Genomic DNA, 126,100 nt, shown 5'->3' with positions numbered 1-126,100 from the left:
CTTTTTATTCTTGCCAAACGCTTTTGCCAAGACCCTTCCGTGCAAGCTTTAGAACAAGATTTTGGATGTTTTCTTTCCTGGCAGAGTTTCTCCTTGCAAGATATGGTGGAAAAGCTTTTTGCTGAGTGTAGAGCGGCAAGACACGCAGAAGACGCAGATACGCAGCTCTCCGAAGCTAAGTGCCGGTCCCGGGCTTCTTTCGGCGCACAAACCGCTCTCAGGAGCTCCCTGCGCTCGCCACAATGCTCTGTGTGCGAAGAAGCCGCTTCTTCGCCTCCGGGAGAATCGGCGAGCGGCAGCTTCCCAAAGGCGAAGATGCAAGCTGCAGCACACAGGCACAGTGTGGGCAGCCTTCAGACTTAGAGAAAACAGTACTTTACCACTCTCCTGCCTTTTCCATGGTTATTCTATTGGAAAAGAACGAGTTTTGGACAACTACCTTTCATTCTTGCCAAACGCTTTGCAGACCCCCGTGCAAGCTTTAGAACAAGATTTTGGATGTTTTCTTTCCTGGCAGAGTTTCTCCTTGCAAGATATGGTGGAAAAGCTTTTTGCTGAGTGTAGAGCGGCAAGACACGCAGAAGACGCAGATACGCAGCTCTCCGAAGCTAAGTGCCGGTCCCGGGCTTCTTTCGGCACAAACCGCTCTCAGGAGCTCCCTGCGCTCGCCACAATGCTCTGTGTGCGAAGAAGCCGCTTCTTCGCCTCCGGGAGAATCGGCGAGCGGCAGCTTCCCAAAGGCGAAGATGCAAGCTGCAGCACACAGGCACAGTGTGGGCAGCCTTCAGACTTAGAGAAAACAGTACTTTACCACTCTCCTGCCTTTTCCATGGTTATTCTATTGGAAAAGAACGAGTTTTGGACAACTACCTTTCATTCTTGCCAAACGCTTTGCAGACCCCCGTGCAAGCTTTAGAACAAGATTTTGGATGTTTTCTTTCCTGGCAGAGTTTCTCCTTGCAAGATATGGTGGAAAAGCTTTTTGCTGAGTGTAGAGCGGCAAGACACGCAGAAGACGCAGATACGCAGCTCTCCGAAGCTAAGTGCCGGTCCCGGGCTTCTTTCGGCACAAACCGCTCTCAGGAGCTCCCTGCGCTCGCCACAATGCTCTGTGTGCGAAGAAGCCGCTTCTTCGCCTCCGGGAGAATCGGCGAGCGGCAGCTTCCCAAAGGCGAAGATGCAAGCTGCAGCACACAGGCACAGTGTGGGCAGCCTTCAGACTTAGAGAAAACAGTACTTTACCACTCTCCTGCCTTTTCCATGGTTATTCTATTGGAAAAGAACGAGTTTTGGACAACTACCTTTCATTCTTGCCAAACGCTTTGCAGACCCCCGTGCAAGCTTTAGAACAAGATTTTGGATGTTTTCTTTCCTGGCAGAGTTTCTCCTTGCAAGATATGGTGGAAAAGCTTTTTGCTGAGTGTAGAGCGGCAAGACACGCAGAAGACGCAGATACGCAGCTCTCCGAAGCTAAGTGCCGGTCCCGGGCTTCTTTCGGCACAAACCGCTCTCAGGAGCTCCCTGCGCTCGCCACAATGCTCTGTGTGCGAAGAAGCCGCTTCTTCGCCTCCGGGAGAATCGGCGAGCGGCAGCTTCCCAAAGGCGAAGATGCAAGCTGCAGCACACAGGCACAGTGTGGGCAGCCTTCAGACTTAGAGAAAACAGTACTTTACCACTCTCCTGCCTTTTCCATGGTTATTCTATTGGAAAAGAACGAGTTTTGGACAACTACCTTTCATTCTTGCCAAACGCTTTGCAGACCCCCGTGCAAGCTTTAGAACAAGATTTTGGATGTTTTCTTTCCTGGCAGAGTTTCTCCTTGCAAGATATGGTGGAAAAGCTTTTTGCTGAGTGTAGAGCGGCAAGACACGCAGAAGACGCAGATACGCAGCTCTCCGAAGCTAAGTGCCGGTCCCGGGCTTCTTTCGGCACAAACAAACCGCTCTCAGGAGCTCCCTGCGCTCGCCACAATGCTCTGTGTGCGAAGAAGCCGCTTCTTCGCCTCCGGGAGAATCGGCGAGCGGCAGCTTCCCAAAGGCGAAGATGCAAGCTGCAGCACACAGGCACAGTGTGGGCAGCCTTCAGACTTAGAGAAAACAGTACTTTACCACTCTCCTGCCTTTTCCATGGTTATTCTATTGGAAAAGAACGAGTTTTGGACAACTACCTTTCATTCTTGCCAAACGCTTTGCAGACCCCCGTGCAAGCTTTAGAACAAGATTTTGGATGTTTTCTTTCCTGGCAGAGTTTCTCCTTGCAAGATATGGTGGAAAAGCTTTTTGCTGAGTGTAGAGCGGCAAGACACGCAGAAGACGCAGATACGCAGCTCTCCGAAGCTAAGTGCCGGTCCCGGGCTTCTTTCGGCACAAACCGCTCTCAGGAGCTCCCTGCGCTCGCCACAATGCTCTGTGTGCGAAGAAGCCGCTTCTTCGCCTCCGGGAGAATCGGCGAGCGGCAGCTTCCCAAAGGCGAAGATGCAAGCTGCAGCACACAGGCACAGTGTGGGCAGCCTTCAGACTTAGAGAAAACAGTACTTTACCACTCTCCTGCCTTTTCCATGGTTATTCTATTGGAAAAGAACGAGTTTTGGACAACTACCTTTCATTCTTGCCAAACGCTTTGCAGACCCCCGTGCAAGCTTTAGAACAAGATTTTGGATGTTTTCTTTCCTGGCAGAGTTTCTCCTTGCAAGATATGGTGGAAAAGCTTTTTGCTGAGTGTAGAGCGGCAAGACACGCAGAAGACGCAGATACGCAGCTCTCCGAAGCTAAGTGCCGGTCCCGGGCTTCTTTCGGCACAAACCGCTCTCAGGAGCTCCCTGCGCTCGCCACAATGCTCTGTGTGCGAAGAAGCCGCTTCTTCGCCTCCGGGAGAATCGGCGAGCGGCAGCTTCCCAAAGGCGAAGATGCAAGCTGCAGCACACAGGCACAGTGTGGGCAGCCTTCAGACTTAGAGAAAACAGTACTTTACCACTCTCCTGCCTTTTCCATGGTTATTCTATTGGAAAAGAACGAGTTTTGGACAACTACCTTTCATTCTTGCCAAACGCTTTGCAGACCCCCGTGCAAGCTTTAGAACAAGATTTTGGATGTTTTCTTTCCTGGCAGAGTTTCTCCTTGCAAGATATGGTGGAAAAGCTTTTTGCTGAGTGTAGAGCGGCAAGACACGCAGAAGACGCAGATACGCAGCTCTCCGAAGCTAAGTGCCGGTCCCGGGCTTCTTTCGGCACAAACCGCTCTCAGGAGCTCCCTGCGCTCGCCACAATGCTCTGTGTGCGAAGAAGCCGCTTCTTCGCCTCCGGGAGAATCGGCGAGCGGCAGCTTCCCAAAGGCGAAGATGCAAGCTGCAGCACACAGGCACAGTGTGGGCAGCCTTCAGACTTAGAGAAAACAGTACTTTACCACTCTCCTGCCTTTTCCATGGTTATTCTATTGGAAAAGAACGAGTTTTGGACAACTACCTTTATTCTTGCCAAACGCTTTGCAGACCCCCGTGCAAGCTTTAGAACAAGATTTTGGATGTTTTCTTTCCTGGCAGAGTTTCTCCTTGCAAGATATGGTGGAAAAGCTTTTTGCTGAGTGTAGAGCGGCAAGACACGCAGAAGACGCAGATACGCAGCTCTCCGAAGCTAAGTGCCGGTCCCGGGCTTCTTTCGGCACAAACCGCTCTCAGGAGCTCCCTGCGCTCGCCACAATGCTCTGTGTGCGAAGAAGCCGCTTCTTCGCCTCCGGGAGAATCGGCGAGCGGCAGCTTCCCAAAGGCGAAGATGCAAGCTGCAGCACACAGGCACAGTGTGGGCAGCCTTCAGACTTAGAGAAAACAGTACTTTACCACTCTCCTGCCTTTTCCATGGTTATTCTATTGGAAAAGAACGAGTTTTGGACAACTACCTTTCATTCTTGCCAAACGCTTTGCAGACCCCCGTGCAAGCTTTAGAACAAGATTTTGGATGTTTTCTTTCCTGGCAGAGTTTCTCCTTGCAAGATATGGTGGAAAAGCTTTTTGCTGAGTGTAGAGCGGCAAGACACGCAGAAGACGCAGATACGCAGCTCTCCGAAGCTAAGTGCCGGTCCCGGGCTTCTTTCGGCACAAACCGCTCTCAGGAGCTCCCTGCGCTCGCCACAATGCTCTGTGTGCGAAGAAGCCGCTTCTTCGCCTCCGGGAGAATCGGCGAGCGGCAGCTTCCCAAAGGCGAAGATGCAAGCTGCAGCACACAGGCACAGTGTGGGCAGCCTTCAGACTTAGAGAAAACAGTACTTTACCACTCTCCTGCCTTTTCCATGGTTATTCTATTGGAAAAGAACGAGTTTTGGACAACTACCTTTCATTCTTGCCAAACGCTTTGCAGACCCCCGTGCAAGCTTTAGAACAAGATTTTGGATGTTTTCTTTCCTGGCAGAGTTTCTCCTTGCAAGATATGGTGGAAAAGCTTTTTGCTGAGTGTAGAGCGGCAAGACACGCAGAAGACGCAGATACGCAGCTCTCCGAAGCTAAGTGCCGGTCCCGGGCTTCTTTCGGCACAAACCGCTCTCAGGAGCTCCCTGCGCTCGCCACAATGCTCTGTGTGCGAAGAAGCCGCTTCTTCGCCTCCGGGAGAATCGGCGAGCGGCAGCTTCCCAAAGGCGAAGATGCAAGCTGCAGCACACAGGCACAGTGTGGGCAGCCTTCAGACTTAGAGAAAACAGTACTTTACCACTCTCCTGCCTTTTCCATGGTTATTCTATTGGAAAAGAACGAGTTTTGGACAACTACCTTTCATTCTTGCCAAACGCTTTGCAGACCCCCGTGCAAGCTTTAGAACAAGATTTTGGATGTTTTCTTTCCTGGCAGAGTTTCTCCTTGCAAGATATGGTGGAAAAGCTTTTTGCTGAGTGTAGAGCGGCAAGACACGCAGAAGACGCAGATACGCAGCTCTCCGAAGCTAAGTGCCGGTCCCGGGCTTCTTTCGGCACAAACCGCTCTCAGGAGCTCCCTGCGCTCGCCACAATGCTCTGTGTGCGAAGAAGCCGCTTCTTCGCCTCCGGGAGAATCGGCGAGCGGCAGCTTCCCAAAGGCGAAGATGCAAGCTGCAGCACACAGGCACAGTGTGGGCAGCCTTCAGACTTAGAGAAAACAGTACTTTACCACTCTCCTGCCTTTTCCATGGTTATTCTATTGGAAAAGAACGAGTTTTGGACAACTACCTTTCATTCTTGCCAAACGCTTTGCAGACCCCCGTGCAAGCTTTAGAACAAGATTTTGGATGTTTTCTTTCCTGGCAGAGTTTCTCCTTGCAAGATATGGTGGAAAAGCTTTTTGCTGAGTGTAGAGCGGCAAGACACGCAGAAGACGCAGATACGCAGCTCTCCGAAGCTAAGTGCCGGTCCCGGGCTTCTTTCGGCACAAACCGCTCTCAGGAGCTCCCTGCGCTCGCCACAATGCTCTGTGTGCGAAGAAGCCGCTTCTTCGCCTCCGGGAGAATCGGCGAGCGGCAGCTTCCCAAAGGCGAAGATGCAAGCTGCAGCACGCAGGCACAGTGTGGGCAGCCTTCAGACTTAGAGAAAACAGTACTTTACCACTCTCCTGCCTTTTCCATGGTTATTCTATTGGAAAAGAACGAGTTTTGGACAACTACCTTTCATTCTTGCCAAACGCTTTGCAGACCCCCGTGCAAGCTTTAGAACAAGATTTTGGATGTTTTCTTTCCTGGCAGAGTTTCTCCTTGCAAGATATGGTGGAAAAGCTTTTTGCTGAGTGTAGAGCGGCAAGACACGCAGAAGACGCAGATACGCAGCTCTCCGAAGCTAAGTGCCGGTCCCGGGCTTCTTTCGGCACAAACCGCTCTCAGGAGCTCCCTGCGCTCGCCACAATGCTCTGTGTGCGAAGAAGCCGCTTCTTCGCCTCCGGGAGAATCGGCGAGCGGCAGCTTCCCAAAGGCGAAGATGCAAGCTGCAGCACGCAGGCACAGTGTGGGCAGCCTTCAGACTTAGAGAAAACAGTACTTTACCACTCTCCTGCCTTTTCCATGGTTATTCTATTGGAAAAGAACGAGTTTTGGACAACTACCTTTCATTCTTGCCAAACGCTTTGCAGACCCCCGTGCAAGCTTTAGAACAAGATTTTGGATGTTTTCTTTCCTGGCAGAGTTTCTCCTTGCAAGATATGGTGGAAAAGCTTTTTGCTGAGTGTAGAGCGGCAAGACACGCAGAAGACGCAGATACGCAGCTCTCCGAAGCTAAGTGCCGGTCCCGGGCTTCTTTCGGCACAAACCGCTCTCAGGAGCTCCCTGCGCTCGCCACAATGCTCTGTGTGCGAAGAAGCCGCTTCTTCGCCTCCGGGAGAATCGGCGAGCGGCAGCTTCCCAAAGGCGAAGATGCAAGCTGCAGCACGCAGGCACAGTGTGGGCAGCCTTCAGACTTAGAGAAAACAGTACTTTACCACTCTCCTGCCTTTTCCATGGTTATTCTATTGGAAAAGAACGAGTTTTGGACAACTACCTTTCATTCTTGCCAAACGCTTTGCAGACCCCCGTGCAAGCTTTAGAACAAGATTTTGGATGTTTTCTTTCCTGGCAGAGTTTCTCCTTGCAAGATATGGTGGAAAAGCTTTTTGCTGAGTGTAGAGCGGCAAGACACGCAGAAGACGCAGATACGCAGCTCTCCGAAGCTAAGTGCCGGTCCCGGGCTTCTTTCGGCACAAACCGCTCTCAGGAGCTCCCTGCGCTCGCCACAATGCTCTGTGTGCGAAGAAGCCGCTTCTTCGCCTCCGGGAGAATCGGCGAGCGGCAGCTTCCCAAAGGCGAAGATGCAAGCTGCAGCACACAGGCACAGTGTGGGCAGCCTTCAGACTTAGAGAAAACAGTACTTTACCACTCTCCTGCCTTTTCCATGGTTATTCTATTGGAAAAGAACGAGTTTTGGACAACTACCTTTCATTCTTGCCAAACGCTTTGCAGACCCCCGTGCAAGCTTTAGAACAAGATTTTGGATGTTTTCTTTCCTGGCAGAGTTTCTCCTTGCAAGATATGGTGGAAAAGCTTTTTGCTGAGTGTAGAGCGGCAAGACACGCAGAAGACGCAGATACGCAGCTCTCCGAAGCTAAGTGCCGGTCCCGGGCTTCTTTCGGCACAAACCGCTCTCAGGAGCTCCCTGCGCTCGCCACAATGCTCTGTGTGCGAAGAAGCCGCTTCTTCGCCTCCGGGAGAATCGGCGAGCGGCAGCTTCCCAAAGGCGAAGATGCAAGCTGCAGCACACAGGCACAGTGTGGGCAGCCTTCAGACTTAGAGAAAACAGTACTTTACCACTCTCCTGCCTTTTCCATGGTTATTCTATTGGAAAAGAACGAGTTTTGGACAACTACCTTTCATTCTTGCCAAACGCTTTGCAGACCCCCGTGCAAGCTTTAGAACAAGATTTTGGATGTTTTCTTTCCTGGCAGAGTTTCTCCTTGCAAGATATGGTGGAAAAGCTTTTTGCTGAGTGTAGAGCGGCAAGACACGCAGAAGACGCAGATACGCAGCTCTCCGAAGCTAAGTGCCGGTCCCGGGCTTCTTTCGGCACAAACCGCTCTCAGGAGCTCCCTGCGCTCGCCACAATGCTCTGTGTGCGAAGAAGCCGCTTCTTCGCCTCCGGGAGAATCGGCGAGCGGCAGCTTCCCAAAGGCGAAGATGCAAGCTGCAGCACACAGGCACAGTGTGGGCAGCCTTCAGACTTAGAGAAAACAGTACTTTACCACTCTCCTGCCTTTTCCATGGTTATTCTATTGGAAAAGAACGAGTTTTGGACAACTACCTTTCATTCTTGCCAAACGCTTTGCAGACCCCCGTGCAAGCTTTAGAACAAGATTTTGGATGTTTTCTTTCCTGGCAGAGTTTCTCCTTGCAAGATATGGTGGAAAAGCTTTTTGCTGAGTGTAGAGCGGCAAGACACGCAGAAGACGCAGATACGCAGCTCTCCGAAGCTAAGTGCCGGTCCCGGGCTTCTTTCGGCACAAACCGCTCTCAGGAGCTCCCTGCGCTCGCCACAATGCTCTGTGTGCGAAGAAGCCGCTTCTTCGCCTCCGGGAGAATCGGCGAGCGGCAGCTTCCCAAAGGCGAAGATGCAAGCTGCAGCACGCAGGCACAGTGTGGGCAGCCTTCAGACTTAGAGAAAACAGTACTTTACCACTCTCCTGCCTTTTCCATGGTTATTCTATTGGAAAAGAACGAGTTTTGGACAACTACCTTTCATTCTTGCCAAACGCTTTGCAGACCCCCGTGCAAGCTTTAGAACAAGATTTTGGATGTTTTCTTTCCTGGCAGAGTTTCTCCTTGCAAGATATGGTGGAAAAGCTTTTTGCTGAGTGTAGAGCGGCAAGACACGCAGAAGACGCAGATACGCAGCTCTCCGAAGCTAAGTGCCGGTCCCGGGCTTCTTTCGGCACAAACCGCTCTCAGGAGCTCCCTGCGCTCGCCACAATGCTCTGTGTGCGAAGAAGCCGCTTCTTCGCCTCCGGGAGAATCGGCGAGCGGCAGCTTCCCAAAGGCGAAGATGCAAGCTGCAGCACACAGGCACAGTGTGGGCAGCCTTCAGACTTAGAGAAAACAGTACTTTACCACTCTCCTGCCTTTTCCATGGTTATTCTATTGGAAAAGAACGAGTTTTGGACAACTACCTTTCATTCTTGCCAAACGCTTTGCAGACCCCCGTGCAAGCTTTAGAACAAGATTTTGGATGTTTTCTTTCCTGGCAGAGTTTCTCCTTGCAAGATATGGTGGAAAAGCTTTTTGCTGAGTGTAGAGCGGCAAGACACGCAGAAGACGCAGATACGCAGCTCTCCGAAGCTAAGTGCCGGTCCCGGGCTTCTTTCGGCACAAACCGCTCTCAGGAGCTCCCTGCGCTCGCCACAATGCTCTGTGTGCGAAGAAGCCGCTTCTTCGCCTCCGGGAGAATCGGCGAGCGGCAGCTTCCCAAAGGCGAAGATGCAAGCTGCAGCACGCAGGCACAGTGTGGGCAGCCTTCAGACTTAGAGAAAACAGTACTTTACCACTCTCCTGCCTTTTCCATGGTTATTCTATTGGAAAAGAACGAGTTTTGGACAACTACCTTTCATTCTTGCCAAACGCTTTGCAGACCCCCGTGCAAGCTTTAGAACAAGATTTTGGATGTTTTCTTTCCTGGCAGAGTTTCTCCTTGCAAGATATGGTGGAAAAGCTTTTTGCTGAGTGTAGAGCGGCAAGACACGCAGAAGACGCAGATACGCAGCTCTCCGAAGCTAAGTGCCGGTCCCGGGCTTCTTTCGGCACAAACCGCTCTCAGGAGCTCCCTGCGCTCGCCACAATGCTCTGTGTGCGAAGAAGCCGCTTCTTCGCCTCCGGGAGAATCGGCGAGCGGCAGCTTCCCAAAGGCGAAGATGCAAGCTGCAGCACACAGGCACAGTGTGGGCAGCCTTCAGACTTAGAGAAAACAGTACTTTACCACTCTCCTGCCTTTTCCATGGTTATTCTATTGGAAAAGAACGAGTTTTGGACAACTACCTTTCATTCTTGCCAAACGCTTTGCAGACCCCCGTGCAAGCTTTAGAACAAGATTTTGGATGTTTTCTTTCCTGGCAGAGTTTCTCCTTGCAAGATATGGTGGAAAAGCTTTTTGCTGAGTGTAGAGCGGCAAGACACGCAGAAGACGCAGATACGCAGCTCTCCGAAGCTAAGTGCCGGTCCCGGGCTTCTTTCGGCACAAACCGCTCTCAGGAGCTCCCTGCGCTCGCCACAATGCTCTGTGTGCGAAGAAGCCGCTTCTTCGCCTCCGGGAGAATCGGCGAGCGGCAGCTTCCCAAAGGCGAAGATGCAAGCTGCAGCACGCAGGCACAGTGTGGGCAGCCTTCAGACTTAGAGAAAACAGTACTTTACCACTCTCCTGCCTTTTCCATGGTTATTCTATTGGAAAAGAACGAGTTTTGGACAACTACCTTTCATTCTTGCCAAACGCTTTGCAGACCCCCGTGCAAGCTTTAGAACAAGATTTTGGACGTTTTCTTTCCTGGCAGAGTTTCTCCTTGCAAGATATGGTGGAAAAGCTTTTTGCTGAGTGTAGAGCGGCAAGACACGCAGAAGACGCAGATACGCAGCTCTCCGAAGCTAAGTGCCGGTCCCGGGCTTCTTTCGGCACAAACCGCTCTCAGGAGCTCCCTGCGCTCGCCACAATGCTCTGTGTGCGAAGAAGCCGCTTCTTCGCCTCCGGGAGAATCGGCGAGCGGCAGCTTCCCAAAGGCGAAGATGCAAGCTGCAGCACGCAGGCACAGTGTGGGCAGCCTTCAGACTTAGAGAAAACAGTACTTTACCACTCTCCTGCCTTTTCCATGGTTATTCTATTGGAAAAGAACGAGTTTTGGACAACTACCTTTCATTCTTGCCAAACGCTTTGCAGACCCCCGTGCAAGCTTTAGAACAAGATTTTGGATGTTTTCTTTCCTGGCAGAGCTTCTCCTTGCAAGATATGGTGGAAAAGCTTTTTGCTGAGTGTAGAGCGGCAAGACACGCAGAAGACGCAGATACGCAGCTCTCCGAAGCTAAGTGCCGGTCCCGGGCTTCTTTCGGCACAAACCGCTCTCAGGAGCTCCCTGCGCTCGCCACAATGCTCTGTGTGCGAAGAAGCCGCTTCTTCGCCTCCGGGAGAATCGGCGAGCGGCAGCTTCCCAAAGGCGAAGATGCAAGCTGCAGCACGCAGGCACAGTGTGGGCAGCCTTCAGACTTAGAGAAAACAGTACTTTACCACTCTCCTGCCTTTTCCATGGTTATTCTATTGGAAAAGAACGAGTTTTGGACAACTACCTTTCATTCTTGCCAAACGCTTTGCAGACCCCCGTGCAAGCTTTAGAACAAGATTTTGGATGTTTTCTTTCCTGGCAGAGTTTCTCCTTGCAAGATATGGTGGAAAAGCTTTTTGCTGAGTGTAGAGCGGCAAGACACGCAGAAGACGCAGATACGCAGCTCTCCGAAGCTAAGTGCCGGTCCCGGGCTTCTTTCGGCACAAACCGCTCTCAGGAGCTCCCTGCGCTCGCCACAATGCTCTGTGTGCGAAGAAGCCGCTTCTTCGCCTCCGGGAGAATCGGCGAGCGGCAGCTTCCCAAAGGCGAAGATGCAAGCTGCAGCACGCAGGCACAGTGTGGGCAGCCTTCAGACTTAGAGAAAACAGTACTTTACCACTCTCCTGCCTTTTCCATGGTTATTCTATTGGAAAAGAACGAGTTTTGGACAACTACCTTTCATTCTTGCCAAACGCTTTGCAGACCCCCGTGCAAGCTTTAGAACAAGATTTTGGATGTTTTCTTTCCTGGCAGAGCTTCTCCTTGCAAGATATGGTGGAAAAGCTTTTTGCTGAGTGTAGAGCGGCAAGACACGCAGAAGACGCAGATACGCAGCTCTCCGAAGCTAAGTGCCGGTCCCGGGCTTCTTTCGGCACAAACCGCTCTCAGGAGCTCCCTGCGCTCGCCACAATGCTCTGTGTGCGAAGAAGCCGCTTCTTCGCCTCCGGGAGAATCGGCGAGCGGCAGCTTCCCAAAGGCGAAGATGCAAGCTGCAGCACACAGGCACAGTGTGGGCAGCCTTCAGACTTAGAGAAAACAGTACTTTACCACTCTCCTGCCTTTTCCATGGTTATTCTATTGGAAAAGAACGAGTTTTGGACAACTACCTTTCATTCTTGCCAAACGCTTTGCAGACCCCCGTGCAAGCTTTAGAACAAGATTTTGGATGTTTTCTTTCCTGGCAGAGTTTCTCCTTGCAAGATATGGTGGAAAAGCTTTTTGCTGAGTGTAGAGCGGCAAGACACGCAGAAGACGCAGATACGCAGCTCTCCGAAGCTAAGTGCCGGTCCCGGGCTTCTTTCGGCACAAACCGCTCTCAGGAGCTCCCTGCGCTCGCCACAATGCTCTGTGTGCGAAGAAGCCGCTTCTTCGCCTCCGGGAGAATCGGCGAGCGGCAGCTTCCCAAAGGCGAAGATGCAAGCTGCAGCACACAGGCACAGTGTGGGCAGCCTTCAGACTTAGAGAAAACAGTACTTTACCACTCTCCTGCCTTTTCCATGGTTATTCTATTGGAAAAGAACGAGTTTTGGACAACTACCTTTCATTCTTGCCAAACGCTTTGCAGACCCCCGTGCAAGCTTTAGAACAAGATTTTGGATGTTTTCTTTCCTGGCAGAGTTTCTCCTTGCAAGATATGCTGGAAAAGCTTTTTGCTGAGTGTAGAGCGGCAAGACACGCAGAAGACGCAGATACGCAGCTCTCCGAAGCTAAGTGCCGGTCCCGGGCTTCTTTCGGCACAAACCGCTCTCAGGAGCTCCCTGCGCTCGCCACAATGCTCTGTGTGCGAAGAAGCCGCTTCTTCGCCTCCGGGAGAATCGGCGAGCGGCAGCTTCCCAAAGGCGAAGATGCAAGCTGCAGCACACAGGCACAGTGTGGGCAGCCTTCAGACTTAGAGAAAACAGTACTTTACCACTCTCCTGCCTTTTCCATGGTTATTCTATTGGAAAAGAACGAGTTTTGGACAACTACCTTTCATTCTTGCCAAACGCTTTGCAGACCCCCGTGCAAGCTTTAGAACAAGATTTTGGATGTTTTCTTTCCTGGCAGAGTTTCTCCTTGCAAGATATGGTGGAAAAGCTTTTTGCTGAGTGTAGAGCGGCAAGACACGCAGAAGACGCAGATACGCAGCTCTCCGAAGCTAAGTGCCGGTCCCGGGCTTCTTTCGGCACAAACCGCTCTCAGGAGCTCCCTGCGCTCGCCACAATGCTCTGTGTGCGAAGAAGCCGCTTCTTCGCCTCCGGGAGAATCGGCGAGCGGCAGCTTCCCAAAGGCGAAGATGCAAGCTGCAGCACACAGGCACAGTGTGGGCAGCCTTCAGACTTAGAGAAAACAGTACTTTACCACTCTCCTGCCTTTTCCATGGTTATTCTATTGGAAAAGAACGAGTTTTGGACAACTACCTTTCATTCTTGCCAAACGCTTTGCAGACCCCCGTGCAAGCTTTAGAACAAGATTTTGGATGTTTTCTTTCCTGGCAGAGTTTCTCCTTGCAAGATATGGTGGAAAAGCTTTTTGCTGAGTGTAGAGCGGCAAGACACGCAGAAGACGCAGATACGCAGCTCTCCGAAGCTAAGTGCCGGTCCCGGGCTTCTTTCGGCACAAACCGCTCTCAGGAGCTCCCTGCGCTCGCCACAATGCTCTGTGTGCGAAGAAGCCGCTTCTTCGCCTCCGGGAGAATCGGCGAGCGGCAGCTTCCCAAAGGCGAAGATGCAAGCTGCAGCACACAGGCACAGTGTGGGCAGCCTTCAGACTTAGAGAAAACAGTACTTACCACTCTCCTGCCTTTTCCATGGTTATTCTATTGGAAAAGAACGAGTTTTGGACAACTACCTTTCATTCTTGCCAAACGCTTTGCAGACCCCCGTGCAAGCTTTAGAACAAGATTTTGGATGTTTTCTTTCCTGGCAGAGTTTCTCCTTGCAAGATATGGTGGAAAAGCTTTTTGCTGAGTGTAGAGCGGCAAGACACGCAGAAGACGCAGATACGCAGCTCTCCGAAGCTAAGTGCCGGTCCCGGGCTTCTTTCGGCACAAACCGCTCTCAGGAGCTCCCTGCGCTCGCCACAATGCTCTGTGTGCGAAGAAGCCGCTTCTTCGCCTCCGGGAGAATCGGCGAGCGGCAGCTTCCCAAAGGCGAAGATGCAAGCTGCAGCACACAGGCACAGTGTGGGCAGCCTTCAGACTTAGAGAAAACAGTACTTTACCACTCTCCTGCCTTTTCCATGGTTATTCTATTGGAAAAGAACGAGTTTTGGACAACTACCTTTCATTCTTGCCAAACGCTTTGCAGACCCCCGTGCAAGCTTTAGAACAAGATTTTGGATGTTTTCTTTCCTGGCAGAGTTTCTCCTTGCAAGATATGGTGGAAAAGCTTTTTGCTGAGTGTAGAGCGGCAAGACACGCAGAAGACGCAGATACGCAGCTCTCCGAAGCTAAGTGCCGGTCCCGGGCTTCTTTCGGCACAAACCGCTCTCAGGAGCTCCCTGCGCTCGCCACAATGCTCTGTGTGCGAAGAAGCCGCTTCTTCGCCTCCGGGAGAATCGGCGAGCGGCAGCTTCCCAAAGGCGAAGATGCAAGCTGCAGCACACAGGCACAGTGTGGGCAGCCTTCAGACTTAGAGAAAACAGTACTTTACCACTCTCCTGCCTTTTCCATGGTTATTCTATTGGAAAAGAACGAGTTTTGGACAACTACCTTTCATTCTTGCCAAACGCTTTGCAGACCCCCGTGCAAGCTTTAGAACAAGATTTTGGATGTTTTCTTTCCTGGCAGAGTTTCTCCTTGCAAGATATGGTGGAAAAGCTTTTTGCTGAGTGTAGAGCGGCAAGACACGCAGAAGACGCAGATACGCAGCTCTCCGAAGCTAAGTGCCGGTCCCGGGCTTCTTTCGGCACAAACCGCTCTCAGGAGCTCCCTGCGCTCGCCACAATGCTCTGTGTGCGAAGAAGCCGCTTCTTCCCCTCCGGGGGACTCGGCTAGTAGGAGCTTCCGAAACGCGACAAACAAATATTAACAACACGGCATTGTGTCCTGGGCGTCTTTCGGCACAAGCGCCCCACCGGAACTTACCGCCAGCGGCACAATGCATTGTGTGTGAAGAACTCCCTTCGCCTCCAGGGAACTGAAAGAAGAAGCCTAAGCTTAAAACGCCTTTGCCTCAATTGTGTACTGGTTTGGGCGCTCCTCTGTATTAATTGCGCCACTCCTGACAGCAGGTGTCGCTGTTGGTCAAGCTTTGAGTTTGCTTAATAAGTTGCGATGCTGGGTGGTCAATCAACTCAAGGTAAGATCAGCGATTTTAAATCAGGTTCTCACTGGTGTAGATACCATTAGTCATTGCACACTGCAAAATAATGCTGCTCTAGCGTTCTTGTTAGCACATGGGCAAGAGTGTGAGGATTTGGAAGGAATGTGTTTTTTGAACCTTTCTAACCATTCTGCAGTCATTCACTGGAAACTCAAACAAGGACAAGATAACATGAAGAAATTGATTGGGAATGAGAGGGTTACGCCTGAATGGTTTGAGAGATGGGAAACAACTCGATGGTTGAAAGATCTTGTAAAGGGAACTTTGTTGTTACTAGTAGTCATTATTATATTGCTTCTTGTTATTCCATGCATCATGAAAGTGGTGAGCGTCTTGGAAGAAAATAGGGTGGGAAAGGGTTTAGCTGGTGCAAGACGAAGAAGGGGGAAATTGTAGCAATGTATCTGAACCTCTTAGACTAAAGGGTGCACCAGCCATCCAGCTGGAATATGTTCTTATCAGAATTTTCTCAGAGCCCTCTGGAATTCATCAAGGTTACTAAGACATAAGCCGTGCTAAAATAAGAAAGAGAAGCTGAGAAACCAAATTCCAAGACTACAAGAACTCGATAACGGGGGGCCAGCAAAGCGCCTGGACTGTAACCAAACGTATCTTCTGAGAGGTGCGCACAGAATGCGTGGACATAACAAAGGCACCAAGATAAAAATGCGGGCCTAGCGTGTGCAGAGATTTAGAATGTGTAAGTGCATCATGTCAACAATCAACGGCTTCTGCTTAATCCTCTTGCTCCGTTGTCCTGGAGTCCTGAATTTCCCACAAGGAAAGCCCTACTAAAAGGGCTCTGATTTTAATGATAGTTGCTGTCTAGACGATGAATAATGGGAAGAGTTCTTTCAAATCCTTCCCTCGCTGACATCTGTAAGTTTCATCTTTTCCTGATTGTACTGGTGGCTATACATTAGTTATGACTAGAAAGGAATGAGTTTTAGGGATATGTTGCAAGGAAATTGGTAGCTCTGCTTCCATTTCCATTGTCTAAGAAGAATTCTGATTAGTTTTGGACCTCTGACTAGATTGCATTTGTCTTTGATTGAGCCCGTAAATTTTAGGCTACTAGGCTTGACCAATGGATAGAAAAGGGAAAGTCACACAGCTTAGGTGGTTCCCTTGTCAACAACTTCTCAATAGTAGGGCGATTTCTGTCCTCAAGTTTGTTACTTCAGCTAGCAGATTATGCTCACTCCAAAAGAAGGTGAGAAGTTTGCTACCCTAAATGGTCCGATAATTCTTCCTGCTTCTTTGTGACTCTTTTGTATGACTGGATTCTGTATTATTGGAGTTTGTTATAAAAAGTTGGATTAAATTGCGTGCGTCCGCTCTTGGGGGAAACAGTATTTAGCCAATAACATCTAGGCTTTTATCGACCTGAGATTGTCTGAACGGACGGGACGCTTTAAACACAGTAATTCCTGCTAGTTCCAATTCCATTTTTAGACTCGACAAACCGAATGGTAAACCTGCACCAGTAGGGAGGGACATTGGACTTTCTCCTTTTTAGAGAGAAACTAATGAAAAAGTTTCAGAAGAATCATAGCAGGCTGTAAAATAAGAAAAGCATCATGAAAAGAGGCCAATCCTATCCTCTTAGTATTGCTAGTTGTGATTGGACATGAATGAAACATGTCAACTCTGTGTTCCTGGGTATCACATCAGTAACAGCTACTTCAGCTGCTGTAGTTGTCTCCTAAAGCTAAGAACAGAATCCAAAGAATTGTGATTCCATGGTCACAATTCACCCTGTGATGGTGACAGGTGAAAAAGGAGTGGAAGGTGCGCGGGTAAATTAACTTGAATGGCCTATCTAAATCAGCAGCCACTGATTTCCTGAAAACTTCAACAGGTCAGTTGACCTGTTGGGATTCTTTTAATCCATGGTCATGTTTTTCTTGGGATTCTTGTAACCTTTCCCCATTCGTTCAGCCTTTGCCCTCAAGCCTTTGCTGACATTTCAAGTATCTCGACAAGCTGGAAATGTGTTGTCTTTCTTTATCATGTCATAATTCCCTTCAAAGGGTTGTTTGCCTCAAGTCTTATTTTTGCTGGTTTTCTGCTAGTTCATTGTCAGAGGGCAGCAGGTGCTTTGTAAGAGCAAGTACACAATCCTATAGCTTGCTTTTCTTTTGATTTGGCCTGTCTAGAAAACTGAATGACTGAACATTTCCGACAGGATTTTCTCTCCCCATTATGTTTCACCGGAAGGGCAGATGCAAATCATCTACTTAAACTCTTGGCACGGAAAAAAGTAGTGGTTTGCTGCTGCATATAGGTAGAAGCTTACAAAAGGAAGGCCTTGGGCTGAGGCCCGATACTTTGGCTAAGCAGAAAAGGACTATGGGAAGGTGAGGCCGCTGAATCAGAGGTAGATCAACAAGTTCTAGAATCGTCACGTGTTCACAGCGTGGTGTAGGATGGTTGGTTGAATGAATTTTGTTATGGCTTAAAGCTATGGAACTGATAAAGGCCTGAGTGCTTCAAAAGCCTGGTTTTTGCAAAAAAGCAGCTCTCCTCTGCACCTGCCTGGGGACTCTGCATCACTAGGGAGCCTCACTCCCAGTTTGCCAAGGAGATGATCAGTAGGAATGTTGCAGAGCTGCCGTGTCCGTATGAACGGAATGGCAAAGAGTGAAGCGGTGGGTATTTTTGGGCTTTAATACAATGCTGCTGCATTGGTGCCAGTTTAGTCGGTTTTCCATCAGTGGCCTTTCTGTCTAGAAGTACACTGCCCAGTCTTTCTAGCATGTGATGCCATTTCCTTCCTGTTGTTTTAATACCTTCCTTCAGTTGAAAGGATGATACAATCTTTACATTTTGAAGATCCCTGTTAGGAAACACTATGCCAGAGGAGTCATTGCTCCCTTGTCTTCTGCCTCCTTTGTAATTTTCAGAGCCTCATTTCAAATTTCTGCTAATGTCGAGAAGAATACTGAGACTACTCAGCAGGGTTGACGCTCTCAGCTGCTTTCCTCTTTCATACTGCTTCATACTGTATGTGACTTAATGGCCTGGTTTTGTCATCCGCATTTTGCTGTGATCTGTGAACACAAAAAGAAGTCTTTGTTTTTTGCAAGAACTACCCCTAGGAGGATTTGTGTTCCTTTTGATTTCTACGGTGTTAGCCCTGTTGCAGAAAAAAAGGAGATTGTACCCTCTTCTTGTGCTCTCATTCCCTCCTCTCTGCTTTGCATGTCCTAGTTAATCTACTGCCATGACTCATTTGGCATCATCTCATAGTGCAAATTCTGCACAGTTTCATGGACTTACAAATGCCAGTTGCCAAGGAGCTTATATAACCATTCAAAGATTAAAGAATTGTAGGGCTGGGCAAGTCCAGCTGCTGAAACTGGAAGTGGTTAAGTCATGCCATATTAAAGAGACAGAGCAAATCAGTTCATCTAGGACTTTCAACTGGACACCTCTGAGAATAACAGCTTGACAGCAATGACACAGCCATCTTCCTAGCTGTATTCCAGAAAGAGAAAAGGGACACCTTCAATGGTTAAGATGTTTGGCATGAGAAAACAGCAAGAAATGTAGCACAAAATACTTGAGCCAGATAAAGTGCGTTTTTCTCGTGAGAATTTTGCAGTTGTTCTTTCTTGTCTGTGCCTTTACTTTTCACAGAAGACAGGGAGGGCGTTTAATTATTATTGTTCTTTTGTTTTCTATTCTTGGCCTCCCTCTTTCCACCTGCCATTAACAATTTTGCCTTGCTTTACTGGCTTCTCTTTCTTTACTTATAGAAGGTTACATGAGGTCCTCCAACCTTGTCATAAACATTCGCATACAGTGGAAAGGAGTAGAAGGTACATCTAAATGCACAAAACAGACCCAGAAAAAGAGAGGTTTTTTACAGTCTTCTGTGAGAACAAGATATCTTTGAACTGAGTAATGCTTTAACTTTTAGTCCACTCTTTACTATTATTACAAGTGTTTGGCCTTTAGTACATAGCCTTTGAAATCATCCAGCCCAATATTTTTGGCTAATTTTGTTTTATTTCTCTCGGGGACTTTGTTTCTTAAGGAATAGTCCAGAGCCAGAGCGTCCACGGTAGAGTTATGCTGCCATAATAAAAGCGTCGTAAATTCTGGTACAGTTTGTGCTGGTAATACGCCTAGGAAAGAAAGGTTTTACATCTTTTTTGACTTTCAAATGTAACCATTATTTGAAAAAGTTAAGAGTTGGGCTTTCCCCCCCTCCAAAATACTTCTCTCTGGAATGTTACTCAGGGATTACACATAAAAGCTCACCCTGTAAAATATGTTGCGGATAATCTGCAGTAAGCGCAGCTTAGCAGCTAGAGATGATTATGTGGGTTAAATGACATTCCTTCTGCGGTGATGGAAACTCTGTCTACGCAGACATACTCAACAAAAGTTACCATGGCTTAGCTCCTCTCCTAAACTTCATGTGCATTTTCAAACTTTCCAAGAAGGTGAATTCAAGCTCCTTCATTGCTCTCTGCTGGAGTCCCAAGAAAATATCAGTGTGCTTTTTGTCATTTACAGCTGTCATTGCTTAGCTCTTGAACATGAGACTCTCTCATGACTGATGAAAGTTGTCTAGTTAAGAGTGGGTCAAAGACACGCTCCTGCTCTAGAAGGAGATGAGAAGGTTTCTGCAGTCTTTGTCATCTCTACTGCTTGTGATTTCTATCCAAAACCAGTGGGAAGTTTTCTGAAGGCAGTCCAGAAGCTGGCAATATGGACAGCTTACAACCAAACACTTGCTGCACTGCTATCACGGTGATACCAGGAAGGACTTAAAAAATTTAGAAGGGCAAAGAAAGCAGTTGGAAGGAAAAGAACATTAACCATTATTCCATTCTTCTAATATGTCCTCCTTTAAGTCATCATTTTCATGCAGTTTAACGGCTTGCGTTGGTATCCCTCAAAAGGAATCTGAGACAGAGTAAGCTTTTTAATGCAGTAGATGTGACACGTGCAGGCCAAGTTGCCTTTGTTGACATCAAATGCCAGTTATGCTTGAGCTACCCTTTGCTTAAGGTACTTCGCTTACACGAAGAATTTTACTCATCATTGAGCAAATTTTGCTGTCATGATTGAGTAAATTTTATTCATGATAGAGTGAATTTTACTGTCACTCCGAATTTTACTGTCATGATTGGCATTGAAACTTTTCAAGGAAAGCTCTGGATAGCAATGTTTGTGTAAAAATAGTAGTTTATCTCCTGTATTTGTGTGAAGCAGGTAAGCCTTTTGCTGTCACCAGTGTTGCTTACCCTTTCATGTCATATCCCTCTTCATATCCATATTCTGCTGAAGGCTTATTAATCTGCTTTAAAATTGGCACGTGGAATAAGACTACTTTTCCTTTTTGAAAGCTAATGTCATTTGACCTAGTGACAGTAAATAATTCATTAATTGTAAGTCCCCAGCTAGCATCTTTTACGCATATTCTAACCTTCTAAAGAAGTAACAAAAACACTCTCCAATACTTGACTTTCTTAAGCACACAAAATGAACCACATCTCTGCAGTATTTTAACGTGCACCATATTTAGCCAAGTAATTCAAAAGAAATAAAAAGCAGCCCCTTCAATTTGGAAATATTTTTGAATTCTTTTTGAATATACAAAACATACCCTTACCGTACGCATTGCATGCAGATTTAATCGTCGTGAAAGCAAACCCTATGTTTCTGTTGGGATAGCATGGTTTTCCAGTTTCCACAATTGTTCTTGGCACAGTTTTCTACTTATGTGACTGTTAGGACACTCGTAGGTACTTCTAAGGTACTGTAGTAAGCGGAGAAGGAAGAGAGGTTGTGCCTTATTTCTGGCTTCCTTTGGTTTTCTTTTTGGTTTTCTTCCTCTTGCTCTTTTTCATGTCACCTTTCTAGATACTGTGATTTAGATTTGCAGTTTACTAAGCTGTGTTTTCTGTCTGGAATTCTTTGAAATTCCCAGAGGAACCCCACCGGTAAATATGCATCTTTTTATGATTTGCTAGCTACATAGAAAATCTTCCTGCTGCTCTAAAATGCTTTTATTTGATATGCATTTTTATCACCATTCCAATGAAAAGAAAAGTTCCTCTATTCACTGCTTTTGTACTGGATTCAGTTCAATGTGCGCTAACGGTGCAAAAAAGTCCTGCTGGAGAAGGGATCTGCATACAAATTGACCAAGACATGTGCTACAAGGGTCTTGAAAAGGTTCAAAGTTTCTCTACCTTTCTGGCAGTCTGTCTTCACAGCAGGACTTGATGAGGGATTTTGCTGGCGTTTCTTTGACAGAAAGCAATAACAAAGCAAGCAAAATGGAGCAGCAAAAGAAGAATGGAGCAGCAAAAGGTACATTATCCCCTCTGTTATTATCATTGTCGAAACAGATTTTTTCACACCATGTTACATCAAATACCTTAGTAGAGCTAAAGACTAGAAAAACGCAGCTCTGTTCTGGTTCATTAAAAGCAAAGCCATCTGTGGACAGAAGTGCCCAGCGTGATGCTGGGAACTCCTAGCTGGTTTCAGTAAGCTGTCTGGAGAACGGCATTTTCGGTGGGCTTTACTAGCGTGTCTGTAAGGAGAGGGAGTTTATGTGCAGCTTTGAGCCCTGAGAGTGCCATAGGCAAAGAGACCCATCGTGTAGCTCTCTGACCAGCCACAGCACACTGAGGCATGATGGATTACTCCCAGAGTTCACGTGGTAGAAAGGTTTTCTGCCCCCGTGAAGGACGACACATCCATTTGCTTGACTAGAGCCATTCTGTATGTTACAATGGTAACTTGAATTCATCAAGTTTGTGCTATTTGTACAATGGCAGTGAGCTTGGATTCTTAAGCTTCTCGTGTTTGACCTGTTTCCTGTTTCAGTAAATAGCAAAACTTCCAAGGACTGCAGCGACAAGAAGATGAAGCTGCTAGTGTATTTCAAATCTTTGCCTAATAAAATGGTGATTTTTGCACATATTCGCAATGGAAATTTACGGTACCGAAACACCAGCTCTGCTCAGGGCAATTCTGAAATTGACTTGAGCTCTTTTCTGTGTTTCTTAGCAGGTGAACTGAGATACTTCTAGCTTCCAAGGCAAGGCGTTTGACAGCAGCTTGAAAAAGGCCCAGGCTGTTGGATGAAAAGGTGAAAAAACTGAGGGAAATGGGGGGAAATTTCACTTCTGGTTTATGTCATAGATTCAGCCAGATGATCAACAAGCATTAGTTTTATGAGGTACCAGCGTAGTCTTTCACTCTTGCAGATCCCCAAAAGCTTAACCATCCAGCAGCTTCTTCCTTGCAACAAGTGCCACAGCCAAAAGCCAGGCCTGGCCGTCACCTTCTCCTCGCAGCCTACAAACTCTGCCAAACGTACCGGTGATTCTCACTTTCCTTCTCAGCTACATGGACAAGCACATCCTCTCCATGTCTCCGAGTCCTTAGTGAAACCAAACAGCGGTTCACCTTCAAACAGCTCAGTGTGCCAGGACAGAAAGATTTCACTGGCCTGTGAAATCTTGCTTTTTCCTTGCAGCCTTTTATTTTCAGAGCATACACCGAGGCATTGCACTTTGCTTCTCAGCTGAGTGCATTGCCATATTGCTGGAGTCCCACACGTCCATCTCCTTCTCGCACTAACTGCTTCTGTTGAAACATGCTGATGTGATGTGCTTTCCTGCTCAGCTATTCACACAGTCACATTCTATGTCCTGCTTGCAGTCTGAATCTAAAAGGAGACGTTTCTGACTATGTCTCACAGACACAGATGTACCAGGATGAAAAGGTTGCTTGGACCTTGCCACTTACGTTCGAAAACATCCATTCACTCCACAATCAAGAGACACCTTTCTTTGCTTTACATCCTGCAAACTTCACACAGACACACACACACACACAGACACACACACACACACGAGAGCTACGCACTTTCTTTCTTTCTTTCTTGGCTGCACACACTCACCTATTTCCCACCTTGACCTCTCTACCACTTCTCCTTCGGCCTTGCTGTGCATGGACATTTCCTGTTAAGATACCCATTGTGTTGCCTATCCCTCCCCCACATTGCCTTGCCTTTCCTACCCAATCTTGCATTTCTTGTCATTGCTGACAATTCCTTTCTTTTCCCTTGCCTTCCTGACCCATGCATGTCCTTCCCTTGCCCTTCATACCAAGCCAGTGCCTTGTATTGACTTGCTCACCTATCCTTCTTTTCCTTCCCATTTGTCCAGCTCCAATCTTTCATTTCCTTCTCCTTCTAGGACTCTTATTGCCTTGTCTCCCTCTCTTTTGTGTTGCCTGGCAAAGCCACCACTTGTCTGGCCTTGTCCTTGAACCCCTTCCTTGCCTTGCATTACCTTGCTCATCAGTCCCCCACCTGGAATTCACCACCTCTCTTTTTGTGGAATCTCTTCCACATGCATTGCCCTGCCTGCTTCTCCTAGGATTCTCCAGGCTTCCACTGGCTTTTTTTTCTCAAGGCCCCAGCGTTTCAGGAGCTTGTGAGAGGAAGCCTGGAGGAGGCCACGTGCAAGCACACCTATCTGTCCTGACAGCTTTCTTCTGACATCTATGCTTACATGTCTTGAATTTTGGACACAAAGTTCATCTTTCACCCTTGGGCTTCAGGGGCAGAATGACAGTTCTTTTGCATACAAAGGAAAGCAGGCAACTCAAGTGTCTTAGGTGCAGATTAAACATGACCCATGCAAGATCAAGGCTGGACAGAGCGGTCGGTCCGGGCCGCTTTTGTGTACCAGCAGTCTTTGAATGGACCTGCCACTTGCCTTGCTTTGGGCAACCAACCAGTTTCCTTGCCATGCCCTGCTAATTCTCCATTGCTTTGCATTCCCTTGCATACCCATGCCTCACATTTGACCTGCCTGCAGTTTTCCTACAGGGCTTGGCCTTGCCTAGCCCTTCCGGTTACCATCACCTCCTATGCCCAGCCTTGCCTCTAACTTCTGGGACTTGTCTCACCTACCACTCCATTTGCTTTCCCCTCACGGCTTCAGTCTTGCCAACCTGTCCCTTGACTTGCCTACAATTGCCTACACTTGCTTTGCCTTGCCTTACCTGCATGGAAGGCAAGGCAAAGAGTGGTAGACAAGGCAAAGCAAAGCCAGGAAGTTATTTGAAGGGCTAGGCAAGGCAGACATAGGCAAGCAAGCAAAGCTAGGGTAGGGTAGGCTAGGAAAACTAGGCATGGTACTGGAGGCAAGGCAAAGCCAAGTGACTTGGAGTGCCTTTCCTTGCTTGGGAAGTAAAAGATACGGTGGCAATGTTGGTAGGGCTGATGATAAGGTATCGTGGGAAGGTATAGTACAGCAAGACATTTCTGTCCTGGTCCTTTCTGTGTAGGAGCCATTGTTGGACAGAGTCAGTACCGGACGTGGTATGCAACTTTTGCTCTGTAAGTTCCTGAAGGAGAACAGCAATGCTTTCTCATGGGAAGGAAAGAACTTAGCCCCAGTGTTGGAGGTGCAGATAAGAAGCTGTGTCGTGCAGCTTAAGGGCGGCAGCAACTTTCTATCCTGGCATATTTGGTTTGGAAGCACTGACTCAATTTGTACAATCATGGAGTCGGTATCCATCTTTGGAAGGCAGTCTCCTTCCTGAAAGAATCCATTTGGCCTGTGTTTTCCACTTTCTCAAGGCAGCCTTCTTGAAATTCTGCCAGCACACTTCTTTTGGACAAGGTAAAGAGCTGCGCTGGGTCTTGGTGTGCAGCCTAGCTAGTGCCCCGCACAGGTAATGCCCAATAGCAGTGGTCTGACACCTTTGTAGAGGATCAGGCCCTGGATGCTTTGGATTTTGGAGGAGGGGATGCCATTTCTTTTGAGATGGGCTTCTAGTTCCTCCTCCCTTTGGCAAAGTTTGGGTGGCCACTTTGGGTGGTCTCAGTGAATTGAAAGGCTTTTCCCAATAGGCAGTTCTCTGGGTTAGAGTTGTTGAACTGTCAGTGGGAATGCAGAGGCCAGGCCAGGCCTCTGCAGGACAGGTTTTTGTCCCTTGTAGCTTTAGGGACTGTGTGAGCAGTCCCTGGTGCCATCCCATTTGGATCCTGACTCTGAGAGATTGAAGGCTTACGGTGGTACCTAGAGCTGAGAAGGAAAGTGGCGATAGCAGGGTGCATGTTTATAGTTTGATGGGTGCAATTGAAATTGTAGGCAGCAAAGAGCTTTCTCCACCAACAGTTTTGCGAGCTCGGCCGACATTTTCAAGTTTGTTACCAGGCTCTGTGAGAGAGAAAAAGTTTGTTAGGGCAGAAGATCTGGTGTCGGCCTTTGAGTGTGGGGCAAAGAAGAGTATCCACTTGGAAGGGGAAGATCGGTGAAATCCTTTTGTCCTGACACAGTTGATTGGAGAGCAGGGACGTTTCTGACTTGGCTGGGTCCTGGGGGTGGTTGTGAGCTGGGCTCGGTGCGTGTCCTGGTTTTGTGAGTTGACAATGCTGTGGTGTGGTTATTTAGAAGAGCGCTGACAGTGCCCAGGAAAAAGACAAGCACTTTTCTAGCCCAGCCCCGTTCGTGTGGGAGCAGTGTAGGGACAAGAGCTCCACTGTGGATCCTGGCTCTCGGGTACTGACAGAATGGGATCCTGCATGTAGCAGAGAAGGAAAAAGAATCATTTCATTGTTGGCTGCACAGTTTAGAAGCTTCAAAATAAAAGGCAATTGCAGCATGGCCTCTTCATTTTAGAAAGTTTTCTGGGCCATCAGCTGCTCAACATGTAACTTGCACCCACTGAACTGCATTCAGCTTCCTGGAGATATGCGCTTTCCCTCAAGATCTAGGTACCATCTTGCACTCTAACACTTGAAGATCCCAAACCGCTTCAAAATGTCCAGCGGCTGCTCTCAAAGAAAAAGTCCTACAACAAAAAGGCAGTGCTGGCCATAACGCTCCCTTTGCAGTCTGTCAACCAAACGAAACATACTAGCGATTCTCACGGACTTTCTCAATGATATATATACGTGCATCAGCACATTCTCTCAAAGTGACAGAGACTATCGCTACAGCCAAGCGTTTTCAGCTGCACTTCTGACTGACAGATGTGCCAGGACAGAAGGCATTTGCCAACCTACCCTCTTTCCTGTGCAACCTGACATTGGCAGCGCAAATATTTTCACATTCTTTCATTGTGGACATGTCCAAAGCAGCTAAAGATCACACAGGTGGAAGTGTCAAGACAGAAGATGTTCTCAAAGTAACTCCTTTTTTTTCTAAACAGCTTTTAAACTGCGCACAATGCTTTGTATCTTCTTTCCCACATAGACCTGCCCTCACTTTTTCACACTCACATCTTTGTTGCAAACATCCAGCAGCTGTTTGCGTAGAAAAAGGCTCTAGAAATAAAAGCGAGACTTGGGCTGCACCTTCTGCCTGCCCTGTGTAAGCCACATCAAACTCACCAGTGCGCTCCGTCCTTCCCTTTTCCGCTGCAACTACCATTGTGTTCTCTGGATCTCGGAACCTAAAGGTAGGCACATTTGTTTCCACAGAAGGGCCATAGGTAGCAGCACAAATAGCTCTCACTGAACTTTAATCTTTACCACTGCCACCATGAGTTTGGTTGGTAGGCCAGTAGGAGTCATGCTCCTTTTACAGCTGGTATGCGGCAGCCACCAGCCCAGTGCTCTTCGACTCTTGTAACCAATCCTGCTTTTACTCTCCCGGAGGGGATTAGGCATCTGTTTCTCACACAGATCATTGTGGCAGCAGCCAACGGCTCTAGTGCACTGCTTCTGCCAAAAGACACTGGGGCCAGACACTTACCTTCTCAGCACTACGTAGCCCCGTATTCTGCATCTCTTGTCGTCCAGATCATACCGCAAAGCGTTTCACAGAGAAAAAATGTGCCAGGACAACAAGCTTGGCTGAAGTGTACCCCTGAAACTGGTGGAAGTTTGTATTTGCACCACATTCAAGGGGCAGTCCTCTTTCCTATACAACCTGCAAACTGCTGTCTGTTCGCAGTGCCCTCTGCCCGCTCCTTCTTACCTTGAAGTACCATGCCAAAGAGGGCTCTGTGCTGAGGTCTCAGAAGAAGAGGGAAGCATATGTGTTTGTAAAGTGGACTGTCTGTTAGTCACTTCCCTCTTCAAAGCAGCGTGTTCCATGCCAAGCAGACAACAAAGCAACAAAGGATGAGTGTGACTCTGCATTCAAATCCTGCAATGTTCCCAGAAGTGAATTTCTCTCTTCTATAGGACTGACTTGTATGAAGTGGCGTGGTTGTTTCCTTCCATTAGAAGGGAAACTCATCTAGCCAGGCTTCATCACCCCCTGTATCTTTTGGGGTAGTTCTTGGAAGAAAATAGAGAGCAACTTTTCCACTCCACATGATTCATGTTTCATTCTCTTCCTTCTGTACTTCAGGGAACAAGCTATCAATTCCCTACTCTTTCTATGAAAAGGCATGAAGCTATTAATTAAATTCCCATAGATATAATAAGGAATCAAAGTCTTTTATGCCTGCAAGCAGGCCCTTATGGTATGAAAAGTATGGATTGTCAGGGGTGGAAGAAGATCTGCATGAAAAAGGAGAAAGCCCAGAAGCATGCAGGGATTTTCAGGTATGAAAGGGAAAACGACATTAAATTGTCAAGGGAAAGAAATTGAAAGAGGGAGGAGGGAGAAGGGAGGAGGAGGAGGCAAATGCTGCCTTTGAGGCAGCTGACACAAGGACCGTCGGCCTCATGAGCAAACAAGAAAACCAAATGAAACTTCACAGCAATCTCATCCACAACTTAGTGGACAAATGTGCAAACCCATTTCTTCATTTATGTGTCTAATATATATAGAGATGTTCTTCATTCTGACCGAATTTTCAGGGAGCAAGCTAGTGTAAGGCACCTGGAACCAATGGTGTATTGGAAATGGCCAACATGCAGAACGCGCTCCATCCTGAACGCTACCACAGCAGAATCACAGGATCATAGAATGGCCGGGGTAGACAAAGACCTTAAAGGCCATCTAGTTCTCTGACATGGGCGGGGACACCTTTTACTTGCTCAGGTTGCTCAGAGCCCCATCCAGCCTGGCCTTGAACACCAGGTTGGGGTGTCCATAACTTCTCCAGGCTGTCTGTGCCAGTGCTTCACCACCCTCACAGGGAAGAATTTCTTCCGAGTATCTAATTTCAACCTGCCCTCTTTCATTTTGAAGCCATTGCCCATTGTCCTGTCTCCAGAGTTCCTAATGAAGAGTCCCTCTCCTGCTTCCCTTCAGATATTGGAAGGTGTTGTGAGGTCTCCATGCAACCTTCTCTTCACCAGGCTAAACAGCCCTCATTCTCTCAGCCTGTGTGTCATGGCTTGACACTGGGACAATGCCAGTGCCCCCATGGGTATACTCTCTCCCTGGTTTCTGCTGTGAGATGTGACCAGGAATAAGCAAAGCAGGCTCCCACTTAGGGAAAAAAAAAATTATTAACTAAACTACAAGGGAAAGGAAAAAAAAAAAAAAAAAAAAACACACAAGGAAAATGAAAACTTCACAAATACATCTCCTCCTCCTCCTCCCCAAATTCCCAATACAATACATCCCCCAAATCATCGACTCTCGGTCCAGCACCACCCTTCAGAATACTCAATCCTCAGTTCATCAAGAGGACAAGGAGTCCTTCTTGTGCCAGTGGTGACCTATTCCTTTCATGTCCAGTGCTCTCACCACTGAACACAGACCAGAGCTGCTTCTAGGGTCGACTTTTAAGGATGCTTCATCCCACTGCAAAAAGGCACAGTCTCAATTTTGGGACATCTGTCCCCCCCATATTTTTCACCCCCTGGGGCCGAGGGGTACCCACACCGAACCCTCTTGGTCCTGAGGCATTGCCTCCCCCTAGAATGCAGTCCCTGTATCACAAGGAAACATGGCTCTGTCCATGGCTACACACAAAGAGTCCAGCATAAGCTACTCCATCATCTCTTCCACCTGCGTTCTTCTCTATTTCTCTCGTGGCCCATTTCCTCTTATCTCCTCTATATCTCTCTTCTCATTCAACTCCAGGAGGATTAACATTTGTAAGGTTTCCATCATCCAAGAAAAGGGTTAAAAATCTGAGGCTCTGTCTGTCCAGAACTCCCATGGCTGCCCTGCCAGGCCCCTTCTTGCACTCCCCTCTTCTCCTTCTCGGCCGGCCAAGAACAGGCACCAGCTCTCTCTCTGTCTCTCCTGCGGTGGGGGGGGGGGGGGGGGGGGCTGCCCAATGCCTCTCAGTGCTCCTCCACCCTTCCATCCTGCAGGGGCCTTCACCTCCCTTCTGGCCAGGGACCCAGCCTACCTCACCGGGCTGGGTGGCTTCCCCTGCCCCGCCCAGCCCGCAGCCAGGCAGGGGAGATCTGAACCTTTCCCTGACCGGAACCCAAGAGAGCCTCCCAGGGGAGAGCCCTGCTTTTAACCCTGTGTTCTCAGAGGTGCATCCAATGTCCCAATGGCCACCTTAGGTGCCAATATTAAAATCTGAACATCCATTGGCCTAACCACAGCATCCCAGAAAACACATTTCCTGTCAAACCACCACACTGTGGGATATGCTCTTGTCCTGAATACTGAACTGCAGTATTGTCTGATGATTTTTTGAATCCTTTGAAGGCATTTTGAATTCTTTTTCAGCCTTAAATTAGACTAAATAGCTTTGATTTGTGGGTATTGAGCAACAGAAATCACTGCCCTGGCTTGCCTTTTTTACAGCTCCTTTCCGTGGGAGACTCGCTGCAAACGTCACAGCTGGTGAGACAGTGGGCACACCATCATTCTGAAAGAGCTTTGCACAGTAAACATAGAGGAGGATTAAATATTGAAATGCAGATGACAGGAGCTGCCCAATGGACTCTGCTGGTGGAAATCAAATACTAGTCTAGTATTTTGAATGCAAATAATTCCTCCCAATGAGGCCAGACAGGCTTGTTTGCCTTTGAATCTGAGCATGTGGACAGTAGTGGATGGTCTACAGGTTGAAAACAGTGTAGATACTTCTCCTTTTTTTCAATAGTGGCTCAGAAACTGAAAAGGCAGCTACAAAATGGTAAATACATCCCTACAGATTCAAAAATGGTTGTTCTTAATTTGCATCTCCACCATAACAACAAATTGTTAGAACTAAAATACAGATGGGAATTTTATAGCTTCTCAGAAATGAAGCAGGAATTGGCCAATGGGCCTTCTCAGAAATGAAGCAGGAATTGGCCAATGGGCCTTAGCAGTAGCTACAAGTTTTTCAGCATGAGGCATCTCAAAAGTGTTTTAACCGTACAGAACTTTTCTGTACTTTTGGCCTTTTATCTCAAGGATGAATCAAAAAAAAAAAAAAAAAAAAGAAGGAAAAAAAACCCAAGAAAAATAAAAAAAAGAACAAACCCTACCAAATATATATATATATAACATGACTAAGATAATAAGCACAATCAGTAACATATATAGAAAAAGAACCCATGGTTTTTAACTTTCAACCTTGTCTTCTCAACACACTCTCGAAAATGGAATTGTTTCCCTATCTGCCTTGAAACATTTTGGAGCAAAAAACACTCTAAGGTCCTGATAGGTGTTTTGGTCAAAAATCCCTTCTTCTGGTTTTCTGTCCATAAGCAGAGTAATGGAGGGGAAAACTGGTAGCTGGCCAAAGGAGGTAGGAAGAGTGATCATCATCCACAACACTGGGGCTAAAGAAATTTCCACAGAAAATTACCTGCCTTATTACTTCTTCATGTGTTGGGTTGAAAGCTCAGAATCTGTTTCCATGTTTCCCATCCCTCGAATGTTCTATTTCACAGAATTCGAGCCCCTCAAACTTCAGTCCTGCCAGAACAGCCCGCCACGTGCTGTCATAGGGGATCTGCTGATGCCCACTGACTCTTACCAGTCTAGTGCTTGTCACTGTTGCAGATCAAGAACTACTGAATAGTTCTGATTAATGCTCTTAGAGTGGTTGAAAACAAGGAAAGAATGACTAGACATTTGTATGATCAAATCCCCTGATGGAATAAAAACATACCAGGACAACAAGCTTAATAAATGTATTCATTGTCATAAGAAGGGAGATGAAGGGTCCAAAAGATTACTTGCATACTTACTGTTCTAAATCCCTTGTTATCTGGTAAATTGCAAAGGATGCCCGGCTTTCACCAAAATGCAAATCAGATTAAAATGTGAAGCCTTACACTTTACTGGATAGAAAACTTCATCGTCCATTTTTAAATCTTAGAGATTGCGATGTTGTCCTGGTTTAGGGCAAATTTGGAGGAGAATTTCCAAATTAGGGCCCCTCCCCCCAACTGGTTCGGGAAGGATTCCTCAGAGAGAAGTGGAACGAACCTGTTCATTTAATAGGCACAGCACCCCCCAGCACGCAAAAGGAACAATTCTGGATGACAGCACTCTGAAAAAGATGACAAATTCAGAAAGTCTCTCTTGGGGGGGTGGTCACTTTGTTCTCAGTCCCTCCGGCAGTGGGCCAGCTGCTGCAGGCCACAAGGTGCAAACTCTCGGTGTTTCCCAGGTCCCAGTCCGGAGCAGGTTCAAAATGGTCAGGAAGACCTGAAGGAGAAACGGTCCAGGAAGAAATTTGGACAGTTTAGCTAAACTAGCTAATGAGCAAAAGCAAGCAGAAGCGAAGCAAGCAAGAGTGAGAGAGAGCAAAGCCAAAAGCAAAAGCAGAAAAAGCAAAAGCTGCAGTCTCTGTGTCCCGCCAGGTTGATAAGAAAACCAAAACAAAACATTCCCTCTTCAGAGCCAGTCTTAAAGGTACAGAACATAATATCCAACATTCACAGAACACATGAATGGGGATACAAGCATCATAACGTCACCCTAGGACAGATGTATTTCCTATTAATACCTTAATATTAATAAGGTTTAGAGCTGGAATTCAGAGGGAAAAGAAAGCTATTTTGAATTCATTCTATTCAATCATCTTGTCTGGGCTGTCTCTTCCTGCTTTTCACTTCTGAAACTCTGTATGAAAGGCATAGAGTTCTGGATTAATTCTTTTCAGTTTCCCCTGTTATTCTTAACAGTTTCCCCTGTTATTCTTCTTTAAAGGCAAACCTGGAAAAATCCACACTTTCTTTCCCAACCACTTCTAAAATTCCATTGAGAAGCAAAAAACCCCATCAAACAACTAAATCTCTGCTCCAATTTGTAGGAAAAATCCCCATGCCATTAACTGCTTTCCTAACATTTTCTTTCTCTTGTATTAATATGGCAACCTTTTCTTGCTTTTATAGATTAGAACCAAATTCTTAAAGCTATAAGGAAACACAGGTTTACTGTAGCTGATTCTGAGATACAGTAGTCCAGCAAGGAGTTCAGACCTCAAAAGAAGAGTCTGTACAACAAGATTCAGCACAACGTTGAGACATATTAGCTATTTTTCAAGAAAAGCCGCCAAAATGAAACTGCTTAGACTTCTATACTATCATGGGTGCCTGCTTCCAGAACCTGACCTAAGTTGCTGGAAACTAGCTGCAATATTACTGCAAACAATGCTGTGAATGTAGGACATTGTTATTCTTCTCTTCCATTGAAAACCACAAGTGGAGTTGCGTCATTTTCTTAAAAATTCTCTATTTCCTTCCAAACTGCTAAAATAATGATAAATCAAGTGTTCTGTTCATACAGTTTAAATCTAATAATGTTCAAAATGAAAAAAAAAAAAAATTCATTCAGATATGGTCTGCAATAATACAGCCGAGACAAGATGAACCAGTCTGGCCTACAAAATAAAGTGAAGCAGAATTTGGGAATTTGGAACACCTTACGATGTAATATTTAAAGAAAAAAAAGAAATAAAATGTAACCTACCCAAACTCAATCAGTGATGCACCGACAGAGAAAAAAGAACTAATTACTACTAATATTTCTTTCATTCTCAGACAAGAAGTTAAATGATCCTCTTGAATGCGCGGAAGATTGTTGCGAAAGACAGCAGCCTTCTTCTTTACAACATATTCTTCAGAACTCCAGGAGACAAATCATTAGAGCTATGAGGCTCTTTCTCTCTGTAAAACTTCCAGAGCATAGCCAAGATTATATTCCTTTAGAGATCCTCACTGCCCTGGGAGACTGGTGGAGAGTCTACAGCTCCAGTACATCAGCCAGACGCTCTGCCTTATTTAGCATGGCTACTGCAGCAAGGACATCATCTCTACTGGCTTTCTATCCAAAATATATGCAAGGCACAACAAAGAATATAGCCAAAACACTGAGCACAGCTTATGGCCTTCAAAACAAAAATCTCACCATGGCAATACTGGATCTTCTGATCCAAACCATCAGGAAACATTTCTTTAGAGGCGAAAAAAGCTCCTGTTGATTGTACAAAAAATAGTGATGTAAACCAGAGTTGCATGACCCAATATTTCTATTGAACTGGAACTATTTTGATCAATATTATGGATCCATTTCTTTTCAGGGCATTTGGTAAAAAATGTAAAGTATAGTTTAAAAGGAATTATTGGATGCGTACTAAGTACTAGGGATTAGTTAAGGTGTTGGTTTTGCATGGCTTGGTTTTTGGTGGGGAGGGAAGAAGCCAGCCACAGAAGTGAATCTTTTGTGAAAAGCTCCTAGAAGCTTCCTCCATGCCTGGCAAAGTGAATCCCTGCTTGGCACTAAGAACAGACATGCTGCTAAGCCAATTAGACAAGCAGTAATATATTTAAGAAGGAAATCAAAACTGCAGCCAGTTAACTTTTAAGTTTGCTAATTTTTTGGTTGGCACCTCTTCTGGTTTGAAAGCAAAAGCAGCAAGAGATGCTGTCGCTGTTGCAGTGTGTGTTTTTGATTGCAATGCAGTTTGAGTAGTCAGTTTTATAATACTTCCGGTTTTGTGCTGTTGTAGCATATTTTATTATTAATGGATTGTTCCTTTCCCCCCGTGGTGTTAGTTTTTGCCCTAGTTGTCCATCTCCCCAAAGACCTGCCCTTTTGTTCCCTTTTCCTCCTCCCACTGAATGTCAATCCCTCCCCAAGCCTGCCCCTTTCTCTAGAAACTTCCCTATCAATTTTATAGTCTTCAAAACCCCATTGGTTTGTTTAAGTTATTCTCCTCCCCTGTAGTCCCCTATTGGTTTAAACATTGTATTCCCCGCCTTGTGGTCCACCCCCAGTTGCTCCCAGTGTGTTAAAGATTGTATCCTCCTCTGGGACCTCTCCCCATTTCTAAGTTGATGTATGCGTTTGAGTCAGTGTCTTTCTGTCCCTGACCCTCCAGGGAAGAAACTCCTTTGGAAAACATACAGAAGACCTCTCCCTGTTCCTTGTCCCTGCCCTCGGCGCAGTCCTATCCCCAATGCAGTCCACCTGTGCCATAGAGCAGCTGTGCCCTACAGCTGCACCCTGGATTCGACAGCTTTCTGGGGGCAGCCCACTCTGGCTGTTGGTGTCAGGAGCTAGTCGGTCTGAAGAAATCCAGCATGGCAGCAAGACTCCAAGTCAGAAATACAATTTATTAGGAAAAGGGGAAAAACCAAATACATGCAATAATACAAAAGAAAAACCACGGACAGAATACGACCTGTCACCCTGCTAGTTAGGGTGGTGGCAGCAGTCCGGATGAAATGGTCTTGTTGAAGTGGTGATCCTGTAGAAACCATCTGGTAGCTCTTGTCCTCTGAAGACCAGTGGGTGAGGGTGGCCGTTCTTCTAGGAAGCCAGTGGAAAGACTGTTTGTGGTGTCCCAAAACTCAGATTCTATCCAGCTGGGGATGCTTAGCTCCTGCCCCCTGGGCAGAGCATCTTGTAATAGGCTCAAATTGTTCTGAGTCATGCAGTGGTTCCTTGATTACCCTTTAAACAGAAATGGCTCCTGGAGGGAGTCATCTCTGAGTCATGTGGCAAGACATGGATGGCCCCGTTAAGAGATAAGGAGATAAGGAAAAAACGATGCCCCTCCCGGTTTCAGCAGCTCTTGAGGTTGGGAGCAGAATACATTTTTATATTGTAGCCTAGGACAATACAGGATGAATGCTTTTGCATTTGCAGGAGGTTTGTGTGGATTTGAAAAGCATCCTTATAGCAGAGGCACAAAAGTATTCTCATACCCTTTTAAATCATCTTCAAACCAAGCAATTCTCACAAGAAGGTAACGCATGAATGACTTGCAAGTGAGTTGAAGAAACACGGCAAAGATAAGTAGTGTTCAACTGCAGAGAATCGTTTAGGGACACCATACCTTTATATACCTTTATATTTTAAATCAGGAAGCATGGATGGACCGTTTTTTTCCCCTTAGTTGACTACAGAACCAGCGGTCCCTTGCGGGAGGGTGTTTGGATTCAAGATGACACTGGCAGCTAAGAGCATGGCTACATAGAAGGTGCTACTTTTAGACCAGAACATTCAACTACTTAAAGGCAGATAGGAGAATAGCTGACTAGTGACAGCTCTGAGCAGAAGAGCCTGTGGCTTATCCTGTGGGAACAATAGTAAGACATTTCAATTGAAAAACCCCATTCATTTCCAAGGACCAAACATCAGTAAAAATAAAAGGTCAAGTAAAGACACCCTAGTGCTCTTCTTATCAGAAGCATGTTCCTCCATATGAGAGCATTTAGGAAAGGACAGTCCACTCATAAAGAAAGGTGTGCCAGTTAGAAAACCTGTAGAACAATACAAGACAAACTCACACAATATACATCCTCAAATGCAAAATGAAGAAATAATCATTTCAAGCTTCCGTGGAATTAATTGCATTTTATTTGTTCTTTTCATTTCAGCTGCTATCAAGTTATTTTTTAAGACTGAATTTTATGAATTCAGCAAAGCTCTCTTTTTGAATGTCTGCATACCCCTATAAAACACTGAGGTGACAAAGAGAACGGCAGTGGAAGGAAACCTGGTCCACCTCCCCCTCCTTGAAGCTTTAGGCCAGTGAGTGATTAGAATTTAGTCACTTCATTTGCTTTACCAAGAGAGAATGTTTTCTAGCCTTTATCTTTCCTTTTGGAGCTGATTCACTTTGTAGTCATAAATTCTTGACTCAGTTGGTGAGAAACAATGGCATTACAGCCGTGGATGTTAAAGTGCACTGATGGGAAATGAAGTTTTCATCTTCAGGTCCTTGCTTCAGTAAATCTTCCAAATTCATCAGAAAGAAAGTTCCCAGACCAGTAATCCCCACTCAGATGACCTAATTCAAATAGTCTGTAGGCATAAGAGGCATCAAGCAGGTGCTGTCATCTGTTAGGGGAATACCTGTGGTGGTGTGTGATGTAACGTTGTTTGATTTGGTCTGGTTCATCCTGAATAGTTTCCCCCTCTTTCCCTGGAAATCCCCAATTTCTTATCGTTATTTGTCTATCATGTTTCCCCTCCCCTATCCATCAGATGTGTCTTGTTGTCCCCACCCCTGGCCTTTGTCCATCACTTGGCAGCCCTGCCTTTCCTTCTAGAACCTTCTCCCCAGGGTGTCAAGTGATTGGGCAAGGGCAGGGACCCCTCCCCAGTTTTTTGCTGATTTGTTAGCCTCATACGTTCATCAAACTATGTATCAGTTTTTTCATACCCTCATTTGCCGTCGTGTTGCCCCTCCCAGGCCCTCCCCCTTCCCTTATAAGCTGTCATTTGCCCTCAGTTCGGTGCTCAGTCCTTCTCCCTCCACCCTGCTTTTTCTCCCCCTTCGACCTTCCTCCAATAAACCTGCCAACCCTTCCTGAAGGCTGAGTCCCTCTTTCCTTGCCTGCGCCTCCCTGCGTTTGCCGCCCTCCTCCGCTCTCGTATCGTGGATCTCTTCGGGACCCATAGGCGCGATAGGAGCTCCGGGCTCCTCAAGCGCCCCTTCGCCGCTGATCGGGGCTGAACGTGAGCCGGGCAAACTCATCACCCCAGCACCGCAGCAGTTTGGCGCCCAACGCGTGGCGTGAAGACCCCTGCATCTGAGGCAGTCTGCGGATCCTGAACACCGTTCGGAGGACTGCATCTCGGAACAGGAGTCCCGCGACGCGCGGGTTGGATTGCTCTAATCCTTTGGGCGACTCACCGCTCTCCGTGTAGCACGCCCTCGTTTCGGGAGGTGCGGTGCTCCGGAGAGAAGAAGGCGACACCCTCTCAGCGCACCCTAAAGAGGCCGCCTTCGGCGCAGGCAGCTCCCGCTAGCAGCAGCCTTGGTTCGTCCCCCTGACGGGTGAGTCTCTTGGCTGTGTTGTACAGCCCACCACCTGACCTCACGGAAAACCTGGCATAAGCATCCCGGTCCTCTCCTCGGCCAGTGGGAGGGGGAGGTCAGGGTCAGTGGGGACCCCGTTTAGTTTTATTTTAGATTCCTTTTGATTTTCCTGTTGCTAGCGGTAGAGCGAGTGGCTGACCCCTGCGTATTCCATCTGCAAATATGGGTGCTAAACTGTCGGCCACTCAGAAAGGGGTTTTTTACCAAGTTGTGGGTACCCTGGGGGGTGGGAATTATAAGTTTAATAAAAGGGAAGTTAAAAGTTTAGTCCGCTGGCTGACCCATACCTACCCCGATTTAAATGCCGAGTCAGTTCGGGATCCCAAATTCCTGAGGCGAGTCCAATCCCGCCTTCAGAGAGAGATCCAAGCTGGCGGCAAATCCTTTCAGAGCCATTTTTGTTTAATATCCCTTTTGATTTCTGCCCTCACTGTTAAACCCTCCTCCCGGACTCAGCCAGCGGACCCCCAGTTATACCCCAGTTCTCCCCGTCCCCATGCACCTGCCCTTCGTTCCTCGCGCCCCCCTTCCCGAACCGAGTCCCTGCGGGGAGCAGCCCGCGACAGCCCCGCGCCAGGGAGTCACCCGTCCCTGAGTTCCTCGCGGGCGACCCGGTCCCCGAGCCTCCGAAGGTCTGGCCAACCTCCGGAGGAGACTGTTCCTGCTCCCTCTTTCCGCACCCCCTCGACCCCAGTTGTTAAACCCAAGGTTCGTTTCAGTTCTCCGCGGTCCTCTCGCCAAGATGGCGTCAAATCATCCCGAAATGGAGGGGACCGCGTGTTCAATCCTAAAAAACCCCCTTCTCCTTCCCAGAGTTCCCCCACTCCTTCCCGAGCCCCCCCCCAAATCCCTCCCCTTCCCCCCTCGCGGGTTCCTCCCACGTCCCCTCCCCTTCCCCCTCCCCCTTCTCCCCCCCCTCCTCCTCCGCCCCCTGCTCCCGAAACTCCTCCCCCTCCTCCCCCGCCTTCACCCCCTGCAACTCCTCCCCCTTCCCCTCCTCTCCCACCACCCCCCGCCTCCGCAACGACGTCATGGGGCCCCTCCCACAAGGGGAGGCACTTTGCTGCAGAACCCTCCCTCCAGTTCCCACGCCGGGACCCTCCCTCCCCCGCTCCCGGTTCCCACGCCCTCCCTTCCGGTTCCCACGCTCTGGGGGCTAGCGGGGGGGGGGTCCCGAGCCGAGGACCGGAGCTGTCTGCAGTCCCATCAGCAGCCCCGGTCGTTTTTCATCCCGCGGGAGATGGGACAACCCTGGCTCAATGGGTCCCCTTCTCTCACTCGTCCATGAAGGAGCTGTGCAAAGCACAGAAGGAGTTCGGGAGGGACTCCGAATATTTTCGGGGACTCCTTCAGGCCGTCCTGGCGGAGTCGGTCATTACACCTGCCGACCTCCGCCGAGTCTTCCGCTGCCTCCTCAATTCCACCGAGCAAGTGCTCTGGGAGGCAGCGTGGAGAAAGGAAGCCTTGAAGGTGCTCCCGTCCCTATGGGATTCCCCGAACTCCCGGACGAGTGCAGACGGAGAGGTCATTTCCATTGACCATATGCTTGGGACGGGGAACTGGAGTGACGGAGCAGCCCAAGTCAGAGCCATACCCGTAGAGGTTCTGCAGCAAACTGCCCGGGCGGCTGAGAAAGCTTTCTTGGGGTTGCGAGCGGCCACACCCCAGGTCCCATATGCCAAAGTCCTGCAGGGTGCCGAGGAACCATTCCTCGAGTTTGTGGAGCGGCTCCGAAAGTCCATTAACTATCAGGTTGAAGGAGAACACTTGCAAGCCGAGCTGTTAAAGGAGATGGCATTCCTCAATGCCAACTCGGCTTGCAAAGATGCAATCAACAGCCTCCCTCTGGAGCCAGCTCCCACCCTGCGGGACATGCTTTTGGTGTGTGGGAAAAAGGTATTAGTTCCATCAGGTACCGGACCACCACCTGCCGCAGCCTCCCGCCTGAAGACACCTTTTCGTCCTGCCGCCGCCGCCGTCGAGGAGCCCCCATTTACCACCGACGTCTGTCCCACTACCGCGCAGCCACTGCCACCAACATCAGCCCCGGTGCCCAAGCCTCCAGCCACACCGTGCCATCTGTGTGGGAAGCTGGGGCACTGGATGCCCGCATGTCCCCTCAAACAACAATTTTATGAGTTTAAAAAGTCCGTGCAGGGGACCCACGGGCAAACTGTTCAAAAAAACTAATTAAACAGCGCAGCGGCCCCCTGCGCCAGGACACAAATGCGGAGGCCTGTTTACACCATCCGTCCTGGCGGGAGAAGAGGGAGAACAGTGAGATAATGCCTCCAACTGGACTTGACCTTCATGCCGGACTGACACAAACACCACCTACTAATACTCATGCTCTTTCATCCTGTGTTTCCTCCCGTAGGTTGCAGCTTGCGGAACCATTACATCTCCGTTCCGCCGGTTTCCACCACGTTGCTGTCCTCCCGGAGGGTCTAACAAACTGGGAACGTCAAAGCCACAGTCTCCTCGTCTTAGGCGACACAAAGGCGACCCCACCAGAAGTGAGTATTGTCCCGAGCCTGCTTCCCGCTGGCTCGGAACAAATCTCACTCATGCTGCATTGTGTCCACCCCCCGCTCTTCCTACCGAAGGGGCAGATAATAGCCCAATTCTTCGTCGTGCCACGACCATCCACTGTTTCCACTTTACCATCTATAAAACCTCAATCAGCGGCCCAGGCCTCAAACATACCTACAGTAGCCTGGGCTCAAGCCCTTGGGCATGAAAAGCCCAAACTTATTTGTAAATTAAAAAAGGGGGGAGAGCAAGTCGCACTACGCGGCTTGCTGGACACAGGGGCAGACGTCACGGTTATTCCCTCTCGGGATTGGCCGTCGCGTTGGGAACTGCAAAGCGTCCCTGGCCACATCAGAGGTGTAGGAGGGCTTCAATTGGCGAGGCAATCGAAAGGCATCGTACAAATTACGGGGCCCGACGGACAATTGGCTTCTGTTCGTCCGTTTGTATTAGATTATACGGAACCCCTGTGGGGGAGGGATCTCTTGGCCCAGTGGGGAGCCCGAATTGACCTACCAGTGGCTCCCCAGGTTTTTCGGGCAGCGACCACTGCTGAGCGCCCCACCTGGAAGCTGGATTGGCTTTCGGATGAACCAGTACAGGTGGCGCAGTGGCCGCTAAACAAACAAAAATTAGCGGCGCTCAACGAGCTCGTGCAGGAACAACTACAGAAAGGGCATTTAGTAGAGTCCATGTCGCCTTGGAACTCTCCCATCTTTGTCATTAAAAAGCCCAACAAAGACAAATGGCGACTCCTGCATGACCTCCGTCAAATTAATGCAGTTATTAAAGATATGGGACCCCTCCAACCAGGGATGCCGTCCCCTGCGATGCTCCCTAAAGATTGGAATTTGGCAGTTGTTGACATAAAAGATTGTTTTTTCCAAATTCCCCTACACCCCGATGACGCGCCGCGCTTCGCCTTCACGGTTCCATCCATCAACCGTGAAGCCCCAGGCAAGCGCTACCATTGGACAGTATTGCCACAAGGCTTAAAGTGCAGCCCGGTGATCTGCCAATGGTACGTCGCTTCCCTGCTGACCCCTGTTCGTGCAGCTGTGGAGTCAGCCGTCATCCATCATTATATGGATGACATTTTGATTTGTGCGCCAGACGACGACCTGTTGGCTCATGCGCTTGACCTAACAACCACTGCGTTGGTTGCTGCAGGGTTTGAGCTGGCGCAGGAAAAGATTCAAAGGATGCCACCCTGGCGGTACCTTGGCCTTGAAATTACCAAGCGGACCATTGTTCCGCAAAAATTGGCAATAAAAAGCAATATCCGAAGCCTAGCAGATGCCCACCAACTGTGTGGTTCTTTAAATTGGGTGAGACCTTGGTTGGGTATTCCCACGGAAGACCTAACCCCTCTCTTCAATTTGTTGAAGGGGGGAGAGGAGCTGAGTTCTCCCAGGACCCTCACCCCGGAGGCCAAAACCGCTCTGGAGAAAATTCAGAGTTTAATCTCGGCCAGGCAGGCCCACCGGTACCAACCGGGCCTGCCATTCCGTTTTATTGTTTTGGGAAAACTGCCACACCTTCACGGCATGCTCTTCCAGTGGGACGGAGTCATCGGGAAGAGCAAGGACCGCGGGGCGAAGGACCCTCTCTTGATTATAGAGTGGGTATTCCTGAGCCACCACAGGTCCAAGAGAATGACATCGCCACTGGAGCTGGTGGCTGACCTGATCCGGAAAGCGAGATCACGGATCAGGGAGCTGGCAGGTGAGGACTTGACGTGCATTCATCTTCCCATTAAATTTGGCACGGGCCACCTCAAATTAACAATGTTTGAGAACGTCCTTCAGACGAACGAACTTTTACAACTAGCTTTGGACAGCTACACGGGCCAAATTACGATAGATCGGCCGGCCCATAAATTGTTTAATCAAGAATTTATTTTTACCATCAAGTCAGTACAGAGCAAGAGACCCCTCGATGCCCTGACCGTTTTCACTGACGCATCTGGAGCATCCCACAAGTCAGTGATGACTTGGCGGGATCCTCAAACTCAGCGGTGGGAGGCAGACATCACTGTGGTGGAAGGATCGCCACAAGTGGCTGAGTTAGATGCAGTCGTCCGGGCTTTTGAGAGGTTCTCTGAGCCATTCAATTTGGTAACTGATTCGGCATATGTAGCCGGTGTAGTGTCCAGAGCGGAGGGAGCAATCCTCCAGGACGTCTCGAATGTTCGTCTTTTCGAGCTACTCTCCAAAATTGTAAATTTAGTCTCCCACCGAGAGCAGCCCTTCTACGTAATGCACGTAAGGTCGCACACCGACTTGCCGGGGTTCATTGCGGAGGGCAACAGGCGCGCTGATGCCCTTGCCGCTCCTGTTCAGGTGGCCCCGCTCCCTGATCGCTTCGGTCAGGCCAAACTAAGCCACCAGCTGTTCCACCAAAACGCGCCTGGCCTTGTTCGCCAGTTCAATCTGACGCGCGAACAGGCCAAAGCTATCGTGGCGACATGTCCCCAGTGCCAGTCCCACCAGCTTCCATCATTGGGCCTGGGGGCAAATCCTAGAGGACTTTCGAGCTGTGAAGTGTGGCAAACAGATGTCACTCATGTTCCCTCCTTTGGCCGGTTGAGCTTTGTTCATGTCTCGATAGACACTTTCTCCGGCGCGGTATTCGCCTCCGCCCACACGGGGGAAAGAGCAGCGGATGTCGAAAAACACCTACTTCAGGCATTTGCTGTTCTGGGTATCCCTAGGCTACTCAAAACTGATAATGGGCCTGCGTACAAGTCCAGGGAACTGCGCCAGTTCCTGCAGCAATGGGGAATAGAACATCGAACAGGCATCCCCTATTCCCCGACAGGCCAAGCCATGGTAGAGAGGGCTCACCAAAGCCTTAAGAAAACTTTAGAACACCAGAAATCCACCACAAAGGTAGAGCCCCCTCACATCAGACTCTCAAGGGCGATGTTCACTTTGAATTTTTTGAACTGTTCCTTTGAGAGCCTGAACCCGCCCATGGTTAGACACTTCGGGAGCCACAACGCGCTGCAACCTACAGCCAAACCTCCGGTCCTCATTAAGGACCCGGAGACTTGGCAGACCCAGGGGCCCTTTGACTTGGTGACCTGGGGGAGAGGGTACGCTTGCGTTCTCACTCCTTCTGGTCCCAAGTGGGTGCCCTCAAAGTGGGTTCGGCCTTTTGTGCCCAGGGAAGCGAAACACCGGGCGAAAGAGCAACAAGTCCGTGTCGCCAGTTGGAGGCGCCGAAGAAAGCCCCCTGACCCCCTTCTTCCGCCTATCTGTTTTTTATTCAGTGGTGAGCCAGAACCATTTGAATATTTAGTTCACGTTTCTTAAAACCCAGTTCTCCTTCCCTGATGCTGCCTCTTTTTAGTTTTTCAGGTATGGCACGGTCCCAGACACACCTAGTTGCCACCTACCTCCTTTGGGCCACGCTCACCACCAGCTGCTCTGCATGGACTCTCCCCCAGCCGAAACCTAATGTTTGGCGGACTCTCGCGGAAGCCCTGGGGCAAGATCACCTTTGCCTGAACACGGCGGCAGCAGAAGACCCGATGGCGTCTTGCCTCGTGGGGATCCCGCTCCCCCCTTCCCAGCTTCCCTCCCCTTTCAATTATATTTACTCCTTCAGAACTACCCCGGAATCCCCCACTGCTTTTTGGAACGCCTGGAGAGACCACCTCCGCTTACAACCTACTCTTGAGGTGAACCCTCCAGAGCTCCATTTGCTCGGCTCTGCACTTGCCCCAGTTTGCCTCATTTTTCGATATATCCCCAGCCCCGGTAATCCTCTATATTTTAGAGAAGCCCCGGGTTCCCAACACCCCCCCTCTGCCTCACTCCAGTATCCACGCACTCTGACCTTGTTGAACCCCTCCAATGCCTCCTATCTCCCGAACCAATGGTGCAAACGCATTGAAAAAATCCCTCTAGCCACCTCCCCGAACGACAAAGCAGTGACCCTTCCCCATGGTTTGTTCTTAATTTGCGGAAACCGAGCTTGGGCGGGAATCCCATCTAATCCTATCGGGGGACCATGTGCATTAGGCCGGCTGTCCCTGTTTACACCCAACCTGACCCATATTATGGATTGGCAAAATAAAAGCGCAAGCCTCAACTCGACCTTCAATTCGGTACGTACCAAAAGAGATCTAAAGAATCTAGATGAAGGCTGCGACTCTGTGATTGAACATTGGGACCGTACAAAAGCGACTGCCCTCACAGTTTTACTCCCTTGGGTAGCGATCGCTAAGTCACTAGGCGAATTGGGCCGCCTAGAGTGTTGGGTTGTAAAACAGGCCAATCTTACGTCAGCCGCCCTAACGGACCTCCTTTATGATGAGAAAGTCACGAGGCAAGCCACGCTCCAAAACAGAGCCGCCATCGATTTCCTCCTCCTGTTACACCAGCACAAGTGCGAGGAGTTTGAAGGTCTCTGCTGCCTCAACCTCTCATCCAGGGCTGAAGACGCGAGAGTCTCCATTGAGCGCATGCAAAATCATCTTGAAAATATTAAAGCGCAAACTACCGACTGGCTGGGGGACATGTTCCGCGGGTGGGGGTTTTCAAACTGGGTAGTGGCCATCCTGAAGCCAATCGTTTATTTATGTTTTTCACTTATATTTGTGTTGCTCGCTGCCTCAATACTATGGAAAGTACTGAAAAACTTTATTAACCGAGCCCTCTCCTCTCCGGAAGTCCTCCGACTCCAAGCACCCCCTAACTCACCAGAAGAAAACTCTTGGGAGGACCCTGACGAAGGAGATAGCATGGAGCCTGTAGACCAAGAACTGCCCTATGAGGACAGCGAGTTCGAACCTTGAGAACATAAACTCAGATACTTATAATAAGTTAGTCCCCCCGTCCCCCCTTTCTTTTTTGTTGTTTGCGAAAGGGGGAGATGTGGTGGTGTGTGATGTAACGTTGTTTGATTTGGTCTGGTTCATCCTGAATAGTTTCCCCCTCTTTCCCTGGAAATCCCCAATTTCTTATCGTTATTTGTCTATCATGTTTCCCCTCCCCTATCCATCAGATGTGTCTTGTTGTCCCCACCCCTGGCCTTTGTCCATCACTTGGCAGCCCTGCCTTTCCTTCTAGAACCTTCTCCCCAGGGTGTCAAGTGATTGGGCAAGGGCAGGGACCCCTCCCCAGTTTTTTGCTGATTTGTTAGCCTCATACGTTCATCAAACTATGTATCAGTTTTTTCATACCCTCATTTGCCGTCGTGTTGCCCCTCCCAGGCCCTCCCCCTTCCCTTATAAGCTGTCATTTGCCCTCAGTTCGGTGCTCAGTCCTTCTCCCTCCACCCTGCTTTTTCTCCCCCTTCGACCTTCCTCCAATAAACCTGCCAACCCTTCCTGAAGGCTGAGTCCCTCTTTCCTTGCCTGCGCCTCCCTGCGTTTGCCGCCCTCCTCCGCTCTCGTATCGTGGATCTCTTCGGGACCCATAGGCGCGATAGGAGCTCCGGGCTCCTCAAGCGCCCCTTCGCCGCTGATCGGGGCTGAACGTGAGCCGGGCAAACTCATCACCCCAGCACCGCAGCAAATACCCAGCCAGTACATGATTGTCTAGTTAGGCGGCAACAATTTTGGAAATAATTTAGTTTTTTTGTATTGCAAGTGAATGGTCAATACATTTTATTAGTGGATACGGGTAAAAGAATGTCTTCTGCATCCTTTCAGAGGGGAAGCTTCCCTAGATCTAAAGCTGCTCAGCTCCACGATAGGATGCTTTGTCTGAAAAGGGAACTCAAGTCTTTGTCCTTTTGGATTGCTTCCATAGTTTTTCACTCACTCTTCAGGTACCTGTTAATACGTTCTCTTATCCCCTGCAAACTTTTATGGGCATAGTCACTGAATTGGTACGTATTCCATGAAGTCCACAGGCCCTGTTGAGATGCAGCCACAGGTCTCAAGGGTGTTAGCAGATGTTATTCTGAGGCCACTCCTAATGATGTTTGATGGATCATAGTGACTGAGGAAAGTGCCCAAAGACTGGATGAAAGCAAATGTCACCCATCTTGGAAAAAGGCAACTAGGAGGACTTGGAAAAGTACAAGCCAGCCAGCCAGCGTCATTTTTATCCCCAGGAAGTTGATGGAGCAGCTATTGCTGGAAAGCATTGCCAGGCACATGAAGGAGTAGTCAGGAGTAGTCAAAATAACATAGTCAGCATGGATTTACCAGGGGAACTTCATGCTGAACAACTTTTTAAACTCCTCTGATGAATCAACTTGCCCGGTAGATGAAGGGAATATTGTCTGCCTGGGCTTCAGGAAGGTTTTTGACATTTCTCTAGGTGGCAGCACACATACATCCCAGAAGGAATAGTGCAAAGAGGAGGGAACCAGTGTCTTTTCAAGGATGCTCAGTGAAAAGACAAGAGGCAGTAGGCACACACTGAAATACAGGAGATTGCCTCTGCACATCAGCAAATGATTTTTTACTGTGAGGGCGACTGAACCACGGCACAGACTGCCCAGAAAGATTGTGGAGCCTGGATCTTTGAAGACATGAAAAGTACACCCAGATATAATCCTGGGCAAGAGGCTCTAGGTAGCCTGGTTTAAGCAGGGGGGTTGGACCTGGTGAGCCCCACTGACGCCTTCCACTCTCGTTCATTCTGTGCTAGTGAATTCTCTTAGAGATGCATTTCAAGCACTGGCATGACAAAGATCTGTGCAGAGAGAGATCCAAATGGACATGGGATCTAAGTTCCTTAAGTAGTGCTCAAGAAGAATGCAAAACTCTGGGATAAGTGTCTCTTCCATAACTGAATCCCTTTCATGGGAAAATTCCCCAGCTATAGAAAGATCTTCTGATAGGCATGCTTAAGACTGACACTGGCTGAGCAAATTTCTCCCTATGTGTGTTTAAGACCAGTTAGGATCTTCACCAATACTGTTGTCAACATAGTCACAGAATGTATATTGTTAAGAAGGGACAACTTACATCAGAATGGCAAATATTGGTCCACAAAATGTATTAATGTATGGGAACTATCTACTTGGGTTGAAAATAAAAAGAAAGAGTTAGTCTTTATTTATCAATTTCATCCCAATATTGATAAGGTAAGAAAAAGACCTTAGTCCTTAACCTTCTTAACTCAAACAAAGATTTTTAAAAATTCCTTGTAAAAAATGTATCCTAATTATCAGACTATGAAACAATTTTAGTTGGGAAAAAAGTTCCAAAATTGTGTAGATAGTGGTAAAGAAGCCAAGAAAATAGGTAAGAAACAAAAAGAGAGCAAAAGAGTCAGCTTCAGTCTGCAAGCTCGTTCTAGAAGTAATCTGCTAGAAAAAGGAACCCCCAGTTGAATTTCCAATGTATTCATGCACTTGATTCAGTAACTAGTCAATGTAAAAACCAATCCTTTTGTACGACTTCTCCCAGCAACAAAAACTCCAGCAGCTTGACACCACCATCATGCCTGTCCCAGATGTACTTTAAAAGAAATGATCCTTTCTTGAAACTCTGTTTGCATAAAAGTTGCAAGACATTGGAGGGATTCTCCACATTCTCATTTCTCCGTGTGGCTTGAAAGTATATTTGATAAAATATGCAACAAAGCATATGATTTATAAGGTAGGGTAAAATGGATGATTTGGGAATTGATCTCTTGTTGATATTAAACTTCATATCCACTCTCTGTGAAGTTTCTAAAACAAATGATGGAGCTGAGGCATGAATCTGCCACAACAAGTGTTAAGCAAACATACACACTCCCCTTCACATGCCCCCCTTCCACACACACCTAGGCCCACGCAGAGGTCAGCATAGCAGATGATGAACACCTTGGAAAAGACCGAAATGCTAAATACCTCTCTTTGTGGGCAAAATAGCTGGTGCAACAATTCAAATATCTGGTGTAAAAATTCTGTTTAATATCTACTTCCTATTTAAAACACAGCTTTTCATTTAATTATATGTAGGGAATATTTTCATATTATTTGTTTCTTTACAATTACTTCATTCTCATGTGTTGTATGTCTAGGAATATTTTCTTCTAAAGATAGAAAAAAATAGATCATATCTTTTCAGAAGAAAACATTGGTTTATACAATTTTAAACCATCATGATATGGAAGAATTCTTTTGTCCCTCACTAAGGTGGAAGAACTATTTGGATCACAGATCATTTACAATGAAATACTTTACCTTTTTAAGATGCTTTCAGTCAATTTTATATCCTCATTGCTTATTCATTGTAAACAGTAATTTTTCAGTGAAGGGAAAGTGTGTGGTATATCTGCATTATGTTCAAACCCAATTCCTACTAAAGGCCAGGCTGAACCCCAGTAAATAATGTCCTGAATGATATTTTGCCGCCTTCTTTGGCACTTCATGAAATCCTAACATGAGGAAGTGTGGAAATACAGAGATTTTGTCCCATGTAGAAACCCATCCCATGTATTTTATGCTGTAATTCTTCTCTCTTTTAAAATTTGCTATCTTCTGCATAGTTTTCATTAACCTGTTACAGTAGTGAAAATCACAGATCAAGGTAATTTTGTAACACTTTGATTTTACCCCAAGAGCTGAGGGAAAACTTGCTCCTATACTTCAATCTGAGTTTCTTCTAGATTCAAACTTTGTTTCTCTACCATCAAGAGTCTCCTGTGTTGCTGCTCAAAGCCCCATCCAACCTGACCTTGAATACTTTCAGGGATGGGACACCCACTACTTCTCTGGGCAACCTGTTCCAGTGTTCCATCACCCCCACAGTAAAAAATGTCTTCCTTTCATCTAATATGTGCCAGAAGTATTAAATCTAGGCATATAAACTTTGAGGAAAGGTTTGAAATTCTTTTGATTTGAATCACATTTTATATGAATACTGACTTACAGGTGACTAAAATATGTTGATGGGCATTTGAGCTGACACTTTTTGAAAAGGTGCATGGAATTTAAAATTAAAACCAGCACCATTAAAAGCTTTGTGCCGTTTTCTTTTTCCTCTGGTATTCAAAATTGCATATATCAAATATCTGTGCTTCATACAAAGCTCTTAGACACTCTCAGAAAAAAGCTTTTCTTTCAGACTAAGTTGCAGTTTACGTAGAACACTAGTACTAGTGAAGGTTTTTCTGGGCATAGGGGGAACACCTTCTCATTGGATTTGTGTGCAGAATGCATTTTATCCAAACTGGAAAATTGATCCCAGCTGTGTTCTAGTCATCATTCTTACTGCATCAGGCCTGAAGATTCTGTGAAAAGTAGCCTGTGGACCTTGAACATAGCTCATGTGAAACAGATGAGAGGCGATGGAGAAGTTGAGGGAGAGAATAAAGAGCATATGGCCCAGTACAGACCAACAATTGTTTGGCACCCTTTAAAGGCTGTGTTTGACAAGCAGGGCTGAAGCAGGTCTGCAAAATATCCGGGAGATCAAAATCCATTGAAGCAAATTGCCCTGGCCAGTCACCTTGCTGCCGATAATTCCCTCTCCATACCAGCTGATCAGGCCTAACAATGCTGCTGCAGAAGTATTGTGAAAAAGGTAGGCATATTTTCACAGATGCAGGGGAAAATCCCCTTGGATGATGGTTCCAAGGGATTACTTGATGGAGCAAGTTATGTACCCTTATCTACCGTGCAATATCTAAGTTGGTGAGTTCACTATCTGTCAGCATCACTTTAGAAAATAAATGTTTGATGCACAAAAAAATATTTCATATGTCCTGTCTACCTGCTTCATTTCAACCAATGAATAGGCTACGTTCCATCAGCAAAGGGTTTATGATCCTATGTTTCTTTAAACTGTGGTAATTCTTTATTTTTTTCTAAATCAGACACTGTCTATTCATAAGATTCAGATGTCCATGGCAGGAGTGTAATTAAATTCACATGTTAAAAAATAACCTTCTTCTTGTTATCTTTTTATTAAATTACTGACATGTAACATCAGTCTGAGAGCTGAAGAAAACCCCTTCATTTGCTGTTTGCCAAGTATCATCTATGTGATACAAATTCTGCTTGAGAAATCACACCCGCACATTGCCATGTAGCACTACTAGTAATGCTTTCACAACCTTTTCTTCATCATTAGGTCTTTTGGTGAAGTGAATGATTAGAACATAAGCAAGGGCATTTGTTCAAGATGCTCCAGAAAGAGCTGTGGTCTGTTCTCTTCTTTGCTGCCTATGTTAGCACTGAGCTGCAAAAAATGAAAGATTACTAGGAAAAGTGTTACTTTCAGTCTAAACTTGTAAATGATGTTTGGAATACCCTGTTAAATGACAAGGTGCTCTTTTAAAATATGGCATCTTAAGGGAAAATGTCAGCTTTAAAAAGGTTTTGAGACAGTTGCTTCTGGAAAAAAAAAAAAAAAAACAACAAAAGAATTGGAGGCATCTAAGGTCTTTAGGCATACTATTTTGAAGATTGATTCAAACCACAGTTTCTTCATATAGGAAGAGCAGAGGACCATAGATGCAACCCATTTGAAAATGGATTTCTATATGTTTCTGGTTGGGATTACCAGACATCATTTCTTGTGAAGTCGAGGGACTGCAGTTAGCACTCCAATAATTTCCTTCCCTGAAATTCAACTGCATTTGCTCCTTTTTCCAGAGTCCCCATTTATTAGTGAAGGTATGCTCTATCTATGCATTAGAATATTCCATTAGAGTGTGTGACTCATACTTGCTAGTTAAAATTAGCTGGAACGGAATGGATAGTTACAGTTGCTTGTATACAATAGTCTTATTTTGGCAAGTTTTCTTTAGACAATGTTGAAGCAGCACTAGCAAATAGGAAGTACAGCTTGCAGCAGGGAAGGACACTCTTCTGCTTTCTCAAGTTTCCTGTAGTTAAATAGACGCCAAAAGGCTTTTCCTAGTACTACTACTGTCTTGTAGGAATACTTGATCTAATCCTATCTTTGATCAAATTACGAATGGGTTACTTTTCTACAAGGCAGAACATTTTTCTTTTAATAATATGTATTTTGTAAGGTGGAAACATGAACTTGTGCACCAGTCACGTGGAATGTACTCCTTATTAAGTTTCACAACCTTCTTTAGAAAATATTGACTGTGTGTAACTTCAAAAGAAGAATTCTGGGCATCTTCATTCTATTGATGTAATTGTTTTTCTGCCATGCTGGTATTGTTTTCTATCATTTTTACCAACAGAAATATTTTTCCCTGACACCTATGGAAAAGACCTATGTTTACTCAACAGTGCGGCATCAGTACATTGTTTAGAATGATTTCAACATGGTCCCAAACATATCGGACAGCTAGACAGCAGAGGTTAGCAACAGGGAATGGGAATAACTTCTGAACCGTTTCAGTAGATTTCCCAGGAAGGGAAAATTGCTTTCTGCCACTGCAAATTTTCCCAGAGATTTTGTCTGGTTAAGAGTTGCATCAAAAGAGTATTTTTGCACAAACCTTGGGGCAAGCTCTGTCTCCGATTTACTAGTGAATGCAAAGAGGGTGAAAGTGCTGCTTCAAAGCCCTCTGTGTGCTTTCTGTACCAAGAGGGGGGGTGACCCCAGAAATAAGTTTTGATCTCTCTTCAGAACACAAGGCATGTCATCACCTCATTCATCTTCTTCTGGGACTCATAGCATCTTAAGACTAAGAAGCTCTCTTGCTTGCTGAAGTGCGTTCAGCAAAAAAACCTTGTCTCATCAGCAAATTTGAACACAACTACAGTCGAGTCAATTCCAATGCTGGCAGGGCAATACTCTACCCCACTAGTAACACGCCACTATTAGAAGACTGTGTAAAACTATTTTTGTACAAAGTAATCGGAGGGAAAAATAGAATTGGGAAGAACTGCACATTGTTCTGGAAAAAAGTCTCCTGCCTCAGTCTTACAGACATCATTTGCTGGTATCATTTTTAATAGTTGGGGCTTTTTAAATTTTGTAGAAGAAAAAATATTACTGCACCTTTATGTTTCCTTAATAGAAGTACAGCCATTTCTTAATAGATTAGAAGTAAGCCATTTGAATATGTACAAATGGTCTTTTCAAATACATATGCTATAGCACACTGTGAAAGTAATCTAAAGGTTTAAAAAGATTTTGGAAGAAAGTAAGTCTAAGGTGATAGAAGAAGAAGAAGAAGAAAACAGCAGTTTTCTTCTGGTGAAAAAAAAACAAACGGAGGACCTTGTACAGTGGAGATGTATTATTTGACTTCCTGAAAAACTGAGTAGGTTTGCTATTGCCAATGGTTTTCATTAGGAAGGAAGAGATTCCTTTGGCAAAAAAACCCCTTCAAATTGACTTGACAAAAATGTTATGACACTTAACTTCACCAATCCTGAAGAAAAATTCTCATCACTTGATCTGGAAATCATGATGGTAATGGAGACAAGGATGTCTAAGCCATGCCATCAGGAACATAAAAAAGCATTAGAATGCAGGTAAGACTGAGTTCCTGAACTAGTGTGAAGAGAATGCAACAAAGACATTTTCCTTTAAGAGTCTTCAGGATGGAAGGCAGAGCAAATTTTTTCACGGGAAGTATTTCTGAATAGAATGAATCTTCAAAATAACATTGTTTTCCAAAACCTGTTTACAGTATCTCTTACCATGATACACAGTTCCTATGAATAGAAAAAGCAAAGCACTTTTTTCCAAACTGTTGTGCACTCTTAAGCAATCTACAATAAAAATAGTATTTTTTCATGCTGGGAATGATGTTAATTACAAAAAAAGCCTTGTAGCACACTTGGCACTGTAGCCTCTTGATTAGCATAGCTTTTTATTCATCAAACACGTTTCACATTGACTATTTTTCTCTTTTAAATAACGGCGTCTTTGTACTTATGCAGCATCCATGAAGAATTTCTTGGGTGTTATTTTGTACCTGATCCTAAATGGCAGGTTCTGCATTCTGCCATCTGTCTAGCTTTGCCATTTGATGCAGCTTCTGAGAGGTATTTTCAGAATCGAGGACTACTTGCAAGAATGATGCTAAATCCATGCATTTTACTCCTTGGTTAATGCAAAACTATTTTTCCTTTACAGATCAATGAGAACAGGAAAATAATGATGGTGAGTTCAATCCTTAGAGTAATACAAAGAGGACTATTATCATCATTAGAAACCAAGCAAGGTGTATTTATTGCACATGCAGTATAGTCACTAATGCAAATTACCCTGTAAATTCAAAAGGAATCTGTATCATAGGAGTGGATGGAATGTTTCTATTGATATTTTGCTTAAAGCAGAAAATTAATTCTTTTGACAGCCAACTCATGATTGCAAGCTCACTTTCAACTACAGCTTTCAAACAGATGAAACGTGTCTGTTTATAAAACGATACAGTACAGTACACAATAGCAAGTCAGGTCATAGACATTCAAAAGAAAAAAACAGATCAAAGGACACATTCATTCCCATCTACAAGCCCTCAAGAGTGTACAGGTCAAATGTCCCCAGAAAACTAGGCTGGTGGCGCAAATTCTCTATGTTGGCACCAGCAGAAGCAGCTGCTATCTTTATAGGATGCAATCTTGCTTACATCACCCTTCAGAGCAATCTTCTGTACCCCTGCCCAATACACCTTCTGCTCTATTCCTTGGACTTCACATTTGCATTTCTACAGAGTCCTGTCCTGCAAACTGACTCAAAGTTCAGGTAATAGATTTCCAAGATTTAGAAATGTTGTGTGAGGTTTATTTATTTCATATTTCCTTCCATCTAAGCAAACTGTAACTTTCGGAAGTGAAATATTTCGAGTATGTCACGTGTATTTTAATGTTAGCTCTGCTTCACATTCAAACTTCTCACAGACCCCTGTGATGCCTTGCTGCAAAAATATATAGCTGCCAAGAGTGGTTGTGGGAAGTTAGAATTGCCAGAAAACCATACAAACAATCTAACAATAGAGCCTTGGATTTCTGAATATAATTGCACCATGTAAAGTCAAAATATAATATTTAAATGATTTTATATAATGATGAGTGTGGGCTAGAGAGAATCCAGATAGAATTTTATTTTTTTAAACAGTTCCGGGAAAAACATGGCCTTGACTTGGAAGTATAGCACGAAATATTTTTATACAGCATGAGTTCTCATTACCTAATCATATGATTTGTAGACCTGAATTGGAAACCAGGAAATAAACAAAGAAAAATATTCAAGCTATAAAAGATGGGAGTTTAAAATTTTCTTTGTATTTCTGATTAAAGCTATTAGGTAGCTAAATGGTCACCCATGATTTTAAAAAGCATCTGGACATTAAAAATAGGTAAATTTCTGCGGGACTTGGATGTCAGCTATTCCTGAAAAGCTTTATTTCACCGCTTTCCAACCCTGAATCAATCCACTTAAACGCAGCTGTATTTCAGATGCTCAGTGGAACTGTCCATGTAATGCATATAGTTGACAAATAGTCTGCAGAAAAAGCTAGATCCATTTGAAGATCTTTTTCTGTAAATGGTATTCACGTTATTTGTACAAACACACAGATGGGATTTCTGCTGTCTTCTTCAGGCCACTTCCTCCAGAGAGCTCTCCATCAAATCTCTCTAGTTCTACTCTTCTGGTGATCCAAAGTCAGCACTGGGATGGTCCAAGTGCATGAATTACTGTCTGCTAGAGGTGCACCCCGAGGGCTTCTGTGTGCAGCATCACGTGAGCCCTACTAATGTCACCCTGTTGGTATAAACTGAGCTAGCTGGACCTTAAGGGACAAGATTGTGCACTGATATTGTAATAGAAATTAGGTACTAAGAAGGAGGCTGGAAGATTTAAATATTTCTGCCTCCAGCTTAAGCAACACTAAATCTTGGTCTTTATCTGAAAAACTAGGTGAATTAGCCTATTTGGCATTCCTATGCCAAAAATGTCAGTAATACAACAAGAACCGTCAAAAGAGTAACAATTCCAATCATTACTTTGTAAAAATAATTCATTGGAAGAAGTCGGGAAGAAGGATGAAACATGCCAATATCCTACCCTGAGAATCATTCTGTTGATTTGCACAGGTTTCTTATTATATACCCATCTAATGCATTGGACATGCATGCTTGTGATGACACAAATACTTGCAAAGCTTACCAGATAAACCATGTTCTCTTCAGACAGCAAAACATTGCTTGATGGTTGTGTTTGCTAATTACATTTAGACTCAATGTTCTTAAAGGTCTTTTCCAACCAAAGTGATTCCATCATTCTCTAAATCGCAGATCCTGCTTGTCTTGGTTTAGGGCAAATTTGGCAGCAATCCTCAAGAAGGGGTGATTTATTAAAAATATTGATCTAGTACTGATATCCAACTGTGACGGACCAAGGCTCTCTAACAGTTCAAAATTAGAAAGTGTATGTTTATTGCAACACTGGGCAGCGTGCGGGATAGCTCCCAAATACACACTGTGATTTAGAGGTGATAACAGAGTCTTTTTATCTATACAAGTATTGAATACCCAAAAGACAAATACATATTCATAATTTAGGTACATCCCATCATTCCTCACTTCGTATGGTAATTAGTTCAAAAGCTATTAAGCACACGTAGTTTGTTCCTCAAAATGAATCGGTGGTCCCTTTCATGGGGAGGGGTTCCAAAATGAGGAAATAAATGAAGTCTTCCTGGTTCTGAACTTTCTACATTTTCAATGCAAATATGACAAATGAACCCATTGGTAGAACTCCCATTCCCCATCTTCAATTGGTTTCAGAACAGAGGTGGCCTACAATTGTCTTATGTTCCTAAAAGCTATTTATGAGTTTCTATATTCTTCATGATAAACCCAGCTAAGCAAACATGATGTTGACAAGCAATCAATTATTAGTTAACTACTAACTCTTAACTTCAACAAGGCCTACCTATTTATTTTGATAAACTCTAATAAGGCTTATCTCTAACTAAAACCTCAGCTCCTCTAAAATCCCTAAATTTCTTTAAAGTTTATGTCTCAGGGGGCCCCTCCCAGAAAGCCCACCTACACGGCCCCTCCCCTCAACTGGTCTGGGAAACATTTCCTCTGAGAGAAGTGGAAAAAATCTGTTTATTTACCAGGGAAAGCACCCCCCAGCACAAAAAATGAACAATACCAGATGACAAAACTCAATTGCCGCTCTGAAGAGACAACAAATTCAGAAAGTCTCTCCTGTGGATGCTTGCTCTGTTATCAATCCCTCCGGCACTAGGAAAGGCTGCTGCCCAGAGTAGGCCCCCATAGGCCACAAAGTGCAAGCTCTCAGTGCTCTCCAGGTCCCAGTCTGGAGCAGGTTTGAACAGTTCCAAGAAAAGGGAAAGAAAAAAGACAGTCCAGGGAAAACTCTGCCTCAGCCAGCTAAACCAACTGAAAAGCAAAGAACACTCTGTTCTGCTCCATCAGTGCCCAGACAACACAGTGCAGCACAGAATGTGGAGCAGTGTTGCTTTTAGAAGAGTGAGTGCAGCCTGTGATAACAAACTCCGTACTTCTTCTTCTCCCCACCTTTGCTCTCAGAAGCAGTCTTGAAGGCAGAGAATATAATATCCAGCATTAACAGAACAGATGGCTGGGGATACAACATCATAAAGTCACCCTAGGACACTGCTCTACTGAGATATGTCACCAGACTATGCTAAGACAAAGTTTTGGAACTGCTAATTAAAATTCTACTATCACAGTGAAGCTGAGGAGGAAACACAGCTCACTCCAGTTACCTTGTGGCATGCCAATACTTCCTTTCAATCACAATGGTTTTCGTCTTTAAGTCCGTGACATCACAGGCATAATTCAACATCTTTTGGGCAGGAAGGAAGATATTCTTCTTCTCATTATACTGATGGGTAAGCTGAAATGCAAAGCAGTTAATTCAAAGTGAAACAGCGATAAAGTCAATAGTAAAACTCACCACAGTTTTGTTTACCAACCCAAGTCCTTACGATCCCAAAATACAAGAACAGCTGTAAAAGCCTTGTGGTTTCTTAATTTTTTCCTATACCTACATGGGAGGGTAAGGGATAAATGATCCCAAACAATGGTAATCCACAACAAAGCATTCTTGACATCATATTCAGCTTTTGCATAGCGAGCTCTTCACCTGATCAAGTTATTCCATTGCAATAGTTTGGGGAGTATCTTAGAGGGCTGCCTGTTGTTGGTTTAAACCATCTTGATCATTCAGGAACCCAGTAGCAATGAGAAAGTTCAAAATAAGATAGTGCTACACATTGATTTTCCTATATGACAGACATATTTCTACAAGACAGAAGGCTGACCTAATGCTTCCCTACAACATGGCTGAAGTGGCATCCTGTTCCCCATAGGTTTTTCAGTTTAATTTTAGCAGCTTTCTTACTAGATTAATGAGCTGAACTAACTCAAAAAGGAATCAGATAAGTGCCAGAGCTTTAAAACAAACAACAACAACAACAACAAAAAAGATGCAAAATGGTGATTTGTGGGTGCGTTTGAAAACAGAAATTTTTTTGTATTTTTCATAGAGACATGGCATTCTCTAGAATGATATTGCTCCAACGGTTTGAGTTTGGTTTTCTTTTTCCCCCTCAATTGTAAATGTTATGCATTCTTTTTGGCCATTTCAGTAAATAGATTTTCTGATACGTGTGAAAGACAGTCTAAAGTTCCCCTCATTTGCCTCACGACCATTCCCAGGACAGACACTGGGACCCTAAAGACACCGATGGGAATTCTGGCCTGCCAGTAATGGATGAACACCAAAAATCCTGAGGCCCCTGAGCAGAATTCTGGCCTGCCAAGTGATTGTTCACAGCTGTGTCTTCAGTGACTGCTTCTAGCAGGGCCTGCCAAAGGGCGACCCGGCCTATATGCTTGCACCTGCTTCACGACAATAGACCAGGAATTTTCCCACCTCTTGGCCAGATGAACTTGCTGGGGCAACTTGGTAGCCCCCCCATGGAAAATCCTTCATCTCCACTACCAGCGTGAGGCACCGAGGTTGAAGCCCCCCTACCAAGGACTGAGACTGAGACACCTGTAATTCTGATGCAGGGGTGCTGGCCTGACTGAAGCAGGATGCCTGCTGAGTGTTGCCTACAGATGTGTTCACCGGACCTAGACTGGTTTCCCCCAGAAAGCAGTCCTGAAACAGTGGGTCCCACTCACTGCTGATACTGACTTATCCTGCTGAGAACATGGACTGTCTGTACCCGTCTTCAATATCTTTTTCCCCCTCAGCAATTTCAATAGACTTCTTCTTCTTCTTGATTGTATCTCAGCCATTTCAAGATTCTGTTTCCCCCCTCAGCAATGGACTATAATAGAACCTTGAGTTAACCAGGACTTTGAGATCTTCCCAACGTGACTAGGCAAACTCTATCGGCTGGACTAAGAGGACTTAGTCTCTCCATGTTTGGTAGCTATACTCCTCTCTCTTTCTCCCCCTCTTTTTTATTCTTTTCCTCTCCCTGATTCCTTTCAGGCATTTGCTGTGGTCATTCTATAAAGGTGCATTTGTTTGGATTGATACTGCAATCCCCTTTCCAGGTTGTCTGTTGCACTCCGAGATCAGTTAACCAACCAACCAGTTAACCAACCCCTTGGTATCAGCGGATCGTGACGATACCTTCTTTCAAGCTGACATTGGTTCTAGTCCATATAAGCACACTGGTAGGTAAAAGTAGACTCTAAAAGATAACATTCAAAATGTATTTCCCTTGTCTTCCCATTAAAGCAAGTGAAGAAAGCAGACAGGAGGTCTTCAGATAACATGCTATGCAAATTGAAAAGATTCTGTCCTTATTTGAAGCAACTGAGAAACTCACACAATGAAATACAGTTCAGACAGATCGAAGGGTCACAGATGATGTCAAATCTGTACTTTCAATGTTTGAATGAAGCAAGATTTCTTGAAGTACAATCCTATAAAATGAAGGTGAGTTTGCAGAAGCAATTGAACTGGGTCTGTTTTATAAACACAATGTTTTCTAAGTAACTGAGGATTCAGGAAGGCAACCTTGGAATTTAAAGGATTTAGAAAGATACAAATACCAAGACTGGCAGTTCATTAGCTTTAACAGTCTCTTCAAATAAGATCTATTTTTAACTTCTTCTTGTAGTAGGTCTGAAGACATTAGGAATGATGCAATAAAACAAAACAAACAACAAACCAAAACAAAACCAAAACAGCTTTCTCAAAAAGCTTGGAGAAACCAGAGAAATTATGATTTTTAGGGGTTAAGTAGTCCTTTAAAAGTTGTCTCTGGGAAAAGAGATAAAAAACCACTAATTGACTGTGGAGTATATTCCAAACCTGTCCTGAAGCATGTAAGGGACAAGAGCCTGTAATAAAACTACTATGCTGGGTTCATCTGTTAAAAGCATTCCAGAATGGTTGAAATTATCAATCACATAATGTGGGATTAAAAAAAAAAAAAAAAAAAAAGAAAAAAAGAAAAAGAAAAAAGAAGAAAGCATAGAGAAAAAAATATTTTGAACATGTTTTCCCATTCCCAGATGGCATAACAGCTTTATTTCATTTTGTTCCTAAGACTGATTAATAGCTTATGAAGTGTTTTACAATTGAGAGTGAGAGTGTTCACACTAACCATACAATTTGGATGGATCTCTTTTACTTTGCACAGCAGCAGATACGGTTTAGCACTCCACAGTTCAGTCCCCGAAAGTGAATGGGTGTGGCAGATTTAACCTAACTGGCCAGTCCACCAGAATGCTTAATTATCTTGGAAAATGCTTTGCTCTGTCTCATTATCTGGACATGTCTCTCTAGCTCCGCTTTGAGCTCCTTGATCTTTCATCTACAGGATGAGATCCAATTTAGCTTAGCAAGGACATAGCCTTTCAAAACCACATCTTTTATCTTCTGCATTCATACAAGTACATTTCTACTGCAGGGAACCCTGTGGAAGATCCTAGTTGTTTTGTTTCTCAGATAGTTGTTGCATAAAAGAGCTCTTCTTTTAATTTTTTCCCTGCTAAAGTATAGGCTCTGTACTTAACTGATTGTGATGCTAACTCATTATCATCTATTCTTCAGTCGTACAGAGTAGGCAGCAAAGTTTTCTTCTGAAGACATTCATTTAATGAGAAATGCTGAAGGTCTGACTTTAGTTGCAAAGGTCACTGATTGACCGGTTGCAAAATTGTTAAGTCTAGTAAGAGCAGGAAAAGTGTGCTGTTGCTGTGCCTGTAAATGTCGTGTCAGCTGCTGTTGGGATAAAAAGCATGAGCATAAGAAAAGATATCTGCATGGATAGAAAAGAAATTTGTTGTGATTTCTGCACAAGAGGAAGTATGAAGCACTTATTTCAGTGGCTAAGACAGTATCATCATTGGGCCAGTTCTCTTCAACATCTTTTGAACAACCTGGACACAGCACTTGAAGGAATATTAAGACAGTTTGCCAAAGACACTAAATTGGGAGGAGCTGTGAACTAACTCCCTTGAGGGCACAGAGACCTTGCAGAGAGATCTTGCCAAATAGGAGAGATGGGCAATTCTTGCTGGCCGGGAGTCTATGCACAAATCACAAAAGGGGCGGGACTGCTGGGGACGGCGTCTCAAGCTGGTTTTTTTCCAGCATCAGTCTCATGACATGGTGATGACAATGGGAAGCTGCCAGCAGCTCACGTCCCCAGCAGCAGACAAAGAACTTAATGTTACAACTTACTTGAAAAGTTTTTTGACCAATCACACAAAGCAAAAGCATATTGACAGTACTTCTGTCCAATCACTATAAAGACATGTACCTGGGCTTAGAACGATGCTCGCTTCTTTCGAATAAAAGACCTGCTTGTAAGCCTTAAGATACAACGCACAGAGCTCCATTATTAAGCTTAGAACTACCTAACATCGCGCTAGATATACTTTGCTGTAGCTTAGGGAGTTATTCTAGACAAGCATTAATACACAGACCATTGTTCCATTTGTCCTTACTTTTCTACTTCTCATCTAATTTTTCTGCTGACAAACCTTATGACTACTGCTTAGCTCCAATGACAGTTCTGCTGTCTCTGAGGCCTTCCTTTTGCAGCTTTCCCAAACCCCTCTGTTTTTGAGGATTCCCACAGGCAATCACCAACCAGATGGAGTGGAACAAGGGCAAGTGCTGGATTCAGCACCTGCAACAGGGCAATCCTGGTGGGTGTATAGACTGGGGAGGGAGCAAGAGGCTGGGAGAAGCACTGCAGAAAGGGACCCAGGCTCCTGGCCAATGGCAAGCTGAATGTGCATCAGCAGTGCCCTGGCAGCCAGGAGGGCCAAGCCTGTCCTGGGGTGCATCAAGCACAGTATCACCAGCTGGGCAAGGAAGGGGATTGTCTTGCTCTGCTCTGCTCTGCTCTGCTCTGCTCTGCTCTGCTCTTCTCTGCTCTGCTCTGCTCTGCTCTGCTCTGCTCTGGGGCGGAATCACCTTGGTATTAGAAAGTCCTCAAATGAGGTCTACAAAGACAGGACTCAAAGAAATGGCATGCAGCTGAGTCAGGGGAGGTTTAGGTTGGGTATCCGGAAAAAGTTTTTAACCAGAGAATGGCTGGGCACTGGAAGAGTCTTTCCAGGGAGTGGTCACACCATCACACCTGTCTGAGTTTGGGACATTGCTCTCAGGCATATGGTGTGATTCTCAAGGATGGCCCCAGGCAGGGCCAGGAGTTGGACTGATGATGATCCTGATGGGGTCCTTCCAATTCAACAGATTCAATGACTCAATGGTTCTGTCCTGGCCACTCAAGGTATATTGCTTGGTCTCATCAGATTTTGATCTGCTCTTGTTGGTCAGACTTTGTCCCTACTGGCTAATGATATTTATCACAAAAGACAAAGTGCCTTTTCTCAATTTTCTCAAGCAATTGGAACATGCGCCTTAGAATCCTAAAAAAGTCTTTTCTTTGAAACAACACTGTAGTGTTTTTCAGTGCCCAGTAGTCTTTCCAGATCTTAAGGAGAAAGAAGGCAAAATGAGGGGACGTATTACAATGAATGATTGTCAATTTTCCGGTTCTTTAGCAGTATATTTGTACTTCCACTATTCTTTGCTGTAAAATCATGGTTTTCTATAGTATCCAATTTTCTAGCAAGACACATTTCTGCAACTGAGCCCATCAGTCATTGTGAAAATATATTGTCAAAAGTACAAAACATATGAATAGGCAGTGACAAGTGAGGGAAAAAAGAAGTATGAGAAGCAGCTGCATGATACTAAAGTGAGACAAGAAGGAGGAGAAGGTGCTCCAGTTGACACAGCAAAGAATCCCCCACAGTCCCTGGAGGACATCATCATCAAGCAGGTTGTCTCCCAGCAGTCCCTGGAGAACCGTGGAGGAACACAATGGAGCTCGTGTTCCTGTTGCACAGCAGGTGAATGTGCTTTGAAGGAAGCTGCAGCTTGTGGAGGGAGGGAGGGCCAGAAAAGCATCCTTGACCTCTTGGAAGAGTGGAAGAGTACGTGCAAATCTTAAACAGCTGCTAACTCTAATCTATTCTCTTTCCACTTCTTGTCTTAGGTAAGTAAGAAGACAACCCAAGAATTAGAAGCCTAAATTCTTTTGCTTGAGGCTCCCATTCTTTCTGCCATTCTCTTAAAATTTAGTTTGAAGTAAAACTCATGATAAAGTTCTTAAGGCTTGATGTTCAGGCTTGTTTCAGAAAATAGGGAGTGCAAATAACTCTTGTCACTGTCATTTTTTTCATAGAAGGAAAAAAGGGAAATTACTGGTTTTCAAGGACTTACAGAAATCCATTGGTAACGGTGGTGAGACTGAAGAGTTTAATTAATCTGAAAAGAGAATGTCGTGGAGCTACCTCAGCGCTGTACAAGTTTTTTTACCAGGAAGTCTAGACTTTTAAACAGACTAAGGACACAATAGTTATCTCTGGGAATATTTTAGTATGTATAGTACATTCATCTTTAAGTAGTTCTATCTGTTTGACAGTTATGACTTAGGCTTTAAATTTGATGTGAAAAGAAATATTTGTGATTCAGATCATTTCCATTTCTGAAGCATTTCAGTTGTTGACTGTTTTTGCTGTCTCCTGAGGGTGGGAAAATAGTCTTTGTACCAATACTGAAACAAACTAGATGGAAAAATTTGTTTTCCTCATTCTTTTCTGTCTATTTGAACAGGCACAGCAGCAAGACCACTGCTATGCGTCTGAGTGGCCCTTCCACTCCTGGAGGACAAACTTGTAGTGGCTAGTATGTTATTTGCACACATTTCTGATGCCGGCTGTTAACTGTTGTGCAGAAAGATCTGTCAACCTTTTTCACAGGAGGACACGTCTGAATTGCTTCACTTGTCTCTGAAGCAGAGAACTAAGCTGGCACTCCATTTCTGAGATCTTGCTGCGTTAGCCCCCAAACCCATTTCTTTCAAATGCCTTTTACTTTCAACCAAAGCACTTCATTACTTCATGATGTAATCTCTTGTTCTTAATGTTCGGGGGATTGTTTTAGACTGATAAGACCATATTGCAGTAAGCAGGTAGAACATCTATCTTAAGCAGTATCCATCACTTGGCTTTGGTTCATGTATCATAACATCTGCAAGGAATGTCATTTACAATCAATGGATGGGCTGGGGTAATGGGCCACAGGTTTAGGAATCTTTCTCCAATTAATTTTGCGTTAAAATTTAGCTCTTATCATTTCAATTGTGTCTTTATTAAAACAATCATCTATTTATTACCTGTACCACAATGAACTGTGTACCTGTACCACAGTCAACAGGGGTTGAGCATCCTACAACAATTCCAAGAAGAAGAATGGTCTGAGCCCCCAGTGCAGCACATGAAGTCTGTCATCAAGTCAGAGTCCCGCAGGCGTTTTCTCAGCCTGGAGAAGAGCAGACTCTGGGCAAATTGTTAGAGCAGCTCTCCAGTAGCTGAAGACAGCCTACCAGAAGGAGGCAAGTGAGCTACACAAGGGCACGGAGCAATAGGAAAAGTGTGGATGGCTTTAAAACCTGAAGAGTATAGGTTTCCTTTGGCTATTGGGAAGAAATTCCTTGCCAAGATGGTTGGGAGACACTAGAACATGTTGTGGGTGACCAATTCCTGGAAGTGATCAAGGCCAGCTTGAATGGGTCTTTGAGCTTAAGGCGGTCTAGTGGAAGGTGTCCCTGACAATGACATGGTGGGGAGGAGGTAGGTGAATTTAAGGTCCCTTCCAAAGCCAACCATTCCATTATTCTATGGTAATCATTCTGTACAGTAGCAGTAAGAAGTTGAAGCTAGAAATAACATATTCATGCTGAGAAACTGCTATCCAATGAGTTGAACTGTTTGGGTCTCACATTTATGTGCCATTTAGCAATACTATATCTAATATCTAGTCCTCGCTCTTTATCATACACGCAAGTATTTTATCATCTTTAACGTTTCTGACATTTGGGAATTTTCTTCCCTTCTCTTTCTTTCTTTCTTTCTTTCTTTCTTTCTTTCTTTCTTTCTTTCTTTCTTTCTTTCTTTCTTTCTTTCTTTCTTTCTTTCTTTCTTTCTTTCTTTCTTTCTTTCTTTCTTTCTTTCTTTCTTTCTTTTTCTTTCTCTCTTTCCTTCTTTCTTTTCTTTCCTTCCCCCACTTCCTTCCTTCACTGCCTTCCTTCCACTATGTCCTTCTTTCTGCCACATCCTTCTGCCACTTCCTTCCCTCCCTCCCTCCACTTTGATGTTAATTTGCAAACTGTCCAGTAGTTACAGGAAATTACTCTTCTTAAATATCATTTTGAAGCTTAGAAATGAATAACAAAATTGTGTCAAACCATGGCATTTAAAAGCCACCTGAAAGTGAGAACTAGCTATTGAAAAGACAAAAATACAAAAATGAAATGATGGAGTGGATGGTTTTAAGGGATATTCTTTGTATTGCTTTGCTACAAATGAGGATCTCAATTTTTACACCTTCTAAAAACACATCTTGAAACTTACTACTTTCCGTGACAAAAATATTTCCAAAACAAGGAAATTGATTTATGCAGATGGAAATATCATCTCCCAAATAGTCATCATCAAGTCCAAAAGATTACCCTGCTTTTACGTAGTAAGCTTTATGGAGATTTCTATTCTCACACAAACCAAGAAGAATCTTTCCAATGACTAGAAAATCTTTAAAAGCAAAATAACCTTGAAGAAAAAAGATCCAAAAAAGAGCCGGGAATTAGATACGTCCACACTTGTTACATGTTGGTTACTAATATTGGCTCTAGTTTGTTGGCGAGTACACTTCCCATTCACGCACGCACGCACCCCTCTTCCTCCTGCACACAGATGTGTGATATTGGGTCTCAAAGAATGGACTATTTTCTCTTAGATAGGTTTTGGTTCTCAAAGTCAAAGCGTAGTCTTCCTGGCTCTATTACCAGGATTTTGTTCCGGGAAGGGAATGTGCTTGTGCCTGTTAGAAATGGGGAGGAGGGGACAGAAAGCAAAGCCATTTGAAGACAACCTGCAGCATAACTAAGAAAGTGGGGTGCTTCTTGACTGCACAACAAAAGAAAGATCGGGAGTAAAATGGAGGAAAACTTGAGGTGCTGATAGAGTTTCTCCTTGTGACAGCTTTCAAACGGACAGAAAACAGCACTTCCTCATTCTCCTGCCTTTTCAATTCACATTAACATTGGAAGAAAAGGGGTTTTGGACAACTTTCTTTTGCTTCTTGCCTAACACTCTGCTGACATTCCGTGCAACTTCCAGAAAAAGATCCGGGATGCTTTTTGTACTGGGAGAGTTTCTCCTTGCGAGACCTAGTAGAAAAGCTTTTTGCTAAGATGTAGGCGACAAGAGACGCAGATTCAGAGATACGGAGCTCTCCGAAGGTAAGGACCGCTCCCGGGCGTCTTTCCGCAGAAGCCGTGCTCCGGAGCGCAGCACGACCGGCACAATGCTCTGTGTGCAAAGAAGCGGCTTCTTCGCCTCCGGGAGACGGAGACCGCGGCCGCGTCTTTAAAAGCGAAGAAAAAGTCGCACAACATGGGGATTGTGTGTGCAGCTCTCAAACCTAAAGAAAACAGTACCTTACCACTCTCCGGCCTTTTCCATTCACATTACCACTCCAAAAGAAGGAGTTTTGGACAACTTTCTTTTGCTTCTTGCTAAACACTCTGCAGACCTCCGTGCAACTTCTAGAACAAGAGCGGAGATGCTTTCCATACTGGCACAGTTGGTCCTTGCAAGACATAGTAAAAAAGCTTTTTGCTAAGTTTTATGCGACCAGAGACGCAGAAGGCAGAGTAAAGAGCTCTCCGAAACTAAGCCCCCTGCCAGGGCGTCATTCGTCAGAAGCCGCTCTCCGGAGATCACCGCCACCGGCACAATGCTCTGTGCACGAAGAAGCCGCTTCTTCGCCTCCGGGAGATGGAGAGAACGGCCGCTTCCCAAAGGCGAAGATGCAAGCCGCAGCACACAGATATAGCGTGTGCAGCTTTGAAATTGATAGAAACGAGTACATTAGCATTCTCCTGCCGTTTCATTCACGTTATATTCGAATAAAAGGAGTTTTGGGACACTATCTTTTTCATCTTCTTAAACACTCTGCAGTCCTCTGTGCAACTTTTAGAAGAAGATCGGGGATGTTTTCTTTCCTGGCAGAGTTTCTCTTTGCAAGATATGGTGGAAAAGCTTTTTGCTGAGTGTAGAGCGGCAAGACACGCAGAAGACGCAGATACGCAGCTCTCCGAAGCTAAGTGCCGGTCCCGGGCTTCTTTCGGCACAAACCGCTCTCAGGAGCTCCCTGCGCTCGCCACAATGCTCTGTGTGCGAAGAAGCCGCTTCTTCGCCTCCGGGAGAATCGGCGAGCGGCAGCTTCCCAAAGGCGAAGATGCAAGCTGCAGCACGCAGGCACAGTGTGGGCAGCATTCAGACTTAGAGAAAACAGTACTTTACCACTCTCCTGCCTTTTCCATGGTTATTCTATTGGAAAAGAACGAGTTTTGGACAACTACCTTTCATTCTTGCCAAACGCTTTGCAGACCCCCGTGCAAGCTTTAGAACAAGATTTTGGATGTTTTCTTTCCTGGCAGAGTTTCTCCTTGCAAGATATGGTGGAAAAGCTTTTTGCTGAGTGTAGAGCGGCAAGACACGCAGAAGACGCAGATACGCAGCTCTCCGAAGCTAAGTGCCGGTCCCGGGCTTCTTTCGGCACAAACCGCTCTCAGGAGCTCCCTGCGCTCGCCACAATGCTCTGTGTGCGAAGAAGCCGCTTCTTCGCCTCCGGGAGAATCGGCGAGCGGCAGCTTCCCAAAGGCGAAGATGCAAGCTGCAGCACGCAGGCACAGTGTGGGCAGCATTCAGACTTAGAGAAAACAGTACTTTACCACTCTCCTGCCTTTTCCATGGTTATTCTATTGGAAAAGAACGAGTTTTGGACAACTACCTTTCATTCTTGCCAAACGCTTTGCAGACCCCCGTGCAAGCTTTAGAACAAGATTTTGGATGTTTTCTTTCCTGGCAGAGTTTCTCCTTGCAAGATATGGTGGAAAAGCTTTTTGCTGAGTGTAGAGCGGCAAGACACGCAGAAGACGCAGATACGCAGCTCTCCGAAGCTAAGTGCCGGTCCCGGGCTTCTTTCGGCACAAACCGCTCTCAGGAGCTCCCTGCGCTCGCCACAATGCTCTGTGTGCGAAGAAGCCGCTTCTTCGCCTCCGGGAGAATCGGCGAGCGGCAGCTTCCCAAAGGCGAAGATGCAAGCTGCAGCACGCAGGCACAGTGTGGGCAGCATTCAGACTTAGAGAAAACAGTACTTTACCACTCTCCTGCCTTTTCCATGGTTATTCTATTGGAAAAGAACGAGTTTTGGACAACTACCTTTCATTCTTGCCAAACGCTTTGCAGACCCCCGTGCAAGCTTTAGAACAAGATTTTGGATGTTTTCTTTCCTGGCAGAGTTTCTCCTTGCAAGATATGGTGGAAAAGCTTTTTGCTGAGTGTAGAGCGGCAAGACACGCAGAAGACGCAGATACGCAGCTCTCCGAAGCTAAGTGCCGGTCCCGGGCTTCTTTCGGCACAAACCGCTCTCAGGAGCTCCCTGCGCTCGCCACAATGCTCTGTGTGCGAAGAAGCCGCTTCTTCGCCTCCGGGAGAATCGGCGAGCGGCAGCTTCCCAAAGGCGAAGATGCAAGCTGCAGCACGCAGGCACAGTGTGGGCAGCATTCAGACTTAGAGAAAACAGTACTTTACCACTCTCCTGCCTTTTCCATGGTTATTCTATTGGAAAAGAACGAGTTTTGGACAACTACCTTTCATTCTTGCCAAACGCTTTGCAGACCCCCGTGCAAGCTTTAGAACAAGATTTTGGATGTTTTCTTTCCTGGCAGAGTTTCTCCTTGCAAGATATGGTGGAAAAGCTTTTTGCTGAGTGTAGAGCGGCAAGACACGCAGAAGACGCAGATACGCAGCTCTCCGAAGCTAAGTGCCGGTCCCGGGCTTCTTTCGGCACAAACCGCTCTCAGGAGCTCCCTGCGCTCGCCACAATGCTCTGTGTGCGAAGAAGCCGCTTCTTCGCCTCCGGGAGAATCGGCGAGCGGCAGCTTCCCAAAGGCGAAGATGCAAGCTGCAGCACGCAGGCACAGTGTGGGCAGCATTCAGACTTAGAGAAAACAGTACTTTACCACTCTCCTGCCTTTTCCATGGTTATTCTATTGGAAAAGAACGAGTTTTGGACAACTACCTTTCATTCTTGCCAAACGCTTTGCAGACCCCCGTGCAAGCTTTAGAACAAGATTTTGGATGTTTTCTTTCCTGGCAGAGTTTCTCCTTGCAAGATATGGTGGAAAAGCTTTTTGCTGAGTGTAGAGCGGCAAGACACGCAGAAGACGCAGATACGCAGCTCTCCGAAGCTAAGTGCCGGTCCCGGGCTTCTTTCGGCACAAACCGCTCTCAGGAGCTCCCTGCGCTCGCCACAATGCTCTGTGTGCGAAGAAGCCGCTTCTTCGCCTCCGGGAGAATCGGCGAGCGGCAGCTTCCCAAAGGCGAAGATGCAAGCTGCAGCACGCAGGCACAGTGTGGGCAGCATTCAGACTTAGAGAAAACAGTACTTTACCACTCTCCTGCCTTTTCCATGGTTATTCTATTGGAAAAGAACGAGTTTTGGACAACTACCTTTCATTCTTGCCAAACGCTTTGCAGACCCCCGTGCAAGCTTTAGAACAAGATTTTGGATGTTTTCTTTCCTGGCAGAGTTTCTCCTTGCAAGATATGGTGGAAAAGCTTTTTGCTGAGTGTAGAGCGGCAAGACACGCAGAAGACGCAGATACGCAGCTCTCCGAAGCTAAGTGCCGGTCCCGGGCTTCTTTCGGCACAAACCGCTCTCAGGAGCTCCCTGCGCTCGCCACAATGCTCTGTGTGCGAAGAAGCCGCTTCTTCGCCTCCGGGAGAATCGGCGAGCGGCAGCTTCCCAAAGGCGAAGATGCAAGCTGCAGCACGCAGGCACAGTGTGGGCAGCATTCAGACTTAGAGAAAACAGTACTTTACCACTCTCCTGCCTTTTCCATGGTTATTCTATTGGAAAAGAACGAGTTTTGGACAACTACCTTTCATTCTTGCCAAACGCTTTGCAGACCCCCGTGCAAGCTTTAGAACAAGATTTTGGATGTTTTCTTTCCTGGCAGAGTTTCTCCTTGCAAGATATGGTGGAAAAGCTTTTTGCTGAGTGTAGAGCGGCAAGACACGCAGAAGACGCAGATACGCAGCTCTCCGAAGCTAAGTGCCGGTCCCGGGCTTCTTTCGGCACAAACCGCTCTCAGGAGCTCCCTGCGCTCGCCACAATGCTCTGTGTGCGAAGAAGCCGCTTCTTCGCCTCCGGGAGAATCGGCGAGCGGCAGCTTCCCAAAGGCGAAGATGCAAGCTGCAGCACGCAGGCACAGTGTGGGCAGCATTCAGACTTAGAGAAAACAGTACTTTACCACTCTCCTGCCTTTTCCATGGTTATTCTATTGGAAAAGAACGAGTTTTGGACAACTACCTTTCATTCTTGCCAAACGCTTTGCAGACCCCCGTGCAAGCTTTAGAACAAGATTTTGGATGTTTTCTTTCCTGGCAGAGTTTCTCCTTGCAAGATATGGTGGAAAAGCTTTTTGCTGAGTGTAGAGCGGCAAGACACGCAGAAGACGCAGATACGCAGCTCTCCGAAGCTAAGTGCCGGTCCCGGGCTTCTTTCGGCACAAACCGCTCTCAGGAGCTCCCTGCGCTCGCCACAATGCTCTGTGTGCGAAGAAGCCGCTTCTTCGCCTCCGGGAGAATCGGCGAGCGGCAGCTTCCCAAAGGCGAAGATGCAAGCTGCAGCACGCAGGCACAGTGTGGGCAGCATTCAGACTTAGAGAAAACAGTACTTTACCACTCTCCTGCCTTTTCCATGGTTATTCTATTGGAAAAGAACGAGTTTTGGACAACTACCTTTCATTCTTGCCAAACGCTTTGCAGACCCCCGTGCAAGCTTTAGAACAAGATTTTGGATGTTTTCTTTCCTGGCAGAGTTTCTCCTTGCAAGATATGGTGGAAAAGCTTTTTGCTGAGTGTAGAGCGGCAAGACACGCAGAAGACGCAGATACGCAGCTCTCCGAAGCTAAGTGCCGGTCCCGGGCTTCTTTCGGCACAAACCGCTCTCAGGAGCTCCCTGCGCTCGCCACAATGCTCTGTGTGCGAAGAAGCCGCTTCTTCGCCTCCGGGAGAATCGGCGAGCGGCAGCTTCCCAAAGGCGAAGATGCAAGCTGCAGCACGCAGGCACAGTGTGGGCAGCATTCAGACTTAGAGAAAACAGTACTTTACCACTCTCCTGCCTTTTCCATGGTTATTCTATTGGAAAAGAACGAGTTTTGGACAACTACCTTTCATTCTTGCCAAACGCTTTGCAGACCCCCGTGCAAGCTTTAGAACAAGATTTTGGATGTTTTCTTTCCTGGCAGAGTTTCTCCTTGCAAGATATGGTGGAAAAGCTTTTTGCTGAGTGTAGAGCGGCAAGACACGCAGAAGACGCAGATACGCAGCTCTCCGAAGCTAAGTGCCGGTCCCGGGCTTCTTTCGGCACAAACCGCTCTCAGGAGCTCCCTGCGCTCGCCACAATGCTCTGTGTGCGAAGAAGCCGCTTCTTCGCCTCCGGGAGAATCGGCGAGCGGCAGCTTCCCAAAGGCGAAGATGCAAGCTGCAGCACACAGGCACAGTGTGGGCAGCATTCAGACTTAGAGAAAACAGTACTTTACCACTCTCCTGCCTTTTCCATGGTTATTCTATTGGAAAAGAACGAGTTTTGGACAACTACCTTTCATTCTTGCCAAACGCTTTGCAGACCCCCGTGCAAGCTTTAGAACAAGATTTTGGATGTTTTCTTTCCTGGCAGAGTTTCTCCTTGCAAGATATGGTGGAAAAGCTTTTTGCTGAGTGTAGAGCGGCAAGACACGCAGAAGACGCAGATACGCAGCTCTCCGAAGCTAAGTGCCGGTCCCGGGCTTCTTTCGGCACAAACCGCTCTCAGGAGCTCCCTGCGCTCGCCACAATGCTCTGTGTGCGAAGAAGCCGCTTCTTCGCCTCCGGGAGAATCGGCGAGCGGCAGCTTCCCAAAGGCGAAGATGCAAGCTGCAGCACACAGGCACAGTGTGGGCAGCATTCAGACTTAGAGAAAACAGTACTTTACCACTCTCCTGCCTTTTCCATGGTTATTCTATTGGAAAAGAACGAGTTTTGGACAACTACCTTTCATTCTTGCCAAACGCTTTGCAGACCCCCGTGCAAGCTTTAGAACAAGATTTTGGATGTTTTCTTTCCTGGCAGAGTTTCTCCTTGCAAGATATGGTGGAAAAGCTTTTTGCTGAGTGTAGAGCGGCAAGACACGCAGAAGACGCAGATACGCAGCTCTCCGAAGCTAAGTGCCGGTCCCGGGCTTCTTTCGGCACAAACCGCTCTCAGGAGCTCCCTGCGCTCGCCACAATGCTCTGTGTGCGAAGAAGCCGCTTCTTCGCCTCCGGGAGAATCGGCGAGCGGCAGCTTCCCAAAGGCGAAGATGCAAGCTGCAGCACGCAGGCACAGTGTGGGCAGCATTCAGACTTAGAGAAAACAGTACTTTACCACTCTCCTGCCTTTTCCATGGTTATTCTATTGGAAAAGAACGAGTTTTGGACAACTACCTTTCATTCTTGCCAAACGCTTTGCAGACCCCCGTGCAAGCTTTAGAACAAGATTTTGGATGTTTTCTTTCCTGGCAGAGTTTCTCCTTGCAAGATATGGTGGAAAAGCTTTTTGCTGAGTGTAGAGCGGCAAGACACGCAGAAGACGCAGATACGCAGCTCTCCGAAGCTAAGTGCCGGTCCCGGGCTTCTTTCGGCACAAACCGCTCTCAGGAGCTCCCTGCGCTCGCCACAATGCTCTGTGTGCGAAGAAGCCGCTTCTTCGCCTCCGGGAGAATCGGCGAGCGGCAGCTTCCCAAAGGCGAAGATGCAAGCTGCAGCACGCAGGCACAGTGTGGGCAGCATTCAGACTTAGAGAAAACAGTACTTTACCACTCTCCTGCCTTTTCCATGGTTATTCTATTGGAAAAGAACGAGTTTTGGACAACTACCTTTCATTCTTGCCAAACGCTTTGCAGACCCCCGTGCAAGCTTTAGAACAAGATTTTGGATGTTTTCTTTCCTGGCAGAGTTTCTCCTTGCAAGATATGGTGGAAAAGCTTTTTGCTGAGTGTAGAGCGGCAAGACACGCAGAAGACGCAGATACGCAGCTCTCCGAAGCTAAGTGCCGGTCCCGGGCTTCTTTCGGCACAAACCGCTCTCAGGAGCTCCCTGCGCTCGCCACAATGCTCTGTGTGCGAAGAAGCCGCTTCTTCGCCTCCGGGAGAATCGGCGAGCGGCAGCTTCCCAAAGGCGAAGATGCAAGCTGCAGCACGCAGGCACAGTGTGGGCAGCATTCAGACTTAGAGAAAACAGTACTTTACCACTCTCCTGCCTTTTCCATGGTTATTCTATTGGAAAAGAACGAGTTTTGGACAACTACCTTTCATTCTTGCCAAACGCTTTGCAGACCCCCGTGCAAGCTTTAGAACAAGATTTTGGATGTTTTCTTTCCTGGCAGAGTTTCTCCTTGCAAGATATGGTGGAAAAGCTTTTTGCTGAGTGTAGAGCGGCAAGACACGCAGAAGACGCAGATACGCAGCTCTCCGAAGCTAAGTGCCGGTCCCGGGCTTCTTTCGGCACAAACCGCTCTCAGGAGCTCCCTGCGCTCGCCACAATGCTCTGTGTGCGAAGAAGCCGCTTCTTCGCCTCCGGGAGAATCGGCGAGCGGCAGCTTCCCAAAGGCGAAGATGCAAGCTGCAGCACGCAGGCACAGTGTGGGCAGCATTCAGACTTAGAGAAAACAGTACTTTACCACTCTCCTGCCTTTTCCATGGTTATTCTATTGGAAAAGAACGAGTTTTGGACAACTACCTTTCATTCTTGCCAAACGCTTTGCAGACCCCCGTGCAAGCTTTAGAACAAGATTTTGGATGTTTTCTTTCCTGGCAGAGTTTCTCCTTGCAAGATATGGTGGAAAAGCTTTTTGCTGAGTGTAGAGCGGCAAGACACGCAGAAGACGCAGATACGCAGCTCTCCGAAGCTAAGTGCCGGTCCCGGGCTTCTTTCGGCACAAACCGCTCTCAGGAGCTCCCTGCGCTCGCCACAATGCTCTGTGTGCGAAGAAGCCGCTTCTTCGCCTCCGGGAGAATCGGCGAGCGGCAGCTTCCCAAAGGCGAAGATGCAAGCTGCAGCACGCAGGCACAGTGTGGGCAGCATTCAGACTTAGAGAAAACAGTACTTTACCACTCTCCTGCCTTTTCCATGGTTATTCTATTGGAAAAGAACGAGTTTTGGACAACTACCTTTCATTCTTGCCAAACGCTTTGCAGACCCCCGTGCAAGCTTTAGAACAAGATTTTGGATGTTTTCTTTCCTGGCAGAGTTTCTCCTTGCAAGATATGGTGGAAAAGCTTTTTGCTGAGTGTAGAGCGGCAAGACACGCAGAAGACGCAGATACGCAGCTCTCCGAAGCTAAGTGCCGGTCCCGGGCTTCTTTCGGCACAAACCGCTCTCAGGAGCTCCCTGCGCTCGCCACAATGCTCTGTGTGCGAAGAAGCCGCTTCTTCGCCTCCGGGAGAATCGGCGAGCGGCAGCTTCCCAAAGGCGAAGATGCAAGCTGCAGCACGCAGGCACAGTGTGGGCAGCATTCAGACTTAGAGAAAACAGTACTTTACCACTCTCCTGCCTTTTCCATGGTTATTCTATTGGAAAAGAACGAGTTTTGGACAACTACCTTTCATTCTTGCCAAACGCTTTGCAGACCCCCGTGCAAGCTTTAGAACAAGATTTTGGATGTTTTCTTTCCTGGCAGAGTTTCTCCTTGCAAGATATGGTGGAAAAGCTTTTTGCTGAGTGTAGAGCGGCAAGACACGCAGAAGACGCAGATACGCAGCTCTCCGAAGCTAAGTGCCGGTCCCGGGCTTCTTTCGGCACAAACCGCTCTCAGGAGCTCCCTGCGCTCGCCACAATGCTCTGTGTGCGAAGAAGCCGCTTCTTCGCCTCCGGGAGAATCGGCGAGCGGCAGCTTCCCAAAGGCGAAGATGCAAGCTGCAGCACGCAGGCACAGTGTGGGCAGCATTCAGACTTAGAGAAAACAGTACTTTACCACTCTCCTGCCTTTTCCATGGTTATTCTATTGGAAAAGAACGAGTTTTGGACAACTACCTTTCATTCTTGCCAAACGCTTTGCAGACCCCCGTGCAAGCTTTAGAACAAGATTTTGGATGTTTTCTTTCCTGGCAGAGTTTCTCCTTGCAAGATATGGTGGAAAAGCTTTTTGCTGAGTGTAGAGCGGCAAGACACGCAGAAGACGCAGATACGCAGCTCTCCGAAGCTAAGTGCCGGTCCCGGGCTTCTTTCGGCACAAACCGCTCTCAGGAGCTCCCTGCGCTCGCCACAATGCTCTGTGTGCGAAGAAGCCGCTTCTTCGCCTCCGGGAGAATCGGCGAGCGGCAGCTTCCCAAAGGCGAAGATGCAAGCTGCAGCACACAGGCACAGTGTGGGCAGCATTCAGACTTAGAGAAAACAGTACTTTACCACTCTCCTGCCTTTTCCATGGTTATTCTATTGGAAAAGAACGAGTTTTGGACAACTACCTTTCATTCTTGCCAAACGCTTTGCAGACCCCCGTGCAAGCTTTAGAACAAGATTTTGGATGTTTTCTTTCCTGGCAGAGTTTCTCCTTGCAAGATATGGTGGAAAAGCTTTTTGCTGAGTGTAGAGCGGCAAGACACGCAGAAGACGCAGATACGCAGCTCTCCGAAGCTAAGTGCCGGTCCCGGGCTTCTTTCGGCACAAACCGCTCTCAGGAGCTCCCTGCGCTCGCCACAATGCTCTGTGTGCGAAGAAGCCGCTTCTTCGCCTCCGGGAGAATCGGCGAGCGGCAGCTTCCCAAAGGCGAAGATGCAAGCTGCAGCACACAGGCACAGTGTGGGCAGCCTTCAGACTTAGAGAAAACAGTACTTTACCACTCTCCTGCCTTTTCCATGGTTATTCTATTGGAAAAGAACGAGTTTTGGACAACTACCTTTCATTCTTGCCAAACGCTTTGCAGACCCCCGTGCAAGCTTTAGAACAAGATTTTGGATGTTTTCTTTCCTGGCAGAGTTTCTCCTTGCAAGATATGGTGGAAAAGCTTTTTGCTGAGTGTAGAGCGGCAAGACACGCAGAAGACGCAGATACGCAGCTCTCCGAAGCTAAGTGCCGGTCCCGGGCTTCTTTCGGCACAAACCGCTCTCAGGAGCTCCCTGCGCTCGCCACAATGCTCTGTGTGCGAAGAAGCCGCTTCTTCGCCTCCGGGAGAATCGGCGAGCGGCAGCTTCCCAAAGGCGAAGATGCAAGCTGCAGCACACAGGCACAGTGTGGGCAGCCTTCAGACTTAGAGAAAACAGTACTTTACCACTCTCCTGCCTTTTCCATGGTTATTCTATTGGAAAAGAACGAGTTTTGGACAACTACCTTTCATTCTTGCCAAACGCTTTGCAGACCCCCGTGCAAGCTTTAGAACAAGATTTTGGATGTTTTCTTTCCTGGCAGAGTTTCTCCTTGCAAGATATGGTGGAAAAGCTTTTTGCTGAGTGTAGAGCGGCAAGACACGCAGAAGACGCAGATACGCAGCTCTCCGAAGCTAAGTGCCGGTCCCGGGCTTCTTTCGGCACAAACCGCTCTCAGGAGCTCCCTGCGCTCGCCACAATGCTCTGTGTGCGAAGAAGCCGCTTCTTCGCCTCCGGGAGAATCGGCGAGCGGCAGCTTCCCAAAGGCGAAGATGCAAGCTGCAGCACACAGGCACAGTGTGGGCAGCCTTCAGACTTAGAGAAAACAGTACTTTACCACTCTCCTGCCTTTTCCATGGTTATTCTATTGGAAAAGAACGAGTTTTGGACAACTACCTTTCATTCTTGCCAAACGCTTTGCAGACCCCCGTGCAAGCTTTAGAACAAGATTTTGGATGTTTTCTTTCCTGGCAGAGTTTCTCCTTGCAAGATATGGTGGAAAAGCTTTTTGCTGAGTGTAGAGCGGCAAGACACGCAGAAGACGCAGATACGCAGCTCTCCGAAGCTAAGTGCCGGTCCCGGGCTTCTTTCGGCACAAACCGCTCTCAGGAGCTCCCTGCGCTCGCCACAATGCTCTGTGTGCGAAGAAGCCGCTTCTTCGCCTCCGGGAGAATCGGCGAGCGGCAGCTTCCCAAAGGCGAAGATGCAAGCTGCAGCACACAGGCACAGTGTGGGCAGCCTTCAGACTTAGAGAAAACAGTACTTTACCACTCTCCTGCCTTTTCCATGGTTATTCTATTGGAAAAGAACGAGTTTTGGACAACTACCTTTCATTCTTGCCAAACGCTTTGCAGACCCCCGTGCAAGCTTTAGAACAAGATTTTGGATGTTTTCTTTCCTGGCAGAGTTTCTCCTTGCAAGATATGGTGGAAAAGCTTTTTGCTGAGTGTAGAGCGGCAAGACACGCAGAAGACGCAGATACGCAGCTCTCCGAAGCTAAGTGCCGGTCCCGGGCTTCTTTCGGCACAAACCGCTCTCAGGAGCTCCCTGCGCTCGCCACAATGCTCTGTGTGCGAAGAAGCCGCTTCTTCGCCTCCGGGAGAATCGGCGAGCGGCAGCTTCCCAAAGGCGAAGATGCAAGCTGCAGCACACAGGCACAGTGTGGGCAGCCTTCAGACTTAGAGAAAACAGTACTTTACCACTCTCCTGCCTTTTCCATGGTTATTCTATTGGAAAAGAACGAGTTTTGGACAACTACCTTTCATTCTTGCCAAACGCTTTGCAGACCCCCGTGCAAGCTTTAGAACAAGATTTTGGATGTTTTCTTTCCTGGCAGAGTTTCTCCTTGCAAGATATGGTGGAAAAGCTTTTTGCTGAGTGTAGAGCGGCAAGACACGCAGAAGACGCAGATACGCAGCTCTCCGAAGCTAAGTGCCGGTCCCGGGCTTCTTTCGGCACAAACCGCTCTCAGGAGCTCCCTGCGCTCGCCACAATGCTCTGTGTGCGAAGAAGCCGCTTCTTCGCCTCCGGGAGAATCGGCGAGCGGCAGCTTCCCAAAGGCGAAGATGCAAGCTGCAGCACACAGGCACAGTGTGGGCAGCCTTCAGACTTAGAGAAAACAGTACTTTACCACTCTCCTGCCTTTTCCATGGTTATTCTATTGGAAAAGAACGAGTTTTGGACAACTACCTTTCATTCTTGCCAAACGCTTTGCAGACCCCCGTGCAAGCTTTAGAACAAGATTTTGGATGTTTTCTTTCCTGGCAGAGTTTCTCCTTGCAAGATATGGTGGAAAAGCTTTTTGCTGAGTGTAGAGCGGCAAGACACGCAGAAGACGCAGATACGCAGCTCTCCGAAGCTAAGTGCCGGTCCCGGGCTTCTTTCGGCACAAACCGCTCTCAGGAGCTCCCTGCGCTCGCCACAATGCTCTGTGTGCGAAGAAGCCGCTTCTTCGCCTCCGGGAGAATCGGCGAGCGGCAGCTTCCCAAAGGCGAAGATGCAAGCTGCAGCACACAGGCACAGTGTGGGCAGCCTTCAGACTTAGAGAAAACAGTACTTTACCACTCTCCTGCCTTTTCCATGGTTATTCTATTGGAAAAGAACGAGTTTTGGACAACTACCTTTCATTCTTGCCAAACGCTTTGCAGACCCCCGTGCAAGCTTTAGAACAAGATTTTGGATGTTTTCTTTCCTGGCAGAGTTTCTCCTTGCAAGATATGGTGGAAAAGCTTTTTGCTGAGTGTAGAGCGGCAAGACACGCAGAAGACGCAGATACGCAGCTCTCCGAAGCTAAGTGCCGGTCCCGGGCTTCTTTCGGCACAAACCGCTCTCAGGAGCTCCCTGCGCTCGCCACAATGCTCTGTGTGCGAAGAAGCCGCTTCTTCGCCTCCGGGAGAATCGGCGAGCGGCAGCTTCCCAAAGGCGAAGATGCAAGCTGCAGCACACAGGCACAGTGTGGGCAGCCTTCAGACTTAGAGAAAACAGTACTTTACCACTCTCCTGCCTTTTCCATGGTTATTCTATTGGAAAAGAACGAGTTTTGGACAACTACCTTTCATTCTTGCCAAACGCTTTGCAGACCCCCGTGCAAGCTTTAGAACAAGATTTTGGATGTTTTCTTTCCTGGCAGAGTTTCTCCTTGCAAGATATGGTGGAAAAGCTTTTTGCTGAGTGTAGAGCGGCAAGACACGCAGAAGACGCAGATACGCAGCTCTCCGAAGCTAAGTGCCGGTCCCGGGCTTCTTTCGGCACAAACCGCTCTCAGGAGCTCCCTGCGCTCGCCACAATGCTCTGTGTGCGAAGAAGCCGCTTCTTCGCCTCCGGGAGAATCGGCGAGCGGCAGCTTCCCAAAGGCGAAGATGCAAGCTGCAGCACACAGGCACAGTGTGGGCAGCCTTCAGACTTAGAGAAAACAGTACTTTACCACTCTCCTGCCTTTTCCATGGTTATTCTATTGGAAAAGAACGAGTTTTGGACAACTACCTTTCATTCTTGCCAAACGCTTTGCAGACCCCCGTGCAAGCTTTAGAACAAGATTTTGGATGTTTTCTTTCCTGGCAGAGTTTCTCCTTGCAAGATATGCTGGAAAAGCTTTTTGCTGAGTGTAGAGCGGCAAGACACGCAGAAGACGCAGATACGCAGCTCTCCGAAGCTAAGTGCCGGTCCCGGGCTTCTTTCGGCACAAACCGCTCTCAGGAGCTCCCTGCGCTCGCCACAATGCTCTGTGTGCGAAGAAGCCGCTTCTTCGCCTCCGGGAGAATCGGCGAGCGGCAGCTTCCCAAAGGCGAAGATGCAAGCTGCAGCACACAGGCACAGTGTGGGCAGCCTTCAGACTTAGAGAAAACAGTACTTTACCACTCTCCTGCCTTTTCCATGGTTATTCTATTGGAAAAGAACGAGTTTTGGACAACTACCTTTCATTCTTGCCAAACGCTTTGCAGACCCCCGTGCAAGCTTTAGAACAAGATTTTGGATGTTTTCTTTCCTGGCAGAGTTTCTCCTTGCAAGATATGGTGGAAAAGCTTTTTGCTGAGTGTAGAGCGGCAAGACACGCAGAAGACGCAGATACGCAGCTCTCCGAAGCTAAGTGCCGGTCCCGGGCTTCTTTCGGCACAAACCGCTCTCATGAGCTCCCTGCGCTCGCCACAATGCTCTGTGTGCGAAGAAGCCGCTTCTTCGCCTCCGGGAGAATCGGCGAGCGGCAGCTTCCCAAAGGCGAAGATGCAAGCTGCAGCACACAGGCACAGTGTGGGCAGCCTTCAGACTTAGAGAAAACAGTACTTTACCACTCTCCTGCCTTTTCCATGGTTATTCTATTGGAAAAGAACGAGTTTTGGACAACTACCTTTCATTCTTGCCAAACGCTTTGCAGACCCCCGTGCAAGCTTTAGAACAAGATTTTGGATGTTTTCTTTCCTGGCAGAGTTTCTCCTTGCAAGATATGGTGGAAAAGCTTTTTGCTGAGTGTAGAGCGGCAAGACACGCAGAAGACGCAGATACGCAGCTCTCCGAAGCTAAGTGCCGGTCCCGGGCTTCTTTCGGCACAAACCGCTCTCAGGAGCTCCCTGCGCTCGCCACAATGCTCTGTGTGCGAAGAAGCCGCTTCTTCGCCTCCGGGAGAATCGGCGAGCGGCAGCTTCCCAAAGGCGAAGATGCAAGCTGCAGCACACAGGCACAGTGTGGGCAGCCTTCAGACTTAGAGAAAACAGTACTTTACCACTCTCCTGCCTTTTCCATGGTTATTCTATTGGAAAAGAACGAGTTTTGGACAACTACCTTTCATTCTTGCCAAACGCTTTGCAGACCCCCGTGCAAGCTTTAGAACAAGATTTTGGATGTTTTCTTTCCTGGCAGAGTTTCTCCTTGCAAGATATGGTGGAAAAGCTTTTTGCTGAGTGTAGAGCGGCAAGACACGCAGAAGACGCAGATACGCAGCTCTCCGAAGCTAAGTGCCGGTCCCGGGCTTCTTTCGGCACAAACCGCTCTCAGGAGCTCCCTGCGCTCGCCACAATGCTCTGTGTGCGAAGAAGCCGCTTCTTCGCCTCCGGGAGAATCGGCGAGCGGCAGCTTCCCAAAGGCGAAGATGCAAGCTGCAGCACACAGGCACAGTGTGGGCAGCCTTCAGACTTAGAGAAAACAGTACTTTACCACTCTCCTGCCTTTTCCATGGTTATTCTATTGGAAAAGAACGAGTTTTGGACAACTACCTTTCATTCTTGCCAAACGCTTTGCAGACCCCCGTGCAAGCTTTAGAACAAGATTTTGGATGTTTTCTTTCCTGGCAGAGTTTCTCCTTGCAAGATATGGTGGAAAAGCTTTTTGCTGAGTGTAGAGCGGCAAGACACGCAGAAGACGCAGATACGCAGCTCTCCGAAGCTAAGTGCCGGTCCCGGGCTTCTTTCGGCACAAACCGCTCTCAGGAGCTCCCTGCGCTCGCCACAATGCTCTGTGTGCGAAGAAGCCGCTTCTTCGCCTCCGGGAGAATCGGCGAGCGGCAGCTTCCCAAAGGCGAAGATGCAAGCTGCAGCACACAGGCACAGTGTGGGCAGCCTTCAGACTTAGAGAAAACAGTACTTTACCACTCTCCTGCCTTTTCCATGGTTATTCTATTGGAAAAGAACGAGTTTTGGACAACTACCTTTCATTCTTGCCAAACGCTTTGCAGACCCCCGTGCAAGCTTTAGAACAAGATTTTGGATGTTTTCTTTCCTGGCAGAGTTTCTCCTTGCAAGATATGGTGGAAAAGCTTTTTGCTGAGTGTAGAGCGGCAAGACACGCAGAAGACGCAGATACGCAGCTCTCCGAAGCTAAGTGCCGGTCCCGGGCTTCTTTCGGCACAAACCGCTCTCAGGAGCTCCCTGCGCTCGCCACAATGCTCTGTGTGCGAAGAAGCCGCTTCTTCGCCTCCGGGAGAATCGGCGAGCGGCAGCTTCCCAAAGGCGAAGATGCAAGCTGCAGCACACAGGCACAGTGTGGGCAGCCTTCAGACTTAGAGAAAACAGTACTTTACCACTCTCCTGCCTTTTCCATGGTTATTCTATTGGAAAAGAACGAGTTTTGGACAACTACCTTTCATTCTTGCCAAACGCTTTGCAGACCCCCGTGCAAGCTTTAGAACAAGATTTTGGATGTTTTCTTTCCTGGCAGAGTTTCTCCTTGCAAGATATGCTGGAAAAGCTTTTTGCTGAGTGTAGAGCGGCAAGACACGCAGAAGACGCAGATACGCAGCTCTCCGAAGCTAAGTGCCGGTCCCGGGCTTCTTTCGGCACAAACCGCTCTCAGGAGCTCCCTGCGCTCGCCACAATGCTCTGTGTGCGAAGAAGCCGCTTCTTCGCCTCCGGGAGAATCGGCGAGCGGCAGCTTCCCAAAGGCGAAGATGCAAGCTGCAGCACACAGGCACAGTGTGGGCAGCCTTCAGACTTAGAGAAAACAGTACTTTACCACTCTCCTGCCTTTTCCATGGTTATTCTATTGGAAAAGAACGAGTTTTGGACAACTACCTTTCATTCTTGCCAAACGCTTTGCAGACCCCCGTGCAAGCTTTAGAACAAGATTTTGGATGTTTTCTTTCCTGGCAGAGTTTCTCCTTGCAAGATATGGTGGAAAAGCTTTTTGCTGAGTGTAGAGCGGCAAGACACGCAGAAGACGCAGATACGCAGCTCTCCGAAGCTAAGTGCCGGTCCCGGGCTTCTTTCGGCACAAACCGCTCTCAGGAGCTCCCTGCGCTCGCCACAATGCTCTGTGTGCGAAGAAGCCGCTTCTTCGCCTCCGGGAGAATCGGCGAGCGGCAGCTTCCCAAAGGCGAAGATGCAAGCTGCAGCACACAGGCACAGTGTGGGCAGCCTTCAGACTTAGAGAAAACAGTACTTTACCACTCTCCTGCCTTTTCCATGGTTATTCTATTGGAAAAGAACGAGTTTTGGACAACTACCTTTCATTCTTGCCAAACGCTTTGCAGACCCCCGTGCAAGCTTTAGAACAAGATTTTGGATGTTTTCTTTCCTGGCAGAGTTTCTCCTTGCAAGATATGGTGGAAAAGCTTTTTGCTGAGTGTAGAGCGGCAAGACACGCAGAAGACGCAGATACGCAGCTCTCCGAAGCTAAGTGCCGGTCCCGGGCTTCTTTCGGCACAAACCGCTCTCAGGAGCTCCCTGCGCTCGCCACAATGCTCTGTGTGCGAAGAAGCCGCTTCTTCGCCTGCGGGAGAATCGGCGAGCGGCAGCTTCCCAAAGGCGAAGATGCAAGCTGCAGCACACAGGCACAGTGTGGGCAGCCTTCAGACTTAGAGAAAACAGTACTTTACCACTCTCCTGCCTTTTCCATGGTTATTCTATTGGAAAAGAACGAGTTTTGGACAACTACCTTTCATTCTTGCCAAACGCTTTGCAGACCCCCGTGCAAGCTTTAGAACAAGATTTTGGATGTTTTCTTTCCTGGCAGAGTTTCTCCTTGCAAGATATGGTGGAAAAGCTTTTTGCTGAGTGTAGAGCGGCAAGACACGCAGAAGACGCAGATACGCAGCTCTCCGAAGCTAAGTGCCGGTCCCGGGCTTCTTTCGGCACAAACCGCTCTCAGGAGCTCCCTGCGCTCGCCACAATGCTCTGTGTGCGAAGAAGCCGCTTCTTCGCCTCCGGGAGAATCGGCGAGCGGCAGCTTCCCAAAGGCGAAGATGCAAGCTGCAGCACACAGGCACAGTGTGGGCAGCCTTCAGACTTAGAGAAAACAGTACTTTACCACTCTCCTGCCTTTTCCATGGTTATTCTATTGGAAAAGAACGAGTTTTGGACAACTACCTTTCATTCTTGCCAAACGCTTTGCAGACCCCCGTGCAAGCTTTAGAACAAGATTTTGGATGTTTTCTTTCCTGGCAGAGCTTCTCCTTGCAAGATATGGTGGAAAAGCTTTTTGCTGAGTGTAGAGCGGCAAGACACGCAGAAGACGCAGATACGCAGCTCTCCGAAGCTAAGTGCCGGTCCCGGGCTTCTTTCGGCACAAACCGCTCTCAGGAGCTCCCTGCGCTCGCCACAATGCTCTGTGTGCGAAGAAGCCGCTTCTTCGCCTCCGGGAGAATCGGCGAGCGGCAGCTTCCCAAAGGCGAAGATGCAAGCTGCAGCACACAGGCACAGTGTGGGCAGCCTTCAGACTTAGAGAAAACAGTACTTTACCACTCTCCTGCCTTTTCCATGGTTATTCTATTGGAAAAGAACGAGTTTTGGACAACTACCTTTCATTCTTGCCAAACGCTTTGCAGACCCCCGTGCAAGCTTTAGAACAAGATTTTGGATGTTTTCTTTCCTGGCAGAGTTTCTCCTTGCAAGATATGGTGGAAAAGCTTTTTGCTGAGTGTAGAGCGGCAAGACACGCAGAAGACGCAGATACGCAGCTCTCCGAAGCTAAGTGCCGGTCCCGGGCTTCTTTCGGCACAAACCGCTCTCAGGAGCTCCCTGCGCTCGCCACAATGCTCTGTGTGCGAAGAAGCCGCTTCTTCGCCTGCGGGAGAATCGGCGAGCGGCAGCTTCCCAAAGGCGAAGATGCAAGCTGCAGCACACAGGCACAGTGTGGGCAGCCTTCAGACTTAGAGAAAACAGTACTTTACCACTCTCCTGCCTTTTCCATGGTTATTCTATTGGAAAAGAACGAGTTTTGGACAACTACCTTTCATTCTTGCCAAACGCTTTGCAGACCCCCGTGCAAGCTTTAGAACAAGATTTTGGATGTTTTCTTTCCTGGCAGAGTTTCTCCTTGCAAGATATGGTGGAAAAGCTTTTTGCTGAGTGTAGAGCGGCAAGACACGCAGAAGACGCAGATACGCAGCTCTCCGAAGCTAAGTGCCGGTCCCGGGCTTCTTTCGGCACAAACCGCTCTCAGGAGCTCCCTGCGCTCGCCACAATGCTCTGTGTGCGAAGAAGCCGCTTCTTCGCCTCCGGGAGAATCGGCGAGCGGCAGCTTCCCAAAGGCGAAGATGCAAGCTGCAGCACACAGGCACAGTGTGGGCAGCCTTCAGACTTAGAGAAAACAGTACTTTACCACTCTCCTGCCTTTTCCATGGTTATTCTATTGGAAAAGAACGAGTTTTGGACAACTACCTTTCATTCTTGCCAAACGCTTTGCAGACCCCCGTGCAAGCTTTAGAACAAGATTTTGGATGACTGAGGCTTCTGGGAATTTCCCCTCCAAATGTCTTAGAGAACCCAGCTCTCCGGGCCATTTACAAGGCAGCAGGACCTTCCGCCGCCGCCGCCGCCTCCAGGAGGGAGATTCTCCCTGCTGGAGCCCTTTGGGCTCAGCCCTGACGCAGCTGGAGGAGACACAGCAGGCAGCAAGTGCTCTGCTCCCTGTTAAGACCCTTCTTCAAAGAGCAGCCAGGAAAGGCTGTCCCAGTGCCCGGGCCCTCTGCATTCCCTGTGCCCTCTTCTCTGCGCCCAAACGGCCGCTTCTTACCGGAACGCTGCCGCGTGCCCGGTGCAGGCAGTGCAGGGCGCGCTCCAGGTTAGCTGCTGCCCCGGGAATGCCACGGGAGCTGGCCATGTCCAACAGTTCTCTTACTGCAAGCACAACAAAAAACCCACCGAAAGTCAGCCTTGAGGCCAGCAAGGGCAAAGACTGCCATGCAAGGCAGAAGGAAAGGCCGGGAGCTAAAGACAGCAGCTTGCAGAGTATGAAAAGGAGAGCAAAGCCAGGGCCAGCTGAACAAAGGGCCCACGCAGTGCTGGCTCTCCCTCCAAAGCAGCTTCTGTAAGAAGAAGTGGGGGCCAATCTCCGCTCTTCCAGTGGCAGACGGCCCTGACCAATTTGGAGAGCAAGGTGCTTGCTCTTGCTCCTTGCCTCTAACGCTTCTACATGGGAAGATGGGCGAGACAAGGAGAGAAGCAGAGCCTGCAAAAGGCTGCCTTTTTATGCACAAGGAGCCTTTTAAAGACCCAAGTAGCTCAGGGGTGGAAGAAAAGCTTGAAGCAAAGCTACCTCTGTCAGGTTTTTCCATGTCAGAGTCATCCTCCCCCCAGGGCTTCCAGACCAGGGTTGCAGGCTCTTCATCCTCACTTGGTGCTCTGCTCTGCAGCTCTGGCAGCTCAGCCTGAAAGTCGCTGCCAACATTGATGTGTCTAAAGGAAGAAGGAGGTGGAGGTGAGAAAGGCAAGTGGTCAAGAGAGCCTTCCTGTGCACCCACAGGCTTGAACCAATGCCACCCTGACTCTGAAAGAGCAGTTCTCCTCCTCGCCATTCCTCCAGTTTGCTGTCCTTTAACCCTATGCCAAAACTCACGGCTGAATCTGGGCTCTTGCTTTCCTTTTCATTGTGCCTCTCCTTTCCACCTGAAAGAGATCAAAGCAATGCTCCAGTTAAAAATCCTTCCTTCTCATCCTCATCATTGCAAAGCCCGAGCTCCTGTGTCCCAGCTCCTTTCTCTTTGCTGTCATTGCTGCCTTTTTGACATGGAATGTCCTAGGCAGGACCCTCTAGCAGTCAGCAGCTTCCTCAGGAGGGCAAGCACAAGGCCATGCACTACTCTCTTCACTCCCGGGGCCACTGAGAAGAGCCAAGACAATGGCAGGGGAGATGTGCCAGTGCAGGCTTAGGTTGGATAGAAGGAAAAGGTTCTTCAGCCAGAGGCTGCTTGGGCACTGCAACAGCCTCCCCAGGGAAGGGGGCACAGCACCAAGCCTGACTGAGCTCCAAAAGTGTTTGGACACTGCCCTTGGGCACAGGCTGTGATTGTTGAGGCTGCCCTGGGCAGGCCCTGGACTTGGGCTCAGTGATCTTTGAGAATCCCTTCCAAGCCAGGAAATTCTGTGCTACTGTGATTGTGCTCTTGAGGAGATGGCATTTGACGGCCGCCCCTGAGCATGAGGTAGAACCAGCCCTACGTGCACTGGAAAAAGAATCTATAAAGATATTAAAATAGCATGGATCTATAAGCCATGGAACTACGTCAGTATATAAGAATTGCTGCTCCCAGATGGTTTTTGAAGTTGAAAGCCTGTGTTTGAGGAGAAGCCCAGTCAAATGCTTCTATGCCCTGAAGGACAGGGATGCCAGAGGAGAAGTGCCATCATTCTGGTGTTTGAAGCTTTGGAGCGGGTGTGAGCAGAGTCAGGGCATAAGGGGATGTGTTGAAGCCCTGAAGTGCTCAGCCACAAACAATTTGTTTTGGGGTCAGCACAAGATAGTTTGAGGACTGAAATGGGTGCCAAGAACTTTTAATCAGGTCATCCGTGGACGAGGATCTGCAACTGCACTGGGACACCTCTCTAGGTCCTCTATGGAAAGGTCTGTGTTTCCCCTGGAGGCAACATGATTCCTTCAGAAGCTGCAGCCTGCTTTCACGTGGAAGCTCGTCTGGGGAAAGTGAGCACGCAGCCTGTGTGTCGTGCTTGGTGGGAGAGGCAGCTGGAGCCTCCTGCCCCTGTGCTAGTGCTTTGAGGGCAAACGGGGATTTTCTTACCTTGGACGGTTCCCAAGTGCTCTGGGGATGCCCGGAGGCAGACGAGGAGACCAGGACGTCGGTGCAGAGGCCGGGTCTGGCGCTGAGTGCAGAAAACGGCTGGTCAGGGACAGCCCAGGAGCTGATCCTGCAGCTGCTGCTCCAGTGCTGCTCCACCAGCGTTCCAGGAAGGGCCGCAGGAGCAGGAGACAACGACAGTTGCTATGGGCACAGCCCAACATTCCATCTAGAACCCCAGGGGAGCCATGGGACAGAAAGAGGCATGGGCCGCCTCTGGCCCTTGTACTTCTTCTGCTGCAAGTTTGCTCTGAGAAGCTTCCCAGTGCGCCTTTTCTCCTCAGTCGTCTGATGAGACGGGCAAAAGCAGTGCAGGGACAGCCCTGGGTCTTCCCGGTGCTTCTCTGCAAGGTGCCTCCAGCTGAACGGGCACAGGAGCCTGCCTCTGTGCAAGGGCCCAGACCTCATCTCCTGCCCTGGAGAACCAGAAGGGCTCCTCCCACTGGCTCTCCTCCAGCTCTGAGAGGAGCTGGAATTTGCAAGTTGTCCAGCGCAGAGCCAACTCCAGAGCTTCCTCTCAAAGTGGAGCCATTCATCCTGCCCCCTTTCTCAATTCTCCTTTTGCTGCCCAATAATGTCACTGCATGTTTTCCCTCCTTTGGGCCTCTGAGCTGGTCTCTCACCTCATCACTCCTCCCTTGAAACTTGGAGAAACAGGATGGTTTTCAGGGCAACTGATGGGGACAACACACACACACACAGGGACAGGACACGGGCATTTCTCTAGCAAACATTCATGCAGAATTTCTATAGCCCTCTTCCAGCTCCCTTGGAGAAGCTTGGTGTTTGTCCCCAAAAGACTCTGGCATTCCTCTAAGAAAGCAACACTAACAGAATTCCCTTTCCACACTGCTGGCCTTCACATTGGTTTTAATGCCTAGATCCCAGACATGACAAAACCCAGGCAGCTTTGCTGCTTTCCTGCCTGTCGTTAAGGAAAAGCAAATCTTGCTTCAGTCCCAGTCTTGCTTCCTTCCCAGCCTGCACGTTAGCCACTGGCCAGCAAACTGAGGGGGCAGCTGGAACAAGTCCCACTGCAAGGCAGATACTTTGTAGCATCCAAAGCCCACCTGCACCGCCTCCATCAGACAAGGGCAAGCTTCCCTCGGCTTCCCAGAAGCAGCCTGGCAATTGCCCCCTCCCTCGCCCCCTCTCCACCCTCCACAGCCCCTGCCACCAAAGCCTTGCTAGGCAGGGCCATTTGCTGGCCTCGAAGAAAGAGTGCCTTTGATTCTTCTTTGGCGCAAGTGCCCGAGCTGTGAGAAGTCAGAGGATAATGATCACACCCGCTCTGCTTTAGCTAAGGAGATTGCTGGAGGCCCAGAGCGGGACACTGGTCCTTTTGAGAGAAACTGAAACTGAACTAGCCATGCCTTTGTGGCGCATGCGGATAGGAATTGGATAGAATCGGAGGGCTTAGAAACGTCCTCCAAGGTGGTCAGCTCCATCAGTCCCCCAAAATGAAACAAAGTTATGTTGCTGGGCTCCAAAAAGGACTAAAGCCGCTGCTTTTATGCCAGAAAATATGGTGAGAGCAGACCACTCATCTAGATCCAATTCCGTGAATTAAACAAAGCCTCCCTTTCCACTCCCAGCTGAGATGTTGAGGAATCAAAGGCTGAAGCCCCAGCCTTATTTCACTGGCAGTAAAGGAGACACACCTCAGTAAGTCCTGCCAGCTGAGCAAGGGGCTGGGCCTGGGGGAGGTGGCGCCTGCCCAGATTCTTCTCTCAGGGCAAGTGCCGTCTTTGCAACACCAGGCAAATGGAACAAACATTGCCGGAGTGTTTTCATACAGACAAAAAGACAAAATGGAACAAACTTTGGTTTAATGATAAAGACCCATTGGCTCTCAACAAAGGCAAAATGACAAAAGGCAGAGCATAGACAACACCCAACCTTTGAAATTTATTGATAAATCTAATAAAACTATTGAATCTTGAATAATACTAATGGATCTTAACGACTACATTGAGGAGATTCCTATCATGTCAACTAACTAAGTAGAAGATTAAACTACCCTAAAAGCTTAAAAAACAGTCCTATTCCTATCTAGTCCTATTGATACCTAACTCTTGCTAGCCCTGGACAACCTGCAGGGTTGTCTAATTTGGTCTTTTCTTCTTGGCCAGAGGCTCTGCTGCCTTCCGAGGCCGATGTCTTCTCCTGTGTTTGTTCCTTTCCTTCACGGTTTCAAACACCCTGCAAGATAGGAAACAAACCATCCATTGCTCACTTTAGTACACACCATGAAACCAAGTGCCGAGATCTCCGTTTGAGTAGGTATTTCTGTCTTTTCGGGCAGTGGCACATTTGTGAATTGATCAGCACCATGAGTCTGATCGTTCTACTTTCAATGCCTTGAAATGTCTTCCTCCTTTTGCTGCATCCTCTTTTGAATTTGATCGGCAGCATCAAACCAAGCTTTGATGGATCTATTCCTACTTGTATGAACTGTGTCTTGTTGGGGCACGGCAAGGTTTCATTGTGAAGGCTGGGTTTTACCTAAGCTCTTTGGGTTTGAGGTGGGTGTTAAGCTTGACCACGGCTGCCGGGGGCGATGCTGCAAGTGCCCCCAGCTTCCCCTGCGGTGCCTTTGAAAAGGGTCAGCCTGTTTTAGTCCAAAGGCGCAGCTTTGAGCAGAAAGAGGAGGAACTTACGCACCGTTTGCACTGCCCGCAGGGAAAGGGGCCTCCCGCCGAGCGGGGCGGCTGGCGCGCTTGGCAGCAGGGACACTCGGCGCTGCGAGCCCTCTTGCGGCTTCTCTTCCCTGTCTCCCCGTTCTCCTTTCTGGGAGGGCTTTTCCTCCTCTTTGCTTTGCCCACACTCTGGAAATCAAAGAGTCCTTATCAATGCTTCCTTCCTCTCACAAAGCTGGAAACCAGAGCATCCAGCACAAAAATCTATCGGCCTAAGCAAATCCTTCCAGACCCTCAAGAGCTGAGAAAACGGCTGCCTTTGCCAATGGGCTGCGGCGGGCTGCCAACCCAGAGCTTGGAGGAAAATACTCCTCTTTTCTACAGGCCAAAGGGGTGGGATAAATACCTGCCTATTTAGAGCTCTACATTTCTTATTTCTACCTTTCTGCCTAACATCTATTTCTCTCTGCTTTTCCTCCACAAATGTCTAGGCAATGGCATTTAAATTCAGTCCAATTAGGGTAGACACATGGTTAGCCATTTTCTGTGTTTGTTCCTGTGTTGGGGCTTTCAGTCTCAGTCCTTGGGAGGGGGGAGCTTCTCATGTCTCAGTCCTTGAGAGAGAGGCTTCTTCCATCTCAGTCTGTCTGTCACGGTGGTTGAAAAGCAGATGAGGGGTCTTCTTTGGACCACCAAAGGTTACCCCAGAAAAGTCCAACCGGGCCAAGAGGTGGGAAAATTCCTGGGCTATTGTCGCCAAGCAGGTGCAAGCACATGGGGCGCCTCGCCCCCTGGCAGGCCCTGCTGGAAGCAGTCACTGTAGACACAGCTGTGAACAATTGCTTGGCAGGCCAGAACTCTGCTCAGGGGCCTCAGGATTTCTGGCCTTTATCCAGCACCGCAGACCAGGATTCCAATCAGGCTCCTCAGGGTCCCAAAGTCGGTCCTTGAGACAGTCATGAGGCAAATGAGGGGAACTTCAGACTGTCTCTCACAGGCTGCCCTGCTCTTCACTGGCTTTTGGCTGGAAATGCATTTGCATATTCTTCCTCATCCCAAAGTCCTCGGCTGGGCAAAAACTGGCCAATGGGCAGCATTCCAAAGGCAGGGTAGGTTGGAGCTGATAAAGGAACGGAGACTGTTCCCAATTCCAAACCACACCAGAATGCCCTTAGGAAGGACTTTCCATCTTTAAGAAAGAATGGCCAATTCAGAAGTGAATGTAGAGCCTTATTCCCTGGCTGGCAAGGAAGGGAATCTTCCAACAGGCTTGAGGGTGTGTAGGACTATTATTGTGAGTCCAGCTCCAAGCTGCCATTGCAGAAAGTAATCTTGAAGTGGTCCTGATCATCTCTTCTGCTTCCTCCATTGCTTCGCTGCACGTTTCCTTCGTTTTCATTTGAAAAGCTCTTAGAGTGGGTGTTGTGGTTTGTTTCTAGAATGTTCTCTCTCCCCCATGTTATGGTGTTAATGGTTCTGCCTTTTTCCACAGTTACTTGTCAATCTCCCAAGCCCTCCCCAGTTGCCCCAGTTACCGATGTATCATTTTAATTCCCCACCCCCGGCTGCCTGCCAGTCACCTGGCACTCCTGCCTCCATCTCTAGAACCTTCTAGCCAGGGCATCAGGTGATTGGTTCAGGGGCCGGGGCCCCTCCCTCAGTTACAAACTGAGGGCCCCTCCCTCAGTTTGTCCCTTTAGGTCTGTCACCTATGTATCACCCTTCCCCAGACTCTGATTTCTTCATGTGTTGTTACCACCCCTACCTCCCAACTCCCTTTAAAACCCAGTGTTTCCCCACCCTCGAGGCTCTCTTATTCCTGGATCCCTTGGGTGCACTTGGTCCCTCCGGGGGCTCAAAAAACCCAAATTTGCCACTAACTAGAGAGTTGCCTCTTCCTCCTGCGGAGTGGAAGTCCTGCACGGCAACATCCCTTTGGCTGAAGGCGGGCTGGCCAGCTAGCCTGCACGTTTCACCATCCCATTCCCAATCCCCCAGGGGTTGGGAGATTGACAAGTAACTGTGGAAGGGAGGGGAACAAAGGCAGAACCATTAACACCATAACATGGGGGAAGCAGAACATTCTAGAAACAAACCACAACACGTGGGGATTTAGATGGCGGGGCCCATGCAGCCTGCAGAGGGAATAACAGAAGTACAAACAGTCATAGAGACAACACCAGCATTAAACCAGCCCCACAGCCAAGCAATTTCTCTGAAGTATTTTGTCTCCAATGACTGGTTACCAGTCAGGAGTCTAAAGGGAATCTAGGAAGCCAAGTGTTCTCATCAGTTTGGCTGGACTAGCACACACACCTTCACTGAGTCATTGGCTAGGCTGCAGCCTACTGCTGCTTGCAAAACAATCCCAGCTTTTGTCTTTACTGCACAGGGAAGCTCAGGCAAAGCCCACCCACTCCCACCTTTTGCCTCAATGGCAAAAGCAATGCCCCGAGTGCTCCCTGCCAGCTTCCAAGCACCACAATGGCTTCTGTAGGGAGTCCAAATGTCTGTCCAGCACCAAGTGAGGAGGAACATGTGCTACAGTTCATGCTGAGGCACCCACACAGTACACTGCTCGATCAGACAAAGGATGCACAGGACGTACTCAGCAGCTTCAGGCACCTCCTCAGCAGCCTGACTGGCAGCCCACTCCCACAGCTCTAGCCTGGCTCTGCAGGGGGCTTCCTGTGGGACCTCCCACCTTCTGAGACAAAGCTCTGGCTTTCCCATTCTCTGGCCCTGCAACGCCATTGCTGCCTTCCTCAAACCTGTGCTCTGGTAGCCTCTCACCTGACCGGTCCTTGCCCTCTTGGCACCAGCACTGTTTACCAAGGGACAATGCCACCCAGACAGACGGTGTCCAGAGAAACAGTGCCCATAAGGAGCGCAGAGCAGTCCAAAACAACACACAAGCTCTCTTTTCACAGCCTTTGCCTTTTGACTGGCTCTGCTTCGCACCTCTTCTTGTTCAGCTTGCATGGTGGCAACTTCTTGCTTCATCTCAAGCAGCCTTTTCTCCTGCTCCTTCTCTACCTCTGCCAGGAGGTTTGCCCCTTGTGCCAGCAGCTGCTGTGCCACCAAACGCTGCCCTTCCAGCTCCTGGTGAGGGGAGAAAGACACTTCCACATGAAGTCCCAGCCATCTCCCCCAAGAATCAGTGGAAGCTTCATGCCTCACACCACCCCCCAACTGAAAAGTGCATATCAGTAGTGACTTTGGGCCCTCCAGCAATGCTGTTCTAATCCAAAAGTTAGAGGGAGTGTCAGCAGCTGGGAGAAAAGGAGATGCCACCATGCTTTCCTGCTCTGATGGCTGCCTGTTTCCTGGCCCCTCTCTCCTCAGGATTTCTACCTGCTCTCAGAGGCTCTGTTCTCCAAGTGCTGAAGTTGTCCTTGTCATCTCCTTTGCTTCCTGCATTTCCTTGCTGCAGGAATGACAGCAATCAGCCTGTCAGAAGAGGCTTAAGAGAGGCTCCGCTGATTGGAGAAATGGATGCTGCCCAAAGGGAAAAAGAAACAAAACAAACCAAATTAAAAGAGACAAAGGAAAAAGGAGCCATTCTTTTCAAACTGAGTTCCTAACAGGGTCAGGCTGGATTCCTCTAGTGCCCAGAAATACACAGACATCGGACTGAGGGCACCAGCAGCACATCTGCCTTCATGTCCAGGATGCTGCTATTGCAGGAAACATGGCCCAGAACTGCACTAGTCCATTCCTCAAGGTGTCGTCACTCTCTGGGATTTTGGTCCTGATATCACTGTGGGATTGCTGCTTGCTGTCCAAAGGTTTTTTCTTTTTAGGAAAGTCAACAGACCTACTCAAGATCCTATTTGCTATAGACATGGCCTATTTGAGTGACCAAGAGAGATCTGGGGCATAAGGCATTCCTCAAGAGACTCCCAAGAGCTCTGAAAATTATTGATCCCACATGTTGTTCTCAGAACCGCTGGACATGCAGGTTTTCAGCAGCAAGCCAGGAGCAAGGACACAAGCAGCAGGGCACAGATGTGCTCAGCTCTGGCTTGCAGGAAGAGCAGTGTCTGCCTCGGCATGCACCCCCTATCCTGTGCCGGCTGGCATCTTCCTTCACAGCAGGCACAGCCAAGGAAGTGGCCCGGTCAGCAGCTCCCTGTCTGCCACAAGACCTGGCAGCAAAGCCACAGCGATTCTCATCTACTTGACCGGGCCAGGCAGCACATGGGGCTGGCACAAATCCTGCACAGCTGTCCCCATTTGCCTGGCAGAAACCTCTAAGAGTGCGACAGGAGGGACAAGCTGGGTGCCCTCAGATGCTCCCAGTGAGCTCCCCCACAGCCCCCGCCTTCCCACAGACCAATCTAAAACCGCTTGGCAGGGATTGTTTTCATTGTGTTCCTCAAACCCCGTCCCTGGCATTGCAATACTTCGGTTCCTTTGCTACCAGGTAAACCGGAATACACCAGCCGAGAGCAAAAGAGGGCCACAGAAATTACCAGAAGGTGGGAATTCTCCTCTAAGGAACAGCAGTGAGAGTTGTGCTTGTTAAGCCTTGTTTAGCTTGTTTAGAAGAGGAAGCCCCATGGAGACCTTTCCATAGCTGTAGGGCCTTCCAAGAAAGATGGGGACATCTCTTTTAGCAGGGCCAATTGCAAGAGGACAAGGGGCAACGGTTTGAAGCTAAAAGACACTCAATTCACATTGGCTCTAAGGAAGAAGCTGTTTATGAGGAGAATGCTGGAACACTGGCCCAGCCTGCCAAGAGAGCTGGGAGAAGCCCCAAGCCTGGCAACATTCAAGGTTGGATGGCACTCTGAGCAATCTGATCTACTTGAAGATGTCCTTGCCAGGGGCCGTGGCTTTGGAGTAGATGACATTCACAGATCCCTTCTAACCTCAAGCAGTCTTGGATCCTACTTGGTTTCCATTTGAAAAGCATGCAGAGCAGAGATTACTATGTGGGGGCCCATCTGATTGCCTGGAGTTTGGCCGAGGAGCAAACCCTGACAGGGAACAGCTGTTTGGCCTGCAGCCCCTTTGCCTTGTACCTGCAGAAGTTCCTTGGCAGAGCCTCGCCTGTCCACATCCATCTGCAGGCAGCAGCCCAGAAATTCACACAAGCCACGGGGTAGCCTGAGCTGGTGCAGATTTGGTACCCCTTGCTTGCCTATCAGGTAGTTCACCTGAAGTGAAAGGAAACAGGAGACTCTACATGATTCTTCCATAGCCTTCAGTGCTCACCTAGACCCCATCTTTTAAGCTGCAGTCTACAGTGGCAATTTCTTGCCTTAGCAGACGGTTAGACATGAGCCTTCTCTCCCAAAGGAAGAAATGGGGCCAGTGCAGCCCCAGCTATTCCAAGCTGCACCAGGTCTAGCCTTGACAGCTGATGTGAGTCCCAGGGACGGTTTTAGAAGTGGGCCTTGCTGGAAGCACTTCAAGCTGTGGGAATGGGATTTTGTCTAATAGACAGGGACCAGAAGGACACAGCTAACTGAGCGTATTTGCACCTTACCCTGTCACTGGTTTCCCGAAGATAAGGAGCCTCTCCTTTGGCCATTTCAATTCCCACGATGCCAAGGGACCAGGTGTCCACTTTGGGGCCGTAGGGCTCTCCTCTCACCACCTCGGGTGCCATCCAGCAGGTGGTGCCGACCATTGACCTCCGTTTACTCTGCTCAGGGCTGAGCAGAGCACAGAGGCCAAAATCAGCTGAGGAGAAAAACAAACACTGCTTCAAGTAGGAGACCAAGGAAAAGGGTTCTTCACTCTAAGTCCCAGAATGCAGTGCTGAATCGTGCTGGAAAAGCAGCTGGGCTCTCTTTCCTCAGGGCTGCAGCCAAGGACATGGGCAATTGTCCACTTAACAACCCTCCCACCATGGCTTTTCCTCATTCCCCTGATGTTTACATTGCAACTCTCTCCTTTTGGAAGGAACACACACAGAAACCAGAGTTACTCTTGGCACCTTGTTGCCCTCTAGACCACCCGGCACCCTCCAGCTGCGCCCTGGGCTTGCAGAGTGCTCCCTGCACTCTCACCAGCGCCACTGCTGGGCACCCGGCAGCCACTCCCAAGCAGCCCCACACCGCCTCCCCGGAGCGCTGCGCCTGACCAGGAATACCCACCCAACTTGACAGAGCCATCCCGGCCCAGAAGGATGTTGTCACTTTTGATGTCTCTGTGGATCACCTGGTTGGCATGAAGGAAAGCCAAGCCTTGCAGGCACTGCGAGAGAAAAAAGAAACAGGAAGCCAAAAGTCAGCCTGATCTGATTGCATCAGACGCAAATGGAGGCTGCTCCTGAAGGTTCACAGATCTCAAAGGAGCAGCGAGTGCAGGAAAGAGGAAGAGCTTGCTGCTGCAAGACTCGGAGAGCAGGATCTTTCCAAAGGAGGCATATTAGCTATTGACGGGGAAATGTCAGTCGTTGCTGGAGACTGTCCCCTGCAAAGGCAGTCAGAATGACCACTGCTGCAGCGGATGCTCTCTCCCTGTCTGGAGGACAAACAAGGGTTTGCCAAAAGAGAAAAAGTCCCTGCCTTGGGTACCAAGGGGATCACTGACAGGTGGGAGACTGCAGGACAAGGGTTATACGTCTGCCTCGACAGAACCTGGAAGCAGCTCATTGGTCAGTTTTCAGCGGCAAGCACCATGCTGGGTGCTATGCCATCCTTTGAAGTGGAGACCTGTGACAGATGAGTCTCTCTTTGGCTTTGCCGCTGGTTGAAAACTCGCACACCAGCACCTTTGCACTTACGGGCAAAGAAGGCAATGCAGAAAGGTTTGGGGCAAAGGCTTGGAGAGGAAAAGGGCAGAACAGAAAATAAAAATGAAAAAGAGACAGGGAGTTCAACAACGGTAACTCAGAGTAAAGAACAGACTACAGTAAGGGCAGGGACACTGGCAGGCAGTTCAGTGCAGATGCCCCTTCTTCTCTGAAGCATGAGAGCAACACAGAAAGAATGCTCTGAACATGGAATCGCTCACTTAGCATCTCTTTTGAACTACGAGCCCGTCCAAGCCATCCCAAGCACAAGCAGGACCCCTTACCTCCCGACACACTGTTGCTATGTGTCCTACAGCCATCCTTCTTAGGCTGACTACATCAGCTAAGGAGCCTCCATCCATATATTCCAACACCAGCAGGACAGCCTCATTGACAAGGTAGCTGCAAGACAAAAGCAACAGTGTGGAGCTGAATGTGCACAGCTAAATTGCCATATGGAAGAAAAGACTGCAGCTGAGTTTTGTTTCCAGGTCACTGGGAAATGAAGATGGAATCAAATGAAGACACACTCCACCCAGGCTATCCAGTGCCCCGTCATCTGTGCTGCCTCAATGAGGAAGGCACACCCGTGGAAAACGAGATGGCTTAGGTGGCAAGAAGGGGAAAAAGGCAGTTTGGTGAGGGCAAAGATCAATCTGGAAGCAGACGCATCCCAGCAGCTGCTTCATCATCTTCATACACAAACTGCACCATTAACTCCAGCAGCAAGGAGACACAGTTTTCACAGCTTTCACTCAGGGCATGTGGGTGTCCAGCACTGCCAACGCCCTTTGGGAAACTTTGCAGAAAGGAAAGTACAAACAGGAAAAACAATTTCAAACCTGGCAAATTATGTGCCTCCTAGCCTAGTCTTTTGGCATGCAAGGCAATGAAAAATAGTGGGAATGGTGCAAGGGAAATCATCTCTGGGATGCTTTCTCAGCACTTCTCCTCCAACCCTTGGAAAGAACCACGCCCCAAACCAGCAAAACGTGCAGCCAGTGAACATACAGGCTGCTGGCTTAGTAAGAGAGCCAGGTTTCTGAGATCAATCTTCAAGCTGTTTATGCCACGAACCACTGATGGGGACAAAATGCAATCTCCTGCCATGCCTCATCCAGGAGTGGATTGATGTTAATTGAAAGATCCATTTTCTGTCAGAACTACTTACCTTTCAAAGTAGGTGACAATGTTGGGGTTCCTAAGTTCCCGCATGACCAGGATTTCCTTTACCACTTCCTCACAACCCTGGTGCTGGAGATTAAGTTGCTTTACGGCCACCTACGATGACGTTGAAAGCAGTGAGGGACAGACATCACCAGAGCCTCTTTCTCTGTGAACTCACGGGCCTGGGTGCCTTGTCACCTCGGTCAAAAGGGACTCTAAACCATCAACCACAAAGTGCTACCAGCACTCTCTGCACCCACAGACTTCTCAAATAGACTTTGTTTAGCACTACTATTATCGCTTACACATGTTTTGAAGCCAAAAATAATTTTGCTCCTGTGAAGACAAATTGAAATCACTGGCAATACGTTAGCATTTCTAGGGGCTTTGACCAGCTGGAGCAGCGGCCAGGAAATGAGTGAAATGCCCAGGCTAGGAGAGGAGTCCAGCCGGTCTCCAGCCAATAGGGCACTGCCCAGACTCGAAGTCCAGGCCCTGTGCCCAAGCGATGTTAGGCTTGAGGGCAGTTGGTCGCAGATGAGAAAACTCCGAGGCTGCAGGCGTGGAAGAAAGGGCGACTCAGATCTTCGTGGGAAGGAAGGTTTTATTGGAAGGGGTGGTGATGGGTCGGGGAGCCGAAGTCTGAGTCCTGAGGCAGGGAAATGCCTCAGGTTTTATAGGGAATGGGTGGAGCCAGGAACAACAAATCAGAAGAGGGGTACAAAAGATACATTGAAGACTGACAAACATAAACAGCCAACGGGAGAAGGTTGCGGGTGGGGCCTTGGCCCCTGAACCAATCACCCAACACCCCAGCCAGAAGCTTCTGGAAAAAGGGGCAGGGGTGCCGGGTGATGGGCAGGTAGCCAGAGGAGGGGACAAACAGGATACATTGGGGGAACCATAGAAACGTGGGAGGAGAACTGTGATTGACAAAAACTGGAACTTGGGCAGAACCACTAACACATCAACGGGGGGGGGGAAACTGAACAAACATCGAACAAACCACAACATCTCCCCCTTTTTTGTTTAAAAAGAAAAAGAACGGCAACTAAACCGAGGTCTGGGTCTGCTCTACATCACAGGAGTCTGGACGGAAGTCCTGAGAAACAGAATGCTCCGAGGAAGCGGAGTCCCAGTCTTTGTCCATCTGTCTTTGGACTTCCGCATGGCGGATCGCAGGGGCACTGATGGCTTGTGCAATGAGTCTCTTTACCAGCCCCCAGATAATAGAGCAGGCTATTAAGACGACAAATAAAACTAAAAGGATAGTAAAAACAGTCTTTAGAATGGAGCTTGCCCAGCCCGACAGTCCCCATCCTTGGAACAGGTCCCCCAGCCAGTCCGATGTTTGGTGCTTGACATCTTGCACTAGGCCTCTCATCTTGGCGATCGATACCCTCGCGTCCTCGGCCCGTGATGTCAAGTTCATACAGCAGAGGCCCTCAAACTCCTCACAATGATGATTATGTAATAGCAGCAAGAAATCGATCGCTGCCCTATTTTGGAGGGTCGCCTTCCTCGTAGTTTCCTCGTCTGCTAGGAGGTCCGACAGCGTAGCTGACGTTAAATTGGCTTGCTTCGCAACCCAACACTCTAGGTGGGCCAATTCACCTAGAGACTTGGCGATGGACACCCACGGTAAAAACAGGGTGACAGCCACACTTTTAGGTTTGGACCAATGAATAATTTCAGAGTCGCAATCTGGGTCGAGATCTTTGAGATCTCTTTTAGTACGGGTCGAATTAGATTGCGCTCTTTTTACTCTCCAATCTTGAATTTGCGTATTGTTGGGTGTGAGCAGCGTCAGTCGCCCAATGGTACAAGGGCCTCCGACTAGACGAGAGGGGATGCCTGCCCATGCTCGGTCCCCGCAAATGAAAAAGATCCCCCGGGGTAGAGACAGCGGCTGCCCAGCGTACGTGGATGGGTAATAGATGTGAAAAGTTGAATTGCACCACAAGCTGGCAGTGTATTCTTCCTTGAACTGCCTCATGTGTTCAAACCGTTTGTCCCCGGGGGAGGGAGAATAAACAAACTGAAAACAAAAGGAGGCGGTGGCGGAGCCGAGCAACTCAAGTTGGGACGGTTCGGTGCTCATGGGGGCTAAGTTCTTAATTGCGTCCCTCCACACGAACCTGGGGTCAACTGACGAGGGGATGGGTTTGGCTGCTAAAGCAATAAGGGGAGGACCAATGGGATAGGGGATTTGAACAGGAGGGAGAGGGATCCCCACGAGGCAGGTCGACATGGGGTCCTCTGCTGATGCTAAGTTGAGACAAATGTGCTCTTGGCCGAGGGCGTTCGCGAGGGTTCGCCACACGTTGGCCTTTGGCTGGGGGATGATCCACGGGTCTGCCGATGGCATGGTTAACCACATGAGGATGACTGTCAGGACGATGGAATGATGGGCCAGATCCATGTTGAGGTGAAAGTAACTAAAACAAACAATAAGGAGAGACGTAAGAAAAACTTAAACTTGGTTCTGCCCAAGGCAGGGGGGATACAGGTTAATGGTGGCCCCATCCCCTTAGGGTTTCCGCCGCCGCCGCCAACACGCTTCACTGACTTGGCTCACCTTTTCTGGTTTCGGACCCCTCTCAGGGCGGAAGGGCTTCACCCATTTAGATGGAATCCATTTCGGACCCGAGGGAGTGGACACGCAAGCGTATCCCCTTCCCCAGGTCACGAGATCAAAGGGCCCTTCCGTTTTCCAGGTCTCCGGATCCCTAATGAGGACAGGAGGCCTGGCCCTGGGTTGCAGCTGCTCGTGCTTCCCGAAATGTCGCACTATGGGCGGATTTAAATTTTCGAACGAACAATTCAAGAAATTGATCGTGAAAAGTGCCCGTGCGAGACGGATGTGGGGGGACTCCACCTTCACAGCCGAGCGTTGTTGTTCTAAAACTCTTTTTAGGCTCTGGTGGGTCCTCTCCACCACGGCTTGGCCTGTCGGGGAATAGGGGATGCCGGTCTTATGCTCTATTCCCCATTGCTGCAGGAAGCTTCGCAACTCCCTGGATTTGTACGCTGGGCCATTGTCAGTTTTAAGAACCTTCGGGATGCCCAGGACAGCGAATGCTTGAAGCAAATGCTTCTCACAATCCGCTGCCCTTTCCCCTGTGTGGGCGGAGGCGTAAACTGCGCCGGAGAAAGTATCTACTGACACATGAACATATTGAAGACGGCCAAAGGAAGGACAATGTGTGACATCCATCTGCCACACCTCGCAGCTGGATAGACCTCGGGGGTTCGCTCCAAGGGGGATGGTCGGGAGCTGGTGGGACTGGCAGTGGGGACATGTGGCCACAATGGCCTTGGCCTGTTCGCGCGTGAGATGGAATTGCCGAACCAGACCAGGCGCATTTTGATGGAAACGCTGGTGGCTGATCTTCGCTTGACCAAAGAGATCAGGAAGCGGGGCGGCTTGAACAGGAGCGGCAAGGGCGTCAGCACGCCTGTTGCCCTCCGCAATGAACCCCGGCAAGTCAGTGTGCGACCTGACGTGCATCACATAAAACGGTTGCTCTCGGTGGGAGACTAGATAAACAAGTTTGGAGAGCAAATTGTATAGAGGAATGTTTGCCACCTCCTGCAAGATAGCATTTTCAGCTCTGGATACCACACCGGCGACGTAAGCCGAATCAGTAACTAAATTGAATGGTTCAGAGAACCTCTCGAAAGCCCTGACGACTGCGTCTAACTCGGCAACTTGAGGCGAGCCCTCTACTTCAGTGACATCGGCCTCCCACCTCCGAGTTTGAGGATCCCTCCAAGTCATTACCGACTTGTGGGATGCTCCAGACGCGTCCGTGAAAATGGTCAGAGCTTTCAAAGGGGTTCTGCTCTGAACAGATTTTGTAGATAAAGTAAATTCTTGGTTAAACAATTTATGGGCCGGCCGATCAACTGCAATCCGGCCGGTGTAACTATCCAAAGCTAGTTGCAACATTTCGTTGGTTTCCAGGAGATGGTCAAGCATTTTTTGTTTTAGTTGGCCCGATTCGAATTTCAGAGGGATGTGAATGCACTCAAAATCGACACCTGCCAGCTCCCTGATCCTTGATCTAGCTTTTCTGACCAGTTCCGCCACCAGCTCGGCGGGCCGCGTCATCCTTTTGGACCTGTGATGGCTAAGGAACACCCACTCTATGATCAAGAGGGGATCCCTTAAGCCCCGGTCCTTGCCCTTGATGTTATTGTCCCATTGAAAGATCACCCCGTGGAGGTGCGGCAGTCTTCCTAAAATAACAAATTTGAATGGCAGGCCCGGGTGACATCTGTGGGCCTGCCTGGCCGAGATGGACCTTTGGATTTTCTCCAGAGCAGCTTGGGCCTCTGGCGTGAGGGACCTCGGAGAACTAAGCTCCTCTCCCCCTTTCAATAAATTGAAAAGGGGGGCCAGGTCTTCAGTTGGTATACCCAGCCAAGGCCTCACCCAATTCAAGGACCCACACAGCTGGTGGACATCCGCTAGGTTTTTTATGTTTGTTTTAATAGCCAATTTTTGGGGAACAATGGTCCGCCTGGTTATCTCAAGACCCAGGTACTTCCAGGGTGGCATCCTTTGAATCTTTTCATGCTGGAGCTCAAATCCTGCAGCAACCAATGTATTGATTGTCAGGTCAAGCACGTGTGTAAGTAGGTCTGTGGTCGGGGCACACACCAAGATATCGTCCATATAATGGTAAATGATTGCGTTTTTTGCGGCTGCGCGAATTGGGGACAGCAGGGAAGCGACGTACCATTGGCAGATCACCGGGCTGTTCTTCATGCCTTGTGGAAGAACCCGCCAATGGTAGCGCTTGCCTGGGGACTCACGGTTGATGGCGGGAACCGTGAACGCAAAACGCGGGGCATCGTCTGGGTGTAGGGGAATTTGGAAGAAGCAATCTTTAATATCTACAACTGCCAAATTCCAATTTTGGGGGAGCATCGTTGGGGACGGCATCCCTGGCTGGAGAGGCCCCATGTCTTCGATGATATTATTAATTTGGCGGAGGTCGTGAAGGAGCCGCCACTTATCCTTGTTGGGCTTTTTGATGACAAAGACTGGGGAGTTCCACGGGGACGTGGTCTCCACCAGATTGCCCTTAAGTAACTGCTCCTCTACGAGCTCGTTGAGCGCCGCCAATTTTTGTTTGTTGAGCGGCCACTGTACTACCTGTACTGGTTTATCTGATCTCCAATTTAGCTTCCAGGTAGGGCGCTCATCAGTGGCCGCTGCCCGAAAAACCTGGGGAGCCACTGGGAGGTCAAGTCGGGCTCCCCATTGGGCCAAGAGGTCTCTCCCCAACAAGGGCTCCGTATAATCTAAAATGAACGGGCGCACTGATGCCAATTGCCCATCCGGCCCCGTAATTTGCACGATGCTCTTCGATTGCTTAGCCAATTGTAAACCCCCTACACCGCCGATGTGTCTTGGCGCGTTTTGCAACTCCCAATGTGACGGCCATTCCCGAGAGGGAATGATCGTCACATCTGCCCCTGTGTCCAACAAGCCTTTGAGCGGCTTGCCTTCTCCCCCTTTTGAGATATAACAATTAAGGTGTGGTCTCTCTTGCCCCAAGACTTGGGCCCATGCTACTGTAAAACTTTGGTCAGGTGGTGGATGACCAATGGCCCAAGTCATTTCAGGGACAGGGATTGCTTGCGCAATCACCTGCCCTTTGGGTAAGAAGACGGGGGGTTGGACACAATGCAGCCCGACAGCGAACATCTCCGGGTCCGATGGCAGGAGACCCGGGATGATGTTCACTGCCAGTGGTGTGTGCTTGGTGTCGCCGACCACGACGTACTTACACCTGATCCGTCCCCAGTTACCTGGGCATTCCGGGTTCACAGCGACGAGGTGAAAGTCGGAGTTCTGGAGGTGTAGCGACTCCGAAAGCTGCAACCTGAAAGGTCCGAAAGCAGAAAAGGTGGTTAGGATCGGCTTAGCCTGAAGTGTGTTAGAAAAAGTCACGTCCGGTAAAAGAATGTCCGATTTTGTGGACGGCGGTCCCTGATTTCTCCCTTCCCTGCGCGTTGTTACATTCCCCGCCTTATTTATGTCTTGGCGCAGGGGGGCACTGCGCTCCGCTTTTAGTTTTTTGGCGGGAGTGTCCCCCTCTGTCCCCTAGCTCTCTTGAACTCGTAAAATTCCCGCCGCAACGGGCAGTCTGGCATCCAGTGCCCGAGCTGGCCGCACAGATGGCAAGGTGCGGTGGCAGCGGTAGCTCCAGGGGTGGGTTGACGGCTAGCGGCTCCGGCGAAAGCGTCTCCCGGCGTCTCCTCTGCGGCGCCGACTCGGGGCGGTGGTGGTCTTCTCCTCTCTCCCTCTCTAGCTGGTATGATGTGGACCTTCCGGGCGCAGACCTCGAGCAGGTCATGCAGCGAGGGGGCCGGGTGCACCGGGAGGCTAAGGATGGCGTCCCTACACGCGGTGTTGCAGTTGGAGGACGCCACCTCCCTGATAATGTGTTCCCGGGCACCCTCGTCGGCCACCTGCTGCTCGACAGCTCTCCTCAACTTCTCAACGAAGTCGAGGAATGGCTCTTCTGCGCCCTGGAAGATCTTTGAAAATGAGAGGGAGGGGGCCGCCCCCGGCAGCGCCAGGAACGCTTTCTCGGCCGCACGGGCCGTCACCCGGAGCGCCTCCTGGGGTAGGGTGCTCGCCTGCGAGTGCCCATCCTCCCAGTTCCCGGTCCCCAAGAGCTGGTCAATAGCCAGGACATTTCCCATGAGGTCCACCCCGGTATGGGGTTGACCCCACAGGCCCGGGAGAGCTTCTGTCACTCCCCTCTTCCAGGCGGCCTCCCACATCGCCCGCTCGGTAGGATTGAGCAGGCATGTGAAGAGGCGCCGGATGTCATAGGGGGTGACATCGGCCTCGGAGAGTGTTGCCTGCAACACTCCCCGGAAGTACTCGTTGTCCCGGCCATAGTCTTTTTGGGCCTTGACCAGCTCTTTAATCTGAGTATGGTTAAGGGGGACCCATTGCCTGCGCACCCCACCGTCCCCCTCAGGGTGGTAAACGACCGGGGCTGCCGATGGTATGGCAGCAGACCCCGGTCCCTGGTTCCCGACCCCCCCCCCCCCCCCGGACCCCGGACCGTGGGAACCGGAAGGGGGAGCGTGGGAACCGGAAGAGAGGGAGGCAGGGGCGTGGCTGGGAACCTGGGGAGGGAGGTCCGATGTTGAAGGACCCTCCCAGGAGGCGGAGTCAGGAGGTGGGACACGGTGATCGACAGGAGGCGGAGCAACAGGAGGTGGAGTCATGGGAGGTGCCAGGGGAGGAGCCACGGTGGGAAACGGGGGAGGAGAAATGGGTGGGTAGGTGGGAGGAGGAGTGGGAGGTACGGAGGAGGGGTCTGGGAAGGAGGAGGGACTAGGAAAGGGGCAGGACAAAAGGGCGGGACTAGGGGAGTGGCTGAGTGGCAGGAAGGGGTTGGGACTCTGTAGAAAGGGGTTCTGGGAAGAAGAAGGGTGTTTTCCCGCCAACTCAGCCATGTGGTCGCCTCCATCTTGAGCTCTCTGGGAGCCATTTTGAGTCATTGGAGGCAACCGGGGATAAACCGGGGATTTGGCAACTGGGGAGCATGAACTTGGGGAGCTAACAACCGGGGACTGTGAACACGGGGGTCTAGAGACTGGGGATTTCGGGACGGGGACTGGGGAACCAGGAGAAGATGAGGAGTCCCTAGGAGTCTGGCCAGGACTCCTAGGGCGGGGGGACGGGGAATTCCGAAGGGGGCCAGGGGACGACTGAATCCCCTGCGCCTGGCTGGAAGGGCGAGCTGCACCCTTCAGAATCCCGGGCTTGCTTTTAGAGCGATGGGGAGGAGGGTTAGGGGTAGAGGGAGCCGAATTTGAACTGGGGAGACAACTAAACGTAACTTTTGGTCTCTCTGAGTCCCCTTTTGCTCTCAAAATGCTTTTAATTTGAGCTGCCAAAAATGCCAATTGGGAGAGCGAGGCGTCCCCTGACCTGACCAACTCCGAGAGTCTCTTAGAGGCTTTCCGCCAAAAGGCAGGATCTTGGATCAAGGCAGGGGAGACCTCGGGGAACTCAGAGGAGATCCATTTAACTAATTTCTTAACTTCTTTTTTATTAAACGAAACACCCCCCCCAACAAGGACACCCGCAACTTGGAAAAAGAGCCCTTTCTGGGCTGCTGAGAGCTTAGCACCCATAGCTCAATAAGGTGTTACAAATCAGCAGCCTCAGCCAAGCCTTCCCCGCACCAGTTAAGGAAAACGAAAAAGCAAAAAGGGTGCCACCCACCGGCCCCTGTCTGGAAAACCAAAGGGAAAGTGACAGAACACCGGGGGAGAAAGGAGGCGACAGGGAGAGAGACGAAACACTCACCAGTCCGGGGGTGACGAACAGAAAACCGGGGCAGAGAAGGTCCTGCAGCAGGGACGACTCCGGGTGCTGGAGCTGCCGTCCGAGGTCCCCGGGGAGCGCTGCCTCAGAAGTGAGGTCTGCTCAACCTCGGGGTAGTTCCGCGACCAAGGGATTTTGTAATCCTGCCCGTGGGGTCCGCGAGCCGATGGTCTTCTGAGCTCTACTGACTCTGAATGCTGGTCAGGAGCTGTTCGACGAGGGGGGCCCCACGTTGGGCGCCAGAACTGGAGCAGCGGCCAGGAAATGAGTGAAATGCCCAGGCTAGGAGAGGAGTCCAGCCGGTCTCCAGCCAATAGGGCACTGCCCAGACTCGAAGTCCAGGCCCTGTGCCCAAGCGATGTTAGGCTTGAGGGCAGTTGGTCGCAGATGAGAAAACTCCGAGGCTGCAGGCGTGGAAGAAAGGGCGACTCAGATCTTCGTGGGAAGGAAGGTTTTATTGGAAGGGGTGGTGATGGGTCGGGGAGCCGAAGTCTGAGTCCTGAGGCAGGGAAATGCCTCAGGTTTTATAGGGAATGGGTGGAGCCAGGAACAACAAATCAGAAGAGGGGTACAAAAGATACATTGAAGACTGACAAACATAAACAGCCAACGGGAGAAGGTTGCGGGTGGGGCCTTGGCCCCTGAACCAATCACCCAACACCCCAGCCAGAAGCTTCTGGAAAAAGGGGCAGGGGTGCCGGGTGATGGGCAGGTAGCCAGAGGAGGGGACAAACAGGATACATTGGGGGAACCATAGAAACGTGGGAGGAGAACTGTGATTGACAAAAACTGGAACTTGGGCAGAACCACTAACACATCAACGGGGGGGGGGAAACTGAACAAACATCGAACAAACCACAACAACCAGCCTTTCAGAGACAGCTGCCATTTCCATTGTGTGCCAGAGTGAACACACACATATGTGACAGGGAAAACGCTGTCCAAAAAAGAACTCCAAAGCGACTCAAAGTAAAGTTACAATCCTAGCACATCCTAACTTCTTCAGTTTGGGTCTCGCAACTCCGAAGAACAATCTTGCACATGGCTTAGACTTGTAATCATTTAGTGGGTTTATAAATTAATAGCCCTTTCTGTGGTACACTGTGGATGCGCCCCAGGTTATAAGCACCTAAGGGCTTAGGCCTTTTGGACGCCTCCTAGACCTCCCCTCCCTCCAAGTGCAGTTCCTGAGCCCAGCACTGCAGGTGGATAAGGAACTTCGTTATCTAATTCCTTACTATTAAGGAAGATGGAATGTATGTGCTGAGAGCCAAAAAGCTGAATTCAGGACTCTGAACTTTTAGCCCCAAAGAGCAGCAGGACTCTCCAAGACACTGCCATGTCTGTGCGGTAGGTAGAGAGACAGCATCTCTCTAGTGGAATGTCACCCACACAGGATCAACACAAGGTTGTACTATTTAAGGCTCTTCAACAACTCCTTCATATTGATCTCTGTGTGTGTGCGTGTATGTGAACTAGGTTCCCTAGGACTGAAAGGCAAAACTGTGCTCCACACAAGATCTCTCCTTCTTTAGGTCTTGCATGATATTTTCCAACTAAACCACATGATGGAAAACAAAATATCTGTCTGAACCTTAAGAGGAATTGGGCCGGAATGAATGCTCTTGCCATCAGCTAATCTATGCAGATTCATCCAGTAAGTCCAAGCTAGGATGTCCTTCTCTGAAGGACACCACTGCCATCCTTGCATTCATTCAGGTGGGTAGGAAGGACAAAGTCTGTCCAAAATGCATTTTGCAGCCTGCCTCTAGACAGGCTGCTTCTGCGGGACAGCCTTTGCAGCAAAGATAGGCGGCCCAAAGCTCTGGCCACAGATCACATCCCAAGGGAAAGCACTCAAGAGCTGCAAAATCCGCGTGGGCACTTACCGCTTGTCCTGTGGCAGCGTTGAAGGCCTTATAAACACTTCCAAAACCCCTAGAAACAGAGCAGAGGCAAAAAAACAGAGAAGTTGTTCAGTGCTCAGAAGCAAAAGGCAGCCCAGGCAGAAGCTCTCTGCTGCCTGCAGTGCCTCTAAAACACTGGGCTTTGTCTGCTCTTCAGCCAATGGCCCAGCGGCCCAGCAGCCCTCTGCCATGCAGAGTGTCCCAGAGAAAAGCTGGGTCCAACAGGAAAAAAATGGGCCGCTACAAATCTCAAACGTACACACTAGATTATGCATGCAGGGCTGTGCTTGTCCTTGATATTCCATCAGGAGAAATCTTACTGGCACCTGCCATCATGCTCAGGTTTCCTCTTTTCCAGTCTCAAAAGCACTTCTATTCAGGCACTTGCTTCTGCTTCTCTACCCAGCTCTAACCCTTCCATCCTAGCTCTTCTTCCTGGTGCTCAGTGCTGGAACCTGCCAGGCTCTGTGCTCCCAGTGCCTGCAGTAGTCCTTGCCTCCCCTTGCCTGAGATGTCCAGTTCATGGCCCATCACTGCCCTTCCCTCTGCTAGCTGGCTAGTCAGGCTCACCTGCCCATTCTCCCACTCCTCCTTCAGCACCTGCCTCAGCTGCTCCCTTTGGTCTAGCTCTCTCTGCAGCCAGTACACCCTGTCTAGGACAGCAGCCTTCTGACGCTGCTCTTCCTGCAGGACCTGCACACAAATGAAGACAGCTTTAAACGTCCCACCCACCGCTTGTGTGGCAAGCAAGACTAATGTGCTCACGCTTTCCAAAAGCATTTTGTTCTCATTCTCATTTTCATGAAGGGTCAGCTAAGAGACAATCCCATCCAGACAGACAGTGTCCAGAGAAGCAGTGCCCATAGGGAGAGCAGAGGAGTCCAAAACAGCGCACAAACTCTCTTTCCACAATCTGTGCCTCTTGACTGGCTCTGCTTGGTATCTTTTCTTGTTCAGCTTGCATGATGGCAATTTCCTGCTTCATTTCTCCTGCTCTCTCTGTACCTCAGCCAGGAAGTTTGCCCGTTCCTTCAGCTGCTCCAGTGCCTCCAAATGCTGTTGTTCCAGTTGTCTCTCCTGATGAGGGGGAGAGACAGTTCCAGATGAAGTCCCTGCAATGATCTCCAAAGAAAAAAATGGAAGCTTCAACCCTCCAACAACCCCCCCCCTCCCCACTTGAAAAGTGCACATTAGAAGTGACTTTGTGCCCTCCAGCAATGCTGTTCTAACCCAAAAGTTAGAGGGAGTGTCAGCAGGTGGAAGGAAGGAGATGCCACCTTTCTTCCCTGCTCTGTTGGCTTCCTGTTGTCTGGCCCTTCTCTCCTCAGGATTTCTGCCTCTTCTCAGAGGCTCTGTTCTCAAAGTCCCTCTGCCCTTTGATCAAGGAAGAGCTGCAGATGGACTGCAGGAAGAGGATGAGGCCAGCACCTCGATGACCCAGTCACTAGGCAGGCCACCAGCTGAAACACCAGCAACATGGGGCCTGTTGCATCTGCTTCAGGCTCAAAGGGAAGACAACTGTCCATCCACCATGGAAGGACAGAAAGCAAGGAACCCAGTTGCTGGCACTGCAGTTGGCAGCAAGCTCAGCAGCCGTCTCCTGCATGGCACGAGGCTGTGGGGAAGATCCTGCCCCTTCGCTGCCATGCTTTGGGTGGTGGGTCCACCAGCCTCCAGGTTATGCCCATCCTGAACCTGTGGCTGCATATACTATCCCAGCATTATCCTCTGGGTCTTCACAGACCTTGGACTATGAGCCCTTGAAGCCCCCTGCTGCCTGGCTCAGCAAGGTATAGCCCACAGCAGATGCTTGCGGCCATGTCACATACTCAGGCTGCTCTTCTGCTAAGCCAGCCCTCCAAAGTTGCCTGAAATCTTCAGGTGTGTATTGTTTCTTACCAGTTTTTGCAGGAGCTTTTTTTCTTCCACTTGCTGAGCAGATTGCCAGAGTCTTAGAGCCTTCCCGCACTGCTCCTCTGCCCAGCAGAGCTGTTGAGCCATGCGTTCACTTTGCTGCTGGCTGAGAGATCTTAGAGCCAGCAGCTCACGACGAAGGCCCCTCACATCCTCTGCAAACATGACACATGGCAAGAGTCAGAGACTCCACAAGCAGAGGAATGTGCTGAAGTGAAGCCCTTTCAGTTTCAGGCAAGGAGGGACCTGCCCTCAGCTCCTTCACTCCTCAGGAGCCTTGTGGACTGAGCTGGCTTGGGAGCAACTGCACTAGGCCCAGCCATCAGCAGAAACAAAGCGCACGAGGCTCTCACCAAGCATGGCCTCCTGGGCCTGCGTGGCTGTGCGCACTTGGGCTTGCACACGGCTCCTGGCCATCTCCAGCTCCGATATGTGCTGCTGAGCCTCCAGCAGGCTGCTTTGCAGGCTCTCCTTCTCTGACCTACAAGGTGTGAAGATGAAGAGCAATTGTTCCTGGCACACAGGGATAGTTTCTCCAGTAACCTGTGCCTTAAGATCCCTACACCTTAGTATGGAAAATGCCTTGCATGGAAACTCAGAGACAGCAGGACTATTTTACCACTTCACATAGTAAAGCAGGCCCCTCCAGGTGACTGGGCAGCCTTCCCTCATGACCTAGCCCAGCTGAGTTTGATCTCAGCCGCCAAAGCTCAAATTGCTGTTGCCTGACACGTGGGTGTGCCCACCATGTATCTGCAAAGGAGCAAAAGCCCAGCCTCTGCTCACAGCCCTGAGCTCATCAGCACTTCCAAGTCACTCTGCAGGGGGACAGAACAGTGCTCTCCTGGCTGACTCGTCAATGTTTCATGCCATTCATTGTGTACGGATCGGTACTTTGTTTGCCAGGCACTCTCTGAGTAAAAGGGACTAAGGGAATTCACCAAACGATATAGTGAAGCCTCCGGCTTTCAGCAGCATGAGTAGGGAAGCAGAACTAGGTTTTTATCTGAACAAGAACTATCTCAGGGTAGGGACCGTTTCCTGCCATTTAAATGACTGGAATTTGATGAACAAGACCACTCGCTACCTTTATTTTTGGCTAACTAAGCCAGCAGTGCCCAAATATCTTGGCACTCTTTAAAAAGGAAGAAGCAGCAGCCAAAGGGACCTTGACAGGTTACACAGGTGGGCGGACAAGTGGGCAAGAATCAGCGCTCATCAAGAATGCCCAGACAATGTCAAGAAGTCACAAGGCCTTTCCCTTCTGCTGCTGCTGCTGTTTGTAAGCTGATCTTGCTCCGGCACTATACTTCACAAGAGTGAGCTCTGAAGGCTCTCAAGATTTTCAGCATGACCCTCCAGCTTCACCTGAAGCGTCAGCACCCTCCTCACAACAATCACATGGAAGAGCCTTGAATTTCAAAAATCCCATGGCAAACTGCTTGTCGTGGAAAAATCGACTATCAGCTGCACCCAAGGAGAAAGCAAAACCGGAGGGAAACTTCCGTTTTCTGCAAACATCTGCTCGGTTTCCCTGCTATTCAATTCATTGCCAAGTTGGCTTGCTTTGCACTCGTGCAAAGTGTAGGAATGTGCAAGGGGTCCCAAGCAGGTGCCCAAAAAGAGCTTTGAGTGCTTGAGCTGGCAGAAAAAAAAAACATTCGGATGACAGTATCCTTTTCTCTTTGCTTGTGTCTCCTTTATACTCTGTGTGAGAACCATCGGGAGAGCACACAGCAGGCTGTAAATCCTGACATCATGCCCAGCACCTTTGTAATTACAGACCTTCAATAATGTCCCACCCAGGGTCTCCTCCCTGCCCTTACCTGGCCTCTGCCAGCTGCTCTGAAAGGCCTCGTAGGTCCCGCTCTGTGGCTGCCAGTCGGGCTTCCAGGGCAGCATTCTCTTGCGCCAGCACCGCCTTCTCTCTGCACACCTGGGACAGTGTGTGCCCTTGGCGAGAGAACTCCTGGAGCAGCTTCTCCAGACCCCTGCGGGCTGGCCGCTGTGGGCGGCAAACCTGGAAGTGGGGGGGCACCATTTTTCAAGAGGAACAACAACAACAACAGCACAGTCTCTGTCTCAGCTTGCTGCCAGAAGCAGCATTCGGGGGGGTCTTGCCAGGACAAATCCCTCTCCCACAAGTGCTGCCTAGGAACAAGGGGAGCGTACCTTTGGCACTGCCAGAGGAACGGCTTCCTTCAGCAGATCCCTTTGAGGCTGCCATTCCTCCTCTGTCTGTGCCACCACTTCAGACACCGTCTCTAGTGAGGAGTGGCACTGTCTCTCAAATGCAGCCAACTCCTTCCATCTACGACAAGCAAACAGACAAACAAGCCTTTAATTGCAACACGGTCTCCTTGCAAGACCAGGACTACATACCATGTCCCACGTAAGGCAGTCTCAGGGGCTTCCAACAGCCCTCTACTTCCACCTCCAGAGAATGCTGCAATTCCCTTCCTAGACCAGCATCTCTGTCGTTCGTGCTGGTCAAAGAGTCACCACTGAGGAAGTCAAACTAGCTTCCAGAAGCCACAGAACATTTCCAGAAAGCTCAGGTACTCTCAGTATAACAGCTTCCTGCCTGCTGATTACAGAGCTTCCTGCCTGCCTGCTCCTTTCTCATTACAGTGGATACCAGACTTGCAAGCTATAACTTGGGGAGGAGGAGGGTATGATTTCCCAATCCAATTATCAAAGGATGGTTTAGGCTGGCAGAGACCCTAGGAAGCATCTAGCCCAGTCTTCAGTTCCAAGCACTTGGGGTTAGCATCTGGACAGGCTGCTAAAGGCTCTGTCCATCTGGGACTTTTGAATTTCCAGGGGTGGAATCTGCACAAGCTCTCTGAGGCGCTTGTTCTGCTGCATGACTGCCTTTGCAGTTCAATGCTTTGCTGTCCTTAAGGCCAGCCTGAACCTCCCTTGCTTTTTACTCTGGTCTAGTTCAGAATGCTTTTTGTCAAGGTTTAAGAAGTGAGTCCCAGCAGGCAGCTCTGCTCTAGCTGGGTCAGCAGCCAGACCTGCCCTGGGCTGCCTTCCCCTGTCTGTGCTGAGCAAGTCAAAGGATGAGAAAGCCAAATTTGTTCTTTGACACTTGGCTTCCTAAAGCCCAGCAATGCCCACCCTTGCTGAGAGAAAGCGAAAAAGCTTAACACACACCTGAATTCCCGGGTGCCGCGCACCGCATCCGTGCTCTCCTGCCGCTCCGCCTTTCCTGCCTGGGCCGAGGAGTCCTGACTGGCAAGAGCCTCTCCTAGCGGGGCCTGCAAGGAATGGGCAGGGAAAAAGCACAAACAAGCAATAAGGAGCAGGCAAGTTGGCTCCTGAGAGCTGGCAGAAGCAGCAAGCAGTGACACAGCTCACCTGAAGGCAAAAGCTCATGTGTGGGGCTGCTCATGTGGTATTTCTGTGGTGTTTATGTCCCAAGTAACCCTTGAGTTGCTCTGGAAGTGTCTGAGTAGAAGCAGGGAACATTCCCCTGCTCTGCTCTGCTCAAGTGGCTTCCCCTCAGGATTTCAGGCCTTAGAGAGCAGCCAATAGGAACTGCATTCCAGCCCTTCACAGACAGACCTTGTCTCTGCCACGCAGAGCTGCTCAGGAGACTTCTCAACAAACGTGGGTCACGTCCAAGTTAAGGGTGCAGTCGAAGCAGTGCCTGTAGCTACCTAGCTAGGGCGTGGAGAGGGGTAGGTCCCTGCAGGCAACAGTGGCTCCTCCACACCCCACAAGGCTGTGAACTGTGCCTTGGGACCTCTCTCTCTGCTGACAGCAGGGAGCCTGCACAGACTCTGGGCACAAAGGGGCTGCCTTTCACAGCAGTGGCCCTAAAGGACATCATGCTACCGCATATCTGACACCAAGGGAAGTTCACAGTCCCTGTGAGAATGCCAGGACAATGATGCCTGCATGTGAAAGTTCAGATGCCATTTTGCGTGGGTGGTCCGTGGCTGGGCTGAAGAGCTAGGTCATGGCAGGACTCCAGCCCACAGCATCCTCAGCCACAAAGGGCAAGTGCTGCCTGCTCAGAAACTTGCAGCCCTGCACTGCACCAAAGCTTTGCACTGAACCAACCAAAGCTGCCACTGATTGCTGCAGTATGCTCAGGCCCTGGACTGACAACACCTTTGTTGTCCTTTGCCTCCCCTTTAGCCTCTGGAGGAAGAGAGCGAGCCAGAGCAGGTTCTGCTGCTGCGGTGCTGCTCTGCAGACAGGCAGCAGCATGAGGGACAGGGAGGAACCTGTCATTTGGAACCTGACTTCTCCTGAGCTCTATCCCCAGATGTCCTGAAGAGAAGTCATGAATTTGGATAAAAGTGGGATGCTCACTCATTAAAACTCAATTCAAGTGGGCTAATGAGACGAATGTTTAGACAGGATTGCACATGCTTCTGAAGGAGATACTTTAGCTAGGCTATAATTAGCATGCAGCCTCCTGTCTGCAAAGCTTGACTTTCATTAGTTCAAAGCTCTTCAGTGGAAAAGGAGGAAACTGATGGAATCCTTCTGGTCATGTTCATGCAGACTTTCCTTCGGCCTGCCAGGCCAAGCCCACAGCTTTCTCCAAATCCTCAGACTGCAGGAATTTCAAGGGTGCCCTTCCCACTCACCGAACCCTGGACTTCACTCCTTCCACGCCTGATGCAACCTGCCGGGGGCAAGGGAAAATGAACCAGGCACTCTTAGAAAACTGTTTGTGCTGAGGAATCCCACAGAACAAGTCCACCCAAGCAGAGAGCATTTTCCTTTCACAACATCCCTCCCGGAGCAACACTTCTTTAGCACAGCAAGCAGGACTGCAAACCAGTACCCTAGGCTGTGTCTACCTTTTGCTCGGCTTTGCCACTAAGGAACTAGGAACTTGGTTGTGAAGATGCAAATTGTTCCTTAGCAGTCAGTGCCTGCATGGGAGCTCATTGTCCAGCCTACAGCTAAAGCAGCTTTTTTCTCCTCTCTTTCCTGGACTTGCTTTTTCTTTTTGTACATTGCATGCAGGATGTCCCACGTGGTTGCTGTAAACAATTGCCCACAAAAGCTTCCAGCAAACCCCTCTTAGCACTTGCAGCGCTGTTGGGACACAGCACAGGCCCAGCTCCGGGCTTCAGGAGCACACACAAACTGCTCGGCACTTTGCCCTTCAGCGCAAAGCCAGTGGCTCTTGTAGCACACAGAGGGGCCCAGTTAGACAGGCACATCCTTTAAGGAGGGAATGCAGAAAAAAGATGCTCTTCCTCAGTTCTGCAGAGAAGCGCACAGTTTTTAGAAGGATGCCTGCAAAGCTCTCCCAGTCTGCATTTTGGAAGTTCCTACACCCTGCTGGGCCAGAGACACCCCTTTTCAGCTGAAGCTGTTGACAGGAACTTTACCAAGCCTATGGCATCTTGATGCCCTTGTTTTTCCAACACGCTGCCCCAAGGAAAAAATCTTCTATTTACCAGTCAAACGACGAAAAGCTTTCCGAGAAGCCGCCAATGAAAAGGCACTGCTGAATGCTCTACGGACTCGCTCCATCGCTTGAGCAGTGCTGCTCGAGTCCGTAGGCTGGGAAACAAAAATGGAAACAAAACCCTACTTGCACAGGTTTTGAGACCGTGCAAGGGAAAAAGGGAAAAACAGGACACTTGCACGAGTCCACGGACTGTGCAAGAAAATACAGAAGCAGAAGAACACCCGCTGTAAGCTGAGAACAGCTCAGTCGAGGTGATCCTCCTGCACCGAGCGTGCCAAGAGCTGCTCTGGACGCTGAGGCCTTGCAGGCAGCAGAACAACCTCCTGCTGACAAGGCTGTGACGTGGCAGCCCTCTGCTGACATCACAATAGCAGCTGCTGTGGGTTGGTCGGTGAATCCATGCATAGCAACCAAACCTTCTCTACAGCTAACGCAAAAGAATAGCCCAGAAAGTTCTCCTCTGCCCCAAAGCAGCACAAAACCCCCTTGCAGTCCGTAACCCACAGCTGAAAGGATCCAAGAGTAACACAAAACAGGCACCAAGCCCATACACCTTGTGTACCAAGCTGGACTCAGAGAAAGAGCCAGGATGTGAGGAAACCAAAGGCCACGTGCCCTTCTGCCCAGCAGCACTTCTGACTAAAACCAAGAAGAATTGCTTAAATTCTGTGGATGAAATTGTGCTTTGCTCATATCCCGGAGAGTTCCCTCCATTGGAATGCCTGTCATTCCTGCCCGTTTGCTGCATGGCTAACATCAACCAGCAAATTGTAGGGCTTGCTGAAGGAAGAATGACACCTGAGTGGGGAGAAAAAGCCAAGTAACCAACCTGCTGCACACGCAGCACACTGCTGCTGCACAATGACGGCACCTCAAAGAAGCCTTTGGGGCCTGTGCCTCACTTCTGGCAGCTTCCCTGCAGTAGGCATCTGGCAGTCACAGGGATATGACTCTAATGGACACACAGGAAGAAGGAAAAGAACGTAAAATCCCAATGTAGGACAATGTAGAAGCTGATGGGAGGAGGAAACCAGTGTGACAAAATGGGCAAGTCCCACTTAAAAGGGAGTTATGAGGCAGAGACCAAATGGGTGGTCCAGCTGGTGGGCACACCTGAGGAAAACAGAGCCACCACAAGCTTTCCAAAGTTCGGAAGCTTCCTTCCCCCTCCTCTCCTCTGCCTTTGAAACCAGTTTTTGTCTCGCTCCTAAAAATAATTGCTTCATCATTAGCAGCAAGTGCCTGGAAAACCACTTGTGATTTTCTTTCTTAGTTAAAAACTAAAAAGAATGGAGAAAGATCTGGGCTTTTGCTCTTTGCCTGCTTTTGCAGCCATGGTAGCATTTTGGATGGGCTCTACACAAGTCCAGGTGTTTCCCAGCCCCAGGACCACCACTGGCATGAGCCCAGCAAGTGTAGCGGAGAGAGCAGCTGGTCAGGCACCACATGTGACGTGTGGGAGGCTGCATATTGTCCTGATGCAGATTCCCTCTGTGTGTCAGACTGAAAGTCAGGACAATTCTCAAGAAATGTCTGATTAGATGAGGAACCCCTTTGGATCCACAGACACCACATTTGCGCCTCACTGGTGTCATAATCCCCAATCTTTAAAATGTTGCTGGGTCACCTCAATTTCCTCCAGGCTAGACATCAGGGAATAGTTTCAAACATGCACTGCTTACAAATCAGTCCCCAGTGCCTGCATACCGTTTTCTGCCCACCATTCACAAAACGCCCCTATTTCCTCTAAGGAAAGCAACAGAAAGCTCTAGCAGCCTGCCCCCCACCCCAAGAGTTTCCAACCAATTTTTTCCTCTACTTTCTACATCCTATGTCTTAGCAAAAGTGCTTTCTGCCAGCACAGTGGAGACAGACTGTGCTGTTTCATTTTAGTTAAATGGTATGCTGTTTCACCCCTTGAAAATGTTCCGTTTATTCCAAGCCTGTGACCCTCCCCTGAAGTATCATGTATCTGTAATCCCACTGACCCGAGTTTTATTCCTCACCTACTTTGAATCTCGCTGTTAAGATGTGCAAGGGAGACCAGACTGTCTCTTGGCCCATTTCTCCCTTTCTCACCCTCCCTCTCTTCTCCCTCAGAAACCATGCTGCTCCTGGGGTGGCACCCCCAATAAATCCTCCTATAATTATCATACTCAGAAGCCTTGTGGAGTCTCCTTGCCTGCCTGCCTGCTACCAGCCAACATAAAGCTAAGGGGGCCCCCGAGGACTCCGCAGGGATCCTCAAAACAAACCGCAAGAGCCAAGCTGCTTGCTGAAACCCTGAACTTCAGTGCTCTTGAGAACAACACTTGGAAATCCCACTGGAATCAGCAGGGATTGGCATTTGCTGAGGAATGGCTTACACTGCTCATCCTCTTGGCAGCTCACCTGGGCCTTGTGATAGAAAGAAGGAAGCTAAGTGAGTCTGTGGAGTTTCCTGGCAGGAACAAAATTCAAATACTGGCAGGGAATGTTGCTGCCTTAGTGCAGCATAAATGAAGACATTAGCTAAAATCAACCAATAGCAAGGTCAGCTAAGTTATCATGCAATGCTGTTGTACAAGGTTTCAGGCATCTTTTGCTGGTCCCGTGCCTTTGAGGAAGCAAAGTCTCTTTCCTCAGCTTGAGGCTTCAGATGGTCAGAGCTTTTCAGTTCTTGGTCTCCAGGTTGTTTATTGGCTTATCATAAAGGAAGTGCTCTTAGCCTGCCTGAGGCTCTGTCATCAGGAAGTTCAGGCTGCTAGCTGCACCCCAGAGTGGGTTATGAAAATAGCTAAAAACTGCATATAAAAGGTTCCAACACTGATAATACTTATCAGCTATGTTGAAGGAGCTTCTGGCTGCTAAACCAATCTAAAAGTGCCAACGCAGCTGCGAAGCTGGAGGCTCTCCTCCCTCACAGAGGGGCCCCGGCCCGCCACGGGCGCCCCCTGGCGGCTGCCCGCCCCGCCCGCCCCGCGCAGGGGCGCTCCCTTTTCATGGCGCCGCCCAGCGGCAGCCGCCCCTCACTTTAGGCAAGGAGGAGGGACCGGCCCCTGCTGCTCCTCCTGTCACGTGTTGTTAATTTCTCCATGGGTCATAAAAAACTACGGTGTTTTGGGTTCCGTGCCAGGGCTTTCTGAGCCTCCTGGCAAGGGTCGTGGCCATTTCTGGACAGCTAGAGAAGGTGTCCTATGTCCCTACACAATTCTAGCAGGATTTTCTCTTTTCTCCTATTCTGCTTCTTTTTGTGACATTTGCTTTAGGACTCTGCTCTAGCAGGATGTTGATGACAGCTTCTAGAATTTCTTCTGTCATGCCTTCACAATGATTAAAGCTATGTGCTGGCATAACTGGAGTGAAGCGGGGAAAGAAGAACTGTGCTAGATGGATTTGTTGTTGATCTGTGCATTGCGTGTATTACCACCTAGCAGAATACAGGGTTTAAGACATTGCATGATGCCTCTCTTTCCCCATGTTGATTTCATTTTACACCCTACTCCATTTACTTCATGCTTTTCCTTCCTAGTTCACTCCATATTCTACTTTTTCCCCAGTGCACCCGACACCATTTTCGACTCCTTCTTTTTCTCTTCACAACAGATCCAGACTAAGACCGTGGCACAGTGTGTGGAGTACTACTACTCCTGGAAAAAGGAGCATAAACTTGCCAGCACTCTGGCTCAGGTGAGGGGCAAGAAAATCGAGACGTGCCAGGAAGGTCGAGAAACTGGCAGAAGGGGAGAAAAGCTGCTGGCGAGCCATGCCAGACGCCCCTTTGCCAGGATCACATCGTCCCATGCGCTGGGAAAGGCACAGCAGATGCTGCCCGGGGCTTCCTTGTGCTGCTGCCCTGAAGTATGCAATTCTGGAGCCTAACTTTGACCCAAGGAAGCAGCAGCGCCACCAAAATGGGCTTTGACTCTCTACAGATGGGCTTCTCAAGGGCTGGCACCCTCGCTGACTCCAATCAGACCCTTAATTCCCCACTGCTTGCTGACATCAGCAATCCAGGCTGCCTTTGTGGATATGCTGCAGATTTTCAGGGAGTTTTTCTAGCATCGCAGCATACTCCCCAAGAAGGAGCTGCCGGTGCCGTGGCTCCCCTAAAACTTTCCTTACCGGCAAAGAGCAATTTGCTTCACATCATGTGAGAGAGAGAGAGAGAGAGAGAGACAGGGAGGGAGATTATTTTGGGGACTAGAAAATGGCTAACCATGTGTCTACCCTAATTGGACTGAATTTAAATGCCATTGCCTAGACATTTGTGGAGGAAAAGCAGAGAGAAATAGATGTTAGGCAGAAAGGTAGAAATAAGAAATGTAGAGCTCTAAATAGGCAGGTATTTATCCCACCCCTTTGGCCTGTAGAAAAGAGGAGTATTTTCCTCCAAGCTCTGGGTTGGCAGCCCGCCGCAGCCCATTGGCAAAGGCAGCCGTTTTCTCAGCTCTTGAGGGTCTGGAAGGATTTGCTTAGGCCGATAGATTTTTGTGCTGGATGCTCTGATTTCCAGCTTTGTGAGAGGAAGGAAGCATTGATAAGGACTCTTTGATTTCCAGAGTGTGGGCAAAGCAAAGAGGAGGAAAAGCCCTCCCAGAAAGGAGAACGGGGAGACAGGGAAGAGAAGCCGCAAGAGGGCTCGCAGCGCCGAGTGTCCCTGCTGCCAAGCGCGCCAGCCGCCCCGCTCGGCGGGAGGCCCCTTTCCCTGCGGGCAGTGCAAACGGTGCGTAAGTTCCTCCTCTTTCTGCTCAAAGCTGCGCCTTTGGACTAAAACAGGCTGACCCTTTTCAAAGGCACCGCAGGGGAAGCTGGGGGCACTTGCAGCATCGCCCCCGGCAGCCGTGGTCAAGCTTAACACCCACCTCAAACCCAAAGAGCTTAGGTAAAACCCAGCCTTCACAATGAAACCTTGCCGTGCCCCAACAAGACACAGTTCATACAAGTAGGAATAGATCCATCAAAGCTTGGTTTGATGCTGCTGGTCAAATTCAAAAGAGGATGCAGCAAAAGGAGGAAGACATTTCAAGGCATTGAAAGTAGAACCATCAGACTCATGGTGCTGATCAATTCACAAATGTGCCACTGCCCGAAAAGACAGAAATTCCTACTCAAACGGAGATCTCGGCACTTGGTTTCATGGTGTGTACTAAAGTGAGCAATGGATGGTTTGTTTCCTATCTTGCAGGGTGTTTGAAACCGTGAAGGAAAGGAACAAACACAGGAGAAGACATCGGCCTCGGAAGGCAGCAGAGCCTCTCCCCAAGAAGAAAAGACCAAATTAGACAACCCTGCAGGTTGTCCAGGGCTAGCAAGAGTTAGGTATCAATAGGACTAGATAGGAATAGGACTGTTTTTTAAGCTTTTAGGGTAGTTTAATCTTCTACTTAGTTAGTTGACATGATAGGAATCTCCTCAATGTAGTCGTTAAGATCCATTAGTATTATTCAAGATTCAATAGTTTTATTAGATTTATCAATAAATTTCAAAGGTTGGGTGTTGTCTATGCTCTGCCTTTTGTCATTTTGCCTTTGTTGAGAGCCAATGGGTCTTTATCATTAAACCAAAGTTTGTTCCATTTTGTCTTTTTGTCTGTATGAAAACACTCTGGCAATGTTTGTTCCATTTGCCTGGTGTTGCAAAGACGGCACTTGCCCTGAGAGAAGAATCTGGGCAGGCGCCACCTCCCCCGGGCCCAGCCCCTTGCTCAGCTGGCAGGACTTACTGAGGTGTGTCTCCTTTACTGCCAGTGAAATAAGGCTGGGGCTTCAGCCTTTGATTCCTCAACATCTCAGCTGGGAGTGGAAAGGGAGGCTTTGTTTAATTCACGGAATTGGATCTAGATGAGTGGTCTGGTCTCAACATATTTTCTGGCATAAAAGCAGCGGCTTTAGTCCTTTTTGGAGCCCAGCAACATAACTTTGTTTCATTTTGGGGGACTGATGGAGCTGACCACCTTGGAGGACGTTTCTAAGCCCTCCGATTCTATCCAATTCCTATCCGCATGCGCCACAAAGGCATGGCTAGTTCAGTTTCAGTTTCTCTCGAAAGGACCAGTGTCCCGCTCTGGGCCTCCAGCAATCTCCTTAGCTAAAGCAGAGCGGGTGTGATCATTATCCTCTGACTTCTCACAGCTCGGGCACTTGCGCCAAAGAAGAATCAAAGGCACTCTTTCTTCGAGGCCAGCAAATGGCCCTGCCTAGCAAGGCTTTGGTGGCAGGGGCTGTGGAGGGTGGAGAGGGGGCGAGGGAGGGGGCAATTGCCAGGCTGCTTCTGGGAAGCCGAGGGAAGCTTGCCCTTGTCTGATGGAGGCGGTGCAGGTGGGCTTTGGATGCTACAAAGTATCTGCCTTGCAGTGGGACTTGTTCCAGCTGCCCCCTCAGTTTGCTGGCCAGTGGGTAACGTGCAGGCTGGGAAGGAAGCAAGATTGGGACTGAAGCAAGATTTGCTTTTCCTTAACGACAGGCAGGAAAGCAGCAAAGCTGCCTGGGTTTTGTCATATCTGGGATCTAGGCATTAAAACCAATGTGAAGGCCAGCAGTGTGGAAAGGGAATTCTGTTAGTGTTGCTTTCTTAGAGGAATGGCAGAGTCTTTTGGGGACAAACACCGAGCTTCTCCAAGGGAGCTGGAAGAGGGCTATAGAAATTCTGCATGAATGTTTGCTAGAGAAATGCCCGTGTGCTGTCCCTGTGTGTGTGTGTGTGTCCCCATCAGTTGCCCTGAAAAACATCCTGTTTCTCCAAGTTTCAAGGGAGGAGTGATGAGGTGAGAGACCAGCTCAGAGGCCCAAAGGAGGGAAAACATGCAGTGACATTATTGGGCAGCAAAAGGAGAATTGAGAAAGGGGGCAGGATGAATGGCTCCACTTTGAGAGGAAGCTCTGGAGTTGGCTCTGCGCTGGACAACTTGCAAATTCCAGCTCCTCTCAGAGCTGGAGGAGAGCCAGTGGGAGGAGCCCTTCTGGTTCTCCAGGGCAGGAGATGAGGTCTGGGCCCTTGCACAGAGGCAGGCTCCTGTGCACGTTCAGCTGGAGGCACCTTGCAGAGAAGCACCGGGAAGACCCAGGGCTGTCCCTGCACTGCTTTTGCCCGTCTCATCAGACGACTGAGGAGAAAAGGCCCCATGGGAAGCTTCTCAGAGCAAACTTGCAGCAGAAGAAGTACAAGGGCCAGAGGCGGCCCATGCCTCTTTCTGTCCCATGGCTCCCCTGGGGTTCTAGATGGAATGTTGGGCTGTGCCCATAGCAACTGTCGTTGTCTCCTGCTCCTGCGGCCCTTGCTGGAACGCTGGTGGAGCAGCGCTGGAGCAGCAGCTGCAGGATCAGCTCCTGGGCTGTCCCTGACCAGCCGCCTTCTGCACTCAGCGCCAGACCCGGCCTCTGCACCGACGTCCTGGTCTCCTCGTCTGCCTCCGGGCATCCCCAGAGCACTTGGGAACCGTCCAAGGTAAGAAAATCCCCGTTTGCCCTCAAAGCACTAGCACAGGGGCAGGAGGCTCCAGCTGCCTCTCCCACCAAGCACGACACACAGGCTGCGTGCTCACTTTCCCCAGACGAGCTTCCACGTGAAAGCAGGCTGCAGCTTCTGAAGGAATCATGTTGCCTCCAGGGGAAACACAGACCTTTCCATAGAGGACCTAGAGAGGTGTCCCAGTGCAGTTGCAGATCCTCGTCCACGGATGACCTGATTAAAAGTTCTTGGCACCCATTTCAGTCCTCAAACTATCTTGTGCTGACCCCAAAACAAATTGTTTGTGGCTGAGCACTTCAGGGCTTCAGTGTCAACAAATCCCCTTATGCCCTGACTCTGCTCACACCCGCTCCAAAGCTTCAAACACCAGAATGATGGCACTTCTCCTCTGGCATCCCTGTCGTTCAGGGCATAGAAGCATTTGACTGGGCTTCTCCTCAAACACAGGCTTTCAACTTCAAAAACCATCTGGGATCAGCAATTCTTATATACTGACGTAGTTCCATGGCTTATAGATCCATGCTATTTTAATATCTTTATAGATTCTTTTTCCAGTGCACGTAGGGCTGGTTCTACCTCATGCTCAGGGGCGGCCGTCAAATGCCATCTCCTCAAGAGCACAATCACAGTAGCACAGAATTTCCTGGCTTGGAAGGGATTCTCAAAGATCACTGAGCCCAAGTCCAGGGCCTGCCCAGGGCAGCCTCAACAATCACAGCCTGTGCCCAAGAGCAGTGTCCAAACACTTTTGGAGCTCAGTCAGGCTTGGTGCTGTGCCCCCTTCCCTGGGGAGTGCCCAAGCAGCCTCTGGCTGAAGAACCTTTTCCTTCTATCCAACCTAAGCCTGCACTGGCACATCTCCCCTGCCATTGTCTGGGCTCTTCTCAGTGGCCCCGGGAGTGAAGAGAGTAGTGCATGGCCTTGTGCTTGCCCTCCTGAGGAAGCTGCTGACTGCTAGAGGGTCCTGCCTAGGACATTCCATGTCAAAAAGGCGGCAAAGAGAAAGGAGCTGGGACACAGGAGCTCGGGCTTTGCAATGATGAGGATGAGAAGGAAGGATTTTTAACTGGAGCATTGCTTTGATCTCTTTCAGGTGGAAAGGAGAGGCACAATGAAAAGGAAAGCAAGAGCCCAGATTCAGCCGTGAGTTTTGGCATAGGGTTAAAGGACAGCAAACTGGAGGAATGGCGAGGAGGAGAACTGCTCTTTCAGAGTCAGGGTGGCATTGGTTCAAGCCTGTGGGTGCACAGGAAGGCTCTCTTGACCACTTGCCTTTCTCACCTCCACCTCCTTCTTCCTTTAGACACATCAATGTTGGCAGCGACTTTCAGGCTGAGCTGCCAGAGCTGCAGAGCAGAGCACCAAGTGAGGATGAAGAGCCTGCAACCCTGGTCTGGAAGCCCTGGGGGGAGGATGACTCTGACATGGAAAAACCTGACAGAGGTAGCTTTGCTTCAAGCTTTTCTTCCACCCCTGAGCTACTTGGGTCTTTAAAAGGCTCCTTTTGCGTAAAAAGGCAGCCTTTTGCAGGCTCTGCTTCTCTCCTTGTCTCGCCCATCTTCCCATGTAGAAGTGTTAGAGGCAAGGAGAAAGAGCAAGCACCTTGCTCTCCAAATTGGTCAGGGCCGTCTGCCACTGGAAGAGCGGAGATTGGCCCCCACTTCTTCTTACAGAAGCTGCTTTGGAGGGAGAGCCAGCACTGCGTGGGCCCTTGGTTCAGCTGGCCCTGGCTTTGCTCTCCTTTTCATACTCTGCAAGCTGCTGTCTTTAGCTCCCGGCCTTTCCTTCTGCCTTGCATGGCAGTCTTTGCCCTTGCTGGCCTCAAGGCTGACTTTCGGTGGGTTTTTTGTTGTGCTTGCAGTAAGAGAACTGTTGGACATGGCCAGCTCCCGTGGCATTCCCGGGGCAGCAGCTAACCTGGAGCGCGCCCTGCACTGCCTGCACCGGGCACGCGGCAGCGTTCCGGTAAGAAGCGGCTGTTTGGGCGCAGAGAAGAGGGCACAGGGAATGCAGAGGGCCCGGGCACTGGGACAGCCTTTCCTGGCTGCTCTTTGAAGAAGGGTCTTAACAGGGAGCAGAGCACTTGCTGCCTGCTGTGTCTCCTCCAGCTGCGTCAGGGCTGAGCCCAAAGGGCTCCAGCAGGGAGAATCTCCCTCCTGGAGGCGGCGGCGGCGGCGGAAGGTCCTGCTGCCTTGTAAATGGCCTGGAGAGCTGGCTTCTCTAAGACATTTGGAGGGGAAATTCCAGAAGCCTCAGTCAGCTGAGGCCATTCTGGCTGCAGGAGCAGCAAAATCCTTAGGTTGGTGAGCAAAAGGCCACTCTCGGGGACCAGGATCAAAGGCTTGGGCAGCAAAAACCAGGGACTTGGAGCAAATGACAGTGTTTCACCCACATGGGATACAGTCGCTTGAATGTCTGGAGAGGCAAAGTAGCTGCAAGGCAGCACCTGTGATTTTTTGGCTCATTTTTAATGTGGTGGGGCGGCTAAAGCCTCTTCCCTCTTGATCTTGCAGGAGGCTCTGGAGATGCTGCTCTCAGAGGGGCCTGCAACACCTCAAGGCCACCCCATGGCTGATTATCATTACGCAGGTAAGCAAAGCAGAGCTTCTTGCGTCCCTGACAGATGCTGCCGTCCCCTTCATTGTTGTGGCAAGGGTTTCTGCTTAAAGCAATTGTGCTTAACACCAGCACAAGGTCTTGTCTCCTCTGCGGGTGGGGAAGCACCAGCATCTAGTCCTTCAGCTTTACTTCTTTTCCAATCCTTCTCCCCGGGCAATGCCTGCTCTTGTCTTCATGACCTTCTGAGGGAGCAGACACGTACACACACGTGAATGACGGCCTGCCACCATTTTCTTTCGGCAGCCAGTGGGATCTACTTGGTGTGGATCAAGGGATGCGTTTACTACCCGCTGCTTTTTCTTGCCAGGCTCTGATAGATGGACACCTGAGGAGAAGGAGTCCTTCCAAAAGGCTTTCCACACCTACGGCAAGGATTTTCATCTCATCCAGAAGCAGGTAAAGCCACGGGACATTCTTTACCCGAGCAGATCGTCAGGAGGAAAGCTTGGTTATTTCTGGGAACAAGCACTGGGCTTCAGTCTCTCTCTTCTCAAGTACCAAGTATCTTCAAGAAGTAACAAAAGGGGACATCAAAAGCCTGTGTCAAAAGGATGATCCTGCCTCTCCAGCCCTTTTCTCCAAGCTCTTTTGGAAGATGAAGCTTTCTTCTGTCAGACTTGTCGCACAGGTCTGCTGCTGCTTCCACAAGACGGTGTGCTGGCATAACTGGAGGGAAGCGGGGAAAGAAGAACTGTGCTAGATGGATTTGTTGTTGATCTGTGCATTGCGTGTATTACCACCTAGCAGAATACACGGTTTAAGACATTGCATGATGCCTCTCTTTCCCCATGTTGATTTCATTTTACACCCTACTCCATTTACTTCATGCTTTTCCTTCCTAGTTCACTCCATATTCTACTTTTTCCCCAGTGCACCCGACACCATTTTCGACTCCTTCTTTTTCTCTTCACAACAGATCCAGACTAAGACCGTGGCACAGTGTGTGGAGTACTACTACTCCTGGAAAAAGGAGCATAAACTTGCCAGCACTCTGGCTCAGGTGAGGGGCAAGAAAATCGAGACGTGCCAGGAAGGTCGAGAAACTGGCAGAAGGGGAGAAAAGCTGCTGGCGAGCCATGCCAGACGCCCCTTTGCCAGGATCACATCGTCCCATGCGCTGGGAAAGGCACAGCAGATGCTGCCCGGGGCTTCCTTGTGCTGCTGCCCTGAAGTATGCAATTCTGGAGCCTAACTTTGACCCAAGGAAGCAGCAGCGCCACCAAAATGGGCTTTGACTCTCTACAGATGGGCTTCTCAAGGGCTGGCACCCTCGCTGACTCCAATCAGACCCTTAATTCCCCACTGCTTGCTGACATCAGCAATCCAGGCTGCCTTTGTGGATATGCTGCAGATTTTCAGGGAGTTTTTCTAGCATCGCAGCATACTCCCCAAGAAGGAGCTGCCGGTGCCGTGGCTCCCCTAAA

General features: G+C 48.9%; 1 protein-coding gene and 1 long non-coding RNA gene across 2 annotated transcripts; one reads left to right on the top strand and one right to left on the bottom strand.

Annotated features, from left to right (window-relative positions):
* The first annotated feature begins 36,056 nt into the window (after nucleotides 1-36,056).
* On the top strand, nucleotides 36,057-44,322 carry LOC118700904 (uncharacterized). Its single transcript, XM_036405480.2, has 2 exons — nucleotides 36,057-36,944; nucleotides 42,873-44,322. Exon 2 carries the CDS (start codon nucleotides 42,883-42,885, stop codon nucleotides 44,320-44,322), a length of 1,440 nt encoding a protein of 479 aa, XP_036261373.1. The 5' UTR covers nucleotides 36,057-36,944; nucleotides 42,873-42,882.
* Nucleotides 44,323-53,434: 9,112 nt separating this feature from the next.
* On the bottom strand, nucleotides 53,435-58,811 carry LOC118700903 (uncharacterized). Its single transcript, XR_004982358.1, has 2 exons — nucleotides 56,123-58,811; nucleotides 53,435-55,974 (listed from the first exon to the last, which is right to left on the bottom strand). It is a non-coding gene; the product is annotated as an uncharacterized LOC118700903 (long non-coding RNA).
* Between the last annotated feature and the right edge of the window lie 67,289 nt (nucleotides 58,812-126,100).

The sequence above is a fragment of the Molothrus ater genome, unplaced genomic scaffold (genome assembly GCF_012460135.2).
Source record: "Molothrus ater isolate BHLD 08-10-18 breed brown headed cowbird unplaced genomic scaffold, BPBGC_Mater_1.1 matUn_MA500, whole genome shotgun sequence".
Lineage (NCBI taxonomy): Eukaryota > Metazoa > Chordata > Aves > Passeriformes > Icteridae > Molothrus > Molothrus ater.
Note: the sequence above shows the minus strand (reverse complement) of the source record. Positions and strands in the feature narration are given on the sequence as shown.

What these genes read in the sequence shown, in the direction of transcription:
- LOC118700904 (XM_036405480.2), top strand. Translation starts at nt 42,883, where the DNA reads ATGGCACGGTCCCAGACACACCTAGTTGCCACCTACCTCCTTTGGGCC.